The 144,179-nt window shown below is 41.2% G+C and overlaps 2 protein-coding genes and 1 long non-coding RNA gene across 13 annotated transcripts in view; 2 read left to right on the top strand and 1 right to left on the bottom strand.

Moving 5' to 3' along the window:
- The window catches only part of LOC125460612 (protein tyrosine phosphatase domain-containing protein 1-like), a 153,003-nt gene extending 112,715 nt beyond the window's left edge, over positions 1-40,288 (top strand). For 6 of the 7 annotated variants that reach the window (XM_048548259.2, XM_048548256.2, XM_048548254.2 and 3 more), the window contains 5 exons: positions 6,749-6,886; positions 13,493-14,799; positions 22,734-22,919; positions 23,308-23,418; positions 31,997-32,784. In XM_048548259.2, the coding sequence (XP_048404216.1) occupies positions 6,749-6,886; positions 13,493-14,799; positions 22,734-22,919; positions 23,308-23,418; positions 31,997-32,134 (1,880 nt within the window). In that variant the 3' untranslated portion in view covers positions 32,135-32,784. Of the gene's footprint in view, positions 1-6,748; positions 6,887-13,492; positions 14,800-22,733; positions 22,920-23,307; positions 23,419-31,996; positions 32,785-32,887; positions 32,966-39,601 lie in introns of those variants that run through there. The other variant, XR_007249288.2, reaches the window with a different exon arrangement.
- A 10,473-nt stretch (positions 40,289-50,761) lies between these two features.
- Positions 50,762-61,708, top strand: LOC125460260 (uncharacterized). Its single transcript, XR_007249231.2, has 3 exons — positions 50,762-51,006; positions 58,024-58,155; positions 61,633-61,708. It is a non-coding gene; the product is annotated as an uncharacterized LOC125460260 (long non-coding RNA).
- Positions 61,709-64,196: 2,488 nt separating this feature from the next.
- On the bottom strand, positions 64,197-119,225 carry fbxw12 (F-box and WD repeat domain containing 12). 5 transcript variants are annotated; one of them, XR_009446492.1, is made up of 12 exons: positions 119,092-119,225; positions 105,596-105,854; positions 102,443-102,480; positions 97,194-97,357; positions 95,301-95,422; positions 94,038-94,247; positions 92,467-92,631; positions 87,940-88,156; positions 84,703-84,887; positions 84,487-84,617; positions 69,672-69,874; positions 64,197-64,411 (listed from the first exon to the last, which is right to left on the bottom strand). XR_009446492.1 is itself a non-coding variant. In XM_059649861.1 (11 exons), exons 2-11 carry the CDS (start codon positions 105,695-105,697, stop codon positions 69,799-69,801), a joined length of 1,410 nt encoding a protein of 469 aa, XP_059505844.1. In that variant the 5' UTR covers positions 105,698-105,854; positions 119,092-119,225; the 3' UTR covers positions 69,430-69,798. The 5 variants fall into 5 exon arrangements, 4 of the variants coding, with proteins under 4 accessions (XP_059505844.1, XP_048403469.1, XP_059505843.1 ...); XM_059649861.1 differs by lacking the exon at positions 64,197-64,411 and having other exon boundaries at positions 69,430-69,874; XM_059649860.1 differs by lacking the exons at positions 64,197-64,411; positions 69,672-69,874 and adding an exon at positions 82,009-83,490.
- Between the last annotated feature and the right edge of the window lie 24,954 nt (positions 119,226-144,179).

Here is a 144,179-nt window from a genome sequence, read left to right as displayed (position 1 = left end):
GTGGGAGGAAGGGATGGGTGAGAGGAAGAACCGGTTAGGGAGGCAGAGACAGGTTGGACTGGTTTTGGGATGCAGTGGGTGGGGGGGAAGAGCTGGGCTGGTTGTGTGGTGCAGTGGGGGGAGGGGACGAACTGGGCTGGTTTAGGGATGCAGTAGGGGAAGGGGAGATTTTGAAACTGGTGAAGTCCACATTGATACCATTAAGCTGCAGGGTTCCCAGGCGGAATATGAGTTGCTGTTCCTGCAACCTTCGGGTGGCATCATTGTGGCAGTGCAGAAGGCCCATGATGGACATGTCATCTAGAGAATGGGAAGGGGAGTGGAAATGGTTTGCGACTGGGAGGTGCAGTTGTTTGTTGCGAACTGAGCGGAGGTGTTCTGCAAAGCGGTCTCCAAGCCTCCGCTTGGTTTCCCCAATGTAGAGGAAGCCGCACTGGGTACAGTGGATGCAGTATACCACATTGGCAGATCTGCTTAATGTGGAATGTCATCTTGGGGCCTGGGATGGGGGTGAGGGAGGAGGTGTGGGGGCAAGTGTAGCATTTCCTGCGGTTGCAGGGGAAGGTGCCGGGTGTGGTGGGGTTGGAGGGCAGTGTGGAGTGAACAAGGGAGTCACGGAGAGAGTGGTCTCTCCGGAAAGCAGACAGGGGTGGGGATGGAAAAATGTCTTGGGTGGTGGGGTCGGATTGTAAATGGCGGAAGTGTCGGAGGATGATGCGTTGTATCCGGAGGTTGGTCGGGTGGTGTGTGAGAACGAGGGGGATCCTCTTAGGGTGGTTGTGGCGGGGGCGGGGTGTGAGGGATGTGTTGCGGGAAATACGGGAGACGCGGTCAAGGGCGTTCTCGATCACTGTGGGGGGAAAGTTGCGGTCCTTGAAGAACTTGGACAGCTGGGATGTGCGGGAGTGGAATGTCTTATCGTGGGAGCAGATGCGGCGGAGGCGGAGGAATTGGGAATAGGGGATGGAATTTTTGCAGGAGGGTGGGTGGGAGAAGGTGTATTCTAGGTAGCTGTGGGAGTCGGTGGGCTTGAAATGGACATCAGTTACAAGCTGGTTGCCTGAGATGGAGACTGAGAGATCCAGGAAGGTGAGGGATGTGCTGGAGATGGCCCAGGTGAACTGAAGGTTGGGGTGGAACGTGTTGGTGAAGTTGATGAACTGTTCGAGCTCCTCTGGGGAGCAAGAGGCGGCGCCGATACAGTCATCAATGTACCGGAGGAAGAGGTTGGGTTTGGGGACTGTGTAGGTGCGGAAGAGGGACTGTTCCACGTAACCTACAAAGAGGCAGGCGTAGCTGGGGCCCATGTGGGTGCCCATGGCCACCCCCTTAGTCTGTAGGAAGTGGGAGGAGTCAAAAGAAGTTGTTGAGGGTGAGGACGAGTTCAGCTAGGCGGATGAGAGTGTCGGTGGAGGGGGACTGGTCGGGTCTGCGGGACAGGAAGAAGCGGAGGGCCTTGAGGCCATCTGCATGCGGAATGCAGGTGTATAGGGACTGGACGTCCATGGTGAATATGAGGTGTTGGGGGCCAGGGAATTGGAAGTCCTGGAGGAGGTGGAGGGCGTGGGTGGTGTCACGGACGTAGGTGGGGAGTTCCTGGACCAAAGGGGAGAAAATGGAGTCAAGATAGGTGGAGATGAGGTCGGTGGGGCAGGAGCAGGCTGAGACGATGGGTCGACCAGGGCAGGCAGGTTTGTGGATTTTGGGAAGGAGATAGAAATGGGCCGTGCGGGGTTGGGGAACAATGAGGTTGGAGGCTGTGGGTGGGAGGTCCCCTGAGGTGATGAGGTCGTGAATGGTGTTGGAGATGATGGTTTGGTGCTCGGGTGTGGGGTCTTGATCGAGGGGGCGGTAGGAGGTGGTGTCGGAGAGTTGGCGTCTGGCCTCGGCGATGTAGAGGTCAGTGCGCCATACTACCACTGCGCCACCCTTGTCTGCGGGTTTGATGGTGAGGTTGGGGTTGGAGCGGAGGGCTGCCCGTTCTGCGGGGGAGAGGTTGGAGTGGGTGAGAGGGGTGGAGAGGTTGAGGCGGTTAATGTCTCGACGGCACTTGGAGATGAAGAGGTCGAGGGAGGGTAGGAGGCCTGGGGGTGGTGTCCAGGAGGAGGGCTTGTGTTGGAAGCGGGTGAAGGGGTCAGTGGAAGGAGGGTTAGGTTCCCGGTTGAAGAAGTAGGCATGGAGGCGAAGACGGCGGAAAAACTGCTCTATGTCCAGAAAAAGTGGATCTGTATTTTCTAGAGTTCCAAAGACTGTGAGGTAATCTCATTGAAACTTCCTAAATATCTGAAGGGATAGACAGGGTAGATATAGGTCAAATGTTTCTCTTTATTTGTGAGTTTAGAGCCTGAGGGACAATTTTTTAAACAACGGTGATGCCACTTAGGACCATAATGAAGTGGATTTTTATTGCTGAGGGTTATGAAACTGTGGAAACTCAGACTTTGGTGTTTAAAGTTGAGGTTAGTAATCAGAAATCTATCAATGATGTAAAGGGTTAAGAAGATAATATGCTTAAGAGGCATTGAAATATTTGGTTTGAAATAAATGGTGGAGCAGGTTTGATAGACTTAATGGACTACCTCCTGTCCCTACGTTCCTGTCATAATTTACTGCTTAAAAACAGTTTTCCCCTTGACACATCTGGATCTTTTTGCCACTTACCATAAATCTGTGCCTTCTGATTACTGAATCATTTGCTATGCTCAACAGTTTCTGTTTGTTTATATCCATTAGCAAAACTGTTAATGACTTTGCATACCCTCTATTCATCCAGCTGTGAAACATCTTAGTCGTAAGGATAACACCCAACTTTTTCTAATCTTTCCACATAATTGAAATGGTTCATCCCTAGTACCAGTTTAGGAAAGATATATATTTCAACCCCATTCTCCCGTCATCTCGCCAAAACCTTTGATCCCCTTACTAATGAGCAGGTTTCTTAGCAATCCTCTGACATTATATCATCAAATCTTATCAATACTTTGGGGAAAAAGATCCTTTTTAGAGATGTAGCTTTAGAGCTCCCCAAAAACCATTCAATTATAATGTGCCTCAATAAATTCTCACATCCTGGTAATTCACTTTCAATTCCTGGGATTGTGCTGTCTAGATTCTGGAAGCTCAACTCCTGAGTTTACCCACAGCTCTGTATGCAGACAGCTGTCTTCACAAAATGGTATTGCTCATGAAATTCACTGAATTCTTATCCTGCTCAGCTGCACCAGGCAAATACTGCTTGTGGACTCCCTTCACTCCCACTCACAGCTGCACTGAGCCATTGTATCAGAGATAACAGGAACTGCAGATGCTGGAGAATCCGAGATAAGATTGTAGAGCTGGATGAACACAGGAGCATATTAGGAGCAGAAAAGCTGACGGTTCGGGCTTAGACCCTTCTTCAGAAATGGGGGAGGGGGAGAGAGTGCTGAAATAAATAGGGAGAGAGGGGTAAGCGGATCGAAGATAGATAGAGGAGAAGACAGATGGATGATGAGACAGACAAGTTAAAGAGGCAGGGATGGAGCCAGTAGAGGTGAGTGTAGGTGGGGCAGTAGGGAGGGGATAGGTCAGTCTGGGGAGGACTGTCAGGTCAGGGGGGCAGGGTGAGGTTAGTAGGTAGGAAATGGGGGTGTGGCTTGAGGTGGGAAGCGGGGATAGATGACCTGGAAGAACAGGTCAGGGAGGCGGGGACAAGCTGGACTGGTTTTGGGATGCAGTAGGGGAGGGGAGATTTTGAAGCTTGTGAAATCCACATTGATACCGTTGGGCTGCAGGGTTCCCAAGCGGAAAATGAGTTGCTGTTCCTGCAACCTTCAGGTGGCATCGTTGTGGCACTCCAGGAGGCCCAGGATGGACATGTCTTGTAAGGAATGGGAGGGGGACTTGCAATGATGGAAATTTCCCAGTATTGCTACTTTGTGATATTTTCTAATACATGGCACAGGGTTATCTTCATTTTGTACACTTTCCAAACTTTATTAAGTGCATTTATAAGAATATCACAATGGCTGAGGATCAGAAGACTGCGCAATTACACCATATACTGACTTTAACTCCTATAAGGAAGTGACAACTCAAATGAACTGTGGTAAAACTACGATGTGATATACCATAATTTCCATAAATGTTACACAAAAAAAACTAATGCTTCAATTCAAAACTGTAAGGATTCAGGGTAAGTCCTAGGAATGGATTAAAAACTAATTGAAGAATAAGAAACAATGAGCAGGTGTTTGAGTTATGTATGATTGTGGAATAGTGAGTGGGTGCCTCCAGGCTCAATGCTTGAATCACTGCTGTTTCTAATTTATGTAATCACCTTTGATTTAGAAACTGGTTAAATTTGCAGATAATACGAAACTAGGAACTGAAAGTTGTTTAGAGATGACAAAATGAGTTGGACAAGAAATGTGAATTGAGCAATAGCGTATAAGATTTCATGTAAGGGTTACCGAAGTCCTACTCCACCATTGGGCTACTGTCTCATTCAAGAGGACGACTGGTAGTGGTTTAACCTGAGGGTCACCGTACCTCAATAGAGGGACAAGGTTCAGGAGAGTCCTTTTGTTGTAACTTCAGCCAGTGCGTGAATTGAACCCATGGTGTTGGCATCACTTTGCATCACAAACTGGCTATCCAGCTGATGGAGCTGACTGATCCCCTTAAGATTTCATGTCAGATATTATAGGAAAAAAAATAGACTACCAGTATGCAATTAATAGTGTTTCAAAGTCAGTCTTGCGAGATGAAGATGTACAAGATCTAATCACAGAATGCTTACAGTGTGAAAGCAGGCCATTTGGCCCATTGAGTCCGCACCAACCCTCTGAAAAGCATCCTGCGCAGACCAATCTACCAACCCTGTCCTTGGAACCCTGCATTTCCCATGAATGATTTCCCTAGCCTGCACATCCCTGAACACTTTGGGCAATTTAGCATGGCCAGTCCACCTCACCTGCACATCTTTGAACTGTGGGAGGAAACCGGAGCACCTAGGAAGAAACCCATGCAAACACAGGGAGAATGTACAAACTCCACACAGATAGTCACCTGAGGGTGGAATCAAACCCAGATCTCTGGTGCTGTGAGGTAGCAGTGCTAACTCTTGAGCTACCATGCCACCCTAAAGAGTCTGAGTAAACTAAAAATTAAACATCGCTAACGTGCATTAATCAATCAACAAAGCCAATAGGATCTGAAAATACACGGACAGAATAGTAAAATGCAACTTATATGGTATGTTGATTGAACTTCATAGTGATTTGAAATTGCAGTTTGAATACTGTAACCAGTTCAGTCACCAAGTCGTGAGAATTTCAAAGCACAGAGGTGAGTGCAGAGAGGAAAGAAGTTAACATGGTTTACCATTACCTATTCCTAATATAATAATGTTTGCTGAATGTGAATGCCCCAGGTATTCTAATCAGATCCACTTTCTAAACCCATGGCCTGTACCATCCTAAGTGCAGTAGACGTGTGGGAACCCTGCCTGCAAGTTCTCTTCAAACCATATACCAAGTCATTTGGAACTATTTAGTTGTTCCTCATTGTCACTAGGTCAAAAATCTGAAATTCCTTTGCTGACCCCTGCAATGGGGGTAGATAGAGCAGATGAATTGTGGCTCATCATCACTTTCTCAAGGGTAGCTTGGCATGGCCATCAAATGAGAGCATTGTCAGCAATGCACACCTTTTCAGGAGTGAATGTGTTAAAAATAAACCTTCGGAGCTAGACTTTTGGAGTAGCACCAAACAACATTTTCTTTGCAAGAAGCTTCATCAACATCGTCATTACTTAAAGTCTTGCAACTGGTGGAGGGTAAAGGGAAATGTCGGCATAATGGTAATGCCACTGAGCTAGCAATCCATGGGCCCAGTTTAGTACTGTAGGTATAGGTTCAGATTTCATCACGGTAAATGGTGGAATTTAAATTAATTTGGAGTGGAAAGCTAGTTTCAGAAATGGTGACCTTTGAAAACATTGTGTAAACTCATCTGGTCCACTAATGTCCCCCAAGGGTGGAAATCTTGCATCCTTGCCTGGCCTACACTATATGTGACTCAGACCCACAGCAAAATGGTTGACTGTTAACTGACTTCTGAAACCCGTGGCAAGCCACTCACTTCAGTAGAAGTTGGGGATGGACAACAAATATTGCAACGCCCCCATCTCATGAAATAAATAATGCAAGGTTGTTCTGACAGCAATTAGTCAGATTTGTGCTGGCATCTTGTATCTACTTTTCATTTTTGCCTGTGGTGCTTAGGCTCTTGACTGTTTAGCCTTGCTAAAAAAAACCTCTAATAAGCTGGTATACCTTCTAAACTATTTCAGCGGCTTTCAAAATGTCCCCTTATTTTGATATCCTAATTGCTCCCTTCTCTCTAAATTTTGTTTCTATGTAATTTCCGGTTTGACTCTGAGTGCTTCCTGCCCTCGCCCAAGGATGTATTTGATGTTATGCCATTGAGCTAACCTCAGAAAAATATGGTGCAAATGATACCCCTTTCTTGACTCTATACAACCTGTTCAAAACCGTCCCATCTAATTGATGTCAGTTTGAAAATCAAAGCTTCTTTTGCCTCTGCAATCAGACTTCAAGTTAAACCCAGAAACACTACAAACGTTGCATATATAAAAATTCTAAGGAAAAATTCAGTTTAGTCTTTAACAGACATGAGCTAACAATCCAAAAACTTCACCCATAATTACAATTTATTGAAAATATTTTTAAACTTTTGTTTTCAGATTATTTTTATAATTTTGGATGGAAGGACTATGGTGTGGCTTCTCTTACCACAATCCTTGATATGGTCAAAGTTATGGCTTTTGCCCTACAAGAAGGAAAAGTGGCGATTCACTGTCATGCTGGACTTGGAAGGACAGGTAAAGCAGTTCCACCTTGTAGGTTTTATCTATAGGTGTTTGTGGTTTTCTTTTAGAATTCCGTACAAAACCAAATACTTAGTTGATTGATTTACCAAACCATATTGAAGTTCAGTAATTATCATTGTTTACAATAAGCTAAATTGATTACATGCACAAATTAATTTCATTAATATTCAAACACCATATTAGACCAATGTTCTGGGAATTGTGGGAGTTTCTGTATAGCATTGTGAAACCATAAATCTGCAGTGCTGAAATGCACATTAACTTCATGCGAGCCTTTATCCCAAAACCCTCAATATCCTTGGCTGGCAAAAAATTATCAATTTTGTTTTGAAATCAGTCATTTCTCTGCCATGCCATCAGGTGTTTGTGGGAGGGTGTGCCAAACTTCTAACACCCAGAAGTGTCTCCTAATGTTACTCTTGAAATATCTTCGTCTTATATTTAGGATGTGCCTCTTAGACTTGGGGCAAAGAGAGAGAAGCTAATGATCCTGTTAATCTTATCTTGTAGGGGAGGTGATCGTAATTTCATACACTCATGCTCAATCTGTGATTGTAACATAGGTGGGTCTGCAGCTAGAGGATTAAACTTGGTGTTCAGTAATGTGAGAAACAGTACCTGCTGTCAAATTCAGCCTGAGACAAAGCCTTGGAAACAAGACAATTTTATTCTGTACGATCTTGCAAGAAAGGGTGTCTGCTAGACAGGCACACACAACAAAGCATGTTAAACATTCTTATACAGTTTACAAGTTGCGGAATCACGCCTCCCTGCTCCCTTCGGTCTTCTCTTATCCTGTCATTCCCCATCCTATCGGACCGCCCTTGTTTATTGTTCCCTTTTCTGCCGGCCGAAGGTCCCATTCCCTTGTTTACTGCAATCCTTATTTGCTATCCTAAAGTGCACTAGACAATGCTGTACGTGCGAATCGTCAGGTTTGTAGAAATAAGCCTCTGCTACAACACCCTTATCTCTACCACGTCCTTGTCTGCAGAAACAATATTTCTGGTCGTGCTAACTGCCGCCTTTGCAGAACCTAATCTCTGGTTAATGATAAACTTCTGCTACAAAATCTTGTGACTATAATGTTCTTCTTTTGCAAGACCCCACCATTCATCCTTATCTGCAGAAACAACATTTCTAATCTCTCACAATTCCCCCTTTTTTCTTTTCCTCAAACCGTTGTTTCTGCACTAATTAAGCCCCTTTTCTAATTCATTTTCCCATTTTCTGCCCTCGTACGCTTGCTGGCGTTGAGGTTCACAGTCTTGTACACGGTTAGCCCTTAAATCATTCTTTGTGATGTTCATTTTTCGCACTCTAGAGGCATTCTTTTGACTTTCTCTTTGTTGCATACTATCTACTGATTGTAAAAGCATCTGCTGATGTACTAGGGTTCGTTCCCCTAGAGATGTCATTAATCGGTTCAGTATCCATTTGAGGACATTAAACCCCACCACCAGACCCACTAATATCAATAATCCATAGATGGCCAAATTAACCAACCACCTTCCCCAACCAGTTCATCCCCAATTCCCCCATTCCCAGCCTTTTTCATTCTGGTATTGGTTACCGGCCTCCCTTATCTTGGCGATTTTGTCTCGCACGTGTTGGGAGATATCAGTAATGTTATGGGAAACGTCAGGTATGTATGTACAACACTCTTCCCCAATTAGTGCACAGGTACCACCTTTCTCTGCCAGAATACAATCTAGAGCCATCCTATTCTGAAGAGTCGTTAGCCTGGTGGCAATCATTTCGGTCGTTATGGCTGCCACTTGGGATTGGGTCTCGGCCAACGCATCGGCAGTATTGTTGGCCAACGCCTCCAGGGAAGGCGCCAACTTTTGTATTTCTCCTCCTGCTCGGGCAGTCTCATACATAGGTATCAAAGTCCAGAGGAAGCGATCCCCTTCGGTTACTTCTCGGGGTGTCCGCTTCCCTCCCAGCCCATTCTGAGTGTTTTCTGGGGTTTTATCTAACAGCCTCAGATGGGGAATTAGGTAGGCGAGGTAGCAGCAGCCACTCCAGCCTTTCTGACTTTGAGGCAGTGTTAGATCAAAATCGTAACATTTATGCATTTCTACGCTTCCTATGCATTCAGTCACCCGAACGTACCTTCCCCCGGGGATAAAGGGATAGGCCTCTAGGCCACATATCCAATATGTCCCGTTCAATATGTGGGGTACATTTGTGCCAGTAGCTTGGCTGGTGGCGACACAAGATGAGTTTCCTAACTGGAAGGGTGCGCTGTTGTTCTGATTGCAGAAACAAGTAGTATTGACTACTCCTTTTGGTGGGGAAACCCTAAGGCCGTCGATAGCACCCGGAGTTTTCGGAGCTGGTCGTGGGAATCATCCCGCGAATTTATAATCACCCCTTTCAGATCTTCATTTTGTATCATTTGAGCCCAAGTCAAATTGTTGTACCTCATACACCTCTCTATTGGTAAATGGTATTACCGTGAGAGGGATTCCAGATTCTCCATGGTGTGGGATCGCAGCGCATACCCAACAGTCGGTATGCCCCGTTACTGTAGCATAATTGCGACATAACGTGGTAAAATGATTCTTCCCAACCCCCTTGGCAACTCGCGCCAATATTACCGTAACAACATAAAGCTGCCTGCTCATTTCAGCTTCCCATCCCCACCCCCCCCACCTGTCTATTCCCTAACCCCTTAAGTACCCACGAGGCGTGGGTTCACGCAACGCTTACAATTCAAAAAAAAATTTTAACCAATACTTTAATAGTCTCTCATATCAGTTCAGTTCATTCTTTCTGCTCGGGTTGACTTTCAAAGGGTTGTCTGTAGGATGAGCTTGCCACTCGGCTGGAGAGGAAGGAGCGTCCACCGGACCCTTAACACGAGTGTGATGACTCCACCCTTTTTCAGCAGTACGGACAGCTGTTTCAGTAGTCAGGAGGGTTAGGAACGGTCCCTCCCAGCTTGCGTGCAGTTTGGTATCTTTCCAGATTTTGATCAGGACCCAATCACCCGGTCGTATCCGATGTACTGCGAACTCAAGTGGAGGTGTCTGGGTCAACAGACCCTTCTTCCTAAGGACAGACCAAGAAGAGCCGAGCGCCACAATATAGTTCTTTTAAACTTATCATTGAACTCTACAGTTGGTAATTCCCCTTTTCCACCCAAGAAAGGTAATCCAAACGTCATTTCATAAGGAGAGAGGATATAGGGTATTGTCTAACCTGAACTGTCTCATCTTTTCCAGTCAGTGTGATTACCAACGGGGTAATAGTTAGGTGCCCTGCGTTAGCAGCTCTCGCCCACACATCAGGACTGATTTGTTGTTCTTCCCTAAGCGTTAACATAGCCATTGTTACAGCTACCGCACTATTCTCTACCCCAATTTTTTTAAGCCCAGCAATATAATCAAATCCCTACCTAGTAAATTACTCCCAATGTTGGGAATGTATAGTAATTGTCCTGTCGCTTGCTTATCATCGTTTCTAATTAGGGTTGGCTCAAAAATAGGCACTGGGAATCCTTCGCCTTTTACTCCGGAAACCCTGAGATACTCATTAGTCAATTTAACACTAGTAGGTACAAAACTTAGGGATGACCGTGCTGCACCGGTGTCCACCAAGAATACTGCCTCCTCCCCTTCAGGTCCCACCTTTAAGTTTATCAAGGGTTCCCGGTGAGCCTTAGGAGGAAGGAACCCCTGACTCCCCTAATCCTCATCGAGGGCCATGAGGGAGACCATTTCCCTTTCTCGTGTTAACTCTGGGCATTCCCGCTTAAAATGTCCCACTCTTCCACAATGGTAACATCCTGCCTGTCGTCTCCCTCGTCTAGTATCTGCCTCTTCTTTTGGTGTCTCTCTCCGCCTTCGTATTCCCTGTTCAGTTTTTTCTTTCTTTGTCACTTCTTTAATGGCGGCGACCATCATTTTTGCTTTTTGTTTCTGCTTCTCGTCCTCCCTCTTTACATATACCTTCTGTGCCTCCTGTAGTAATTCCTCCATCTGTCTCTCACTCCATCCATCTATTTTCCGTAATTCCTTTTGTATGTCCGGCCACGATTTAGTTACAAACTGGACTTTTAAAAGTCCCTGAGCTACCGGATCATCGGGATCCATCCCCGAATACTTCCTTGTGGCCTCCTTGAGCCTTTGAAGAAATGTAGAAGGAGTTTCATCCTTCTCCTGTCGTACTTCGAAGGCTTTAGCAAAATTCTGCGATCTGGGTGCTGCCTCTTTAATTCCCAATATTACCATTTCCCTCAGATCCTGCATTGATTCTCTATCGTTTGTTCTGTTTTTATCCCGGTGAGGATCGGCATTCGGAAATTTCTGATCTGCCGGGACTACGTTTAGTCCCGCTGGGTGCCTTTTTTTCCCACTCCTGTAAGGCCGCCCTCCTAATCATATCTCGTTCTTCCCCCGAAAATAGAGTTCCTAGAATTGCCATCAGTTCTCCCCAGGTATATAAATTAGGTCCTAGGAATTGATCTAACTGTTTGGCCAGTCCAACCGGATCCTCTATTAAACGTTTCATTTCTTTCTTAAAGATCCTAAGTTCACTACTGGTTAAGGGAGCGTTCACATACCCAATTTCACCATCCCCAATCGGGACCTCCCTTAAAGGGTATAATCTTTCCTTTTCCTTTGTTTCTGCCCCTCTTTACATGTGGTAGATCGTGTAATTCTGGGCCCTCTAGGTTCCGCGTCTTTTACCTCAGAGTTTGTCTCTTTTTCAGGTGTTTGGGGTTAGTTCTGGGGCCGTGGGCTAGTTGTGGAGGCTACTCACGGCCGTCAGTGGGGAGAAGGGGGGATGTGTACTCACGGCCGTCAGTGGGGAGGAGGGGGGATATGTTAGGGGACAGGTACCTTAATGCTTTCTCTAGACCAAACAAAACAACAATAATTTATCATTGTAGTCTTGTCTTTCTCCCGCGTCCGGGAGCCGTATCTCAACGGCCCAACGTTCTCCCCAAAGGGCTGTTGGGTGGAATATATTCCACTTTGACGTTATTTGCAGATCGATCGCGACTCAGGCAACTCCCCTTGCCTCCCATTGTTGCTAATTTAATTAATCTTGTCGAGATTCGGTGGTGCCGCCTTCCATACCCACTTCAGAGTCCTGACCTTCGCGTGGGGGATCTCCCCTCTTAACAACCGGTCTAAGGCTAGGTGCTCGAAGCAGGCAGACGCCTTACTCGTCCGATATAATTGGCCTGATTAATACTTTTTATATTTCGCCAATTCCCCGTACTTTCCGTACGTCCCCGACCACCAAGGCAATACTTAAAGGTCAGTTTTCTTAACTTGGTCCGTGCACGGAGTTACCTGGTCTTTACAACTCTTCCCCGTACTTCCCGTACTTCCCCGCGGCAATACCTGCAGCAAATACCGCTGCTTCCCCCGGTCGCTCGGACAGATCTTTAAGACCTTTTCTGACCTGGGTCTTGTGCACAAGAGTTACCCGACCGGACCCGCCGCGTCTACCCGTCTTGTTTCCAGGGTCTCCCAGTCGGGATCGCACTCGCCCAAACCGCAAACGACAAACAAGGGAGTTGGAGATCGGCGAGGTGCACCTTCCCCGTCGTCCCAAGAATGTCGAGCGGTCGGAGTGTCAGATCCCGGACGAGCCCCCAATTGTGAGAAACAGTACCTGCTCACAAATTCAGCCTGAGAACAAAGCCTTGGAAACAAGACAATTTTATTCTGTACGATCTTGCAAGAAAGGGTGTCTGCTAGACAGGCACACACGACAAAGCATGTTAAACATTCTTATACAGTTTACAAGTTGCGGAATCACGCCTCCCTGCTCCCATCTTATCCTATCATTCCCCATCCTATCGGACCGCCCTTGTTTATTGTTCCCTTTTCTGCCGGCCGACGGCCCCATTCCCTTGTTTACTGCAATCCTTATTTGCTATCCTAAAGAGCGCTAGACATGCTGTATGTGCGAATCATCAGGTTTGCAGAAATAAGCCTCTGCTACAACACCCTTATCTCTACCACGTCCTTGTCTGCAGAAACAATATTTCTGGTCGTGCTAACTGCCACCTTTGCAGAACCTAAACTCTGGTTAATGATAAACTTCTGCTACAAAATCTTGTGACTATAATGTTCCTCTTTTGCAACACCCCACCATTCATCCTTATCTGCAGAAACAGCGTTTCTAATCTCTCACAATAATGTAAGGAATTCTTCTTTTTTCAGAGTAACTTGCCTAATGTTCACTGCGGTTTTCTCTTTGGGTATTATCAGACTAAGCATTGCCCTGTGGATTTCAAGGAAGTGGGTGACTAATCACAGTTCTTTGGCAATGTGTTTTTTTTAAAAGTTATGCAAGATCTTCCTCATTTTTCCTCATCCCAGCCTGTTGGTAGGAGCATCTAATCTGACAGTGGAAATGCACTTTTATAGACACTGCTATTTTTGTATATTATTTCCTTTTCTGCTTTGTTTACAGATGCTTCATCTTAAAAATCTGAAATTTTAGTTTCATGCCATTAAATTAATGTAGGAAAAAACAAAAAGTACCCTACACTGCACATTCAAGTCAAAAGATATTTAATTCTGAGTAATTTTGTTTAATTTTTAATATTCCCTTGTATTTCCTTAGGAGTCCTGATAGCATGTTACCTTGTCTTTGCAACAAGAATGAGTGCAGACCAAGCAATACTGTTTGTTCGTGCTAAGCGGCCAAATGCAATTCAGACTCGTGGGCAGTTGTTATGTGTGCGGGAATTTTCCCAGTTCCTGATTCCATTACGAAATGTATTTTCCTGTTGTGATCCAAGAGCTCACGCTGTTACAGTTTCTCAGTATCTCATTCGCCAGCGCCACCTGCTGCACGGATATGAAGCACGGCAACTCAGACATGTTCCAAAAATAATTTATTTGACCTGCAAATTGTTACTGGACTTTGCAGAAAACAGGCAATTGATTGAAGAAAGTAATATAGAAATCCCAGATCTCTCAGCGGAAATTGAAAAAACAGTATCACAGTTGGGGATAGTGCAACTGGATAAAGAATTTGACAGCCAAGGCTTTGATATGGGAGATCATTTTGAGCACACTGTGACTGAATTTATTCCCAATGATTCAGGATTGATGAGCGAACAAGAATTTGACCCTCTTTGGAAGCGGCGTAATGCAGACTTCCTTCAGCCCTTGTCCCACTTAAAAAAACGTCTCAGCTATAGTGAATCAGATCTTCAGAGAGCTGAACTCTTTACAGAGCAAAATGAAACCCCTTTTACAGCACCTACAGAGGTTGCTTTCTCCAGCAAGTTCCATCAGCAAAGCTTATCTCAGCTCAATCTCAGACAGCCCAGTCCAATGCCAGTGGACACAAATCAGATCAGCTCAACTGTTCTGAAGGTACCAGATCTTTGTCTTATTAAGCAAAGTCCATCATTTTCTTTTAAATCTAGTCTGTGGGAATATCAAAAATCTTGTAATGCAAATGACCAAAAAGTGGAATCTCCTCTTTTTGTAAGGAGAAAACTATCAAAGGAAATCCACAGAACATTTTCCTTAAGATCATCAACTACAGCTGCTGCACTGAAATATTTGATCTCTGAAGCACCTGATACAGTTATCACTTCTCATGGTACGAGTGACATTAATGCAGAAGAATGTACCAGGATCATTGCCCCCAGTAAACAGAATCCCACGCCTGCTCAGGAACATTTATTCTCCTCTTCACTGAGCAAAAAATCAACAGATAAACCTTCTTTAAATCACAGAAAAATGTTTGTGATTGGGGATGAAGAAAGAAAAGCTAATTGGTCAAGTGAAGAGGTTCCATGTATCACTATACAATCAGAATTGAGCATTGAAGGAAGAAGATTGGCTGCAGGAAAAGCTATGGCATTTTGTATGGATTTTGATGAAGAACTCATGGATAAAGTTGAAATGTGGCAGGTGAGTTATTCTGTAATATATTTATAATACAAACCTAAAATGTTGTTATGGTTAACATTTCTGATATGAATGATGTAAGATCAGTCCCCATCTTTCATCTTTTCTGTCTCTTTCCTACTAACACTCACTTTCCTAGATTTCAGATATCAACAAATCCCTCAACTCAATGCAATCTATCACCTACTGTCTTTTATTATACTAAAGAAAAACCTGGCAATGAAATGCTGGATTTTCAATCCCTTTAGCTGATACTGGGCCTCACAAAACAACACCTCTCCCTCCCTCTGGACCACATTTGAATTCCTGTTTACTTTTATCAATAGCAGTTACCTTCACAGTTTAAAAGAACATTTGAAATTGAAGTTTAGTGGAAGCACATAACTTGACCCTTCTAGATTATTGTTTATGATTTCCAATTTCACTCTGTTTAATTCCATGAAAACAGTGTTGTAATACAATGCAGAAGGAAGAAATAATTATTGGCAGATTGTGAAGACCACCTTTTATAAACAGTTAATTGTGTTACTCATATGTAATAACCAAAGAACATCATGACTATTCAAATAACCAAGACCAAGCAACATGAGTCCAGTTTTAAAACAAAATGACCACAGAGTTTAATACTGCCACAATCGGGTGGATTTGTCTTATTTCTTCAGACTGTAGCTGAACATATTTATCCAATGCTTGTCTAAGCAAAGAGAATTTTTGAGTATTTGAGGAAAAAAGGCCCATTTTGTTGAAGCTTTCTGTCTTGCACTCACAGGACATTTGCTCGAATACCAATGAAAAAGGGAAACAACATTTATATTCTGAGAAGTGAGTATTGACTGCTAGAGATGTCACATGGAAATTGGACCATATTAGATAATGACTGTCAGTTGACTGCCAAACTTTGTTTAAACTAGGCAGGTTGACTCTGATTGGTCGAGGCCTTGTGTTGAAGAATGAACCAGAGAAAGTCTGTCACTTATTTTGTTAAATTGAAACAGAAATATTGTATTATTATGCGCAACTTTCAAGTGTGACAAAGCCTGAATGGCAATCTGACATTGTTTGTTTGTCTGTCTAATTCTAAGGATTATTTACCAAATTTTATACAATTGCATAATTTCTTCTGATGTTGAGCATTGCTTTAACTTGTACAAGTATGAGCTGGTTGAATATGATCAGTATCTTAAATTTTAATGAAATACTGCAAATGCAGGAAATCTGAAATAAAAAGCGAAAATGCTCAGAAAACTAAGCTGGCCTGGTAACATGTATGGAAAAAAGAATCGTTAATTTTTCATATCTAATATGACTTCTACAGAACTGAAGAACAGTTTAAAGTTTATACAACATCTGGCAGTTGACTGTCAATCATCTCCTAACTGGTATGTTTTCCAGGACAGTTCCTTTGTCAATTGGAGTTCGCTCAGCAATCTAACGGCGCAGTCTTCTCTTAGAATATAGGTGATTGTTCATTTTCCTATTTACATTGGCATTCTCGTGATTTTCCTAATAAGTGCAAGGCAAAAAGCTTTGACGAGTTATTTAATTACATTCGAGCACTGTGCTACCAACTGACTGTTAATCTTTGTTAATTTTTCTTTGTTTCTTTTCTGCTCCTTATTACATGAACGTTGTAAACTTACTATTGCCAAATTTGCTTAATTCGTTGGATGCATTTTTGCAGTTATCAAATAGAGGAATTTCTATCCTATTTGAATTTTGTTTCAATTTGAGCATTAGCAGTAAAATCAACTTTTAAATGCATCACGAGAATTTAGTGTGAACTTAATTTGAGTGGCCTCCTAAACATATGATACAAATTGGTGAGGGTGGGTGATGGCAGTGTGTTTTTGACAAACTAGAATATCACCTAGTATTTTGAGTTTTAAAACTTATAAGCAGTGGCAGTTATTAGCCTTCCTGGGTCTTATTTGTTATGGCTGAAAGTTGGTTGACCAATTGTAATGGTGTTTCTGAAAATTGTATACTAGAACAGGCATTCTCAATACATTTTGGTTCTGAGGTCTTTCCCTTCAAACCCTCCGTCTGTGTTATAAAAAAATTCCATTGAGCTCCTATAACAAATCACAAGTGTATTTTTAAAAAAATCTGATTTATCTATTTGTTGTGACTTCTTACCTATATTTTTGGATTATGTGGTGAACTGGAAGGTATTAAACTTGGATTAAAATAGGATTTTTACCAAAAGTTTGGAAGGAACCCAGGTGATTTCTTGAAAATAAAGTCAACATTTTAACCCCTATTTCAAATAATTCAATTTCAAATAACTTTTGAAAATAATACTTGGGGAGGCGAGATATGGAGTTAATTGCCTTTAATTACTGGATGACCTGGCTTTGGAAGAAACTATGGGGGTCCCTGCACTGATGGTTGCCTAGAAACTCTCTCTGGATTTGGTTTTTGGTGTCACAGTCTTAGGCCATTGAAGAGAAAGGTGGTAGGCGTTCGGGGAAAATCTTCAAAGCTGCAGTCTGGCAGCAAAACCTCCCTCTTTTGGTGACCTGATAGAGTTTCCACATGATGCTGAATTGTGACCATTATCGAAAAGCAAGAATACAGCTTGATTTCCAACGAAATTGCAGCCTTGTTTGAAAGGTCTTCCATTGGTCTTTTGACTGACAGTAATTCATTTCATCAACAAGAATTCATCAAATCCTAATGTTTGCTTCCATTGTAATTCTAAAGTACAACTTAGATGTGAAGCAGTTTCACCACTTGTTCTAAGAGTAAGTTTTGTTTTATAATGAAAGGATTATTTTGAGCTCATTACAGCAGCCTGGTGAAGGCCTCGCTTTGTCTGGATAGCAGTCTAAAAGTGAAACAAGTGTGTAGTTTGGTGATTATAATAAACTTTTTGATCCAGTCATGTGACTCAGAGTTGTGGGGCTTAATCACCTGGCCATTCCTCCCATCACAATTGTAACAATCTGTATATGCTTTTGTTAACCTCAATGTGAGAAGTTCTGTCACGACTTAGTGATATCATGGAGCATACATACGTGACTCGGTACTTTGTTTTATAAGGTATAGCTATTGACAATCCAGCTTCATCTGAGTATGTTTCATTAGATTGGACCATTGTTCTTTGCTACAGAAGAACGTGTAAAATCATAGAACAGAATGGCACAATGGAAGGGCTCTCAATCCACTAAATCGTGGATTGGCTCTTTTGAAAAATAATCCAGTTAGTTCCACCCTCCAACTCTTTCCTACATCTTTTCAAATGTTTTCTCCTTCAAAATTTTTTTGATCCAATTCCCTTCTATCTAATTCCTCTCAAACTATAAGAAATAAGCTTGACAGTTTATTCAACATCTGACGTTGAAGCTGTTTCCCTTGATCAGTCCTATAATTTATGGTATCCTCGTCACTATTTTGGATTTGCTGAGGAAGCTATGATTAATATTCAAATCATTTTTTGTTTGTCAGCAGCAAGCATTTTGATTTGAAAAGAGTATCATGCAATGTTATACAGTTGATTTACATCATTCACTGTAATAATGATGATGAATTATCATCAACATCCAAATAATGGGAAATAATGCATTTGCAATGTATATAAAGTTTTCAATAGTTTATAATTGGTGAATAAATTGGCTCGAGTTGAAATTAACACCTGTGACTTTACGAATTTAGTTCTGAGTTTCAGCATTCGACATCAAAGTTTTTGGTTTAATTTCCAAGAAGAAATGGCGAGAAGTCATTTGAAAACTGGTATCCTGTTACTATAAACTGCACATCCACTCTGGTGATTGTACAGGTAGTGTTTACACAATTTGACAAATGTTTTAACAAGCCAAAACCCTTCCCATTTAAGAGTGAATTCTTTTGAATGGAATAAATTTCTGAACAGTTCCATGGTAAATTTGAACCATTATAGCCCTTTAATTGGACAATAATTTATTTAAGATTGCTTATTCAGGCATTGAGTTGTGGATGTTTAATAAGTTGTGTTTGAAGCTAACTTTTCGCTTTCAAAAAGGTTTCTCACTGCTCCCTGCATAATTTAATTAAATAATATCAAAGAGCCATGTTTGGTTTTTCAAAGTTGTCCAAAAGGTGACAATTGCGGAAACTATTCCCAGATTTTTTTCATGGATACCAGGAAAGACTTTTTCTCGCACAAGTATACACTTTTAAAAATGATCAGTAAGTACACGAGGAAGTAGTATACAGGCCTCCTAACAATGCTGACACTAACCATTAAGCAGAAAGTGATTAGAGATTCTAATAGAGGTAATATAATTAACATTGTGAACTTGATGTGAACTGCATTTGCCAATTTGCTTTATCCAATCTAGAAGATGAGTTTCACAAAAGTTTCCAGCATTGTAAAATCAACTTGGGGCAAGGTAAGTTTAGGTCTAGGCAGATTTGATTAGTAATTGCAAAAGAGCATAAGAAAAAGAAGCACGAGTCGGCTATTCAGCCTCAGAAATATGCTTTATCATTCAACAGCATGCGTGGTCTTCCCAGACCTCAACTCCTCATTTGTGCAAGCTCATCATAGTCTCTTTTTTTTTTAAAAAAAGCTTTGTGGACTATCTACTGCCCCTTTTAATACTTTTGTGATCTAGTTGCCACATCTTTCAGTGGCATTTTACTCCAGATATTCACAGGTCTAGGAGAAGACATTCCTTCCCATCTGCGGAGGTGTTATCATTGATCAGAAACTGTACTGGACCAGTCATATAAATACTGTGAATAGAAGAGCAGGTCCCCAAGAGTAGGTTTTAAACAAGTGGCCCCTTTGTTGTGAGACTATATCCACTAGTTTGAGATTGTCTCATCATTTCAATATTTACTCCAATGAAGGAAAGGATAAAAATGAGAATTGACTAACCACTAATATGAAAACTGATTGTAAAGTCACTTAAGGGCATAGTAAAGGAAAGTAACTGAAGTAAACATTAGTCCCTTAGAAGCAGAGACAGGAGATTTTTTAACTCACTTATGTGGGCTTCGCTGGCTGGGCCAGCATTCGTTACCCAAAAGTAGTTGCCCTTGAGAAGTTGTTAGTGATCTGCCGATTTGAATTGCTTATCATTGGGAATGAAAAAATGGCAGAGATATTCAACAGATATTTTGTCTGTTTTCACAGCAGAGGATGCAATTTACATAACAGTAGTTAAGGGTTACAAAGTGTAAGAAAAGATCATTATCAACAGAGAAAAATAAATAGAAAAACTGCAGGTCAAACCAGCAACAAATTCCGATGGCTTTTTATAAAATAGTTAGGGATGGTGGATGCTTTGGTTACAATTTTCCAACATTTTCTAGATTCTAGAATGATCACAGCAAATGTAACACCTCTGTTCAAGAAAGGAGGGACAGAAAAAAGCAAACTGTAGACTATTTATTCTGACATCAGCTTCTGTGAAAGAGCTGGAATCGTATTAAAGAAATAAACTTTAGCATGATTTTACTAAAGGAAATAGTATTTGACTAATTTATTTATTGTTTTAATTCAGTCATGGAATATGGGTATTGCTGGCAATATCTGTATTTATAACCCATTCCCAGTTCCCCTTAGGAAGTTGGTGAGCTGCCTTCTGAAACAGCTGCAGTTGGTACCTCCACAGTTAGTGTTCCAGGATTGTGACAGCGAAGAAACTGCAAATTGGTTCCAAGTCAGGATATTGTATGGCTTGAAGGGGTACTGTTCCCATATATCTTTTGCCCATTCATTCTGGGTGGTAGAGTTTGTGGGTTTCGAAGGTAAGGAGCTTTGGTAAATTGTAGCTCGGAAATGTTGGGGAGTGAATATTGTAGGTGTTAGATGCATTGTTGGTCAGGCAGGTTGTTTTGTCCTGAATGGTTTTGACTCTGTTGTTGGACTTTCACTCATCTAGCTGACTGGAAGATATTCCATCACATTGCCAATTGTGCCTTGTCAATGGTGCACAGGCTTTTGGGAGTCGGGAATGGCATTACTCACTGCAGACTTCCTAGTTTCTGACCTGCTCTTGTGTCCATGGTATTTATATGACTCGTCGAGTACAGTTTCTGATCAATGGTAACACCTCCTCAGGATTTTGCACATGAGGGCAATTCATCAATGGTAACATCATTGAAAACCATGAGTTGATAGTTGGATTCTCTCCTGTTGGAGATGATCATTGCCATGTGGCACGTATGTTAATTGCCTCTTATCAGTACAAGCCTGAATCGTGATAAGAGTTTGCTGCATTTGGGTTCTGACTGCTTCAGTATTTGAGGAGTCAATGTATTATAAGTCAGGAGTCATGAGAAGCCATCAAAAGCCCTGAACCTGAATTTACAATTTAACCCTTCCCTGTTGAAAGAGGAACCTTGATAGCTTTGTGACAATTTTACTTTCGTCTTTGTAAGTGTCTTTTTTCCTTACCTACTTTTAGTCTTTGTGTACATATTTTTAGCAAATAAACTTATCTGTTTTTCACTTAAAGACAGAAGTTTTGCAATACAGTAGCCTTTATATTATTTTAGGCTAATGCTTTGCTCGTGGTAATTTTAAAGTTGAAATACTGAAACCAAAAGGAGTCTGTACACAAACTTATTCAAGTTCTTAATTCATGAACCACTGTAACGAACTGCCTGTTTCAGTTGTGGCAATGGATACATTTACCTTGAAAGCAGCACAACCAAAGGTTAGTTAAATAAACAGCTATAACAATACGCCCAATTTACTGAGCCTGAAGACTCTAGAATTCAGAAGAATGAAAGGTGATCTTATTCAAGGTTATGAAGAGGCTTAATAAGGCAGATACCGATGCCACCCGAAGGTTGCAGGAACAGCGACTCATATTCCGCTTGGGAACTCTGCAGCACAATGGTATCAATGTGGACTTCACCAGCTTCAAAATCTCCCCTTCCCCCACCGCATCCCAAAACCAACCCAGTTTGTTCCCTCCCCCCACTGCACCACACAACCAGCCCAGCTCTTCCCGTCCACCCACTGCATCCCAAAACCAGTCCAACCTGTCTCTGCCTCCCTAACCTGTTCTTCCTCTCACCCATCCCTTTCTCCCACCCCAAGCCGCACCTCCATCTCCTACCTACTAACCTCATCCCACCTCCTTGACCTGTCCGTCTTCCCTGGACTGACCTATCCCCTCCCTACCTCCCCACCTATACTCTCCTCTCCACCTATCTTCTTTTCTCTCCATCTTTGGTCCGCCTCCCACTCTCTCCCTATTTATTCCAGAACCCTCACCCCATCCCCCTCTCTGATGAAGGGTCTAGGCCCGAAACGTCAGCTTTTGTGCTCCTGAGATGCTGCTTGGCCTGCTGTGTTCATCCAGCCTCGCATTTTATTATCTTGGAATCTCCAGCATCTGCAGTTCCCATTATCTCTAACCCTTCTCACTCTTGCCCCACTCTCCACCCCATGCACAGGCATAGTGATTAAATTGTCTATATTTGCTGATTTAATTGAGAGTAGAATGTACATCTGAAGAGTAAATTCAAAGGTTGAACCAAACTATTTTTCATAATGTTTTCTGTTTTTGATAACACACTTAAAATTTGTTTTGACTATTCCTTATGGATAATATAGAACTATTAGTGAAGCTGAAAAATTCCAAAGTTCATTATAAGATGAAGAAAAGACAAATACCCACATAGTTTATTGTAGAATATCTTTCTTATGCTCTGGTTTGTGATGTCTGTGATGCTAAAAGCATTGGTTCAATTCCTACGCTGGCTGAAGTTATCAAGACTCTCCTTATCAACCTCCTCCCCTCCCCTCGCCCTCAGGTTATACCACGACCAGTTGTGTTTCTCTAATGAGACAGCATACTATGGGCAGCTCTAAGATGATAGCAACTTTGCCTTTATATAAGTATCAATAATATGTGTTTTTGAAGAGCTGATTTTTCATAATGTCCAGCCATGTTTTTACTAAATCTAACTAACCATTATTTTCAACTTTTTTTCAGCGGGAACTAAATATCAGAGAAGGAACTTGGGAAAGAATTCGCACAGAAAAGAATCCTTATGTATTGTGTAGTCTTATGTGGTCCTGGCTGGAACAGTTGAAAGAACCAGTTATAAGTAGGGAGGATGTGGAGACTTTAGCACATAAATATATGGATCCCAATAAAGCGTTTTACTCATTAGAAAAGGTAATTTTCAGTTTTCTTGTATTTCATATCCATCCATTCTGGACTATAGCATAGCAAAGTAATTTTCACTAGACTTTCCGTTGAACTTGCATATTTTTGACTGTGAAAAGGAGAACTAGAAATTCTCTGGGAGAGGGGAGAGGACAATCCTGTGTGTTTGATGCATGATTAAAACCAATAGTATGAATCCTCCTCTTTGAGATTCTTGGTTAGTATCTAGAGTTATATTGAATTTGTTCATTTTTAATAAATAGTTGTCTTTATTTGCTTAAGGCATATTTAAAGACCGTTCATCAGTATGAAATGTAAACAGCCAATAACATGATAGTGATAATATTCTTGTTAAGCATAATATTTACTTACATAGTGTTTTATCACTTCAAACAAGGGCCAGTATCAGACACTGCTTTGCATTCTTGATTGTATGGCACAATTGCGTGACCTGCCGTTTGATGTAGAAGATGCTATACTTACTCGGGCAGTTCGAGCTTTTACTAAGGCAAGTACTCCATCTCGTAGGGGTAAAGAATTGAATGAGGTCTTGGAGTGATAGAATTAATAAAATGTTGTTTTATTTCACTATTCGATCCGAAATGTTCTAATTCCATAGAAATTAATCAAAAAGGCTTTTTAATTCCTATGTCTGTGTTCAAATTGATTAAATTACTTCTGAATTCAGTCACTGTTATATAATTAAATGTGGCAGATAATTTATGCCAACTGTGAGCCAAAAAATAGCAAAGAGAAGACAATTTTTAGTTCATGTTGGCTGAGGAATAGAGATATCGGATCAAAGGTATACAATAAGGAATAAATAGGATTATGATTTAATATTGCAAAGTTACTGTAATCTGTTTCCCTGAAAACTTTGCAAAGGAAATTTGACTGTGATCTTGCATATTTTTACAATTTTGTGATATTTGTGTGAATGATAACACCCAGTCAAAGTAAGAGCCAAAAAGAGGGCAGGAAGTTTTTGAGTCCATTGGGCTAAATTCATTCAGTGTCAGGTTGTCTGGATTAAGGTCATATTGGGGAAAAATAAACAGGTCACCTCTGCATTATAAGGAAATGTTAACAATGCAGACCTTTTCTTTTGCATAGACGTAGTGCAGGAAAGATGTGATGTCAAAAAAAAACTCACTGTTTTGGGCACAGAGAATATTGTGATGCCTAGAAAATGAATGGGAAACAAATGCTGACCTAACTAGTGACAAGTAATAAAAATAAAACAACAAATTGAGTGGGCTGTTCATTGTGAATGTTTGTAGGTTCTTCAAAACATGGGCATTAAAAGTGTGTGGTTTTAATGGTCCTGTATTAGTCAGGAATACACAATTATTAAGATTCTGTTGTACCTATTGAGGCTGTCATGTGGTCAGCATTAACACTTTATCACTGTTATGGGGTATTGTGCTGCATTCATTTTAATAATAATCACCCCTTCTCCCCCTTGTCCTAAGTATCTATCCTTAGAATCGATTCAAATGGTGGAGATGATGAAAGTTCTTATATCTCTTTGCGTTATGTTCTGTGGAAGCTGAGCTTCATTTTCATATTTTCCTCAAGGCAGTCTTGCATTTTACAGCAGCTGTGGCAGAATTCAATTAAGAAACATGGAATGTAAATCTGGTCTCAATGGTGACCATGACTGCTATTATCAACTTGTTGTGAAAAGCCAACCAGTTCACTAATGTCCTTTAAGGGAGAAAATCCGCTGCTCCTGCCCAGTATAGATTACTTGTGATTCCAGACCCACAGCAACATGGTTGACTCTGAACTGTCCTCTGAGAGAGCCTAGCAATCTATTCCGTTCAAGGACACTTAGGAATAGACAACAATGATGGCCTTGACAACAATGCCCACATTCCATGAAAGAGCAAAAAACCTTCAGAGTTCTGGATCATAGTCTGACATGCAAAGATTAAATTCTGTTAATGCCTCCTTATAATGTGCATCCATTAGAGTTGAGAATGTCTTTTTTAATGAAAATAATATAGAGTGAAAAGGTTGACAGTATAATCAAAATTGAACAATATACTTATTTATACTAATAGATCTTCTGTGATTTCACCCAGAATGAGTATTTATCTTGTCTGTCGTTCATATTGCTACTACATCCTATATATTCTCACTTGTGTTTATGACTATGACATCTTCTATCTTTACACCTTTCTTATTTCTTTTCCTCCAAAATAAGAGAAGAGTAGTGGGGCATTAATGGGGAGGGAATGCTTAAATACTCATTGTAACCAGTCCTTTCCACTTGATTCACTTTTTATTCTTTTCATTTATGCCCCTCATCTTATACAATCCCTTCTTCCCAATTGCTGTCATGAGTGCTGTCACCCGAACGTATTAACATTTTGGGCTCATTTCCCTATTTTCTAGCTTTCTTTCTGAAAGTGACATACTCCTTTAAACTGTGCCTCCCTCATGCTGTACATTGTTTCTTGCTATGTATTTTTCTCATCCAATTTTGCTACACAGTAGTCTCTGTTAATTACATTAATTTTGCAATTTTACCGTAGAAAGTTACGCAGGCATTTTTGCAGCAGCTTTATCAGACATAAGTCTACACCATGATGAAAAAAATATGAGCAAGAACATCTTAAAACTGTCCTGTTTAGTCAAGAATTGAAGGATGCCATTAAGGAAGTTGAGTACGTATGAAAGCAAAGATGATTAGGGAGCGAATTCTAGACCTTTTCACCCAGAGACAGAAAGCAGATTTATGAATTCGGGTTTAAGGTAGTGGGGAATGTACAAAAGGCTACAGTTTGAATGATACAGTTCTCTGTGGATTCAGGGCTGGAGGATATTGTGGAAATGGGTCAGATGAGGCTATGAAGGATTGGTAGACAAGGATATGAGTTTAAATTTGAGATGTTGGACCATGGCTATTTGATCAAGAATTGAAGGAGGAATTATAGTTGAAAGCCTGTTAGCTGCATGCTTGTCCTTTCCTTATCCTCCTTTTGCACTTACTTGCTCTTGATTCCCTTCCTTTCCAGTGTGAACTTCACCACTGCCCTTTCCTACTATTTGTTAACGACTTTGATATAGAACTTTAAACATCTGAAATTTGTTCCCAAGAAGGCATTAGCAAAGATAAAAGATGAGATTTTAACTCATTCAAGTCTACCTATTTGGACAGATTTAAAATAAGGCATGTTGGTTAACTAACACTCTAGTTTTGAAAGCAGGGAATTGGTTAGCTCAGTTGGCTGGATGGCAGGATTGCAATGCAGATTGATGTCAATACTGTAGGTTGAAATTCCATTCAGGCTGTGGTTACTACGAAGGACTGTCTCTTTTTTTAAAACTTTCCCCTCACCTCTGTGTGCTGACCTTGGGTTAAACTACCACCAGTTGTCTGTCTCCAATGAACGAGCAGCCCTATGGACTGTAGGGATGATGGCAACTTTATCTTTCATCGAAAGCCAACTTAAACTAACATACATGTAAATGCTTCAAACAATAAACAGGGTTGTGTATTGACGGCAGTTACCTAGACTGCTGAGACTCAGTGGATTTTTTGAGTTCTATATTGATGCTATTTTGAAAAATGTATAAGGAAAATATTTGCAGTAATTGTGCAAATTTATGTTGATTAAAAATCATGTAGTCCAATTAATGTATTCAGTAATATCTGTAGAAATGAGATGAAGTGAACTATGGGGTAGCTGTTAAATGTTTTTTTATAAAACAAGTAAGGTGTGGATATTTGGATGTTCGTGATTAATGACCATAATTGAAAAATCTTTAGCAACAATTGAAAAAATTTTGGATGTGAATTATGTTAACTAAATTATCCTGTCGATGCAAAGTTGCAATCAGCAATGAGGTGCATTTAGTCTACAAGTCAACATAGTTTGTTTAAACCACTATAAGTGGAAGCTTGAAGATTAACAATTGAGGCAGAGTTTGAGAAAAAGAATGAGAACAATTCCAGAAATAACCACAAAATGAAAGAGGTTATTGACTGGAGAAGTCAATGAGGGGATGTGATCCATTTGCCCAAAATGCAGAAAGGTAATTACAACTTTTCATCGGAAATAAGTTTAATTTAAATAAATGTGAGGTGGTGCATTTTGGAAAGGCAAATCAGGGCAGGAGTTGTACACTTAATGGTAAGGTCCTGGGGAGTGTTGCTGAGCAAAGAGACCTTGGAGTGCATGCTCATAGTTCCTTGAAAGTAGAGCTGCAGGTAGATGGATAGTGAAGAAGTCATTTGGAATGCTTGTCTTTATTGGTCAGTGCTGTGAGTATGGGAGTTGGGAGGTCATGTTGTGGCTTGGTTCGGCCACTTTGGAATACTGCATGCAATTCTGGTCTCCCTGCTGTAGGAAACAGGTTGTAAAACTTGAAAAGATTTACAAGATTGGAAGGTTTGAGCTATTTGGAGAGGCTGTAAAGGCTGAGGCTATTTTCACTGGAGCACTGGAGGCTGAGGGGTGACCTTATAGAAGTTTATAAAATCATGAGCATGGATAGGGTGAATAGCCATGGTCTTTTTCTCAGGGCAGGGGTTCCAAAACTAGAGGGCATAGGTTTAAGATGAGAGAGGAAAGATTAAAAAGGGACCTAATGGACAACTCTTTCACCCAGAGGGTGGTGTGTGTATGGAATTAGATGTCAGAGGAAATGGTCGTGGTTGGTACAATTACAACATTTTAAAAGGCAGCTGGACGAGTATATGAAAGCTTTAGAGGGACATGGGCCAAATGCTGACAAATGGGACTAGATTAATTTAGGATACCTGATCAGCATGAACTGAAGGGTGTGTTTCTATGCTGAACAGCTCTGACTCGAATGGATATAAACAGGAAACTTAAAAATTGAGAACTACATCACAAAACAAGTATAACATTAGCAATCCTTCGTCAACGCACAATATTGTAAGAATTGCTATTCAGTATGGAATACTGTGTTTGAAAACAGACTCCAGTTAATGCTGTATCATCTGACACCTTAGAAACTATTGGTTGATTGAGGCAGGAGTGGCAAATATATACACAGACACATGTAGCAATAAGAGATAATGGGAACTGCAGATGCTGGAGATTCCAAGATAATAAAATGTGGGGCTGGATGAACACAGCAGGCCAAGCAGCATCTCAGGAGCACAAAAGCTGACGTTTCGGGCCTAGACCCTTCATCAGAGAGGGGGATGGGGGGAGGGAACTGGAATAAATAGGGAGAGAGGGGGAGGCGGACCGAAGATGGAGAGTAAAGAAGATAGGTGGAGAGGGTGTAGGTGGGGAGGTAGGGAGGGGATAGGTCAGTCCAGGGAAGACGGACAGGTCAAGGAGGTGGGATGAGGTTAGTAGGTAGCTGGGGGTGCGGCTTGGGGTGGGAGGAAGGGATGGGTGAGAGGAAGAACCGGTTAGGGAGGCAGAGACAGGTTGGACTGGTTTTGGGATGCAGTGGGTGGGGGGGAAGAGCTGGGCTGGTTGTGTGGTGCAGTGGGGGGAGGGGATGAACTGGGCTGGTTTAGGGATGCAGTGGGGGAAGGGGAGATTTTGAAACTGGTGAAGTCCACATTGATACCATATGGCTGCAGGGTTCCCAGGCGGAATATGAGTTGCTGTTCCTGCAACCTTCGGGTGGCATCATTGTGGCAGTGCAGGAGGCCCATGATGGACATGTCATCAAGAGAATGGGAGGGGGAGTGGAAATGGTTTGCGACTGGGAGGTGCAGTTGTTTGTTACGAACTGAGCGGAGGTGTTCTGCAAAGCGGTCCCCAAGCCTCCGCTTGGTTTCCCCAATGTAGAGGAAGCCGCACCGGGTACAGTGGATGCAGTATACCACATTGGCAGATGTGCAGGTGAACCTCTGCTTAATGTGGAATGTCATCTTGGGGCCTGGGATGGGGGTGAGGGAGGAGGTGTGGGGACAAGTGTAGCATTTCCTGCGGTTGCAGGGGAAGGTGCCGGGTATGGTGGGGTTGGAGGGCAGTGTGGAGCGAACAAGGGAGTCACGGAGAGAGTGGTCTCTCCGGAAAGCAGACAGGGGAGGGGATGGAAAAATGTCTTGGGTGGTGGGGTCGGATTGTAAATGGCGGAAGTGTCGGAGGATGATGCGTTGTATCCGGAGGTTGGTAGGGTGGTGTGTGAGAACGAGGGGGATCCTCTTGGGGCGGTTGTGGCGGGGGCGGGGTGTGAGGGATGTGTCGCGGGAGATGCGGGAGACGCGGTCAAGGGCGTTCTCAATCACCGTGGGGGGAAAGTTGCGGTCCTTAAAGAACTTGGACATCTGGGATGTGCGGGAGTGGAATGTCTTATCGTGGGAGCAGATGCGGCGGAGGCGGAGGAATTGGGAATAGGGGATGGAATTTTTGCAGGAGGGTGGGTGGGAGGAGGTGTATTCTAGGTAGCTGTGGGAGTCGGTGGGCTTGAAATGGACATCAGTTACAAGCTGGTTGCCTGAGATGGAGACTGAGAGGTCCAGGAAGGTGAGGGATGTGCTGGAGATGGCCCAGGTGAACTGAAGGTTGGGGTGGAAGGTGTTGGTGAAGTGGATGAACTGTTCGAGCTCCTCTGGGGAGCAAGAGGCGGCGCCGATACAGTCATCAATGTACCGGAGGAAGAGGTGGGGTTTGGGGCCTGTGTAGGTGCGGAAGATGGACTGTTCCACGTAACCTACAAAGAGGCAGGCATAGCTGGGGCCCATGCGGGTGCCCATGGCCACCCCCTTAGTCTGTAGGAAGTGGGAGGAGTCAAAAGAGAAGTTGTTGAGTGTGAGGACGAGTTCCGCTAGGCGGATGAGAGTGTCGGTGGAGGGGGCCTGGTCGGGCCTGCGGGACAGGAAGAAGCGGAGGGCCTTGAGGCCATCTCCATGCGGAATGCAGGTGTACAGGGACTGGACGTCCATGGTGAATATGAGGTGTTGGGGGCCAGGGAATTGGAAGTCCTGGAGGAGGTGGAGGGCGTGGGTGGTGTCACGGACATAGGTGGGGAGTTCCTGGACCAAAGGGGAGAAAATGGAGTCCAGATAGGTGGAGATGAGTTCGGTGGGGCAGGAGCAGGCTGAGACGATGGGTCGACCGGGGCAGGCAGGTTTGTGGATTTTGGGAAGGAGATAGAAACGGGCCGTGCGGGGTTGGGGAACAATGAGGTTGGAGGCTGTGGGTGGGAGGTCCCCTGAGGTGATGAGGTCATGAATGGTGTTGGAGATGATGGTTTGGTGCTCGGGTGTGGGGTCATGATCGAGGAGGCGGTAGGAGGTGGTGTCGGAAAGTTGGCGTCTGGCCTCGGCGATGTAGAGGTCAGTACGCCATACTACCACTGCGCCACCCTTGTCTGCGGGTTTGATGGTGAGGTTGGGGTTGGAGCGGAGGGCTGCCCGTTCTGCGGGGGAGAGGTTGGAGTGGGTGAGAGGGGTGGAGAGGTTGAGGCGGTTGATGTCTCGACGGCAGTTGGAGATGAAGAGGTCGAGGGAGGGTAGGAGGCCTGGGGGTGGTGTCCAAGAGGAGGACTTGTGTTGGAAGCGGGTGAAGGGGTCAGTGGAAGGAGGGTTGGGTTCCCGGTTGAAGAAGTAGGCATGCAGGCGAAGACGGCGGAAAAACTGCTCTATGTCCGACCGTGACTGGTATTCGTTGATGTGTGGTTGTAGGGGGACAAAGGTGAGCCCCTTACTAAGGACTGACCGTTCGTCCTCAGTCAGTGCGAGGTCTGGGGGGATGGTGAAGATGCGGCAGGGCTCAGTGTGGCTGTCTTCTCTGGGGTTGCAGGCTGTGGAGTGCTGGGTAGAACATATTTAAAACCTCCTAGGGCCAAACTAAAACTAACTGTGGTAAACAAAATATAGTGTTTATATTCTAGTTTTGTTTGGTAGACCAAAGGACCCTTTTATTAAAAAAGGACCTTTTTATTGTTTTATTTAAAAGCTTTGTTGAGCTTTTTCCTGGGATGAAATTGCTATAATTCTATAAATCACACATGGCCATTGGAAAGGAAGGCCTGTTGAGTCGTCATCTCCTCATTCCATGATGTTCTTGCAGTCTTCCATTTGGAAACACCAGTCTCTGTAGAATTAGTACTTGCACTTGTCAGAATAAAACAAAGAACAAATGCTGGCACTCTAAAATGAAAAAACAGAAATTGCTAGAGAAACTCCAGTTTGGCAGCATCTATGAAGAGATAATAGCATTTACACTTCGAGTCCAGGGATCCTGCTTCAGAACTGTTTCCAGCTGTAAAACCTTTTTTCCTAGCTGCTATTAATTCTGAAGATGGGTCACTGGGCTCAAAACGTTAAGTTTTCTGTTAATGGATGCTGCCAGACCTGAGTTTCTCTAACAATTTCTGTTTTTGTTTGCAATTGTCTGTTAGAATTATGGTTTTTTTTATACTTTTTACAGTATTCAAAAGTATTCTTGCTTAAATGGGGGGGGGGGGGGGGGGAGAATTATTATTTGGCAAATTTTGTCTGATTCAATTTAGAATTAAATGGGAAATTGAAATTATGATGTAAGTTAATCTACTTTGTGTCCATTTAATTAAACTAATGTACATTTATCAGCCAAATGGACTGAGTAACTTTCAGACATGAGGTGTTGCTTTTGTAGGTGTTATAAAAAGAATTGCATGATTTTGATTAAGAAGCAAACATCACTGAGGAGCATGTCACAGCAGAACCACTAGGGCTAGAATTAATTTGGGAGGGAAAAGCAATTTAGTTCTTTTGCTACTTGTTACACGGGGACCTCTGCTAAAGCTGCACGGTTTTGGACTTGGGCAAAAACAACCATAAGCCATTCTGCAGCCAAGTTGCTCACATTCTTGTGAAAGCTTACTCATAAATAGCATCTAAAAACATGACACTTGCGTGTTGAGCACTTTTTTACTACTAGTTGGTGTCTTCAGATGAGGTAGGGAGAAGATTGGAAGGAAGACAGTTCAAAATGAAAAGGAACAAACCTTATGATATTTCCAACTACTTAGCTTTTCTTGTTTATTGTTTCTTGAGTTTAACCTCATTGTGACTGACTGCTACATGGCAAATATGAGGCTCTGCATTAGTTTCTAAACTGTCAATTGGCTAATAGGTGCTTCTGTTATATTTTTCCCAGGTCAGTTTTGATGCTGATGAGGGTCCTAAGGTTTACAATACGCTCAAGACCATATTAAAGCCAATCTTAGAAGACAAGCAAGCAAAACTTGCAGATTGTGAAGTTTCTAATAACTGTGCACAAAGTGTAGGTTTGTAGATTCACTGAGCAAGAACGTAAAATATTCAATTTTTCTGTTCCTGTTACCGTCCCCAAAAGATAGGGAGTATTTGAAAAACTATATTATAGAGCAGTACACTATAATTAGGCAGTAAAATTTAGAATAAACTTCCATTACACACACTTAATTGTTGACAACGTACATTTTACAAAAACAAGCTTTGTTTTAAAACAAGATGATGTATTATTGAGGGGAAAAAAACCTGCTCTATAACTTGCTCATTAAATATATGAACTGGCCACCAGTGTTTAATGAGGTCTACTTGTTTAACATCTGCCATGATTTTAAAGTGCCATATATCAACATGGAAATATGTTGTGGTATTTTGAAGACATTTAGTGTTTATAGTCATATGGTAGATTTTGTACTATACCTGCTTTTTATTTGTAAAATATTTTATTGCCTTCCATATCAAATGTTACATGTTTAATGCAATAATCCAATGTTACATAGAAAAATGAAAATGTATTTGAAGAATATATGAAGAGAAAATTCTTGACATTTAGATTTGTTTTTATGAAGTCCATTACCCAGCAGCTGTGATTTATTCTAATGATAACATTCTTAGTGTATTTAAAAGTTCAACAAAATACATGTATTTGAGATATTAATAAATGTGTTAAAAATGTCTTGTGCTCAGAATACTATGTGCACAAACTTATCTATTTACTGAGAATACATTCATCTCAAAGCATCACAAGCACCACTGAAATGGTTTATTGTTTGAACAGAGCTCCTGACATATCTTTTCGGAAAATAAGCACAATGGAAAGTTGATGTATGTTAATTTCACCTGATCTTAAGTGCTGGTATGTAAATTTTTTTTATTTGAGATATTATTATACAATTTGTTGCTTTATGTCAGAGGAATGTTAATCAGAATATAAACAGTGTAAGATATTGTGTAATCTTTCTGTTTAATGTACATCATTTTTGTTTTCATTTGTCATGTGGTAGCACATTGTATTTTCAATAGATTATTTTATAAATATATATTGCCTATTTTCACCTCCATTAAAGACACGTAGCTTGTTTCAGAGAAGGTAATATTGGTAACAAAGTTAAATGTACAGTTTCTAAAAGTAGTAAGAATCAAAGAAAATCTGTTTCATTAGACCTGTGCAGAATTGTGGAATACGCTTAAAATTTTAGTGGGACTTAAATTTGTGTTTTTATTATTTTTAGGTTCTCTGCTTAGCTCCATTTGTAAAGTTCAACTTGTCTGCTTTGTGATCTGCTTATCCTATGTACCCCATCTCTTGGCAAGATGTCCTTCCTTCATCTTGTGAATCAATTTCAAAGTATTTACCCTTTATTTCAAAACCCTTTAATATCTCATTATAGCCTTTGTGATGTTTCCTAGCTAAACTACTCTGCACATAATATCTTCTCTAATGATACAACTGGTTTAAAAAAAAAAGTAAAATCTCCTACAGTGTGGGATGAGAGGTAGAGTTGGAGAAATTGATGGAATTAAAGGTTGAGAAATCCCCAGTGCCTGATAATCTACATCCAGAGTACTTAGAATGTGGCTCAAGAAATACTGGATACATTGGTCATCTTCCAGGATTCTTTAGATTCTGGAACAGTTCCTTCAGATTCGAAGGTAGCTAATGTAACTCCACTATTTTAAAAGGGAAGTAGAGAGAAAACACTCGGCAATAGACCAATGAGCCTGATGTCATTAGTAGGGAAGATGCTGAGCAAAGCACTTCGAAAACAGTGGTCGAATCAAATACAGTCCACCTGGATTAGCAAAAAGGAAATCATGCTTGACAAATCTTCAGGAATTCTTTAAAGATGGACCTAGTTGAGTCCCACACAAGAGATTAATATGTTAAGAAAACACATGAAATGGAGGTGGTGTATTGAGATGGATAGGAATTTGGTTAGCAGGAAACAAAACATAGGGATAAACAAGTCTTTTTCTGAATGGCGGGAAATGATTAGTGGGGTACCACAGGAATTGGTGCCAAGACTGAAGTTACTCTCAGTTATATGTTAATGATAAAGATGTGGGAAATAAACATACCAATTTACAGATGGTACAAAACTGGGTGGATGGGTGCGCTGTGAGGAAATGCCGGCTAATATCCTTCCTCACATTGCATTAATTTCCTCTTTAACCCGAAATGCAACTTCACTGCCTTTTCCTTTTTGTCTGTCTGTCTTATATTACTGAATACCCCTAAATGTTCCATTCCCATGCCAAATCAGTCTGAAGGCATGTGTCTCTACTCCTGACTATATCATCCTGTTTTCATCTATTTGGTTAATTAATTCATTGCTTTGTTGCTAATGCTGAGTGTATTAAAAGACAAAGCCTTGAGGATTGTCTTTTTTGCATTATTGGCCTGTTCCCAATGTTTTTCTCTGTGGCTGTGTTTAACCCTGGCCCTTGATTTCCGTGTCTATCACCTTTTTTTTTGTTCTGGTCCTTGATACCCTTCCTTTGACTCCTTGCATAGGTTCCAATCATGCCACCATTTTAGTTTACAGCATCCCAATCTCTCTCTTGCAGATATATCCCCTATGACATCTGTAATACATAGTTTATACTGGTCCCGTCTGCCCTCAGAAGCAGTATTAGTGACTCAGGAATCTCCCTCCTACCATCTCTTCAGCCACATATTCAGCTGATAGATCATCTGTTTCTGGTCTAATTAACATGTACTGATATTGGGATCACTACCTCTTGAGGTTCTATCTGTCAACTTTTTTTCAAATGACGCACACACACACACACACACCCCTCTATCTTGCTTTGTCTCACTCAGAATACACCCTCTGTACTGTTTGTCAGTAAGCAGTTCTAGTACGATGACAACCATGCAGTGTGGAAGTCCTTGTCAGAGATGCTCAAGGGATAAATGTTCTTGATTGTTATTGAAGTGGAAAAATCCACGCCACAGTTGTCTGACCTGTATCACCATGATTTGCAGCCCTAATCTCACTGATTCATGAGCCATTGTCCGTTGCGAATCAGTGATAGTCCTAGGCTTGTACTTGCTTTGACAATGGGTCATAGCCCTGAATGTCCAACAGCATGTGGATCTGCTAAATAAGACAATTATTTGGTTAACAATAACACAGAGAAAGATATATAAACCAAAGATATGTAGGACTATGAATTCAGGGCTTAATTCTGTGATTGCATGAAATGTTCCTGTGTGGATTATACACTGTCTTGAGAGAAACTAGGGAATATTGAACCTGAGGGTGTCTGGAAACTTCAGATGGTTACTTCAAAGGAAGAGGTGAAATGCAGAAACTGAATTGTGATCTTGTGTGATTGCAGATTAATAAAGGCTGGTTACAAACACAACAGAAATCTTTTTCTCTTAAGAGTTGTATTCCAGACTGTGAACATGATGAGAAGTAAAAGCATTTCTGGGCAAAACAAGTTTGTACTTTCCCTTCTCAGCAACAATGAGAGAGGGCTTTTTCTTTTTTTAGAAAAAAGAGCTGTAATCTTGGGACTCAGTTTGCTATTCTGTGGGGCTAGTGTGCGTTGTGAAGATCACAGCTAAAGAATATCAACTAGGCAGCCTTGCACTTGCAAATAAAAGAAAGTCTTTCATCGATTGCTAGGAGGATATTAAAAATCAGCAAAACAAAAATAAGAAAACTGAAATTTCCTTCGGTTAACTTGAAGAACCAAGAATCTCTATTCAAATTGCTTATCTGCTGAGGTCAGCATGACTAGAACTACACAACTTTCTTGGCTGCGGTATTTTACCATCTTCTAGCAGACAAGCCAAAGACTGATGTTGGTTTTTTTTGCGCTTTCTTCACTTTTCACTTCTGGCCTGTGTGTTGTATTTTTTATGTTAATGTTTTATTAACTGTGTTCCCTTTTCTTAATCCAAGAAAACCCTAGTTAAATTGACTCAATTTAAAACGTAAATAATTGGAAATGGGAAATGCATCCCTTGGCTTAAGTTAACCTTGTTGCAACCAACTGGGATGAAGGAGTGATTAAATAATGGGAAGCCCATACCCCCCCCTCCTCACCTGGGAGTATCAATGATGTCAGGCATCCAGAATCATAATGAAATTGGAATCATTCCCTAGGGATTGATTTGTAACAGAGCCCCATTCCTTCCCTGCTATTACTGTCTTAGCTCTGTCTGACATCATTTCTCTGTACGGCCCTTGACTAATAAACAGTACACCTCTTAACAGAATGGCAACCTAATACAACATGCCCAGTTTTTGTTAATATCTGCTGTGAAAAAAAATCCCCTGCTGCCGCCATTGAGTTCCATTGAACCCCAAAGCACAATTTTCAGGCATTGCCATACTAAGCAAATCTTCTGAACCTTAAGAATCTCCATGGGCCAGGACATTGATACTTAAATATATTTTCTGGTCCTATATTATCCCATCATCCAAATATCTTACATAGATCATTATGGCTTCTCTTCCAGCAAGGTCTTCCTATGCAGAAACACTGTACCCATCTACCTTTCTTCCGTCACCTACAACTTGACTTCCAGTCTTCCTTTCCCTTTGGTTTCTCCTCCTCTTTACTATGGCACTGTATATCTTAATATGACATCATCTCTTTCTCCCTCACCAAGAACAATATCTTCTGTTACAATTTATTTATTTGGTTGAGAATGGGCAGTCATTAAAGTCTTTGGGTTGTGAAAATGATTATTTCTGCCTCTTGGCCGGTAGAGCATGTAGGAGATCAATCCAGAATTGGAAAAATTGATCAATTTTGCTTCTGATTCCTACCTTGCTCTCACCTTTACCTGGTTCAACTTTAACATCTCTCTTCCCTCCCTTGACATCTCTGTCTCCATTCTGGGACAGGCTGCCCAGCAATATCAATCACAAACATGCCAATGCCCATAGTTACCTCAAATGTCTATTCTCACACCCTGTTTCTTGTAACAACTCCATTTCATTCTCCTAGTTTCTCTGTCTTTATTGAATCTGTTCTAATGATAGCACTTTCCACAGGGAGGGTCTCAGAAATGTCCTTTATCATTAACTGATGAATCTCCATCACCGTGGTTGACATGGCTGTCAGGCATGCGTGACAGATTTTGTGCACTTCTGCCCTGAGTCCCATTCTCACCCCTCCCACAATGATGATAGGGTTTTCTTGTTCTCCCTTTCCACCGTACCAGCATCGGATCCAAATGATTATAAACTACTATTTCTCCACCTTTATTGGGATGTGACCACCAGAAAAACACTCTCCACCCACCCACTCTTATCAGCATTCCCCAGGGACTAAGCCCTCTGGAACTGCCTGATCCACTTCTCTTCCTCTCTCAACAGCTTCTCCCATGCCCATAACATCTTCCCATTGCAATCACAGAAGGTGCAACACTTGTCCATTTACCTCCTCCTTCCTCACAATCTGAAGCTTCAGACATACCTTCCAGGTGAAACAATAGTTTATCTGCCCTTCATTCAAACTCTTGTACTGCATTAGTCGCTCACAATAGGGTCTCCTCTACACTGTGGAGATGAAATGCAGACTAGGTGACCACTTTGTAGAACGCCTACATTCTATCCATAAAAGTGACCCTGAGGCTCCAATTGCATGTACTTCAACACACTCTCTTCACTGGCTGCCATTTTTAGGCCTGCTGGAGTGCTCCAGTCAAGCTCCATGCAAGCTGTACGAACAACACCTCATCTTTCACCTAGTTACCTTGAGCCCTCAGGACTCAACAATTAACAGTTTCAGAATGTGAATACCCTTCTCTAAGTCCGTTACCCACTTCCACATTCTAAGATGGTGTTTTGTATGGGCTGCTCTCAGCAAAGCTTACTGAACCCATCTTCAACCATCGACACTTCTTATTTGCACCCATTTATAATTTATCTCCCTCTTAGCTTATCATTCGTCGTTTTTACTTTCCTCTCCTTTGTTCCCCTCTCTCTGCACTCTCCATTATATTTTACTCATCAACCTCCCCTTCCACCCCCATGCCCTCCCCATCAGCATAAATACCTTTCACCTTTGACAAAGGATCACTGGACTCAAATGTTAACTGTTTTCTATTCTCCCGACAGATGCTGCCAGACCTGCTAAGTTTCTCCAGGACTTTCTGTTTTTGTATTTTTTTTCCTTATTTTGAGTTTTAGATATTCCTATTATGAATAAACATCAGTTCTCACACAAGCCTTTCCTATTAGTGCAGCTGAGAAAGGAAGCTTTGCACAGGCATAAACAAACAAAGAAACCTACAGCACTGGAACAGGCCCTTCGGCCCTCCAAGCCTGCGCCGATCAAGATCCACTGTCTAACCTGTCATCTATTTTCTAACGGTCTGTGTCCATTTGCTCCCTGCCCATCCATGTACCCGTCCAAGTATATCTTAAAAGACGCTAACGTGTCTGCGTCTACCACCTCCGTTGGCAACGCGTTCCAGGCGCCCACCACCCTCTGTGTAAAGAACTTTCCACGCGTATCTCCCTTAAACTTTCCTCCTCTCACTTTGAACTCATGACCCCTAGTAATTGAGTCCCCCACTCTGGGGGGGAAAAAGCTTTTTGCTATCCACCCTGTCTCTACCCCTCATGATTTTGTAGACCTCAATCAGGTCCCCCCTCAATCTCCGTCTTTCTAATGAAAATAATCCTAATCGACTCAACCTCTCTTCATAGCTAGCACCCTCCATACCAGGCAACATCCTGGTGAACCTCCTCTGCGCCCTCTCCAAAGCATCCACATCCTTTTGGTAACGTGGCGACCAGAACTGTACACAGCACTCCAAATGTGGCTGAACCAAAGTCCTATACAACTTCAACATGACCTGCCAACTCTTGTACTCAATACCCCGTCCAATGAAGGAAAGCATGCCATATGCCTTCTTGACCACCCTATTGACCTGCGTTGTCACCTTCAGGGAACAATGGACCTGAACACTCAGATCTCTCTGTTCATCAATTTTCCCTAGGACTTTTCCATTTACTGTATAGTTCGCCCTTGAATTTGATCTTCCAAAATGCATCACCTCGCATTTGCCCGGATTGAACTCCATCTGCCATTTATCTGCCCAACTCTCCAGTCTATCTATATTCTGCTGTAATTTCTGACAGTCCCCTTCACTATCAGCTACTCCACCAATCTTAGTGTCGTCAGCAAACGTGCTGATCAGACCACCTACACCTTCCTCCAGATCATTTACATATAATTTGAATGTAAAACCAATATGCTTTTTTCTAAAAAAAAATCCCTTTATTGGGCACTTACTGTACTCGGCAAGTTGAAGAGATGTCATTGTTGGGCAATTGAATACTTTTTAAACAAAAAAATTCCTGTCATCTAGTGTCTGCAGCAAGCATTTCTAAGTCAGGTTGGCCATAATACCATAACTCTTGTCTCAATTCCAAACTCAATGGAGTATCTCCCAAAATGTTTGGATTCCTTTTTGTCAACTTTGTGAATGTCAATTTTTGTTGTTTGTTCCAAACAGTTTTGCACTATAAAATCCCAATTACCAGCAATTCCGTTATAACTACTCATTCATTCTGCAAAAGACCCATACAGACAGAAGAGAACATTTTGATTGATCTAATGGAAGCTGCATTCACATCTAGTCCAAAAGCAAGAAGGGATTTTGAGGTAAACTATGCTACAGAACCAGAAACTGTATTGTACTGCAGTCTTGTGTAATGTGAAACATTCCAGAAATATGGCTTAATAGCAGTATCCTTGCCGTTTGAGTCAGAGTTTAGGATTCGGGCCTTGGTATTAATCTGAAATCCAGCATGTGCTTCTTTGGATTGGCTGCCTTTTGGATATCTTAAATGGAGATGTTCCTACCTACTCCACCACATACAGAAGATCCCACTGTAGTATTTGTTTGGTCAACATTTATCCTGCAATCAGTATCGTCAAAAGCAGAGTAACTGCTCATTATCTCATTCCCTGTTTGTGGGGCTTTTTAGTGTACACATTGATGACTATTTTCTTTCTTAATAGTGATTATATTTTAGAAAACTTTATTGCTGCAAAGTATGTTAAAGTAGTAACTGTAGAAAGCTCCATGTGCAGTAAATTACAAATTTTTGTAACATTTTAAATTATTTTATTGTTTCATTGGCACTTGAAATGTATGTATGATATTAATTCTACTAATGAACAAAACCAGTGACAGTTACGCATGTCAACTTGGTGATTGATTTATAATGAAAAATTACCAATTTAATATGCAAAATGAAGAAGAATGGATTTAAAAATTTGTAAGATACAGGAAAGAAGCTGACCCGTACATCTCGGCACTGAATGATCTGATAGATGTGACTGCTCTGAATTTGTGGTTTAGGGAGGGGATGGGGCTTATGAAAAATCATTTGTGTAACCCCAGCTGCCCCAAAAATGGCTTTTCAATGACATATTTCTTCAAATAACTTTTAAGATATTGCATAATTGCTTCCAAAGCAAATGAGTTGCCTTTGCAAAATACAGAAGGAGATGGTGTTTGGACATTGGAGTGCTCTATTTGAAGCATATTCTGAGCTGCGACTATGGATGCAATCATCTGTAGTAAGGTCACAATTTAGACATTCCAAGTCAAGTTAAAACAGAAAGAAATTAATGTATATAGCATTTTTCAACTGTTTGTTTACCAGCATTATTTGAGAAGGACTCTTCAAAAAGTTCTAATTTATCTTGCTATTTAAAGACACACAATACGGTATGTAAACGTTCCTAAAATAATGCCAGATTTTGAAACCTATAACTGTTGTAACTTTTACCAATGTAATACCGAGGCATATTTTGTGCCCAGGAGAATGTGTTATTGAACTGAATGTTTTGTGACTTAGGGGTTTGTTGAAATGCATATCTCTTCAAATCATGGTCTAAGCATGAAATCAGCTCACAAAGGCTTAATTGACTTCACAGACGGCATGTTTCTGGTGCTCAGTATTTCTGTCATTTAAACAAATTTAGTTTCACTTAGTTTCTTCTTCAGGGAAGATCAAGTAAACCTCAACTTCACAATTGCCGGATTGAAAAGTTATTCTTCTACCATTCTATTATGTTGAAGGAGCATGATTGCGATTATAATGACCAATGAATATATGCATATGCTTGCACAAAACTGCAAAACACCATATACAAAAAGCTAAATCCAAATATCCAAAACAGTAGACCATCCCTCATCAAAAAAAATTCACAATGCATCACAAAAGTCCAATTTTCTTTGTATAAAAATATGACACACAGCTCCATTTGCTAAAGTTCAATATGCAAAAATTCAAGACTACTTTGTATAAAAGTCTGAACCCCCATATACCAAAATACAAGATCCCAAACCCTAATTGTCCAATCTGTGGATATGAGTTTGCTCACTGAGCTGGAAGGTTAGTTTTCAGACATTTCGTCACCATTCTAGGTAACATCATCAGTGAGCCTCCGACGAAGCGCTGGTGTTATGTTCCGCTTTCTATTTATCTGGTTAGGTTTCCATGGGTTGGTGATGTCATTTCCTGCATTAGTGATGTCATTTCCTGTTCTTTTTCTCAGAGGATGGTAGATTGGCTCCAAATCAGAGTGTTTGTTGATGGAGTTCCGGTTGGAATGCCATGCTTCTAGGAATTCTTGTGTCTCTGTTTGGCTTGTCCTAGGATGGATGTGTTGTCCCAATCAAAGTGATTTTGATTTTTGACTATGATTGGGACAACACATCCATCCTAGGACAAGCCAAACAGAGACACAGGAATTCCTAGAAGCATGGCATTCCAACCGGAACTCCATCAACAAACACATTGATTTGGAGCCAATCTACCATCCTCTGAGAAAAAGAACAGGAAATGACATCACTAATGCAGGAAATGACATCACCAACCCATGGAAACCTAACCAGATAAATAGAAAGCGGAACATAACACCAGCGCTTCGTCAGAGGCTCACTGATGATGTTACCTAGAATGATGACGAAACGTCTGAAAACTAACCTTCCAGCTCAGTGAGCAAACTTACATCCAGAAACTCAACCTGAGCTACAATCTTCTCAAAACTCGCTGTCCAAACTGTGGTCACAAAAGGTTTCAATTTACCCCAAAGCTTGACTCTCATAAGCTTTAGCTCTTTAAATTTCCTGAACATAGAATGGTATATGAAGTGCAAAAGATAAAATTCAGATTGACTGACTTAAACATATCTCAAAGGGAACACACTTTTCCAGTTACAGGAAATTTAAAATTGGGCAGATAACAAAATTGCTTTTGTGCATAAAACCATGTAATGTGAAAGAAATCATCATTTTAAGTTAAAGATCATCAACACATACATGTATAAAACCTGTCAAAAAAACTCTCAACAAGGTGCTGCTCCATCTGCAATTTCCATTTTCTCTTCTTGCACTTTTCTTTCCAGGTCCCTGAATATCTTTTTCATTAAAATGCATGGCCATCTTATCCATAGCAACATGTTTGAATCTCTTCAGTGTGGTTTCTGACATGCCAAAATATTAAGCAGCAGATCAGATTATTTCTTTTGTGTGTATTATTTTCCTGTTGCATTCTTTTCAATCTTGACAACCTTTGACATGATCAGTTAAATCTCCCTCTCCATTTTCCAACTAATTAGGACTATCATTGTTTGGTTCCTTCTTACATGTCTAATCATACAGATAATTTCCAGAAATAGCTTTTCTTCCAACCCTTGAATTATTATCTCTGATGTCGAATAAGGCTTTTCCACACCGTAACTTATAGCTGTGGTTGCTGAAGCAACTTGACGCTTGGAAAATCAAATGCTAGACAGTAGAAATTTGAAAGTATTGATGCAGCAGGAAATAAAGTTCAAAGAGCATATGAGGTTGTTAGTGGTGAGAGATACAATGATGTAAATGGGATGGTCTTGCCTTTGAGTTAATGTAATACAGAGATCTCAACTAGGTCAAAGCTTTGACTGTGAATATGGGTATTTCTGCTATAAAGTATGTTTTGTTAACATGAATTGGCTGTAACACATTTGAATAGTGAACACTGTTTGGATAACGCAAACTTTCTACTGTACAGTATAGTGATTTTCTTATAATGCGATTTTCTATGGCCATTTCCTATAGTGCGAAGTCACAAGAACGCAACAATTGCATTGTAGGAGAAATACCTGTATCCAAATTTTTTCAGGGTTTTTTTTCTGCTGAGCAGAATTAACCATTTATATAGCATGATTACACTTGTAGATCTTTGCTTTATGGTAAACTAGTACCGCATTTTGTTTTATAATCTTGTAAATGTAAGTCTGGAAGGGAATCATTTGCATCAGCACCAGTACAATATATCAACAGACCCGGGTACTGCAATGTTTTGTATTTCAATACTTTTATACAATTTTAGTTATTTAGTTCTTAGCTGTTGCAGTTGACTTGGTTTCAATAGTAGTTATGGTAATACAACCATATTCTAATAATCTACTTGTGAAAAATAATTATTTAGCCTCCTTATTTTTGCTACATTCTTCTTAGATGATTCATTAGCTCGTAGAAAAAGTCCTTTCATAACCAGAGTTTTTGAGAAGATTTGTAGCTTAGGTTATGGATGAGGTTGCAGACTTGCTCACCAAGCTGGTGTGTTTGATTGCAGATGTTTTGTTACTCTGCTGGGGAACATTGTCAGTGCGCCTCTGGTGAAGCATTGGTGTTCTGTCCTGGGTGCTATTTATATGCCTCACTTTATTGGGGTGGTTGGTATCACTTCCGGTTCTGTTTTTCAATGGTTTGTATATTGGGTTCAGTTCATTGTGTTTGTTGATGGAGTTTCGGTTGGAATACCAGGCCTCCAGGATTATCGCATGAGACAAAGCATCCATAATGATACAAGCCAAACAGAGTCATGCCATTTCTGGGTGCCTGGCATTCCAACCAGAACAAACATTTTGAACTGGACCCGATTATACAAACCACTGAAAAACACAGAACCGGAAGTAATACCAACCACCCCAGCAAACCGAGGTATATAAATAACAAGCGAGACCGAACACCAACATTTCACTGGAGGTGCACTGACTGTTACCTAGCAGGGTGATGAAATGTCTGCAATCAAACATACTGGCTCAGCGACCAAGTGTACAACCTCCATTCATAACCATTGAACACAATTCTCTGGAAACCTCCTTTGCTCTAGAAATAGAAACTTGCAACAGTTATACAATTAAGAGCATAGCATCGTCGAAATTTGCAAGACATTCTTGAAAGAATAGTTGTGCTTCATCCCATATCCCTGCTTTTTATCTGTAACTCTGCAAATTCATCATCCTCAATTATTTAAAAATTATTGATAAATTTTCACTAGCTCTTACTAATTATTTTGAGTCTATGACTTTTAATTATTGATCTGCTCTTGTCAAGGGAATACATTTTCTCTATCTATCCACCTCTTACCATCTTGAAGCACTCTAGCAGTTCACCTCTTAACATTCTCTGGCTCAAAGCAAACAGTCCTGACTTTCTCAAGCTCTATTCATTACTAATGAAGACTTCAATTATAAGATCCTGGTAAATGATCCCTATATAGCTTCTAAGAGCTTTACAATTTTCCCCTGTCTGTTGCCCTGAATTATCCGTAATATGCAGGTGAAACCTAACTAGTGATTTATGAAGCTATATCCTGATCGATCTATCTTTATTCTAACTCTCTTAGAACTAGTAGCCAATGTTACCCACCTTATCAAATTGCAATAAAACACTTTAAGGTTCTGCAATTTTATTTTATGTGTGGTGTAATCATAATTAATCTGGAATGCATCTTTTCTGTGTTTTTCCATTATGCGATAGCCAGAACTGCACAAACCCCAGCTCTGACCTAACCAATTTCTTTGATTCATCATTACCTCATTCCATTCTGTGCCACATTGACCTATTGTGGTATAGTAATATACAGTTTCAGCCATATATGACCAACCCGCTCCCTGAGCCCAGTATATCTCACCATAAAGTAAAACACTTACTTACAAGTGCTGGACTGGTTTCAAAGTCTAAAAGTTTCATTTGTCCGTTATTCAGTGTGAAACAAAGAAATTGGACGCATCCCATTTGGAATGGATAGTGTTATTGAGGAAAGTAATTTTGGAAATTGCAGAGGCTGTAGCCACAATCTTCCGATGCTTCCCAGATATTATGATGTTGGCAGGAGACTGGACAGTTATAAATGTTTAAAAGACAGAGGAATAAACTGGCAACAAAATCGATCAGACTAATGTCCGTGGTGAAGACACTGAAACTAACAATCCAGAGCAAAATTAAATTGGCAGTGCTAAAGTTTGACATGCTGAGAACCTGTTTGGTATATGGCATTAATGTTGCAACCATGCAAAAGCACCTGCTAGCTGAAGTGTTCCAATGGAAGTGGACACTCTTGCTGGGCTGAGTGAGTTGGGGGAACACCACCTGAGTGAAGGCAATTGCAAAGCCTTACTCGGCCATATCCTGAACATAGGGACTCCGGGCCAGCCCACAGCAAAGCTAATCCTGAGTGAAATGGTTAAAATTTTCTCCAGGATTTGGACTAGCAAGTCATTGTAGTTGTTGCCGATATGTAGACCCAAGACAGCAGAAGTCCCATTGGACCTAAATTGAGTAGGAGGACATGGAGCCCATTTTCCAGGAGAGAATGTACCCTGGAAAGGCCACCTACTTCTGCCAAATTGCTTGACAAAATCCAAATTAGAACTAATCAAAATATATGTCTGGTTAAATGGTCACCCGGCTATAACAGAGGTCAACATTGCCATAGTTGTTTCAGTGATCATGGACTCCAAATCTTAGGTTTGTGCATCACCTTGGGTAGACTGAGAACCTAAACTGGGGAACATTTATAGACAATGGGTACAACTTCAGTTCTAGTCTCTCCATAAGAGGTATCACTGATTGCAGAAAAAGGCTGAGGCCAGCTTGCTGGGGCAATATTGGTTGAAAAAGAGTCACATAGACCGGTTTAACATTTTTCAATTAGAAAATGGTTATCTGAGTGAACTCACTCCTAATCAAATACCCAAAAGTTTTTAGGGAAGGTTTACGGACTAGCAAAGGAGCTAAGGCCATGTTTCGTATTGACCAGGAAGCAATTCCACAATTCTGCAAGAGTTGCTCAATGCCATTTTCCTTCTGGGCAAATGTAGAGCAGAAGTCAGAAGATTGGAAAGCGAAGGAATCATTAAACCAGCCCAGTTTGAGGAATGGGCAGCACCAGTCGTACTGATTGTGAAGCCCCGAATGGTTGGTTTGCCTTTGTGGAAATTTTAAACAAATGGTAAACCATTTTTTTGCAGCTGGATAAGTACCCAATCCCTTGCACAGAGGATTTAAAATGCAAATTGGGCAGGGGTGCTGTGCTTCACGAAGCTAGAAATGAGCTACGTGTACTTGCAGTTGTGGTTAGATAAGGATTCCCAGCAGTGTGCTACAGTTAATACCGATTTAAAGGTTTGTTTCAAGAGATGAGACTACCATTTTGCGGTATCACCACCCTGTGCAATGTTTCAGCAGACACTGGCAAATGTTTTATAAGGTTACCTCTGGTTGCTGTTTATCTGGATGACGTGCTAAAAGCAGGGAAGACCAATAAGGAGCACTTGAAGAACTTGGACATAGTCCTTTAGATATTTTTTCCCAGATGGGCGTATGCCCTAGAATGGAAAAATGTGTTCAAGGCATCCCTATTGTCCTACTTATGCTACAGAGTCAAGACTGGGTTACACCTGTTGGAAGATAAAGTGAGTGTGATCAAAGGTGCCCGGAACCCCATGTTTCTATGGAGCTTATGGGCTGGTGAACTATAAAAGAAAATTCATACATAACGTGGCCTCCATCAACTCGTTGAAAAATGGCTTAGCCTTGGAAATGGTTGCATACCTAAGTCATAACATTCAGGAAAGTGAAGAAACGGCTATCATCCTCTAAGGTGATGGCAGACAATGATTACAAAAAAAAAATCTGGTATTGAGATAGTGGGAACTGTTGATGCTGGATAATATGAGATCACAAAGTGCAGAGTTGGATGAACACAGCAGGCCCAGTAGCATCAGAAGAGCAGGAAAGCTGTTCGGGTCTAGACCCTTCTTCAGAAATGATTGTGTGTTGTCTCTCTATACAGTAGTATTAACTGTAGGTGGCCCAGTGGAGAGATATGTCCAATTTAATACACATTCAGGACTTTGGCTAATGCAGAGTGTAAACACAATCGGACAGAGAAGGAAGGTTTGGCAGTCAGATTTGGGGTCAGGAAGTTCCACAATACCTTTACAGATGTTAATTTGTAATAGTAATTGACCACAAACCCCAGCTGGGTCTACTTAGAGGACAAGGCACTGTCACCAAGATAGCAAAGTGTGCACCTGAATGAACACAGCAGGCCAGGCAGTATCTCGGGAGGGCAAAAGCTGATGTTTCGGGCCTAGACCCTTCATCAGTGTCACCCATAGCTTCAGGCTGAATTCAGCAGTAGGTTCTAATACTAAGTGCGTATAATTATAAGTTGCAACCTTCTCCGGGAGGCTGGAGCAAATTTAGATCCACTGAGTTACGTCCTGCTGGCAGATACACCATTGGTGGTACCACCACTGTAAGAGTATGTAATGGTTTTAAATTTTCTGGACACACTTCTAGTCACAGCTGACAAGATCTGACTTCGATGCAGAAAGATCTGGTCCTGGCAAAACTGAAGCAGCTGGTGGTGATGGGGAAAGCCAGAGGGCCATTACAACCAGAATTGAAACTTTTTTTGGACCCAAAGAGACCAGGTCATTGTAGAGGATGCCATTTTATTATGAACAGCTAGAGTGATTGTCCAGAGTAAAAATCACTGCTGAACTCCACCAGCGTCATCCAGGAGTTTCCAAAATGAAGATGTTGGTGAGAAGTTATGTCTGGTGGTCAAGACTATGCAGACATGCCCAGAGTGCAAACAAGGACAATAGACAACTATGTGCATATTTTGCAATGTGTTGGTCACAGATAAATGAGTCATAATTTACTTGCAGGAAATTTTGAGTATTTCCTAAAGTAAAATGATATTTTACTTTACTCCATATCTTCTGTCGTCCAATGGTCTGATAGAAAGAGCGGTCCAAACTTTTAAGGCAGGCTTTGCTTATGTACCAAACTGTAGCAGTTACTATTTGATTATAGGATCATCCCTCATGTAACTACAGGATTAGCTCCAGCAGAGTTGCTAATTGGGATAAGACTCTTGCACCAGGGTAAATCTGATCTTCCCTGACCTGGGTGTGAGGGGCAGAGTGAAACAACATCAGAAATACTAATGGTGGACACAAAATTCTGTTAAGTGAGAGAGAGAGTTTACTTCAGGGGATGACATTTGGTGTATGAACCAAGGGAATTGCGCTGCATGGGTAAGAGGCATGGTCTATGTGAGGTAGGGTCTGGTGCTGTGTAATGTTTGGATTAGTGCAACAAGCACGTGGACCATATGAAAGTTGCAAAATTGCAAACTCACTAACAATATGGGAGCAAACCATGCCCTGTGTCTCATCTGCCTTTTCAAATGTTCTGGAATCTGTGGGTTCTCCAGTCTGTAAAGCATTGAAGATACCTCAGAATCTGAGATGGGTAATGTGCGTGTCACCATATTGACACCTTTGCCACCTGAACAGCAGAATGAATTTTGTCTGAGGCACCCGGGTGCAAGAGATGAGCTACTGTTTTTTTACACGCCACCTCTATCTAAGGCAGAGTTCGAGCAACCTGAGTGCTAATAAACTACCAATTAGCTGTTCACCCATTTAACAAATTACTGCCCAGGCAGTAACCATAACAAAAATAAGAAAGGGGAATTAAATCAAAATAGTGTTGGAGGGGGGGAAAATACACTTGAGGTCTTGCAACTCAGTCAAACTTTGAGAGTGTTGGTTGACACTGTTACTCTGTCTTCAAGGACAGTCAGGCATGGACATAACAGCAGAAGAGAGGCAGGGATGGTTTTGAATTATGAACCCTTCCATGGCCTGCTGATGTGTACTTTAGTTAGGCCCAGGAGCTAGCCCACAAGGCGATCCTCTGACTTTTCTGCCCCCTTCCATTTCCACATACCCAAAGATAAGGAGTGTGGGGCCAAAGTGCAACTAAGAGAACAATAACAGTTTCTGAAATAATTTGAAAGTGGGTGCCACTGCCCACAGCCAATATAGACTTGGGTCACAGACTCCATAGCACTCCAGAAATTTGGTTATATTTCAGTTGGCTGAGTGGCTGGTTTATGAGGCAATAACGCTGACAGTGTGTTCAATTCCTGCAGCTGAGTTTACCAAGGACACTCCTCCTCAGCCTCTCCCCTTGCATGAAGCGTGGTGACCCTCAGGTTAAACCTTTCATTTCACTCATGTTTATATCGGTAATGACAAGTTTGCATTTGTTGCTTTTCTGGCCACCATTGATTCTGTCCAAGATTTGTGATTTTCAGACTATCGCTCCCCTATTTCAATACATTTCTTAAAAAGCAAATCATGTTGTTCTGTTTACGTTCATTTTGAACTTGTGTAGAGGAACGTGAGGGAAAACGCGTCTGATAATTTCTGAAGAAGGGTCTAGGCTCGAAACGTCGGCCTTCCTGCCCCTCTGATACTACCTGGCCTGCTGTGTTCATCCAGCTCTAAAACTTGTTATCTTTGATAATTTGTTAGTCACAAGTACACGATCGGTTAACAATTTAACAGAAGAAAATGCACAACGATCATTCTTCGGCTTCCAGAATATGTTTGTAGCTGGACAGTGTTGCAAAAAAAAGTTGAAGAGCAAATAAAGCATATTCCATAGATTTAGATTTATTCTTTTTAAAAAAAACTGATCTAATTTTTAACAGTACACAATATTGTTCAATAAATCAACTGCACTTTGTTGATGCATTAAGAAAAACAATCACGAAAAGACTGAAAAAGTGTATGTTCGCACCGTAATGATAAACTGCAGGTAGAACTGAGTCAAGGAGCGTACATTAGGACGCTGCAGAGTACCAGCCGGAAGTCGTAACCTAGAGTCCGCGCCTGCGTTATGGAGTTTGATGTCACGTGGGGCTCGAGAGTGAGGCTGTGTTCTGGACTGAGAGGCCGCCGTGGAGAGGGATGGAGTAAGGTAAGTGTTGGAGTCAGTGCCGGTGTTCTCTTCAAAGCAGGGCACCTTTAAACACCCAAAGCCTCACGTTAAAAGAAAGGGATGGGGAGTGTTTCGAAGCCATTCTTAAGGGGAGATGGTCCTTTTGAGAGACAATCGGTGATTGCTGCCAGATCCGCCATGTTTTTTTGAAATTAGAGCGGAAAGTTTATTGACTCTGAGCGGCGGTCATCCGCCCGCCTTACTTCGCGTTCTCCGCCTGTGGCGTGCAGTAACTGCTCAGACTGAGGTGTTGTGGGCTGGGAGGAGAGCGCTAACAGTGTCGCTCCCTGCTCTGTGAGCGGCCAGCCCCATGCGTGCTGGCGGCCCTCTTGTAGAAACGAGCTTGACAGCGTAGGTCCCGCCCAACATTGATTCCGATTGGAGACCTCGTGGCAGTAAGTGCTGTTCTGATTGGATGTCGCTTTACATACTTTCTGATTTGTTGGATACCCCTGCTCATCACTCAGCCATGACGTTGCTTCCGCCCTTGTCTGAGGTTGAAGCGAAGACCTTGGCCTTGAGCAATGTTTAGAGCCGATTCGGGTGGTGCTGATGTGTTTAAATGAGAAAAATAAAGGACATAGTAATGCACTAAAACAAAAACCGTTTACTAACTGACCGGAAGTGTTTTGTAATTGCAAACCTGAGAAAAGTTGCTAATGCACCCCTTTTACAAGGCTATTACTGTAATGATTGAAAGACTCCGTGAGATCCGCGTATAGACGTAATTTTGAAATGCTGAACATGAATTCGTCGAACGAGTGAGTGAAGGTCATCTTACGATTTTACATTAATTCCTCCTCGTATCTGTATCCATTAAGAACGATAAATTGGACCAGACTGTGACAAACGAAAATTGAAGCTTTATGGGTAATAATGGAAGGGAACGTGATTTCCTAAAATAACCTTCTTGTTAACTCAGCTTGAAGGTGGTTTTCATAAAGAGATGTTCAATAAGACTTCGTTCAAAGGAATAAAATCATGTTTTATAATAAAGCATTCTACATTAGAATTTTGGAGTGTGTCGATTTTGGTGCATGTTTACATTGTTGTGAAGCAGTTTATTGACTCATTGCAAAAGTGCACAGCATAGATGTGGAAATCGTTTATTAGGTATTTTGTATCTGGTAAACAACTACTTAAAAATGGTAAAGTTAGCTATAATGCAGTTGATATGGTATATGTGGACTTTGAAACACATTTCATAACATGCTATATGATAGGCTTGTTAGTGAAGTTATGAAATGGGCTGAAAGGGTCAGTAACACCATATATACAAAGTTTGCTGAGTGACAAAAAAAGTAGTAACAGTGAATGGTTGTTTTCTCGGATCAGAACATACGCAGTAAGGGTATCCCAGAAGTCAGTGTAAGGACCCCTTTAACGCCCTAGACTTTGATGCGCTTGGCATAATTTCAAAGGTTATGGATGTTGTAGAACTTGGAAGTATTGTGAACTGAGGAGGATACTTTAGAACTTCAAAAGGTATAGACAGATGACATTTAGTGTAGAGAAGTATGTAGTAATTCATTTGGAACTGAAAATGAGAAGAGAGAACATAAAATGAAGGGCCCAGTTGCACAGGGATTGCAGGAGTAGAGGTACCAGTACAAATCATTTAAGTTATCAGGGTTGAGAAAACTACAAAATGATGCAGAATCATTTGCATGTTAGAGACAGAGTGCAAAAACATGTGCTCCTGAGATGCTGCTTGGCTTGCTGTGTTCATCTAGCTTCACACTTTGTTATCTTGGATTCTCCAGCATCTGCAGTTCCCACTGTCTCTGATCACAATTTGTATGGAATACTGATTTTGCCAAAACTGGAGTATTCTGTTTAGTTTGGGCATGACACTTCACTAACTCTAACCTGACCGCATGTCAGGTGCTTTTTTTTTTGGAAAAGATTTCTGCCTTTTCCCTCGCCCGTTTTGATGAAAAATGGAATCATTCATAGCATCCTGGTCAATGTTTATCCCTCAATCAACATTACAAAAGCAGACATCTGGTTATAACTACACTGCTATTGTGGAAAATTGGCAAGTCCTCTGGTTGTAAAAGATACTATAATCACGTCTTTAAATTCATGTTTTTGTCTGTTAATTGGCAGGATATGGGTGGTTTTTTAAAATCAACTTGTTCAGCCATGTTCTGACACATATCTGGGGTCTTTAAGCCAAGCCTTGTGGCCCAGAGTAGGGACACTACAAACATTACAGAAGCCTTATGATTGCTAAAGACTGTGTTATTAGCCCTTACTAATTGCACTTGACATAGTAATAAGCCGCTGCCTTGATTTGCTACAATCCGCATGGGGACAGTAGTCCCCCAGTGATCTTAAGAGTTCCAGGAATTAGGTCTAATAATATTGGAGGAATATTAAATTTTCACAGTAGTTTGAACACCTGTAGATGATGTATGAGTGAAGAGTGACAGATAAATTGAGGAATGCAGCTCAAACTGCAGCTGTTAATTCATTTTAATTAGATCTGTTGAGCGAACTGAAAAAGAAAAGCTGCAGGAAAGAATTGGTGTAGGAAAGGTGCATTCTCCTGAGACAGTGTTCATGCAAGCGCCTTATTATATTTTTAATTGTGTTCAAGTTGCTGTAAAAATAGACGTTATTGAAACAAACAAGCATATAACTTGCATAGTACCATGCCAATGACAGAGGTTTGTGAACCCATGGTGTGACGCTGAATAAGTCAATGAGAACAAAATGAACAAAAATATAACTGGAATTGATCATTTTTGTTTAGATGTATGTAAAATTAGTGTTTTTTTTAAACTTGATTCAATTTTTCCAACTTTCCAGCAATCTATTCATTATTTAGAAAGTATAAATTGTTTGACAGTTTCTCAGTGCACATTTTACTAACAAAGCCAGAAATTATATTCCGAGAAGTAAGTCTATTTAAAACATCTCACCTAGGCGTTGAGCAACAGGCTAAACCGATTAAAATGTTTGCTCAAAACACATTTTATTCAAAAAATAAAGACCTGCAGATGCTGGAAATCTGAAACAAGAACAGATTGTTGGAGAAACTCCATAGGTCTGGCAGCATCAATGGGGGTTGGGGGGGTGCGAAAGCAAAGTCAACGTTTTTGAGACCAGTTACCCATTTTCAGAACTGGCAGTAGCTGGGGAAAGGCTGATATTTGGGTGGATGGATGGTAATTAACAAGAGCTGGAGAGGGAGTCCAGAGAGTGAGACAGTTGTTAGCCAAGTAACATCGTGGTTTGTTGAAGTAGCAAGCAACCAGAAGATCAGGGTCATTTTTGCAGACGCAACATGGGTATTCTGCAAAGTGGAATGCACTGATGTGTCAAATCTGCATTACCCCAAAAACCATTTAGCCTGTTGCTCATCGCCTGTGTGAGATGCTCTTTGGAGAGGTGGTTTTGTATTTGTTGGGCCGAATGGCCTGTTTCCACACTAGAGATTCTATGATTCAACAAAATGTTATCTTCCTTTTGTGCTTCCACTGCTGTCAAGGAAAGTTCCAAAGATACTTAACCCTCAGATAAAAACGATTCAGTATACCCTCTGTTTTAAATGGCTGACGCCTAGTTCTAAAATTTTTTGATTTATTTAACCTATTTTTTCTATCAACCTGTTCAGAGTTGTTATTACAGCTCTAGAGCAGGTGGGGCTTGAACATGGGTTTTTAGGTCCGGTACAGGGACAAGACTGTAGTGCCACAAGAGGGCCCTATAGCTTTAATCAATCTATTCAGAGATGTTATGACACATCACCTGGAGCAGATGTGCAGAGGCTGTTTCCTATTTAGACCTTTCAGTATCTCAGTCTAGTGAGCCTTTTCTGAACCTTGTCTAATACTTTTACATCTTTAAGGTGAACAATAATGTGTCATAGTTGTACACCACAGAAACAGACTCTTCAGTCCAACTTGTTCATGCCGACTAAATTTCCCAAACTAAACTGATTCCACTTGCCTGCATTTGGCCCATATCCCTCTAAACCTTTCCTATCCATTTACCTGTCCAAATGTCTTTTAAATCTTGTAACTGTACCTGCATCTATCACTTCCTCTGGCAGTTCATTCCATTTATGAACCACTGTATGAAAAAGTTGTCCTCAGTTCCCTTTTTAGATCTTTCTATTCTCACATTAAAAATTTGCCCCCTAGTTTTGAACTCCCCAACCCTACGGAAAAGACCTTTGCTATTTACCTTATCCACGCCCCCTCATGATTTTATAAACCCCTGTAAGGTCAGCCCTCAACCTCCAACGTCCAGTGGAAAAAGTCCCAAGCTGTCTTTATAACTAAAACCCTTCAATCCCAGCAACTTCGAGGCTAATCTTTTCTGAAACGTCTCCAATTTAATAATATCAATTCTATAGCAGGTTGACCAGAACTGTAGACAGTACTCCAACAGTGGTTTCATCAAAGTCTTGTATGACTTCAACAGACGTCCAAAATCCTATAATCGGTGGTCTGAGCATCAAATGCAAACGTGCTGATTGCCTTAACCCCCCTGTCTGCCTGTGATACAACTTTCAAAGAATTACGTGCCTGAACCCTAAGGTCTCTTTGTTCAACAACAATACCTGGGGCTGTACTGTGTAAGACCTGCCTTTGTTTTACCAAACAAAACCTATTCCTTCTACACCATTCAGTCTTGGGTGAATTGGTTCCCCGTGTACCAGAACGAAATGTGAGTAGAAATGAAACTGGGCAATCTTTTTGTTACCTGGCCTGGTACTCCTGGATACATTTTCTACACCTTGTGTAACAGAAGCATAATCTCCTTGCTTTAGTATTCTGTTAGTTTCCTAATTACTTGCTGCGCTTGCTTACTAACCCTTCGTGTTTCATGCATTAGAACATCAAGATCCCTTTGCATCTCGGAGTTCTAAAATCTCTCATCAGTGAGATTTTTAAAAAATTTCTTCTGCCAAAATGGAAAATTACACATTTTTCTACATTATTTTCTATTTGCCACATCTTTGCTCACTCATTTTCATGTCCTCTGCACAATTTACTTTCCTATCTACGTTAATGTCATCAACCAATTTGGCAACCATACATCCTGTCCCTTCATCTTAGACGTTATCCAACATTATAAAAAGTTATGGTCCCAGCACCAACCCCTTTGGCACGCCACTTTCAAGTTACCAACTTTTAAAATAAAAAAAAACTTATGCCTGCTTCCTGTAGGCAAGCCCCTTTTCCTTCTGTGTCTTTATGTTATTCCCAATGATGAGCTCCTTTATGCAATAACCTTCGATGTGGCAATTCATCAAATGCCTTCTGAAAATCTTAAGTATGGAACATCCTCCCATTCCCTTTTATCCACAGTACATCTTAGCTCTGAAAAGAATGCCAGTAGATTTGCCAAGCATGATTTTCTTCTCACAAAACCATTTTGCTTACCTTGAATTTATCCAAGTTATCCACTTCTTCACTAGTCTCGTCTCACATTTATGACAAGTTAAGCTAACTGGCCTGTAGTTTACTGCTTTCTGTCTCCCTCCTTCCTCGAGTGAAACAGTCACTACCTTTCAATTTCATGGGAATTTCCCTAACTTGACAGAAGTTTGGAAAATTAAGAACACATCAACTACCTTACTATTCATTTTTTTTATGACTCTAGAATGAAGTCCACCACAACTTAGGCACTTGTAAGCCCACAGTTCCAATACTTGACTCAGTATCATTTCTCTGGTGATTGTTATTTTTCTGATTTCCTCCCCTCCTCCTACATCCTGATTTATTGCTACTTTTGGGAGGTCACTTGTGTTCTTTGTTGAAAACCAATGCAAACTATCTGTTAGTTCACCAACCATTTTTTTGTTTCCCTTTTGTAAATTTTCCAGCTTCACTTTCTATAAGGCCAGTGCTAACTTTGACTCTTTAATTACCTAAACTCTCACCAGTGCTGAGTTTTCTGGCTAGCTTTCTGAGGTACTCTCATTTTTTCCTGCCTGATTGATTTTTTTTAAAGTCCTATTTTGCTTTTTTTTTAAATGTAGAGTTCAGATGGTCTCATCTGCCAACTGTCTTTACACTGTTGAACGTTTTTCTTTTAGTTCAGTATAATGTTTAACATTTCTAGTTACCCAAGAGTGCTGTGTCTTTCCCTTGGAATTTTCCTTACAGGTTAGAATGTTGTGTATTCTGAAATCTCCCTTTAAATGTCTGCCACTGGATCTCTGTTGACTTATCCTCTTAATCTAATTTGCCAATTCTTTTTAGCTTTCACTCACTATTCTCTTTGCTTCAATGCCGTAGTCATTTTCCTTATTAAAGTTTTAAAAAATAGGTTTAGATCTACTCCATTCTTAAAGTCAATGTAAAATTCAATTGTATTATGGCTCCTGCACCTTCACTTTGAGAACTAATCCAATCTTATTGCACAATACCAGGTCTAATATAACCTGCTGTCAGGTTGGCACAAGAATGTACAGTTTTAAGAAACTGTCCCAGAATGTTTCTGAGAATCCTCTTCTAGGCTACCTTTGCGTATTGACTGTTCTAGTCGATATGTTTATTGAAAGGTCCCATGATTATTCTTGTGCCTTTCTTAGAAGCTTTCTTCCATTATTCTGCACCATGCCGTATAGTTGCTGCTAGAGTATTTATACACCATCCGGACAAGTGACTTCTTGCCTTTATCATTTCTTGTTTCTACCCCAACTATTTCCATATCTTAGTTTCCAGAATGTGGGTCAACTCTCTGTATTTTGTTACATCAGCTTAGAGTCATCGAGCTGTACAGCATGGAAACAGACAGTTTGGTCCAACTTGCACATGCCAGACAGATATTCTAAATTAATCTGGTCCCATTTACCAGCATTTGGCCCATATACCCCTCAATCCTTCCTATTCATGTACCTCTACAGATGCCTTTTAAACATTGTAATTGTGCCATCCTCCTCCAATTCCAATGGCACCTAATTCCATACACGCGCCACTCTTTGCATGAAAAAGTCACCCCCTAGATTCCTTTTAAATCATTTTTCCCTCACCTTAAACCTGTGCCCTCTAGTTTTGTACTGCCCTAGCCTGGGGAAAAGACCTTGACGATTCACCCTATCTATGCCTCTCATGATTTTATAAACTATAAGGTTAGCCCCAGCCCTTCATGCTCCAGGGAAAGTAGATCCAGTTATTTGGCCTCTCCCTACAGCTCAAACCTTCCAACATCCTTGTAAATCACTTCTGAACAATTTGACAACATCCTTGCTAAAGCAGGGAGACCAGCATTGAATGCAGTATTCCAGTAGTGGCCTCACTAATGTCCTGTACAGCTGCAACAAGACGTCCCAACTCTTATTGGTCAATGCATTGGCCAATAAAGGCAAGCATACCGAACCCCACCTTCACTATCCTGTGTACCTGAGACTGTACTTCATGGAACTATGAACCTGCACTTCAAGGTCCCTTTGTTCAGCAACACAGACACGGACCTTACCATTAAATATCCCCTGATTTGCCTTTCCAAAATGCAGCACCTCATATTGGTCCATTTGATCAAGGTCCCATGCACTGTAAAATAATCGTTGCTGTCCACTACACCACCAGCTAGCGGAGCCACCTCTCTCCTTTTTCCAAGCCTATTGCCATTCCAAAGTAACGTGTATGTTTCAGGGGTCAGGTCCCAATCCCTGTCATCTTGTAGCCTTGTCACTGTAATACCTACCAGTACATACATACATACTCATTTCGTTTTATGAAAATATTTTACTGGCATTGTTGCTGCAGGGTTAGATCGCTGCTTCCATTACTAAAATGTTGGATTTTGCTTTCCAGATTCTGAAGGTGTGAAGTGGTGACACTTTTTTGTACTGTAGAATTAATTTCTATGGCTTTTGCATCAAAGTACAAACTAAACAGTTCAGAAAACAAAGATAGAAGAATGAAGCATACTCATTTATGGAAACGGTGAAGTATAAAAAATCTGTTTGATGCATATTTTAATGCATAAAAGAAAGTCCAATGTTTGTGGATTCCTGTGTGGCTATTTTATGTGGGCATTAATCAATTTGAAGTTAACAACTAATGGGTATGTACTATAAGGATATTAAGATTTTGTACATAATCTTTGTTAATTAAATTTCTGCCCTTTAATTGTGCAGTTCTTTTTGGAAAAATGATTGTTGCTGTTTTTTCATCGCTTGGCCATCACCTGCACGTGGCAAATTTATTTATAGTTTTCTCACCGTGGTAGTCCTTAAAAAAAAAACTGATAAGATCAACATTGCTGTTTGGTGTAAAGTGAAGTGAATTTATAGATTATGATACATAATCCAAATAGATTTGGAGGCAGACAGAATGGGCTTGAATAGGGAAATTAGTTCCCACTCATTTTTACATTTTTGGAATATCTGACACAAAGCACAAATAAATTGCCTTGTAAAACTGATTGCAGCTACTTTTAATAGAAATATCCAGAGTTGGATTCAGGCAACTTTTGCCCTCGTAATTATACTTTAAAATGATTTCACAAAAACGCCGAAAATAACAACGGAAGATGTTCTGTTTTATAGTTAACTTTGCTATAAGCAAAACTTAGCAGAAGATGCAAGAAAACATTTAATTCCCGGTGTGCATTTGCATTTTACTAAACACTATTATTTTTCAAAATGAATTATTATCTTCCAATACATACTTATGTGTTCATTTGGAAGTATAATCTAAATTAATGCAAAAAGTATTAGCTTTTTGGAAATGGCATGGATGCTATATGCAGCATGTTCATATAGTCATTGGCACGTTAACAATGTGAGGCTATATTAATAGAAGATGAAGGTGTTTCATAAGCAACCAGCTCTGTCTTTGCATGAGTTCTAAGCTACACTCCAAAATTTAATAGTAGCAAAGTAATACTGCTGTGTAAAGACTGTACTTTTATTTTTCTGTATTTTTGACTGTGGATTGAAAAGGGAAAAGAATTGTGTTTTTAAAAAGAAAGCGAAAAGTTTTGAAGGATTACTGCACTTGTTAAAAGCAGGTAACTTGTAAGTATTGTTTACACAGCTGAACATTCAAGCAATAATGGCAGCCTAGTTTGCAGACTAGCTGGGTCAAAAGCCACGTAGGAATGGAGTTTTGGCTGATTACAACTAACTGATAGGTGTGTGGACCAGCGACATAACAGAAGAGTATATGAACAAGGATCATGAGTGGGCAATTCGGCCCTTGAGCCTGCTCTGTCATTCCATAAGATCGTGGCTGATCTCATCTTGGCCTCAAATCCTTTTTGCTGTCTGCTGTCCATGACCCTTTAACCCATTACTAATTAAAAATCTGCTTATGTACTCCTTAAATTAGTTCAGTGTTCCACCGCTACTGCCCTGTATGGAGTAGTGAATTCCACAGATTTGCAATCTTTTGAGAGAAGTAGTTCCTCCTTGTCACCTTTTTTAAATCTGCTACCCCATTCTAAAACTATGACCTGTTGTTCTTAATTGTCTGACAAGAAGAAACATCTGCACTGCGTCTGCTTCATCAGTCCCCATTAATATCTTGTATTCCTCAATTAGATCTTCCATCATTCTTTCAAATTGTGGAGAGCATCGTCCTAAACACTGCTTGATCTGTCTTATTTAGACAGACCCCATATCTGTGGAATAGATCTAGTGAATGTCATCTGAACTGCCTGAACATTCCTCCTCAAGGGGACCAAACCCCTTTATGCAGTACTTCAGATGTGGTATTGCTAATATCTTGTACAGTTGCTGCATCACAGCCCTACTTTTATATTCTATTCCTTCAGCAACATGCCAGAATTCCATTTCCCTTATTACTATCTGTATTTGCAAATTAATTTTCTGTGATTCATGTGCAAGGACACTTAGATCCCTCTGTACCAAAATGCACTAAAGTTTCCCTCCATTCAGATAATAAACTGCCTTTCTATTCTTCACACCAAAATGCATAATGTTTACACTTATCAACATGAAATTACATCTGCTAACTTTTGAACCATTTACTGAGAGCTAAGGCCTCCAGATGGGCTTCCAGGTGGCTGAATAGCATGGGGTGTGAATGTTCTGCCAGCAACCATCTGGAGGAGAATATGCTGTTTTTCGTCTGCAGTAAAAAGGATCACAAGTCCGAAGATAGCCAGTCCTCTCCACCCCCCACCCACCCACTCACCCACCCACCAAAAGCCACCACCACCACCCCTCTGTGGTTGATGTAAGCTCTGGCTCTTAACTAGTAAGCTAGAGAGTTCGTAAGTATGCAGCAGCCACCCAATTTCACCTAAAAGCATGTGAAAGTAACTGGAGAAGGAGTATCAAGGAGCAGCAGCATGTCCTGGCAAGCCAAAAGATTCACCTCTATAAACCCTGTGAACAGGCACTGTTGAACTGCTTCCCTCCATTTTCCCTCTATTTATCAAGCCCAAGTTTGTTTCTATCTGTGTCTGTCTGCGTGTGTGTGAGAGAGAAAGTTTTTATATCGTTTGAGAGTTACATGTCAATGAATCATAATTGTTTGTGTTTGTAGCTAGAATCTGTTTATTTATATTAAATAATCATTCTTGTTAAGTATAGAAACCTGATCTGTTCTTTCTATCACCCCAGGTCTAAAAGACAAATAAAAAGGGTAAATTTGCATACTACTTAAAAACTTCAACTTCAGTGATGATTGTGGAATTAATGAGGATTGATTTCCAGCTTGCTATCCCAGTGAGGTTGTTAATTGCTAGATTTAAGTCTTAGCTTCTTGGGAGATCTGAACAGCTAGTATTTATAGGTAAACGCACAATAATATTCCATTAAATATAAATATTTAACCTTGTACAGTTGCTAATTAGGATAATTACAGATGAAAGAACACCTTTATCCATCCATCTGTCCAAAAAGATCTGTAAGTATCCATTCTGCCCCACGTTGTAATGAGCAATAGCTTTTTAAACAAATCTAGCGTTTTCCCCTCCAGAACTATTTGGAAATCAGTTGTATGCTTTGTTCACTTCTGTGTAAAGCAATTTAAATGCTATTGAAAGTGAATTTTTGTTCTGTTCCCTGAGCAATCTTAAATATTTCTGTATGATTACACCAGATCACTGAGCTGATGAGCAAAGCTTTTCTTCTTGATAACTTAGTCTTTGATAGGATGGAATAGGTTTTTGGTTGTATTCTGCATTGTCTTCAGCATGAGTTGACAAACAAAAATAAATGCAATATTCAAAGCATAGTTTGATCAGAGCCGCATAATGTTGATATGAGTTAAGGCATTTTTATAGTTTGACTTCTGCTTCACTGTTATATCATTGTTATTTATTTGGAAAGTCTTTCTATTCCATGCACTTTGTAAGGTGTTTTAAGGGAATTAAGTGTTTGTTTGCCTTGAATTGTCTGAAAGGAATGTTTTCATAGAACTTTTGTCTGTTTTGTTTCACTTCTGCAGGTGGCCTGACAGACCATGAAAGCTGTAGAACGCTGTATAACTAGCTGAACGTAAATTTCATCTTTATCAAGATTGTGAGTAGAGCTGATCTAAGAAATTATCTTCAACTCTTGTGTGGTAACTGGAATTTTGAAGGCTAATCATGGGATTACTGTTATCACTTTTGTGTGTTGGTTTCAAACGTATTTGTGTTTATCTTTAAATCTGGCTAATCATAGAATCCATACAGTGTAAAAACAGGCCCTTTGGCCCAACAAGTCCACACCGAACATCAGAGCATCCCACCCAGACCCATACCCCGATAACCCACCTAGTGTACGCCTCCCTGAATACTACGGGCAATTTAGCATGGTCAATCCACTTAAGCTGCCCATCATTGGACTGTGGGAGGAAACCTGAGCACCTGGAGGGAACCCTGCAGACACGGGGAGAATGAGCAAACACCACACAGACACTCGTCCAAGGCTGGAGTCGAACCCAGGTGCTGTGAGGCAGCAATGCTGATGCATCTTCTTTTGTTAACTTTGCACGACTATCTCATTGTGCATTTATATGGTGTCTTTCACAACCTTCGGACGTCCTATAGCACTTTATGGCCCGTTAAATACTTCTGAAATATTTCCACTGTTCTAATATGGCAGCCAACTTTCGCACAGAGAGCAATATAATAAACGATGTAATGTTGATTTTGAAGTGGGACGCCAGAGGTAACTTGCCTGCTGTTTTTGCAAATCATGCAATGGGATAATTTCTTGAGTGTTGTAACATCTCATTTAAAAGACAGCACTTCCAACAATGCATCACTCCTACAGTGCTGTGCTGGAGTGTCACTTTGTTATTGTGCTCCAACCTTAGGATCACATTTTAACTGATAGCCATCTGACTAGGAGCAGCAATTGCTGTCAACTGAACCTTAGTTAATATTTCATTTATCCTTAATGGGCTATGGCCTATGTTATGCTGTAATGCTGCTTTCAAAGCATTAATTACTGGGATTATTTTTGAAGAGCTTGAACTGTGCGATTTTACGTCCTGTCTTTTAAATTGTAGCTGAACAGAATTGAAGAAATCATGTTAATGGCTTCATGGGCAAGTAGGTTTGTTTTGCAGTAGAACCTTTGTTATCCAGTATAGCCAAACGAGCTTTCTGGTGGTTAATGGAAGATGAGTGCAAACATTTTGATTTTACGCTTCTAGGCTGGAAATGAAGTAGAATAGAATTAACGCATGAGTTTGATATTGCCTTTAATTAAGATTTTATTCATATCCCTGCTGTCGATTGTGAGAGTACCTTTGGACATTTTGCTCTGGTAAATACACTGCAAACTGCAGACAGTTTTATGTGGAAAATATAATGTTGCTTTTGGTACAAGACAGTATGTGCTGGCATTAATAGCAAATTAAAAGTTGTTAACAAACACTTATTTAAAAAAAGCAAACCACTAATTTTGAGGGTCAGTAACTTGAGACTTTGATTTTTATTTTCTATCTTCACGGATGCTGCCTGGCCTGCTGAGTATTTCCAACATTTTATTTTTTATTAATGTAAAATAGCTATTGCTACACTGCCTGAAATCTTACCAGGTTCCTCCTCAAGTGCAACAAATATTAGCAAAAGATTTATCGTCTGAAAAGAGGCATATTATTGATGCATCCAGAAGAAACAGAATCCTAGCTCTTCACAGGATGTTGAGCCATGACTGCTGAATGGCATTTGGCAACTGTGCGAGGCAGGATTGTTGGACCAGATGATCTTTACTAGTCCAGTGTTTTTGCAGGTTTGCGTGATGAGAGAGAAAAATATCCACACTAGAAGGACTAGAAATCCATCCTGACCTCTGCACTGTCATGAGTGGAATTGTATTACATAATTTCTGTCTGACTCATTAACTTATCTTGCTTTACTACACTGTTAACTTTCCATTGTCTTAATGCCTTGCATTACACTATGGCACTGTGAGATTCCAATACTGTCATTTCTAAACTTTAAGATTTTTATGTTTAAATCCAAATTTTTGAGTAAAAAGACTATTTAGCTTTTCTCTTTTGTGCACTGCTTTCCAACATTATATCCCCCTGCCTCATTCTGTTCTCTAATCTTGCTCTGGCTTGGTTTCACTGATGCATAAACATTGTTTGGTATAAAACTAGTTGATTACATTGCACTTTTGTCTGTCTTTTAGCTTAAAAAATGCGACGAGAGAAAAATATTGATCGAAGTTCCTATTCATGAACAGCGAGTTTTGAGAAGATTTGTAGCTCAGGTTGAGTTTCTGGATGTGAGTTTGCTCGCTGAGCTGGAAGGTTAGTTTTCAGACGTTTCGTCACCATTCTAGGTAACGTCATCAGTGAGCCTCTGGTGAAGCGTGGGTGTTATGTCCCGCTTTCTATTTACCTGTGTAGGGTTCCTTGGGTTGGTGATGTAATTTCCTGTGTTGGTGATGTCATGTCCTGTTCTTTTTCTCAGAGGATGGTAGATGGGCTCCAAATCAATGTGTTTGTTGATGGAGTTCCGGTTGGAATGCCATGCCTCTAGGAATTCTCATGCGTGTCTCTGTTTGGCTTGACCTAGGATGGATGTGTTGTCCCAATCAAAGTGATGTCCTTCCTCATCTGTATGTAAGGATACGAGTGATAGTGGGTCATATCTTTTTGTGGCTAGTTGATGTTCATGTTTCCTGGTGGCTAGCTTTCTGCCAGTTTGTCCAATGTAGTGTTTGTCACAGTTCTTGCAAGGTATTTTGTAGATGACGTTCGTTTCGCTTGTTGTCTGTGTTAACTATTCATGAACAGGTTGGACAATATTGTGACAATAAGAGATCTCTTTTATTGAATGTAATTTTAATGTCATAATAGGTTATAATTCAAAGTGTCTACAACCACACATCCTCACCTTTGTCCCCCTACAACCACACATCAACGAATACCAGTCACGGTCGGACACAGAGCAGTTTTTCCGCCGTCTTCGCCTGCATGCCTACTTCTTCAACCGGGAACCCAACCCTCCTTCCACTGACCCCTTCACCCGCTTCCAACACAAGTCCTCCTGGACACCACCCCCAGGCCTCCTACCCTCCCTCGACCTCTTCATCTCCAACTGCCGTCGAGACATTAACCGCCTCAACCTCTCCACCCCTCTCACCCACTCCAACCTCTCCCCCGCAGAACGGGCAGCCCTCCGCTCCCTCCGCTCCAACCCCAACCTCACCATCAAACCCGCAGACAAGGGTGGCGCAGTGGTAGTATGGCGTACTGACCTCTACATCGCCGAGGCCAGACGCCAACTCTCCGACACCACCTCCTACCGCCTCCTCGATCATGACCCCACACCCGAGCACCAAACCATCATCTCCAACACCATTCATGACCTCATCACCTCAGGGGACCTCCCACCCACAGCCTCCAACCTCATTGTTCCCCAACCCCGCACGGCCCGTTTCTATCTCCTTCCCAAAATCCACAAACCTGCCTGCCCTGGTCGACCCATCGTCTCAGCCTGCTCCTGCCCCACCGAACTCATCTCCACCTATCTGGACTCCATTTTCTCCCCTTTGGTCCAGGAACTCCCCACCTATGTCCGTGACACCACCCACGCCCTCCACCTCCTCCAGGACTTCCAATTCCCTGGCCCCCAACACCTCATATTCACCATGGACGTCCAGTCCCTGTACACCTGCATTCCGCATGGAGATGGCCTCAAGGCCCTCCGCTTCTTCCTGTCCCGCAGGCCCGACCAGGCCCCCTCCACCGACACTCTCATCCGCCTAGCGGAACTCGTCCTCACACTCAACAACTTCTCTTTTGACTCCTCCCACTTCCTACAGACTAAGGGGGTGGCCATGGGCACCCGCATGGGCCCCAGCTATGCCTGCCTCTTTGTAGGTTACGTGGAACAGTCCATCTTCCGCACCTACACAGGCCCCAAACCCCACCTCTTCCTCCGGTACATTGATGACTGTATCGGCGCCGCCTCTTGCTCCCCAGAGGAGCTCGAACAGTTCATCCACTTCACCAACACCTTCCACCCCAACCTTCAGTTCACCTGGGCCATCTCCAGCACATCCCTCACCTTCCTGGACCTCTCAGTCTCCATCTCAGGCAACCAGCTTGTAACTGATGTCCATTTCAAGCCCACCGACTCCCACAGCTACCTAGAATACACCTCCTCCCACCCACCCTCCTGCAAAAATTCCATCCCCTATTCCCAATTCCTCCGCTTCCGCCGCATCTGCTCCCACGATAAGACATTCCACTCCCGCACATCCCAGATGTCCAAGTTCTTTAAGGACCGCAACTTCCCCCCCACGGTGATTGAGAACGCCCTTGACCGCGTCTCCCGCATTTCCCGCGACACATCCCTCACACCCCGCCCCCGCCACAACCGCCCCAAGACGATCCCCCTCGTTCTCACACACCACCCTACCAACCTCCGGATACAACGCATTATCCTCCGACACTTCCGCCATTTACAATCCGACCCCACCACCCAAGACATTTTTCCATCCCCACCCCTGTCTGCTTTCCGGAGAGACCACTCTCTCCGTGACTCCCTTGTTCGCTCCACACTGCCCTCCAACCCCACCACACCCGGCACCTTCCCCTGCAACCGCAGGAAATGCTACACTTGTCCCCACACCTCCTCCCTCACCCCCATCCCAGGCCCCAAGATGACATTCCACATTAAGCAGAGGTTCACCTGCACATCTGCCAATGTGGTATACTGCATCCACTGTACCCGGTGCGGCTTTCTCTACATTGGGGAAACCAAGCGGAGGCTTGGGGACCGCTTTGCAGAACACCTCCGCTCAGTTCGCAACAAACAACTGCACCTCCCAGTCGCAAACCATTTCCACTCCCCCTCCCATTCTCTTGATGACATGTCCATCATGGGCCTCCTGCAGTGCCACAATGATGCCACCCGAAGGTTGCAGGAACAGCAACTCATATTCCGCCTGGGAACCCTGCAGCCATATGGTATCAATGTGGACTTCACCAGTTTCAAAATCTCCCCTTCCCCCACTGCATCCCTAAACCAGCCCAGTTCATCCCCTCCCCCCACTGCACCACACAACCAGCCCAGCTCTTCCCCCCCACCCACTGCATCCCAAAACCAGTCCAACCTGTCTCTGCCTCCCTAACCGGTTCTTCCTCTCACCCATCCCTTCCTCCCACCCCAAGCCGCACCCCCAGCTACCTACTAACCTCATCCCACCTCCTTGACCTGTCCGTCTTCCCTGGACTGACCTATCCCCTCCCTACCTCCCCACCCACACCTTCTCCACCTATCTTCTTTACTCTCCATCTTCGGTCCGCCTCCCCCTCTCTCCCTATTTATTCCAGTTCCCTCCCCCCATCCCCCTCTCTGATGAAGGGTCTAGGCCCGAAACGTCAGCTTTTGTGCGCCTGAGATGCTGCTTGGCCTGCTGTGTTCATCCAGCCTCACATTTTATTACCTCTAATCTAGTAGGTTCTTGTCTTTTGCTCCACTGGGAAATGAAAAACCTTTCCTGACCATTTAAAGACCTGTATTCTTGTCTGCAAGCGAGCAGAAGAGATATAACATTTACATATTCCTGCAAAATTGTCCATTTTTGTCTGTACACATTCAGGTTTGCAGATCTGATTGAACTTGAATGCTTAAAAAATACTTGCTCAGGAAAGAGTAGGGATAGCACGTAAACAGTGTGACTATCACATGAGGAGTAAAATTGCAGACTTGAAGAAGGAGCTGCCATAAAGTACCTCTTTAACTGTTACTCTTCTATTGCTGTCACTTCAAATTATTCACGCAGCTTTACCTCCTTGTGCTTTCCATGTGTGATCATAACTGTTTTTACACAAATAAAAGCTACAGCATTCTATTGAAATGTTACAACGTGAATGTCTTGAGGCCTTTCATCCAGTATAATGTTCCGAATGCAACCTAACTACATGATGCTTCCTACCTTTTTTGACAAAAAGGTTTAATAGTATTTATGCCTGATGCAGAACCATGCTGCTGAACACGGTAATGGATAGAAGGCTGCAGTCTGGATATCAGTTTTCTACCCTGAACCTCTTGTTGTTAACACACTGAGCCAGGAACAAAACTTTGTAAAATTGTCAGATCGCAACCTGAATATCTCCAGCCTACTTTAAGATTCAAAATGGTGATATTTATGGTTGTAGACAGCTAGCAGGAGAATGGAATTAATCTAGGTAGCCAAATGGAAGAAACATTGACTTTGAGAGCCATTATCCTGAATTTGTACTTCACCACTTGACATGATCACTGCAGATGCTGAAGTTACTTAATGGCGATCAATAGTATAAAATCGTGTTTGAACTGACTGTTAGTGAATAAAGGTTTCAATTAGATTACAGTTATGTTAACAGTAAATGGTTTTTGTTTTTAATAAGTAGAATGAACTGTTCTGTAATGTTAACCATTTGAGGCTGAGTAGACTGAATAATTTTCTTCTTTGGGATTGCCCAGTATCTTGTAAGTTTCCTCATATGGATAGTCAAAAATTATTTCACATTCTGTAAGACTTTGTTCTGAGTTAGTTTTATATAGAGAGAGAATGTAAAATCCCATTCAGTAAGGTTGATGACTCATGTTTGAACAACAAAACTGCATTTTAGCACCTGATTGCTGTATACTGAATGATAACATACTAACTTAGTGCTTCGAGGCCAGCAATTACATGGTTAATGCAACATTTTGAAGAAAAAAAATTCCACACTTGAGACCTTATTGAGAATGAAAGTTTTTTTTTTCAAGCCAGAATTAGACACAGTTGAGAAGGGCAGCCAATCCCTTCACTTTCAGGAATAAGATCTGCGCAAATCGGCATAGAGAGAGGGTGGGAATACTGATTTAAGTCATGCAGTATGTTTGAATTCCCATGACATTACACTCGCCAAATGAAATGAAAATGCTCAGCTCAGATTTCTATCAACATTTTAATGTATTTTTATACTTGTTTTGCAAAAGTTTCTGAAACTGGAATAAAATATCAAATTGATGTTATTTTCAGAACACCAGTTGAATCTCATGATTTGGAAAGGGAAGTGTTCAGAATTTAATATTTCCATATTAATTCATAACATGCTGAGAAGCAGGGGAAATTGATGCAGATATGCATGGATATCCTTATTAAATTTAAATCTTTTAACAAATTTTCAAAAGATTTCAAAAGTTTATCTATTTGAACTCATCCAGAACTGCTGCCCATATCCTAACCTGCACCAAGTCCTGACCATGCATTACCCTTGTGACTCGTTGACATCCAACCCAGCACAGGTCGATGTAAAAAATTTGCACACTTGTTTTTCCAATCTGTTTTTGTGCTTTATCCCTTCCCATCTCTATTTAACCTATGCTAATGTGCTTCTGCAGTTTTTGGCCTTTTGTGCACCCACTATTTTCATTGCCCCACTATTGGTGGCAGTGCTTTCAGTAACTGAATCTTGTACTATGAAATTTCCACACGAAGTTTCTCTGCCTCACAGTGTCTCTTCAGTGCTGTTGTTTAAACATCTCTATTTAGCCAGGAATTTGGTCCCAGTCCTATTGTTTGCATTGTGGCTCAGTGTCTTGGGATGTTTCGTTTTATTAAAGGCAGGTTTATAAGTGCAAGCTTTTGTATATTATATGATTTCAGTATGTTTGAAAGTTAGTGTGTTTTGAATTAGATGTGTTTTAGTTTTTTTGATTAAAATGCACCATTATTTTCATTGAAACCTTGAAATTTGATTGATAGAAATGTTCCCTTATGAGTGGGGTACTCTGCTTTGTGTTTGAGGGTGTTGGTTTACATTAAGTTGGTGCGGAAATGTAGCAAGATTAACTACAGCTGCTGATTTATGTTTGAAAGCTTAAATGTTGCTGAGTATATGATTACCAGATAAGTGAAATCCTGCTTCTCTGTTGAGAATCCACTTGATTGGAAAACATCAAAAATCTGCTTTGCATCAATCTGCATCCCTTGTGTTGCATTTTGCAGTGCTAATGTATGGCTTCCTTAAAAGCTCAAGAAGAATAAGTAAATAATTACCAGCTGATTAAAATCTTAAAGCTTTTTAAAAGAAGTAAATTAACCATGATGTTTTTCTTCATATTTCTGAGGATGTCCTTGAAAGTTTCAGTTTTGAAGATATTTATGTAGAATTTTCCCCATTAAATTAAAATAATTTGGTGAGGAGGTAGCCACTGTATTTTAAAAAGCCAATGAATTCTTGCTTGTTTTCAGTAATCTGCCTGTTGGAACAAAATAAAAAGTTAGAAGCTTTAAACAGGAAATCAGCATTTTATCTCCTTTTTTAAGTGGTTCAGAGAGACGGTGAGATGCTGTACTGATAAAATCTTACATTTGACCATAGATTAAATGCTGTAAGTTTGTACTTTTTCTGGCAGGCATCTAACATTTACATGTCCTTTTTTGAATCTGCGTCTGTGCTGGCTGTCCAAAGATTTGGCATTTTGGCTTCAGCCCAGAATTCTTTGAAGTGCAAAGAAGCCTAAAAGTAACCATGATATAACTTGTAATAAGGATCAATACCCAAGTCCTAACTGAAAAAAAATCTGTGACTCTATTCAAGCCAACAAGTAAGATGGCATACATTATTAATTTTTTAAAAGATGTGCTTTGTTGCTAGAGTACATGTGGAATTCATAATGCTGCCAATCTCCATGTTACGTGACCAAATAATACGATGGTTTATTTCTTTAATCTCGTGCTATTAAACTGGGGATTCACACTGTTAACAGCAGTGAACTGCATAAATAGGATTCTAATTTTTTGTTTGGCCTTTGTGTCTTAAACCTCAGGTTTCTTCTTGCACAATACAGAAAATAATGACTACTTAAATGTAGTCCAACTTTAGAATTTTTAAGTCTAACTTTTTGTAGCTCAGTGTTATAACTGATCCATTTCCTGTGCATTGGTTTATGAAATAAATAAATTTGATTTTATATTTCCTCACTTCAAAGTGTGACATATACAAAGAAAGTGAAATCTCATTGATCTCACTTGTTCAGTAATTATAGTAAACTGATAAATTAATGTTTTCCTACATAATCATTGTGATATTCTGGCTAAAAATGTTGTTTACACTTCATTATGTTCGATCATGATTTAAGCATCAATTGTCGATTTTTTTTTAGTACTCAATTGGGGGAGAAAAACTTATCAGTTATTATTGTGTAAACTGTTAAAATTAAAATTATGGTGTCCTTAGTGACGGATGTCTCATTGTAGTTGCGGCAAGTGCACGGTTACAGACAAAAATACTGCTGCATGGTTTGTCCTGTAACTGACGTAGAAGGAGGCAGTGAAGTGGGCATGCATCAGCATGCTCTCCGAAGCAAGCAATGCTTTGGTTACCTTGGATTTGTTTCCCTGTGCGGCTGATCTTTATCACCAAAGCACTATAACGGCAAGTGAAATAATTTTCTTTGTAAAACAAAATATAGTGGTTTACCCACTTGATTTTCTTTTTTCATCTTGAATTCATGTAAAATGCTAATATGAGGAAGGCCTGTGCCAGTTCCTTGCAAAGGTTCATGTTTTTGTATTGCTGCCAGTATATTCCTAATATGTATCTATTTGGGTGCTGCTTGTACCAAGTACTTACTCCCATCTGTGCTCAATACTAAAACAAATTCTTTGGCGAAGGTTACAGACAGAGGGGTGCACGGGGTGCTTATGAGAGCAAGTCTGGGATTTATGCCAAACTGTGACCAAACATTAAATAGACGATTAAATAAAATTCATTGTTCGTTTGTCAGCATGGGAGAATATATCGGTATAATAAGGCATAGAAGATTTGTTGATGTATACGTGCGTTTTATTTGTAATTTTGGAATTGAGAGCATCCACATTGGATTGTGGAATGACATCCGCCCTTTTGAATATTAATGTAAATGAATACGAGGCTAGTTTGTAAGGGCGTTAGCATGCATCAGAAGTGCTGCTTGTCTGTCTGTTCATCAAGGCATGTTTTCTTTTAAAAAGAATTTTGTTTTGTCTGCAAAGCTCATATAAATCATTTCTGTTTAAATTTTCAGTGGTTGTCAATGAATCTGATGTAGCCAAATTAAAACAGAAGACTTTTCTTAACGCTTTTAGCATCTAATTTTTTCTCCCATTTTTACAGTCAGTGTTTCACAAAAGAAGCTTGCGGTCTCACTTTTTTTTGTTCTACAGAGTGAATGATACCAAGGAGAAGATTCTGTGTCCCTATTTGAAGTGCGGCAAGTATCTACATTTTGGCAATAAAACAGCCAATGTCATGTTACGATTTTTACCTTTTATAATGAGGCGCAACATTTTTGTCTCTGAGCCAAGGTTTAAGTAGTATGCGTTTATTAATTTGTTTTTCTGTTAATTTTGTGTTGGTGTTTGTTTTAAATTTCTTGAGAGGGAACCCTAACAAAACCAATGACACATGAACAAGGACTATGACAAAAAAAATACCTACAGCAAGCATTTTATATTTCTGAACTGAAAAATGGGCTTTTTTTTGAAAAATGGGAAAATAAATAACAAATTAAAATAACAGAACGAAATTTGCTACATGGGTGATTGTGGAAAAAAAATAAGATGGCTAGTGAATGCTCCTGATCTGGAGGGACAATACTGCAATGCAGATGTGTATTTTAAAATAATCTTGGGTTAAGCCTTCTTATGCTCACATTTTTAGAAACTCTCCAGTTTAATTTGCTTTACAATATAGAAATAAATACGCTATGAATCTAGTGTAAATAACCTAAATGCAGGAAATTTCAAAGCTGCACGCACAAAACAAATATGGCTGTTCATTGAGATGAATGATTGGTGAATTGTTAGCCTGAGAAGATTCTTTATCTAAAGTGTTTGTCTAATGGGGAGTGACTTGCTTATGCAGAAATTATCATGCAATTGTATAAAATAATACAAATGAAGGAATCTAGCATTTAAATTGTAGTTTACATTGAATGCCGTTAATGTATTTGATGTGATTATCAACCTTTGCTGCCGATTTGCCAACATACTTCCTCTTCAAAAAAAGTGTTTCAATGAGTGCTTATTAAAGTTGTTTGGATGGCTTACTGTAGAATGTTAGACAGTGTAAGCAGATTTTTTTTAAGGAATTATTGAAAATTTTGATTATACTATTTCTCTTTATTCATGAAAGAGAGATGATACCCTATTTATGAGCTTATATCAACCATATTAAAATCAGGAAAATTCAGTCGCCTACATATATTTAGTGGAAGAGTTACAGACCTTAAGACGTAATAAAGCTAAAGACATGGAGCACTGAAGAACGTTGGCATGTATAGAAAATGAGTTTATTAAGAGTTGAAGATAGAAAAAGAAGATCTGCATGTGTTCATTTAATGAAGGATTGATCAGGTTAATTATAAAAGGTTGTTGAAATTGAGGAATATCCTTGTACAATAAGGAGCTTAAATCACTGGGACAAATTAATATTTAGAGTAGTTGGGAATAACCAACATAAATTAATCTTGCATTTTAGAATGACTAAATTCCCTTTTATTGGCAAGAACGGGATGAATTGCATAATTTTATATTAACGACATTAGGCAATTTAATAAAATGAAACATGCAGCTAACCTGTACTGTTTAATTTTTGTGGTTTGGCCTGCAGCTATTTGGTACTATAGCATTTACTGACTCATGACCACTGTCCACATTAGTAAAGAGTGAATTTCGATTATTCTTTCAGAATTAATCCTCGATGCTGCCTGATACATTGAAACTTATATGAGTGCAATTCCCTCAAATCTCACTCTGCATGGATTATTTAATCAAAATGTTTTCTGTGTTTCAGGGGCAGGTACTGTGTGGTTAACATTTGGTGATTAAGCAAACAAAAATCTGTTTCATTCTTGATCCATTAGATCAGCTTATTGCCATATAACAATTTCCCCGATATCCAGCTAGTATCAAGATTTCAGCATGCAAGGAAATCGGCTTGTACTATTTGCTGACAGTGTTATACCAGAAAGCTACTGTTCATGTTTTATATTTGCCTCCCAAACCTTGCTTTCCTCAATATATTTGTTTGTATTCAAGCATGGTTCATTGGGTGCTAGTTACCTTCTGTATTAGCAAAATACTTTGTTTGAACCGAAGGCAACTGGGCTACAAAATTCAGTAGCAGTAGTATAATTGGGTTTGCGAATGGTGTCTTGGCTCCAAAATGGTGTCCATGCTGCGCAGTTCACTTCTGGTGTGGACTAGACTGGATGCTGTTGTGGGTGAGTGAGTAATGTAGTTGCTGGAAGAGTGATCTAGAAGTATATAGATAAGGCAGTTCATATAATTACATGCTGACCCACTTCTATGAATCTCTTAATGCCAATTTCAGCCTTTGCTTCAGTTAAAGATATTCTCACAATTGTAACTTAGTTTAGTTGCATGAAGCACCACTTAAACATTACTTAAAGGGATCATTGACCCCTTTCAGGTTAGTTGATATCTGTTGGCTATTGCTGAGTTAGTAGATTTGTTTGTAGACTTACATGTAATGATTTCAGATTGTAGAACTCTACAGGAAATAACATAGCACTTTGTGAAGACCTTGCCTCTTATTGCAAGAGCTCCGTTTATATGCCAGCTGCCATCACGTGGTGTATTTTCCATTCTCCTTGATTGCAGCATGGCAGTCAATGAGCATAAGTGACTGGGCAAGCTGCTGAGAGGGATGATGAGGGGGAAGAAAGGCTTTTAACAGGATGCTGCATCCACTTAGGATTTTCAGGGATTATCCTCTAACTCAAGAAGGAACAATGTGTGAGTTAACAAGGTATAGAACTGGATGAACACAGCAGGCCAGGCAGCATCAGTGTAGCTGGAAAGCTGACGATTCAGAAAATCCTACTATCTCACAATGTATGAGTTGTCTCCATGACAGTCAAATCACTATAAGGACACCATCAGTCTATCAGTAGGACTGCGAGTTGGTGAAATTGACCATGGTCATGAGCATTCTCATTCACATGGCTGCAGTATTACCAGAAGAGAATTATGCACGTGGTGTTTACAGCACCTGTCACTCTGCAGGTGCTGCTCGTAACTTCAGAGTTGTACCAAAACTGGAAAGGAGTTCAGTTGCTGGTGTGCAACAATGCACGGCACAACATTGCAGGTAAATACCTGATAACTGGTAGCAGTCAGAATGCCTTTGTTTAGTGACAGGCTCTAATGCACTGTCAACGTTTGAACCACCAGGAGAAACTAGAACTTGTCAACTGAGCAAGGTACCCATGCGCGGCTACACTATACACGTAACAAAAGCAATGCCAGCACACAAGATATCATCATGCAGACTTTTGGAGTGTTTAAGAAATATTTCTGTGGCTTAGGCCATTCAGGTAAAACTCTCGAGTACTCAGAAATATGGTTCTGCATGCTGCATAACTCATTATTGCCACCAATAATAGAATGAACAGTGGAAGAAGGCAGGATGTAACTCCCACAGCATTTTTCTAGACTGGATTCCCATGATTCGCTCACTCGACTATTGTGCCAGCAGACACAATCCCAATTTCCCATTCAACTTCTCTTATCCTCTGTTACTGAGTATAACAGTGCCCTTTGACTATAATATTAACATTAAAATCCCGTACAAATACACGTTATTAAGCTCAGTGACCTCGCACAATATTCCATTGCAAAAAAAATCTAAAAATTCTCACGAGTTCTTTGTGCTTGTACTAGTGCTCCTGTAGAGCTACCTTATGACTACAGCTTGAATGACAGAAGATTACTGCTGTTTAGTGGGGATCTGCTGATGGCCTTGCAGAACTAACTTGAGCAACTTTTGTCTGAGCAGGCATGATCTGGGGCCACGCCACCTTAATCTGAGATGTAACACTAAGTTGGCTGCCTTATAGGTGACATTAAGCGCACTAGCAGAATGGTAGTGGTGAGAGGACAAATGCTGCCATCCTGAGAGAGGACAGCAGGTTTGTGCTTTGTGTAGCCACTTCTACTCGCGCAATGACTTTTCAGCAATATTAGCAAAGTGTTAAATGAAAGGCCAGTGCAAGCCTCTTGAAGCATTGACATGTTGGCTGTGGCTTTCATCTGAACTTGCACGTCACAATCAGCTTCTGTCACAGCACTCCAGCTTCAAACAACTTCCTTTTTATAAATTGTAGTGGTAGCTGACACATTCGTCATGAGATCTTGCAGCATGATTGTGTCTGCAACTATGTTAGTGATGTTGAGCACCACTTGCTGGAAGATTTGGATCCCCAGCTCTGTGCAAAGCCTTGAGCTGCCTACTCCTTCCTGTTCCTTGGCAATGCCTGCACATTTTGGCAGATTCCCCAATGTAGCAATCATTTCTGTGTGCATATGCTTTGTACATGAATACCTGTCTAATTTTTTCCTGTTAGTTTTATCATTCATGTCCTTATCCAGGTCATGCACAACAGAACTTTTATGCAACATCTCCATCTGACTGGTACCTATGCTACTCTTTTCTACTTGCTACGTGCTGACCCTGATGTCTAGGGTAAATACAGTGTCAATATCTGAGCTGTTGACTGAGAACTCTGTTCCTTCATCAAGCGTTTTCTTGCGCCTTCTACTCTTGCTGTTACATTACCTGGACAAGTTATAATTTCTGGGTATCTAAAAGAAGCAAATATAAGGATAAAATGTGGTGAAGGAAGGAAGGAGAATCAAGAAATTAATGGTTAAAACATCTTCAGCTCACAAATCAAGGTATTGTGTGATAAAGGAGAAATAGGACGTGAGCAGGAGGTTCAGATATGACTGTAATGTCGGCTTTCATGGTGTCAGTTTTTTGCTTTTTGTCATGGTCATTTCAGTGCTATAGAGCACTATCTCCCCAAAGGTGAAGTCATGTATGTGTTGCCTGTACCTGCTGGTTATGTGCTGCTCCTTGTGATCTGGATACTCTTATCATGCAAGAGAGATGAAAGTGTACCAAGTTCAATGGCACAATGTGTCTGAGTGCTGGGCCTATGGTTGAGTATTGGCAGTGTGCACCACCTTTTGAGATGTGTGTGAGGTCCACAGTAGCATTAATTGTGTGAGATTGAGTTGAAGTTATGAATGTTACACATGAGGTGTGTTTGCTATCTATTGCTGCCAAGTAAAGGGCAGGTGTTACTTGAGGTGTGTGGGGCTAGTGATGCTGTTGGTGGAATATGGCATTTGAGGATGGAATCACTGATCTTGATCACTCCCATGAGATCATTAAACGGCTGTAGTATTGCCTGTAGCTTGTGGGATGCTTCACTGCTGATTTTAACTGTGTACTGGCTACCTGCTGCTACTGCGTTGCCTACCTCCAGTTAGTCTCCTACAGCAAGGCCTCCAGTGTTCTTATCACATGCTTTTTTCTGTGATGCAAGTCCCGTTCCAGAGGCAAAAGTTAGCGTAAGCTAACTTGAACTCAGAGGGTTTTGCAATCTTTGTACCAATGGGTCAGTCAGGGAGCATCACAACTGAACCTGAACTTCCTTCATCTTTCTTGGGCTTTTTATTTTAATTAATTTATGGATGTGGACATTTTTGGCTCGGCCAGCCAATATTGCCTAACTGTAGTTGCCCTTGAGAAAGGGTGGTAAGCTGCCTTCTTGAACTGCTAGAATTCATTTTGGTGCACTATGTCTGAGATGTGCTGAATATCAGTGAAAGTACACTACTTTTTCCTTCCTGCATTGTCAATATCTTCATCATTATTTCAACTATCCTCAATTGAAAGGAGTGAGAAATGCATAGGGGCATAAACTCCGTTCCCTGGATGAAGACTCTTTTGGGATTTTTTTTAAATTACACTGCACATTAGATCTGAGCATTCCAATGTATTAGTAATCTTCTTTGAAATAGTTTGACGTAACCCATTTTAAGTTACGTAGCTTGGGGCAACTGTGCACTGACAGATACAGACATTCAGAATATTAGCTTTTGATTTTTTTTCAATGTAAATTTTAGTTTCTACAATAATCAGTAATTCTGACTCTTATTTGGAACAGATCAGATTAATTTAGATTGTTCTGGAGGTCTTCTGCTTTGGAATGCTTGAATGACCATAACTGTAAATGCGGCTTTGTATTTTTTTCAGCATCGTGACAGTGAATCAGAAAGCTTAAAGCTCCCAATAGAAATTGGCAAAAAAATGTAGTCTTCCCATTTGTATTGAATAGCTGTAATTGCTATTCATGTGTTTTCTCTCTCTCTCGCGCGCGCGCGCGCGCGCGCGCGCACACACACACACACACTCTCTCACTCTCCTGCGCGCGCGCCCTCGCTCTCTCTCTCCCCCTCTCTCTCCCTCCCTCGCTCGCTCTCTCTTCCCCACCCCACCCCTTCCCTTGCAAGATTACATTTTGGAATGTGAAGGGAGCCGTATTTTGTGATGCACTTGTGCAGTTCTTAAAATCTGGATCAAAAATACTACTGGCAATGGCCTGAGAGGAGTATGTTTCAGAAAATAATACTTGGAGAAAAGAATACATTAAATGGCAGTCAATAACAGAACATAATGTAATTGTCAGTGTAGTTTTGATTCTGATCAAACTTTTATATTGTGCATGTTTCAGTTATGTAGAAATTCTAAATTGGATAGAGTAGAATCAGTCCTGTACTTCTGAGTAATTGATCATAGCAAACAATGAAATGATGCTACCAGGTAACTTTATTTTGCTATTTAAATTTCATAAATATTAAGTAGATGTGTTTGATTTGACTGATATGAGAGTTTGACTTTGTTTTATAGCACATGTTAAATTGTTCATTATTTCACTCTGTTTCTACAGAGCACTAATTACACAAAAAAGAATGCATCAGAAGTAGAATTTGCTCTTTGGGATGAGGTAGTAGGTTGTATAGTTTTAGGGTCACACCCACACTGGGAGATAACTATACAATCTACTGTCTTTCCTAAGGTAGCAGAATATCTTCCACAGCCAACTAACGCCAATTGATATGTTGCATGTAGTGCTGTTATATAACTATTATACAGAAGTGGCATTTTGATCTTGTACATGCTATTTAAATTTCTTCCTAGGTATTGACAGCAAACACAAATTTCAATCATGCAGTACATTTTCGTAGTTTGTTTTTTTTTCCCCCTACTTCTGTATTATACTTTAAGGAATCGTGGAATTGAAATAAAGTCTTTGTAGTCTAGAATTTCTTGACTTGTGATTTTTGATCAAAAACTTTCAGTTCAAGAGTTTGCAAAAACTAATTTCCTTATAGATAACACAGTTAATTATAAATTCATTTCAATGACTTGATATATTTTGGATTACTATTTAGGTAATTAGTGCAGAAAATTTACCCCCTTTATGAATACTGAACTTGCTTTCCTGTGTTACGTATTTGGTTAATTTGCCCTATCCATCTATTTCCTTGTTTAAAGTTTTTGTTTTGTCATTCTGAAATCTCATTAAATTCTTGCCGTGTTATATTCGTACCCAAATTGTGTTTTTTGAAATTATTTTGTCCTTTTTAGTATGCTTCTGAGATAATTAGACCCCACCACCACTCCACAAACCAAATCAGGTGAGTTTCCATGATTTTTCGCTGCTGAATTAACTGATATCAGCCAAGTTAGATATATAAACTTTGAATCGGCCTTAATAGAGAATGATTGATCAGTATATATATCCAAAAGTGCTTTCACATACAACTGAACATTTTCTTTCTCCCCAACATCAAATCACTTGTCATTTTTCATCTGTTATCCACCATCATTAAATCACCCATGTTTCCAATTAACCATTTTGTGTAGAGCCTGCTAAGGGCAGTGCAGTAACACCACCAGTGAGGGATGGATGGAGTGTGGGGGAGGAGGGAATTCCATCAGAATGGACTTGGAGGTGGAGATGCGGTACTCCAACCCCTGCGGTGCTCACCTCTTTCTCGGGCATCGGGAGCATTGGTGGATACTGCATGCTCATTCTCCAAAGGCAGCTAGGCCCTTCTTTGAAAGGTTCATTGACGAATATTGAGAGTGCAGGATTGGGTTTCATTGTGATATCTTGTACATTTTAAAAGCCTATCGTTGTTTGTAGATATTGTGGTTATCAATGGCCATTCTGGTGAAACCATGTGGAGGCTTGGGGACGGTTTGCATAATGCCTACGCTCGGTTCGCGATAAACAACTGCACCTCCCAGTTGCAAACCATTTCAACTCCCCCTCCCATTCCTTAGGTGACATGACCATCCTGGGCCTCCTGCAATGCCACAATGATGCCACCCGAAGGTTGCAGGAACAACAACTCATTCCGCTTGGGAACTCTGCAGCCCAATGGTATCAATGTGGATTTCACAAGCTTCAAAATCTCCCCTTCCCCAATTGCATCCCAAAACCAGCCCAGCTCGTCCCTGCCTCCCTAACCTGTTCTTCCTCTGACGTATCTCCTCCTCACACCTCAAGCTGCACCTCCATTTCCTACCTACTAACCTCATCCCGCCCCTTGACTTGTCTGTCCTCCCTGGACTGACCTATCCCCTCCCTACTGCCCCACCTACACTCCCAGCCCCTTTAACTTGTCTGTCTCCTCTCCACCTATCTTCTCCACTATCCATCTTCGATCTGCCTCTCCCCCTCCCCCTTTTCTGATGAAGGGTCTAGGCCTGAAACATCAGCTTTTGTGCTCCTAAGATGCTGCTTGGCCTGCTGTGCTCATCCAGCTCCACGCTTTGTTATCTTGGATTCTCCAGCTTCTGCAGTGCCCATTATCATTGGTGGGTGGTTGTCAGCCATGAATCATAAATTAGCAAGGATTCAAAACTTAACAGAGGAACAGTAGGGGATGGTTGTAAAATAATTGTCATTCCAAGAAATAATGTTGTTGGTAATCTAATTTTGTAAAGTTACCAGGTAGTGTTCTCTTTACAAAAATAAAAACAAATCAGATTTTACAGTGTAACTATTTGTGTGAAACATAAAGGCTTTTTTTCAGGAAAATAAAATAGACATCAGCCTCTATTTAGACACTGAAGATTACTTTGCTGTATTGTTCTTGTACTTTAAAATGTCCGAGTAATTTTTCTTGACAGTGAAAACCTTAAGGTAATCATTGTGGATAATGTGGTGAGCTCCTGGGTAGAGGTAGTAGGTTGCATAGTTCGAGGACAGAGATTTTGGCCCAAAAGAGATAACTATACAACTTGCTGCCTTTCCTAGGGCATCATACTGAACATCACAACTGAAATGTCTTAATCTTCTGCAGACAAGACCAGTCAAAACAACTAACTTGAAAAAGGTGAGGTATAGTAGTATAGATTCTGATCTTTGAACATCTGAGTGTTTAAATACAACATAGACTTCTATTGTAAGTTGTTTTTTGCTTTTGTGACTAATTGAAACATTATTCATAATTTAAAAATTGTCAACTTAGTGATGGGAGGATTTCATGATGTTTGTTCCTTTTTTTTGATGAACTTACTTTGAAAGTATATTTTCATCAGAAGTTTCTTTGTAGAGTTATTTAAATAAATACATTTTCAAAATTGTAGTTTCCTTTTTTTGATTGTCGATATTGTCTTGTTTCCTACACCAGGTCTTTGTGTTAGGCGAATATAGTTAAAACTTAAATGAATGACCAGTTTCTCTTGACATTCAGCAACATTACCATGGAATTCCCCATCATCAACGTCCTGGGTGAGGGGTTACCATTAACCAGAAACTATTTGTATGCCTTGTCATATTCAGTGTGGCTTTAAGAAGGTCAAAGATTGGGAATTCTGTAGTGTGTAACTAACCTGCTGACTGTCCAAAGCCTGTCACCTTCTACTAGGATAAGTCAGACATGTGATGGAATACTCCCCACTTGCCTGGATGAGTGCAGCTCCAATAACACTCGACGTTCCACACTGCCTAGAACAAAGTAGCTTGACTGGCATCCCACATGCTGCCTTAAATATTCACCCCCTGTGCTGATTTGCAGCAATGTGTATGTGTGCAAGATCACTGCAACAACTTTCTGATGCTCTTTCAACATCACCTTCCGAAATTCAACCTCTGCATCCTAAAGAAAATAGACACGTAGGAATGACTCACTGAGTTCCATCCAGGGTGTGTACTATCCTGACTTGGAACTGTATTGCTCTTCCTTCACTGTCACTGGATCAAGAATCTGGAACTCCCTAATACCACTGTGGATATACCTACATCCCATCCCACCACCTCAAGTGTGGCTACAGATGGACACTGAAGCTGCATTTGTCAGCTATGCTCAAATCCCGTGAAAGAGTTATTTAAAAACTTGAAGTCTTTTTGGGATCATTGGGCGCAAGGCATTGCTACCAGGTTAAAAATAGCCAGTCATATTTTTGTCCGAGAGTTTCATGGTTCCAGCAGTAAGTCTTTATTCACCTTAATTCAGTGCTGTAATACATAGTGCATTTATAAACATTAAGTCTATAATTTATAAATGGGATAGATAGGTGTGGAAAGTATTTTGCAGAACAAGATGTTCCTGACTTTTAGATCCTTTATACGGACAATGACCCAGATATTGATGGAATAGAGCATTCAGGATTGTGTTTTGATAGTTGAATTTTTTTTAAAAATTGATCCGACTTGGAAATATTTTGTGCTGTGCTCGTCAATAATAGCACCACCAGAGCATTGGGCCATCTAGGATTGTGATGAATGATGGGATCTGACAGTTTATGCCCTTACTAATGGATTTAAGAATTTGAAAAAGTAACTGGAATGACAGGAAATCAAATTAATGAGTGAAATTTGGGAAAGTAAGAAATAAAAAGATCCAAACATGGATTAAGAAAAGGTGCAAAAGAAAGGTAAGAATTGTTAAAAGTAATAACTTACTATTTGCAGGAATAATTCATAATTTTAATTCTCTTTGTAGACAGGAATATTATTACAAAAACTCAAAATATTACAGAAACTCATCTGTAATAATATTAGGTACATTGTTAATTACCAGTCCTCCTATTCTACCATTGGCAATTAATTTGAAAATACAGCATTTTGTGAAGCATAAAAAGTTACATTCAATGTTCCATTAAGGGGCTGATGGAGTGGCACAAGCTGGTCCAACAAATTGTAGCAGTTCTTAATTCACAACGTCTGCCTTTACCCCCAAGTTCTTTGATGTTTCACACATGAATAATGATGCACGTTAATCTTGCCATTACTTCAGCACCAAAATCTTAACCAACGTTTGTGCAAAGGGTTACTATTTTAAGTGATGTCCAGGGCATTCTGAAGAGAAGGCTAAGTTGTGAAATTACTAAAGAATTGGCAGCAGTTTTTTTTTTTAGCCCATCCATTAATATTAATTCATTATTTTATAACAAAAACAAAGTTGCTGGAAAAGGTTCTGAGGAAGGGTCACTGGACCCAAAAGGTTAACTCTGTTTGTTTTCCTTCACAGATGCTGCCAGACCTGCTGAACTTTTCTAGCAACTTTGTTTTTGTTCTTGATTTTCAGCATCCACAGTTCTTTTGGTTTTTATACATTATTGTATAAGTTCCCTCACACACTAAAATGTTACTTGGGAATCATCTTATGGGGCAAGTGTACACATGATGGCAGCCACTGCAAAGATGAAAGCTGATTTATTTTCAGCTTGCCAGAATCAACATAAAATACACAGCTAAATCGAAAATCTGTAATGAAAGTAATGTACATTTGTACATGTTACAACTAAAGGTCTGATTCCATAAATTTAGTCACTTTGCAAAATAATACATAACATTAATGCTGTACAGAATACAATAGTCTTTGTGATTGAAGAATTCTTTATAGATTGAAGTTGTATGCTTTTAGAACATCTTTTCCATCCTTTGATTGAACAGCACCAACAATGCTTACATAGTCACACAATACACTTATAAATCCCCTGCAAAAAAACAGTTAACATGATAAATGTTTAGACCACTTCTGGAAAAATATAGCCCTTAAAATTAGATTCCTCTCTGAGAAAGAATGACTAATAGTCATGAATTGTGGCTTTTGATGGAGTGGTCCAAATTGATGGTATTGCCCTCTTGGTCTTCTACTCTGTACATTCTTACACAGCGTGTGTTGCACTTGCTTTTCCTGTTCAGTGGGATCACCTTAATTATGAATAAAGTTTCATCCTTGCTTATCCTCATTCTTCCCATTTATCAGTAAATCCCAAGCGTAAGGTTAACTTCCATAACCACCTCTTAACCCTACTGTTGTCGCTGTTATGTCTGATCATTATGAGTCAGAATTTTATGAACTTTAAAACTGGAAAAACAGAAACAAATTGTTGGAGAAACTCAGCAGATCTGGCAATATCTGTGAAGAGAAAGCAGAGTCAGTGTTTCAGGTCCACTAACCTGTTGCTGCAACACAAAATTTCACACACTGTTTTTCATTGTTGTATATCCACCCCAAAACTGTTTCTCAGGCTAAATCCAACATTGTGCAACTGTAGAATCTTACAAAACATAAACCATTTTGCCCATGTCCCAAACAATTTCATTCAATCCCCATCTCCATGTTTTCAATGTTTGTTTTGCTTCCATAGCTGCAGAAATGCTGATCATAAATCTAGCAAACTCCAATCAATCTGGCTTTACTACTTGCGTTCCCATACTTCACTTACATCTACTAATAAAGAGCTTTGGTGCCTTTCATTCCAAACGGTTGTTTTCTTAGAGCTACTAAGAGGAAATTAATAATCAAAAGTCTCTGTCAAATTTCTCCCTTTTGATAATGATCATTTCAACTACCCGTTGTCTGATTCTCATTTCATCCCCTACCTCACTTGTTTAATTGGGGACAATATAGAACATCTGTAATGAAGTACAAAGTAGTGATTTCTCATTATTAAATGATTTGCTAAATGCAAAGAAAGCGATCATACCTGGATCTCAAGTGAGAACCCCCCAGCAAATGGTAATTACTTTCAAGATTGAGATATTTGTTTGGTTGCCTTTTCCAGATATATACTCTAAGTGACAGATCCATTGATGCAGTGACCACACGGAAGGGATCCTTTATACATAAAAATAAAACCTTGTGAGAACAGTTTAAATTTTAACATGGTCATCTAATTATTAAACAAACTTGTAAATCGTACCACTGAAATTGCACTGATTGTTTCCTTGTGGTGACGAAAGCTGGCATGATGTGTACCATCAATGGAAAACAGTTTCAGTTCAGTACCTTGTGCTAGAATGATGGTATTAATTCCATGGCCTTCAACAAGTATATTATTATTATTCCAGCCAACTATCTTGCAGGTGAAATTTCCAACCTGTTTAGCTTATATAAATAACACAGAATATCAAGTGATTAAATTCACATTACCATTTAATGTGTAACTTCCAAAGGGAAGAGATTTTAACACTTTGCATACGTGGATCTACTCATCAACACAAACAATGGGTATAATAGTTGTACCAGTTCCTTCAACTTTTTGAAGCTATGGATCAATGAGAAATATGCAGTTGTTAAATCTAACTGGATAAACTCCAGGATTTGCATCCAAATAGATTGCTGCCCTGCACTATTTCATTAAAATGGACAGTCTCCAGCGTCCTGGCAGCCTATGAGAACGACACAACCCTGGTGATCCCACTTGTGAACTTGTCTAACGTCCCAAGCATACTCTGACCATCGAGAGCTGAATATTTAATACAACTGATGAGTGCAGTACAAGACAATCTGGGTATGTTAACAAACCAATCAACTAAGTGATCAGAGGCATACTGCTTATCGTTATAGTTAATTTGAGCTAACAAATGCGAACATACATAAAACACAAGCTGCACTGAGTGAAATCATGAAGCTGAAGCTTGCAGAATAATAAATTTCAACAGCAATCCCTACAGTAACTATAAACAACAGGAAATCAGAGATAAATGTGGTACTTGAATATCTGTAATGAAAAGTGACTTTAATCTGCATAGAGATTGTGCAAATCAAATTCGTCAAATTCCTACAGTGTCTATAGGATGGATTTCTCGACCAATACGTTGAGGGACCAACTAAAGAACAGACCATCTTAGACTGAGTAACGTGCAATGAGAAATGAATAATTGGTCATGTAGCTGAGAGATACCCCTTGAGGATAAGCGACCACAATATGACATTCTCCACCAAGATGGTGAGTGATGTTGTTAGTTCTGGGAGTAGGATCCTGAATCTTAAAGGGAAACTACAATGGTATGAAGGCATGAGTTGGCTACGATGGATTGGGAAATGTTACTGCAAGGAATGACAGTGGATAGGCAATGGCAAACATTCAAAGAGTGAATGGGTGAACTACAAAATATGTTTTAGCATCTGGTGTGAGTACAAGGAGAACAGTGGTCAAACCAGGGCTTATGAGCGAAGTTAGAGACAGTATGACATGCAAAACAGAGTCACACAAATTTTCAGGAAAGAAAAAATAGGATTGGATAAAGTTTAGAATCCAGCAAGGAGAACCAAGGGATTTATTAAGAAGGGGAAAATAGAGAATGAGTAAGCTTGCAGTGAACGTAAGAACTGACTGTAAAAGTTTCTATAGGTATGTAAAGAGAAAAAAGATTGGTGAAAACTAATGTAGATTCCTTACAGTCAGAAGCAGGGAATTCGTAATGGGAAACAATGATTTCCCTGTTAAAGTAAATTCCTATTTCACTTCTGCCTTCATGAAGGAGGACACAAATAACACATCAGAAATGATGGAGAACACAGGATTTGGTGAAAGGGAGGAACTAAGCAAATTGAATTAGTAGAGAAACGGTATTAGATAAATTGATGCAATTGAAGTCTGATAAATCCCTCATGCCTACTAAACCTACATGCCTGACTATTTAAGGAAGTGACCCAAGAAACAGTGGATGCTATGTGGTGGTCATCTTCCAAGATTCTACAGATTTGGGAACAGTTTCTATAGATTGGAGAGTAGGTAATGTAACTCCACTATTTAAAAACGGAATTTATAGTCCAGTAAGTCTGACATCACTAGTGGGTAAGATACTGGAATCCATTATCGAGAACTTTATATCAGAGCATTTGGAAAATCAGACACAGTAAGTATGTATTTACAAAAGAGAAGTTGTGCACGAAAAATCTAGTGAAATCCTTCAAAAATGTAACTAGACTTGATTGGAGGAGTCTGTAGATGTGATTTATTTGGACTTTCAGAAGGCTTTCAACGAAGTCCCATCTAAGAGATTAAATGAATAAAATTAAAGTGCATAATTTTGGAGGTAGTGCATTGAGGTATTATTGATAATTGGTTAGCAGATAGGAAACAAAGAGTAGGAATTAATGAGTTTTTCCGAACGTCACTGCCTGCCAATCAGGATAGTGTGGGGATCTATACTAGGACTCTAGCTATTCACAACATATGTTAATGGTTTAGATGATGGACCTAAATGAACTTGCAAAATTTTCGGATGATGCAAAGTTAGGTGGAAGGCTGAGCAGTGAGGAGGATGCAGAGATGTTGCAGTGTGATTTGGACAGGCTGAGTGAGTTGCAAAACACTTGACATGCAGGATAATGTGATTAAATGTGAGGTTATTTGCTATGGTAGCAACAAAAGGAAGGCACCTTATTATTTAATTGGCTGTATATTGAAATGTTGGAACTTTCAATAAGATCCAGGTGTCTTAGTTCACCAGTCAATGAAAGTAAGCTTGCAGGTGCCAGGAGGCAGTAAAAGCAAGCCGTATGTTGGCCTTCATAGCAAGATGGTTTGAGTATCGGAACACGTCTTGTTGCAATTACATAGGGAGTTGGTGAGGCCACCTGGAATATTGTGTGGAGTTTGGTCACCTTAACTGAAGAAGGAGGTTCTTGCTAGGGTAGCAGGACTGATGTATTAAAAGAGTTTGAGTCAGTTATGATTGTATTACTGGAATTTAGAAGAATGAAGGTGGATCTCATAGAAATCTACAAAATTCTACATGATTAGACAAGTTAGATGCAAGAAAGATGTTCCCGATGGTAGGGACCATCCAGAAGCAGCAGTCATAGTTCAAGGATGGGGGTAAACCATTTACGGTGAGCTCGTGAGAATTTTTTTCACCCAGAGCGTTGAGCCTGTGGAAGTAACTACTACTAGATGTTTGAAGTCAAGACAGTAGGTTTTCAAGGAGGAGGTAGATATAGCTCTTGAGAACTGTATGGAGGGAGAGCAATATTAGGTTATTGAGCTCAACAGTCAGCCATGACCATATTGAATGGCAGATGAGGCTCAAGGGGTTGAATGCCCTACTCTGCTATCTTCTATGTTTCTAAACCCAAAATCTTTGCTGAATAAATTAATAAGATTTTAACAATATCATACATTACAACACAAAATGGAGATAATTATTACCTTGTATTTCCAGTTTCTGTTTTGTTTTCTGAAGAATGATATCAAGAGTAACAATAGAGATCTCAGAAGACATGACATTGCTGTGGGTTACCGTAACCACTCTGGACGCTTTTTTTGGTAACCAGCAAGCTGTAAAACAACCCTTCAGTGGTAAGGAGTCTGTTGTTGGTGGTGGTGACAGATTACCATAGTTTGATAAAAGTTCTGTTCGCAACACCTGGAAGAAGTATACCTTCTTTTAGTGGCTCTGTTCCTATATGAGATTAGGTATATTTAATAAAATGTCGAGCAATCAAAATTCATCAGATCCTTCTTATTGACCAGCATAATTATCTTTAACCTACTGACTTTTTCTTTATGGAAACAATACAGGCAATGTATAATTTTGTTTCTTAGTTTAATGTTAAGGAGATTATTGGTAGAAATGTCCACTAGAAATTGTCCATTGTCATTTTGACTAATATTTGAACTCTCACAATGACAGGTTAAATTTTATAATCCAGTGATGACATTAATTGGTTTGGAAACTTTGTAAGCCATAAATTTATGACACTGACCTCTTGAAATTGATTTCTGACCTGCACTTCCTTTAAACCAGCTGCATTAAACTGTAAAATTTGTTTTCATTTCTCCATGAGGATTCCATAGAATGTGATATATAAAGGGAATAACTAAGCTGCATTATTGTTTGCACTCTTACTGCTTAATATAAGCAAACATTTTTTTAACTGGCACTTATGGGACCAAGAGTGTGCCAGCTGATCAAATACTACAGATAATCAAGAGGTCCACATAAACAATATAAAAACACTAATACAAATGTTCTGGATGTGAGTTTGCTCACTGAGCTGGAAGGTTAGTTTTCAGACGTTTCGTCACCATTCTAGGTAACACCATCAGTGAGCCTCCGACGAAGCGCTACGTGTTATGTCCCGCTTTCTATTTATCTGGTTAGGTTTCCTTGGGTTGGTGATGTCATTTCCTGTTCTTTTTCTCAGGGGATGGTAGATTGGCTCCAAGTCAATGTGTTTGTTGATGGAATTCCGGTTGGAATGCCATGCTTCTAGGAATTCTCGTGCATGTCTCTGTTTGGCTCCTCCTAAGATGGAGGTGTTGTCCCAATCAAAGTGGTGTCCTTCCTTATCTGTATGTAAGGATACGAGTGACAGTGGGTCATGTCGTTTTGTGGCTAGTTGATGTTCATGTATCCTGGTGGCTAGCTTTCTGCCAGTTTGTCCAATGTAGTGTTTGTCACAGTTCTTACAAGGTATTTTGTAGATAACGTTTGTTTTATTTGTTGTCTGTATAGGGTCTTTCAAGTTCATTAGCTGCTGTTTTAGTGTGTTGGTGGGTTTGTGGGCTACCCTGATGCCAAGGGGTCCGAGTAGTCTGGCAGTCATTTCGGAAATGTCTTTGATGTAGGGGAGAGTGGTTATGGTTTCTGAGCCCGTTTTGTCTGTCTGTTTGGGTTTATTGCTGAGGAATCAGCGGACTGTGTTCATAGGGTACCCATTCTTTTTGAATACGCTGTATAGGTGATTTTCCTCTGCTCTGCGTAGTTCCTTTGTGCTGCAGTGTGTGGAAACAACACGTACGGACCAAATACTGAACTACAGGAGCAACCATCCCAACACCCACAAACAAAGCTGCATTAGAACATTATTCCAACGAGCCACCACACACTGCAGCACAGAGGAACTACGCAGAGCAGAAGAAAATCACCTATACAGCGTATTCAAAAAGAATGGGTACCCAATGAACACAGTCTGCCGATTTCTCAGCAACAAACACAAACAGACAGGCAAAACGGGCTCAGAAACCATAACCACTCTCCCCTACATCAAAGACATTTCCGAAATGACTGCCAGACTACTCGGACCCCTTGGCATCAGGGTAGCCCACAAACCCACCAACACACTAAAACAGCAGCTAGTGAACTTGAAAGACCCTATACAGACAACAAATAAAACAAACGTTATCTACAAAATACCTTGTAAGAACTGTGACAAACACTACATTGGACAAACTGGCAGAAAGCTAGCCACCAGGATACATGAACATCAACTAGCCACAAAACGACATGACCCACTGTCACTCGTATCCTTACTTACAGATAAGGAGGAAACCACTTTGATTGGGACAACACCTCCATCTTAGGAGCAGCCAAACAGAGACATGCACGAGAATTCCTAGAAGCATGGCATTCCAACCGGAATTCCATCAACAAACACATTGACTTGGAGCCAATCTACCATCCCCTGAGAAAAAGAACAGGAAATGACATCACCAACCCAAGGAAACCTAATCAGATAAATAGAAAGCGGGACATAACACCAGCGCTTCGTCGGAGGCTCACTGATGATGTTACCTAGAATGGTGACGAAACGTCTGAAAACTAACCTTCCAGCTCAGCGAGCAAACTCCCATCCAGAACCTCAACCTGAGCTACAAATCTTCTCAAAACTCGCTAACTAATAGAAATATAATACACGGAGTATACACCACTGTTATACTTTATTTATAGCATAAATCACATAATTAATAAGGCAACTTTGCCTAAATAGAACACAGTGGCAGACAGCCTTTTCACTTTCACCCTCAACTGACTACTTGAACATTGTAGCAGTTTGGGGTATTTGAGAGGAATTGACTTGAAATTGAATCAACTGTTGATCTTCTGGGTGTGAGTTTGCTCGCTGAGCTAGAAGGTTCATTTTCAGACGTTTCGTCACCATTCTAGGTCACATCATCAGTGAGTCTCCGACGAAGCGCTGGTGTTATGTCCCGCTTTCCATTTATCTGGTTAGGTTTCCTTGGGTTGGTGATGTCATTTCCTGTTCTTTTTCTCAGGGTGTGGTAGATTGATTTGGAGCCAATGTGTTTGTTGATGGAGTTCTGGTTGGAATGCCATGTTGATCTTCTGTGTGGCCAATTGAACATAGAACATTACAGCACAGTACAGGCCCTTCGATGTTGTGCCGACCTGTCATACCAATCTGAAGCCCATCTAACCTACACTATTCCATGTACAACCATACGCTTGTCCAATGACGACTTGAATGTACTTAAAGTTGGCGAATCTACTACCGTTGCAGGCAAAGCATTCCATTCCCTTACTACTCTGAGTAAAGAAACTACCTCTGACATCTGTCCTATATCATTCACCCCTCAATTTAAAGTTATGCCCCCTCGTGCTCGCCGTCACCATCCTAGGAAAAAGGCTCTCCTTATCCACCCTATCTAACACTGATTATTTTATATGTCTCAATTAAGTCACCTCTTAACCTTCTTTCTGACGAAAACAGCCTCAAGTCCCTCAGCCTTTCCTCGTAAGACCTTCCCTCCATACCAGGCAACATCCTAGTAAATCTCCTCTGCACCCTTTCCAAAGCTTCCACGTCCTTCTCATAATGCAGTGACCAGAACTGTACGCAATACTCCAAGTGCGGCCGCACCAGAGTTTTGTACAGCTTCACCATAACCTCTTGGTTCCGGAACTTGATCCCTCTATTAATAAAAGCTAAAACACTGTATGCCTTCTTAACAACCCTGTCAACCTGGGCGGCAACTTTCAAGGATCTGTGTACATGGACACAGAGATCTCTCTGCTCATCTACACTACCAAGAATCTTACCATTAGCCCAGTACTTTGCATTCCGGTTACTCCTACCAAAGGACATCACCTCACACTTGCCCACATTAAACTCCATTTGCCACCTCTCAGCCCAGCTCTGCAGCTTATCTATGTCTCTCTGCAACCTACAACATCCTTCTTCACTATCCACAACTCCACCGACCTTGGTGTCGTCTGCAAATTTACTAACCCATCCTTCTACGCCCTCATCCAGGTCATTTATGAAAATGACAAACAGCAGTGGACCCAACACCAACCCTTACAGTATACTGATTGAACAAGTATATTTACACTGAGGTAAATAAATTTAAAATACTATAATAATTGGACACAAAATTACAGCAAACTTTGTGGTATTTGAGGTATATAATTTTTGCTGGTTCATTCAGGTGCAAGTTTAAGCAAAGTTTACTATACTGTGATACTGTTCATACACAAATATATTACAGTTTTAGTTAATAACCAATTTTTAATGCTAGGGGTAGAAAGGAACATCAGTACTCCCTATGATCTTCATACAAAAAGAGCTAAACATTATACTTGAACTATTCACAGCCAGACCAGTGATTTGTCTTTTAATCTTTCAAAGCCTGCAGTTATTTCACAGCCAGTGTGAAGCCAAAACAGTGTCAAATTTACATCTGAGATAAGATTGCAGATCTTTTATTTTCAGTGCCAATCTGAGTTGCACTTCACACTACCATCCCTGCAGCATTGCACCTTAGTGTTTTGCATCAATGTGATCAGTGATACATTACATTACAATAGTTAGAGATTGATTTTAATAACACTTAGAATTGCTGCTACATTAGAACAGTAATGACATGTTTGATATTACAGCATTCTATATTTGTAAAAGACATGTTAAAAGATCACAAGATAGAAATATGTACCTTAGCAGGGATATCATTATTTTCTTCTGTACCAGCAATGATCCATTGCTGATCTGGTGATACCAGTAGAAAATCGACTTGATAATCCTTCATCACTGACAAGTGAGTGATCTGGCTAAGATTAGGAATACTTAGTGTGATAAGTGAACCTCCTCTAGTGCCAGCCTACAATGAAAAGCAAACTTTTAAAATGCTGTATTTCACTTTTTGGTAAAGAAATCAACAGTATGGGGAACAAAAACAAATTGCTGCACGTTCAGTAGGTCTGGCAGCATGTGTGAAGAGAAATCAGCATTAATGTGTCAGGGCCTGTGACCCTTCCTCAGAACAGTATGCTGTTGTTGGTTTTTGATTTAGAGCACCGCAGCTCTTCTGGTTCTCAAGTGTATGGAGAGTGGGTGAGAAGATATATTTGAAGCCTAAAATCAACCGAAATTTTATTATCGGCAGAGCAGGCTTGAGGAATATGATCCATAACACCTATCTCTATGTTTCACTTCTGGATCTCTTATTTTCCTTTTCTATTATGCTCTGTTGCCCACTGTGTGATTATCATGGATGTATGATTTTTCTCCTCTTTAATTTTAAACCTGTGTCCATTCAGCCTTTGATCTCACTGCCTTTCCACATCCTCCTGCCATTAGCTGTAGTAGAAGTGTCCGGAATTCAGTCACTCCTTGAGGAGTTAAGCCGCAAGAGATCAAGGGAGTACTTGGACTATTGTGAATTGTGCTCAACTTTCATGTCCTGGTTTATTGTCAAACAAAAATTTCAGCCGAGCAACTATGATTACACAAAGAAACTACATGGAGAAAAACTAGTCTGGAAATTGGGAGACAAGAACAGGAAGATATAATTTCAAATAAACTATGAATGCTAAGTTTAAGAGGGGAAAAAAAATTTAGTAGTATTTGGAAATGTGTGCCGGTGAGTTAAACAAAAAGGCTGAATTCACAATGCCGGTGGGTGTCTTTGCTAACAGTATCAGCTCAGATGAAATACTGTCACATTTGCGCTACTGAGAATGATAGGGAAGTGATCCTATACATTTTCATTTTTTTTTGTCAAAAAGAATCAATTCTGTATGTTTTTATCTTCTGTAAAGCACTTTTTTTAAAATCCATCAAATATATTACAACTTGAGACAAGCTAACTATGATAAACACTGAACAAGTAGATAAATGCTTTGTTTCCTGAAACCCACAGTCAAAGAGATCCAATCATGTTGAAATGCTAAATTGCCAATCTAACTGCTTTCTCAAATGGGTACTTAAAATCAGAAATTCTCATCCTGGCTCATGCCAGTTTTTAAGGCTGTATCTACATTTAGTATTTCTGCTGAATGTGTCATAGAATATTGATCCCAGGCACAGAAAGATCCCTGACTAACAGCATACTTACTTATCTAAGAGGGCACACAAAACTCTGAAGAATTAAAAATTAAGGAACAAGACAAATTGATTATACCTTTTTGATTTAAAAAAGTCTGACGTGATCTTAACTTACCTCACCTATAGCAGTACACATTTTAAAATTCAAGAACACTAATATTGTTAAATAAATTGACATACAGTTAGGTAGAGCTGGTTATTCACATTGCTGGTCACCAAATGACAAACTGAGCATGAAGTATCACATGCAGCCAACTCATCTCCAGTCTGCCCATGCCAAATTTTGATTTTTCCTTTTGAGTCTGTGGTGATAGCAAGGTCTTTTTGTGGGACAGTTATTAATTTCACCAACGGTTCTTCTTGCACTGGAGTTGACCATAGTTGTTTACCCTTTGAAACACAAGATGTGTCGCATGATTTAGTTATGAACCTTCTGGACAAAGTCCACGTTCAGCTTTACATGAAACGTCATACATAAACAGATATGCTGAAATACTGCATATATTTAAGTAGTGATTTAACTTGAGTATAAATTGACTTAACAATTTTTAACCAAAATGTTCAAACTCTTTGTAATTACAACCCACTTGCTGCTGAAATTTCTAGTGCAGATCTACTTTGACAGAATTATAAAATAGCACACCAGTGAAGCAAACTTCCGGGCTACTGTGGAAGCATGCTGGGTGCAAACAGTCTCCAACTCTACAATCGCAAGAAAATGGGAGAGCATATATTTCAACCCTTGTAATATGTTATTCTTGTAAAAGTTGATTTAGTATGTTTTAACAAGAAACTGCCTTAGGAACTAGACTTGTACACTATCATACATGGTAATTTTGCTAAATAAATTAATTTTATCACAATAGAGTTTTCAGCTAGAAATTACCAGCCGACTCTCTTCTCAGACGTTTGTTCCCTGTGCCTTTTACTGTTTGCTAGAATAGAAATAGGTACATTCTTGATCAGAGGCCTCAGTGGATTTGATATTGCCAAACCCAACAGCAACCTATTCCATTTGTTGCTAGTTCTGTGTGAAGAAATTCTTATTCAGAAGTTCACTTCATAATTGTGACTTGTGTCTTATTATTTCCCAAAATGTGAATGTCAACTTTATCAAGTTCATTTATTGTTTTTAAAAGAACACATTGTTTATTTTGTGTCTTTTTATGTCAAAATTAAGTCTATTATTTTATAGCAAGCTAACACTGAGTAATATACATTAACCTCACAACCCCATTGATAAACTTAGCTAGGAGGAAGCTGATTTTGCAAGACCAAGGCACTCATTATAAAAGGATTATAATTTTATACACATTTTCTGTTGCTTAATATTTCATATTGTTCTTTTATAATACACACTTGCTCATTAAAGCGCCAGTTATTAGCAGCAATTCTTACTGAAGTAGTTAGCAACAAGTGGATTAAGAAATTGATTCTGCTAACCTCCTGAATGTTCCATGCTCGCAGTGTACAGTCTCTGGAAGCTGTGCACACCAATGATTTACAAATCCCAGTATCGAACTGATGGTCAGGATTACTTAGGTACTGCAGGCCAGTGATACTGTCTTTGAACATGAAAACAAATACAGGTGGCCATGAGCAATTTGCTGGCTTATTGTAATTTGTTAGGAAAGACAGTTGGTTAGAAGCAATATTCAGATTGAACTGTATTTTCCTTGTATGGAATTCTCCATTTCAAGTTTTTCTTTTCCAGCTGTAGCTCTGATTTAATCTGTCCTGCCTGATAGAATGATGTTGGTGGGGTATTAAATTGTGGCTGGAGGGAATCCCCTGTGTCCTTCTAATTTACCTTATTCTCACACGATGTTAGCTTGGGAGAAGTCTGCACTTTAAATCCTCAAACACAATAGCATACATGTTCCCCTTGCTCATCCTGCTCTGTGATTTTTTCCAACTACCAACACAAGTAGCTTCAACTCAGTGTCTTCATAGCCTGCTCCTGCATCAGGTAATCAAGAAAACAGTTGGTTTCCAGGTATCTGGAGTGGTACGCGTATGCACTTTGGTGGCTGGGGATAAATGGTTGCTTTGCACTAGGAGACCAACACAGGTGGGGGGACATTTGTGTCATAGTTTCATGTGGGTTAGCTGCTCAGAATATCATGGCTTTGAGTGGGATGTGGGGAAAGAATTAATAGGGTCATGACAGGGGTGAGGGTTTTCTATAGGAGAAAATAACAACTATATTTTAGCAATCTACATTTTTAGTGGTAGCTTTCGTTCCGTTAACCGCACTCCACATAACTCACTCTGATCATTAGTTCCCCACATTTATGTAATCGCTCCACACCCAATGAACCCTTAATTCATATATCCATCATTCCTTCATTCTGTTAGGTCTTGGGCATTTCTTCAGACCACATTAGAAGAAAATAAGGGTGTAACAGTTGTTGTCAGGAGATTGGTACCTGAGTGTACAGAAAGGAAATGGGGGTCAGGACATTGGGAAATAAGATGGCATAGGGCCTAGCATTCTCCATCGGAGTACTATCAGACAGGAGCAGGTAGTTGGGGGTGAATAAAATGTAGGCAGTTTGTCATGGATATCTCTTAAAAGCTTGATTCTGCAAGGGACAAACGAGAAAGGGGTCAGAAAGACCAGTAGTGGCTGTTAAAGTAAGAGTAGAATATTATTTAACAATAAATGGAATAACGACTTGAAAGGGAATAATTATAAAATGATCTGGGGCAAAGCATTGTTCGCATTCAGCATGAGGAGAGAGCTTTATGGAAAAACTTGATTTAGAGCAAATGTAAGTATGATGTAATATCTTTAAGCAGAAGCCTTTATTCATTTCCATGAAGTCAGAGATTATTATTCATTTTTTTTGCCGAAGTACAGCTGGCCTATGGCTGCTTTTGCACCAAAAACTTGCGCATCTGCCTGGTGCACAGCTCAGGAGCCTGTCTTCCATATTTAAATGATGTTAGGTATGATGAGAGGGAATTCTGTCAAAGAGCTGCACAGTAATTTGCTACATTAGAGGGGAATGAGGTGGACAAGCCTATACTTTTAGATATGCTTGTACAATGTTATATGACTTGCTACAGTCATTTAACTCTTCCCTTCCTCAAAGTCATTCAACAACAGTCTTGTAAGTACAGGCTTGTTGACAACAAATGGCTGCATACAGGCAACAGTTAACCCTATGAAAACAGCCTAATCGTCCATTTTCAACTTGTCTTTTTTTGAGATGCTTATCTTAAGAGGGAACAGCTGGAATAACCTTTTTTTTCATTCTATTTGTCCCCTGTGTTAGCTATATAACCATTGAACTGTCCTTACTGCAACAAAATCAAACATATTCAACTTACCAGTGTGACCCCTGAAAGTTATGCAGTTATAGTCTGTAGTGCTACGTCCTGATGCCATGTGCTGCTCTGTTTTGGAACGATGTAAATAATAATTTTTCCAGGAGTTTATTTCACTATCTGTACTGGAGAGATTGCAGAAGATCCAGCGCTCCAAGCACAATCTTCTATAAATTCAAACAGCATGTGTATGTGTCAAAAATATGGTACAGCTGAATCATCCAAAGTCATAGAGTCGTAAAGAGTTACAGATGTACAGCATGGAAACAGACTCTTTGGTCCAACTTGTCCATGCCGACCAGATATCCTTAATAAAGCTAGTCCTGTTTGCCAGCATTTGGCCCATATCCCTTTAAATCCTTCCTATTCATATACTCATCCTCCAGATGCCTTTTAAATGTTGCAATTGTACCAGCCTCCACTACTTCCTGTGGCAACTCATTCTATACATGCACCACCATCTGCGTGAAAAAGTTGCCCCTTAGGTCCCTTTTCACTTGTTTCACTCCCACGTAGTCACTAGCTTTGTCTCTCTTCCTACTTTTTAAAGTAGCATTGCTTTGATTATTTCCCTCTCCCCGAAGTAACAAAACAGTGCAACAGCTTCTAAATAAGTGATTATTGCTGCTAGAATTCAAGGAGTTCAGCTCCAATGCTGAAAATACCTCAAAAAAAAGGAGCTGCTCTAACAGCCACAATTTTGACCCTCCTCCATCTTGGATTAACCAGAATCCTTCCCTCTAAGAGCCTGAAATTTTTAAAGAAAATAAAGCTTTCGGATGACATTCTACTTCCAAGTGCTGCCCCATAAAGAACTCTAGTTTATTCACTATTAATGTCTAAGCATGATCTCCATTCGCTTTGCAAAATACAGGGAGTTGGAGACTGCAATGGCATAAGCAGGATCTGGGACACATAGGTCCTGAGGGCTCAATGACTGTGACCCAAGGGACCCGCTGAACTTAGAGATAGTAGGAACTGGCGATGCTGGAGGAAGACAGCAGGCCAGGCAGCATTAGAGGAGCAGGAAAGCTGGCATTTCAGGTCGGGATCCTTCTTCAGAAATGGGAGAGGAGAGCGGGGCTCCGAAATAAATGGCAGGGAGCATGATAGAAGATGGATAGTGGAGTGGATAGGTGGAAGGGAAGACGGACAGGTCAAGGAGGCAGGGATGAAGCTAGTAAAGGTGCATGTAGGTAGGAAGTGGGGATGGGGGTTGGTCACTGAGGTGGGAGAGGCGGATAGGTGGCGCAGGAAGGTAGGTGAGAGGAGGTGCCGTCTAGGTAGCTGTGGGAGTCGGTGGGCTTGAAATAAATATCAGTTTCGACGTGGTTACCAGAGATAGAGATGGACAGGTCCAGGAAGGAGAAAGAGATATCAGGGGTGGTCCAGGTGAACTTGAGTTGGGGTTGTAGGCGTCAGTAAAGTTGATGAACTGTTTTTGAGTTCCTCGTGGGAGCATGAGGCGGCGTCGATACAGTCGTTGATGTAACAGAGGAAGAGGTGGGATGGGGCCAGTGTAGCTGCGGAAGAGGGACTGTTCCACGTAATCTACAAAGAGGCAGGAACAGCTTTAGCTTTGCTGTGTTCATCCAGCCTCACATTTTATTATCTTGGAATCTCCAGCATCTGCAGTTCCCATTATCTCTGATAGCTTTGGCCTTTGTGGGTTTTCATGGCCGCGCCCTTTGTCTGTAGGAAGTGGGAGGAGTTAAAGGAGAAGTTGTTAAGGGGGGCAGAAATAGGTTCGGTGGGGTAGGTGCGGGCAGAGACAACGTGTCAGCCAGGGCAGTCGGGTTTATGGATTTTGAGAAGGAGATAGAAACAGGCAGTGCAGGGTTCGGGAATGAGGAGGTTGGAGGCTGTGGGTGGGAGGTCACCTGAGGTGATGAAGTTATGGACGATCTGGGAGATGATGTTTTGGCAGTCAGGGGTGGGGTCATGATCAAGGGTGCAGTAGGAGGAGGCCTCGGCGATGTAAAGGTCAGTGCGTCATACCACAACTTCACCACCTTTGTCTGTGGGTTTGATTGTGAGGTTAGAATTGGAGTGGAGGGCTGCGTGATACGTCGGGGAGAGGCTGGAGTGGGCGAGAGGGGTGGAGATTTTGAGGCGATCGATGTCGTGACAACAGTTGGAGATGTAGAGGTCAAGGGAGGGTAGGAGGCCTTCGGGTGGTGTCCAGGAGGAGGGGTCAGTAGAGGGAAGGTTAGGCTCACAGTTAAAAGAGTAAGCATGGAGGCAGCAGAAAAATTGTTCAACGCCCAGGCATGAGCAGTAATCGTTGATGTTCGTGTGGAGGGGGATGAAGGTGAGTCCTTTACTGAGGACTGACTGTTCATCCTCAGTGAGAGAGAGGTCTTGGGGGATGGTGTTGGCTGTAGAGCTGCTGAGTGTAGAGGCAGGGGACAGAGCAACAGGCTTGGGTGGGAAACAGAGGCCAGGCCCAAGGACAGAACCAGGATCCATGATTTCTGTTCTTCCCCTTGCTCGTAAGGTGTCAACTTTGACTCAAGGACAGCACATTTGCTTCTGAACCATCAATAAGCCCCCAATTACTAGAGTAGCTACATAAATGCTGGCTACCAGAGCAAGAGAAGCTGATTATTTTGTGGTGAATGACTGCACAATGGCTTTCTGCTTCTCAGGTGACCATAGGAATACTCACCACTGGTCTTAGTGGGCACAACAGCAATAATACTGAGAGGAAAAAAAGCAGTCTACTGCACTTCATCTACAAGTCAAAACGTCGCACACTGACAAACAACAGCTTTAGTGTATACTATCTTCAGCTACATTGCAACAATTCATCAAGGCTCCTTCTGCAACACTTATCAAACCTGCAATTAATATCTCTGGTGGAAAAGGACGATATGCACTGGAACACCACGACAGCAAGTCGCACACTATCTGGACTCGGATAGCTTTATAATTATGGGTCAAAATGTATGGAACTCCCTACCTAACAGCACTGTAAAGTGCAGCTTAGCTACAGTTGTTTTAAGAGAAAGGCCCACCACAATTTTCTCAAGGGCAACAAGGCCAGATATGTTCATGCTGCAAGAATGAACTTCAAAAATAATGAGGCAATTTAAGGTATGAATGTATTGTTGTCTCAGTCCTCTGATACATACTACACCTACATCACTCACAAAATTACATTCTGATTTACTCAGTTTTACACAAATAAAAAAATTACAGTATTTATATTTTACTATGTAAAAAAAATCTCCATGCTGCACTTAAAACTAGACAGAAGAAGAAGTTCCCAGGCAGGTGACAGAGGCTTATCCAGTCATGAGTCGAACTGTACTCAACAGAAATATTCAAGAATTGATCTAATAACCATTCTAGGTTAGCTACCTTCCTACTAATAAAGGGAAAAATTATTACAGTTCCTGCTTCTCTTCATTATCCAGCAACCACAACTGGAAGTGGGTAAGGATCTCGAATATGATAACCCCTATGATGTTCCTAGTCACTGAGCTGTGCCTCAAACCATACTTCAGTGGGCAGTCAACAAGAGAGCAGCAGTGTAGAAAGAAATTGGTGCAAAAAGGAGAAAAAAAAAATTATTATATCATTTAAATAGTTTAAAGGCTCTTTAAAAGTAAGTTTAATCAATGAATGTGCTGAAAAGTGCCAGTATGAACAGGACAGAAAGGATATCAAGCCAATGTAAGAGGTCATGTTATATTCTTGACAGACTCTGGATGGCTTGAGCCAAAATGTGACGTTCCAACAGAAGTCACTGCTGGATATTATCAAATTATGTTTTAAAAAAATTAAGGATGGAGCTAAACCACAGCAGCATCACCAAACCGGACAACATAAGGAAGAAAAGCACACACTCTGGAAATATTCACCAGATCTGCCAGCACCCAATTAGAAAAAACAGACACAAATGCTACCAGATCTACTAAGTATTTACATTGTCTTCCATTTTAATTTAAAATTTACAGCATCTTCAGTATTTTGCTTTTATTACTGTGTGGAGGAGGGATGCGTGACCAACCATTGATAGAATGCTGAGTGATCAGGAAAGGATAATGCCCAGATAATAAGCACAGTGACAAAGAACTTAACTTATGCAGAGATAGTAGGAACTGCAGATGCTGGAGAATCTGACCTAACGAGGTGTAGAGCTGGATGAGCACAGCAGGCCGAGCAGCATCAGAGGAGCAAGAAGGCTGACGTTTTGGGCCTAGTCCCTTCTTCAGAAAAAGGGTCTTCTGAAGAAGGGTCTAGGCCCAAAACGCCAGCTTTCCTGCTCCTCTGATGCTGCTTGGCCTGCTGTGTTCATCCAGCTCTACACGTTGTGATCTCACTTAATTTATGCATTTGGCTATGGAAGGTGCAAAAACCTGACTGGAAATATGTACAAAAGAGCTTGGAAATAGAAATAATAGTTTGTCAGAACAGAGGGGCCAAGCATAGTATTTGATGAGGAAGGATGATAGCTCACGCTAGGTGAGGCAATGGCCTAGTAGTATTTACCCCTAGACTATTCACCCAGAGATCTTGGTAATGTTCTGGGGGTTCAGATTTGAATCCTGCTATAGTAGACAGTGAAATCTGAATTCAATAAAAATCTGGAATTAAGAGGCTGATGATAATCATGAAACTGTTGTTGATTTTCAGGAAGAAAAACGTATGGTTCATTAATGACCTTTCGGGAAGGAAACTGCTGTCTTTGCCTATGTGTGATTCCAGATCTACAGCAATGTGATTGACTTTTAACTGCCCTCTAGGTAATTCGGGATAGGCAATAAATACTGACCCAGCCAGAGATGCCCATATCCTGTGACTGAATAAATAAAAAACTTTTGAAAGTGTATGAGATATAGGAGAAATCATTCACAATATTAACTGATATAGGAAGCATGAAGGGGTGCTGGATGTCAAGGGGTTTAGTGAGGATGTTGTTGATGTACAAGAAGTAAACTTGTGTTCAGAGATGGAATGCACTAGCAAAAAGGCTATCTTTTGGCGAAGGCCCCATCTAACCTATTGGGTAGATGTAAAATATCCTGTGGCACCAATTCAAAGAACAGCTTGGTTCCTCCTGACCAAAAGTTATTCCTCAAACATCAACATAATGTTTCACTGTGGTTTGTTTCATCATATTTCGTGCATTGCGACAGTGACTTCACCTTACTGTAGATTGCCTTGGGATTTCCTGGGATTGTGACAGATACTACACAAATGTGGGCACAACAGAGCATGCAAGTGACAGCAATGGACTATCTTACCTCCACAACCAGGGTGTTTCTGCAGCATCATTCCAAGCCTGTAATCACAAGATATCAAATGTTTATTCTCTGTCAGCCTTGAATTTAAAGGAGAAAATCCATTCATTTATGGAGTTATAGAGTTCTACAACAGAGAGAGGCCCTTCAGCCCAAATTGGTCCATGCCATCCATGCTAACTCCATTTTCCTGCTCTTGGCCTATATGCTTAGAAACCTTTCTTAATTGTCCAAACACCTTTTAAATGTTATTAATGTACCCACCTCAACTACTTCCACTGGCGGGTCACACCATATGTGTACCACCCTCTATGTAAAATTTTGACACTCAGGTTCCCATTTATTCTTTCCCCTCTTACCTGAAACTAATGTCCTGTAATCCTTAATTCCCCTATCTGTGCCTTTCAAGATCATATACACTATTATAAAATCTGCTGACAGTTTCCTACACTGTAAAGAAAAAGATGCTGGCTTGTCCAACCTCTCCCTATAACTCAGTCCCTTGAGTCCTGGCAACATCCTTGTAAATTTCATGTGCGTTCTTTCCAGTTTAATAACATCCTTCCTATAGCAAAGTGACCAAAACTGAACACTATATTCCAAGTGTGGCCTCGCCAATGGCCTGTACAACTGCAACATAACTTCCCAAAATCTCTACTCAATGCCCTGACTGACGAAGACCAGTGAGCGTAAAGCTGCCTTCACTGTCCTGACTACTTGTGACTCTACTTTCCGAAAACCATGCACCTGAACTCCAACGTCCCTCTGTTCCACTACGTTTCTTAAGGCCCTACCATTCACCATTAAACTCCTACCTTTACGTGATTTTCCAGACTACAACACCCCACACATATACATTAAACTTCATTTGCCATTTCTAGGCCCACGTCCCCAGTTGATCAAGATCCTGCTGCAATTTCTGATAACCTACCTCACTGCCCATGGTTCCACCTATTTTAGTGTCATCTGCAAACTTACTAAACATGCCTTGTACATTCTCATCCACATCATTGATAAAGATAACAAACAGCAATGGGCTCAGCACTGATCCCTGAAGCACACCACCAGTTACAGGCCTCCAGTCCACCAAACATCCTTCCAATATTACCCTCTGCCTCTTACCATCAAGCCAATAGTGTATCCAATTTGCCAGCTTTCCCTGCATTCCATGCGAATTTACCTTCCAGAGGAGCCTACCATTTGGAACCTTATGAAATCCATCTAGACTATGTTTACTGCCCTGGCCTCATCAACCTTCCTGGTCACATCATCAAATAACGCTAACAAATCTGACAACTTGGATAGTTTATGGTTTGCTGCAATGAGTACTCCAAGTTTGGAGCTCCCAGAACAAATGTAACCACGTAGATACTTTAAGTCAGTGTAATAATAGCTCATTCCAATGTCGATTATATTTTGGTGACTGATAATCCTTTGGTCACAAGGGTTTACAGTTTGAGTGGCTGCTTACTTAAACTACATAACTTTGATTATCAATCCTGCCATTGTTGCTAAATCATTCTACGATAATCATTGCAAGTTGGGTTTACATGGACTGGAGGAGATCTGTAAGAAGCCTAGGACAATAAATGGATTTAAACAGAGGGTAAGAATTTAACTTTGGGTGTTCAATCACTTCGGATCAAGCAAGTCAGAAAAGATTGTCAAGTGACACAAGTAGAATTAATGCACCATCGTCACAGTTACAGAGATATTGAGTATAACTTTGGTTAGCAAGAAAGAATAAGAGATACAGACATAGAATCCCTACAGTGTGGGAACAGGCCCTTCAGCCCAACAAGTCCACATCGAACCTCAGATCATGCCACCCAGACCCATTCCCCTTTAACCCACCTAATCTACACCTCCCTGAACACTACGGGCAATTTAGCAAGGTCAATCCACCTAACCTGCACATCTTTGGACTGTGGGAGGAAACCAGAGCACCCGCAGGGAACCCACACAGACACTGGGAGAATGTGCAAACTCCACATAGGCAGTCACTGGAATCCAGGAAGATGCAGGCCCTGCAACTTTTTTGTTTCAGTTTGAAATGATTTTGTTAGTGCTCTTTCCTATTTCATGTGTCAACTTAATTAATGTTCTAGGTTTGAGGCAAAAATGTCCAAATGAGTTGCTGTCACGATTTTTCAAGATTTAAGATAACAAAGTGTGGAGCTGGATGAACACAGCAGGCGAAGCAGCATCTTAGGAGCACAAAAGCTGACATTTCGGGCCTAGACCCTTCATAGAAAAGGGGGATGGGGAGAGGGGGAGGCAGACTGTGTTCATCCAGCTCCACACTTTGTTATTTGTTATCTCGGATTCTCCAGCATCTGCAGTTCCCATTATCTCTGATCACAATTTTAACCTCACTGCGAAGCCTCTTCCAGGTTGCCTAACCTGAGGAAGTTACCCTCCTCCCTCCGGACCTACCTCAGGGGATCTCTCCTCTCCACCTATCCTCTCTATCCACCTTTGGTCCGCCTCCCCCTCTCTCCCTATTTATTTCAGAATCCTCTCCCCATCCCCCTTTTCTGATGAAGGGTCTAGGCCTGAAACGTCAGCTTTTGTGCTCCTGAGATGCTGCTGGGCCTGCTGTGTTCATCCAGCCTCACATTTTATTATCTTGGATTCTTCAGCATCTGCAGTTCCCATTTTCAAGATTTAAACTGGGTTTTCTGTTTAAGTTGGGCACAATGTAATCTGTAAACGACCCAAGAGTACTTCAATTCCTTTTACAAATAATTTTTTCATAAATATGTTATCTTTTCGTCCAACAGTCTCCCATCCATAGCCTGGAAACTCTTAGACATTTCTAAATTCAGACTTGACAAAGGTCACTTACTCGCCTAAGGTAATGTTGTACAACCCGAGGAAAAATGAACAGAATGAATTAGGTTGCAATATTTCTAAATGCAACTCCTGTGCTAAACGGGTGAGCATTGGAAGTCGGGAGGAGTAATACCGACTCTCACGTCCAATCCCATCCGCTTTTCCTTGGGCTTCCCAGTATTGGTGTTGGGGGCAGGTGGTGCTGACTGTGGTCGGTGTGGAGTTTGGAACAGGTTTGGGATTGCTAGGTACTCAGTTCCGCAACTCCACGTCCTTTCTGCTAACAATGTTTGGGACAACTCCCCTCGGCCAGCTCTTTACCTCGTTCACTTGAGAAACCCGTCTCAAATCGTCAGCCTCCAGGTAAGTGAAGATGTAGATTAAACAGTCACGTGTGAGGACAGGTCCTGGATCACTCTCCATCCCAGCGAGACCTCCGCAACACGTAGGAGCCACTTCTTGACACAGTGCCAGATACAGCCAGCTTCCGGGCTCTTCTCTCCACTATGGCATCCCAAAAGGCACAATTATCGAACAAACTCGAGACTTTGAGCCACACGATCAATTATTTGAATCAAAGCTGCAAATACATCAAAGCAAGCTCGGTAGAGACTATGAGGCAGCCTGAGCGCAAGTTTTGGTTCCTCATTATACATCAGGGCGGTGCATCCTACATGCCACTGGGGACATTTCAGCACAGAATCTAATGCAGCACGGACACGCTTTTACATTGCAACGTGTCTTTGAAATAAGATGTAAAACCGAGGTGTTTCTCAGTTCGAGGAGTGACTTCTGTCCTCATTAAACTGGAGAGCCCTTACAGTTGAGCTGACAAAAGCAGAGATTGTTGGGAAAGCTCAGCAGGTCTGGCAGCATGTGTGGAGAGAAATCAGAGTTAACGTTTCGGGTCGAGTGACCTTTCCTCAGGCCGTTCCTCTGTTTTTGTTTGTGATTTACAACAGTTCTTTCGGTTTTTATAATTGAGCGTATATTTTCCTACTTCTGTCTTTCTTGCCTCTGACCCTCCCCGAAAAAAATCAGTACATTCGCTGCAAAGATGTGGAGGTGCCTCTATTGGACCGCGGTGGACAAGGTCAGAAGTCACACCACAACGGGTATTAGTCCAACCAGTTTATTTGCTATCACCAGCTTTCAGAGTGTATCCCCTTCTTCAGGTACAGTGGCCCCACCTTTCAAAGGAGCAGAGCTTTGAAAGCTTGTGATGTCAAATAAACCTGTTGGACTATAACCTGATGTTGTGTGATTTCTGACCTTTTCAATCTAATGATATCTTCCTTGAATTAAGGCAGTTTTGGAAAATTAAAACCAATGCGTCAATTATCTCACCAGTCATTTTGTTTAAGATTCTAGGGTGGCAGTCTATCAGGACCAGGACTTGTCGGCTCACAGCTTCAACAATTTACTCAGTTTCACTGCGCTGGTGTTTGTGATTTTCCTGCAACCCTGACTCTCATCCAGACAATCTAAAAGAACCGCAAACCTGTTAGACTATTCGAAAAACTGAGAGGACTCCTCTTACACCCCATCTCCTCTAGCCTGCCTCTCTTACAGCCACACTCTGCTGCCTGTGAACACTCACCAAATCAGAGGATCCAACACTACGAGGTGTGACTACCTCCCTGTACAAAGAATGCAGCCGACTTTACCCCTTCCCGATACATGGCAGTGTCTGGAATTCAGTCTGCAGTTCATAAAGTCTTATCCAAAGCTGTGTGAATTTCAAATACGTACCACAGACATGTTTGATTTGGAAAAATTTGGTATAAAGGAACTCCCAAATACTGCAACTGTGACATGTTGCTTGTCCTACCATCTTTAATGTGTTCTAAGGAATTACTTAGTTATTTTATTCAACTTTATATTTAATGATGTTTATGTATATTTCATTAACTTTACCATCAGCTGTTATACTATTTCGAACCTTCAGAATAGAATAAACTTTAATCACTTGCCAGATACCCACCAATTAACGACCTTCTTCTGTCGGTGCAGAACGAGCAACAATCTGTGGAGGCTGAAATGGTTTTGGCAACAGCAATAGTACATTTAATTCCCTTCTCCTAATAATTCCAGCATTGCTTTGTGAATTGCACTCAAGCTAAATTGCATCATGTTGGCTAGTTTTACATGCAGCTAACAAAAAAGACCTAGCTTCCAAGGATCCAGTTTCAATTGGGTTCAATTAGCTGTTCTTTCAGTGGTATCAGCTGGAAGCAGTGGAAAATACCATGTTTAAGGCTGGCTACTGCAAAATGTAAACTGTGGATTTCAAATTAATGCCAATTATGAACAGAATTATGAAGGGTCACTGATTTCTCTTCGCAGACCTGCTGAGCTTTTCCAGCAACTTCTGCTTTTGCGTTATGGACATAATTAGGTCTGTACAAAACTGTAGCGTTCTTGAAATTGAGTGGAGTATCATGAAAATGAATAATATAGAGGATGGTACCAGCGTTGTTTCAAAATAATGAGAATATTTTGGGTCAGAATGACCTGTGACCTCAAATGAGTCTAGGAAGGCTATTGTACATAAATGTGATTTTACATAGCTTTGTAACAAGTAAAATTATATTGCCACAGCAACAACATATGTAAGTTAGTGAGGCTAGTTGTGTGACTTCCAAGGAAGACTCATTGCTGCAACAAGTGTCAGGCAATGACTGTCCAACATGAAAGAATCTAAGCATCATGCTTTGACAGCCAATGCCATCACCATTGCTGAATCTTCCACTCTCAACACACCGGGTCCTATCTTCGAACAGAAACTGAACTGGAGCAGTCATATAAATAATATGACTACCAGAGCAGATCAGAGGCTAGGAATTCTATGGCCAGTAAACCATCTCCTGCCTCCCCAAAGCCTGTCCACCATCTACAATGCAGAAATCATGAGTGTGATGGGATACTCTTCACTTCTGACAACACAGGTCTGACAACATTCATAACAATTGACACCTTCCAGGAAAAAATAGCTAACTTCATTGACATCCCATCCACCATCTTCAACATTTCCTCCCTCCATCACCAATGCACAGTGGCAGAAGTGTGTATCATCCATAAGCTGCATTGCAACAATTCACATAGATAGCTTCAACTGCACCTTCCAAATCCATGACTTTTATCAGCCAGATGGAGAAGGACAGCAGATGCATGGGAATGCCATGACCTGCAAGTTCCTTTCTGATTGTCACACCATTCTGACTTGGAACTATGTTGCTGTTCCTTCACTGTTGATGGGTCAAAACCTCAAACTCCCCGCCCAATAGCAAGGATTCTGGTGGTTCAACTTATCACTAAGTTCTCCATGGCAATTAGGGATGGGCAATAAATGATTGCCTAGTCAAGAATGCCCACATACCATGAACAAATAAAATATATTCTGAACTTCTTATGCAGTTTATAGTGCTATAAGATAAGACATTAAGGTAGTTACAGTCATAAATGAAATCCAACATAATGCAATGCAATTCTTCTGGTATTTTGCATGTTTATGTGCCTTTCTATTTATTTCTTTCCAAACCTGTCAGTTAGTGCATGACAGCAAGAAGGTTCAACATTCCATTTGTCATCTCAGTGCATATATACCACATTTTTGTTTAAGATTTGCAGTTCAGATTAAATCAGTGATATCCCCAATATAAATGTGGTACTTTCAGTAAACAAGACATAGAGGGATAATATTTGGATGATGTCAAGCTTCCTGAGTGTTACTGGAGCCATAGTCATCCAGGCAAGTGGGGAGTATTCCATCATGGTCTTGACTTGTGTCTTGTAGCCAGTGGGCAGCCTTTGGAGAATCAGGAGATGAATTACTCATTGCTGTATGCCTAGCCTCTGACCAGCTGTTGTAGCCCCTATATTTCTATGGCTAGTCCAGTTCAGTTTCTGGTCAATGATAGTGGTGATTCAACTAAGGTAATGCCATTGAATGTCAAGGAGTGATGGTTAGATTTTTCTCTTGTTAGAGATGGTTGTTGCTTGGTATCTCTGTGGTGTGAATATCAATTGCTGCGTCTTTGCCCAAACCTGGATTTTGTCCAGATATCAGTATCTGAGGATTCAAGCAATTTAAAGAGCTTGAGCCACAATTGCATTCCAGTGACATTAAAATGAATAAAATCTGCCAGATCCTGCAGGAAACAGTTTTATAATGCTTCTCATCACTTGGGACTTATCAGGCACTTAACCAACAAATGATACAAAAAGGCAAGCTGCTGATGACTTCAGAAACTTCTGCAAGGGAGGACTGAAGGAGGATTGTGTAATGTTGATGGAGTCTGAATGTGACAATGCACTTCAGCTCTGTGAATAAAAGCTTTGGATTTTGCATTGTAATTGCATGAAAGTTTATGCAAATACAAATGGCTTAGACAATCAAATTATTCCACTCCCAAGTATACTATGCAATCTGACATCAGCCAACTTCAAGCCAACAATTTTTCAGATGATTGCTACATTTCAGGAGTCGTTTCACTGTCTTGGCTGTGGGCCTCATTCAGATCACATTCTCTAACTTTTTTTCTGCTGCACTAAGGCCACAGTGATACTGCAGCAAGCCATTTCAGATCCATACACATGGAATAAGATATGCAATTCATGACTAAGTTCTGTGATAAGCAGAGTTTTCTAAGTTTGGATCATGCTTGCCCGGACACTTAGAAAAGAATAAAACTGCACTTTGCTTCTGAGTAGGAGCAATCACCAAAGCAGCTCGGAATCTGTATGAATTGTCCATCACCCTTTCTGTTTATACATGTATTTAGTTTTACAATAATTAATGAGTAAACAAGAGAAGAATATTAAACACTGTGATGAATGTTATTAATGAAAATTATTAATTAGAATTTTAAGTGCAGAATTTTCATTTGAAATATTTTTATATGGTATTTCAGATATAGAGAGAATCTTTAAAGTAGATTTTTGTAGCTCGGGTTGTGGATGTTGTGGTTGGTTGGTTTGCGGAGCTCGTTCGGTGTTCCACACGTGTTTCATTACCCTTCTGGGTATCATCATCAGTGCAGCCTCCGATGAAGCGCTGGTGTGTTTTTCTGCCTGGTATTTAAAGTCTGGTGTTCGTCGACCTGGATTAACTCAATTCCGGATTTCCTTCGCAATGGAGTGTAGTTGGGGTCTGGCTCTCTGTGTTTATGATGGCTTTCTTAGTGGACAACCAGGCTTCTAGGAATTCCTGTGCTTGTTTGTGCTTTGCCTGTCCCAGGACCCTGGTGTTGTCCCAATCCAATTGATAGTTCTCCTTATCCATGTGCATGGAAATGAGTGAGGACTGGTCATTTTTTTTTGTTGCCAGTTAATGTTCATGTGACTGCTAACCCAAACCAAAGACCCACTACCCACCATGGATAGGACAGATGTCGCATACAAAATTCCCTGCAAAGACTGCGACAAGCATTACATTAGACATACAGGAAGAAAATTAACCACAGGAGTACACAAAAATCCACTGCCACTACCCACCACCCACCCACTCTTTAAATTGTCTAACTTGGTTTAAAGCATGATTACTAAAAATCGAAAAGTTATTGATTGTAATTTACCAAACTACTGTATAAGATTCTCATTCTGAGTAAACTGAAGTGTGAGTGCGCACTAGCAAAATGTGGTTTGCTTTCATTCAGTTCTTAGGAGCACTATTTTTTGAGATATTCAATTCATACCTATGTTGTTCAGAAGAGGGCAGCAATGTCTCATTTTTCTGGAACAAGTGGACGTAAGATTTTGTCATATCTGTGTTGATATCAACTATAGGGCATCTTGATTACACAAGTAAAACGATGCAGAAATATAGTGGTTAAATTAGTGGATTAGTAATCCAGGAACCTCAACCAAAAAGTCCATCATGACAGTTTCAAATTTAAAATCTAGAAAAAAAACTATGATCAAAAAGAGGGTTTCAGATTGCTGTAAAAATCCAGTGTTCAAAATCTAAATTCTGGTCTTCCCAGAGGCACCCATTTCCAGAAATAGTTCAAAAACTAATCTCTTGCTTTCTATTGTATTTGGTACAAAGGAAGTTTACAAGCACTTACAGAATAATTTTAGCATCATTATTAACTGTTGCTTGATTCAAAGATAATGTCGACCCAAGATTGGGGGTTCCAGCCATGGTCTTCTAAACCAGGCTGAATCTCGGCCCGCAGATCTGTAAGCATTTGGGCAGGATGTCCCATGAGATAGTGGTATCTAGAATGCAGACATTGCTTCCTTTTCCTTCTTTCTATATCACCATTCTGCCTCACCATTAGGACATTGCAACTCAATTATTGCCATTTGGATGGTTGTTAGCAAACTCCTCCTGGTCACTAATATCGAGGCTATATTACTTCAAGGAGAGATTCAGCAATGTTTGACAATTCTCCTACTGAAATGAGATTATGCAGCACATGCGTTGCAGGTAGAATTTCTCTAGCGTTCTGTTGTGTTGTTGAGACACAGCCCAGGTCTCATTGTAATACAGGAGGGTGGTGACCACAGCTGCTCTGTACATTTGGAGCTTTGTTAACTTGCAGAGGTTTGTCGTCACAAACCGGCTCCCATAGTTTACAGAAGGTCCAACTACCATAACTGACCTCATGTTGAATCTCCTGTAATTTTGTGAGAGAGGTAGCTGCCAAGGTGGCAGAAGTACTCAACATATTCCAGAGCCTTCCTTTTACATATAATGGAAGTGGAATATTTGACTATCAGATGTGGGTTATTATACATGTTTTGTTTTGATAACCTTCAAGGAAAGGACACATTTTTTGTATACAAAACTGAAGAAAGTTGTGCAAACCTGGTGCAAGGCAAGTAATGACCTAGACAATGTATGTCGACGATCGTCAGTTTAGTGTTGCCATGGATGTAATTGAGGTTGAGTTTTCTATCTAGGTAGTATGTTATACTGACACCAGGGGGCAGTTTACCTTTGATGAGTTGAATGCCCCGTCTCACGTAAATTATTAATATTATGGGAGCTATCAACCAACCTTACATAATCTTGGTCTGGCATTAGGAGGGTCGTGTTTGACATCCCGCATGCAAGATAGTTGTCGTGTTAATATCATGAAGAATTTGCAGAATTTTAGAGAATGACGATTCCTGTTAAAAAAAATTTGACCTTCCAGGAGACAAAATTCTATGCATCTATGTCAGGATGGTGAATAAAGCAGGCCGTCAGCCCTGGATAAAATCGTATAGAGTCAGTTGATCTCAGTCAGATAAGAGGATGATTTATCATTTTTTTTCTACAGTGCTAAGAAGTGCATATGAATTCTCACTTGTGCTAATTGGTCTGAGACAATCAGTCAAAAATATGGGATAAAGTTATGAATTCATCTCCTTGGCTGTATTGCGATGAAAATTGTTAGTCTCTCAATATAGATCAGTTGCATCAAATTTTATTCCATTGATTTTTGTTGATAGTCACAGAAGACACAAAGGGTCAGTCTGATATACTCCCCCCTCAATGCACATTGTAATATTGCTAATCCTGACTAAGTAATAAGTTGAAATTATCAAAAATTCTGTATGTTCAACCTTTTAGCAATTAGTCAATCACAGCACTATGAGGAATTAATTCTGCTTTGGTGTCAGATACTGAAGATTTTTAAAACCATCTTGGCATTTAAGGCCCATTTGACTTCTGTCAATGACTCTCCTTGTCATACAAAATTTTACAATGTTTCTAACAATTGTGAAGTGTAATTTGCCAATAATTAGCGTGGACTCAAAGATGGCATGCAGAATTTTATACATTGTGGACACCACATTTGTGGTCTTCTTCAAGGGATGCATGCAATCACTAGCCTTAAAGTAGAGCTCTTCCCCTCCAGCCACTGCATCCCAAAACCAGTCCAACCTGTCTCTGCCTCCCTAACCTGTTCTTCCTCTCACCCATCCCTTCCTCCCACCCCAAGCCACACCTCCATCTCCTACCTACTAACCTCATCCCACCTCCTTGACCTGTCTGTCTTCCCTGGACTGACCTATCCCCTCCCTACCTCCCCACCTATACTCTCCTCTCCACCTATCTTCTTTTCTCTCCATCTTCGGTCCGCCTCCCCCTCTCTCCCTATTTATTCCAGAACCCTTTCCCCATCCCCCTCTCTGATGAAGAGTCGAGGCCCGAAATGTCAGCTTTTGTGCTCCTGAGATGCTGCTGGGCCTGCTGTGTTCATCCAGCCTCACATTTTATTACCTTAAAGTAGAGACTTTTGTTTTCTGTTGCTTTCTTCTCTTTTATTATCATCCACTTTACTGAAGGTGCAGATTGTTATGGATGTTGGTACCTGCTATTTCAGTGAAGTATCAATTTCATCACTCTGAGCAGAAACAGCAAAGACTGAATTGTCCCCCAAGTCCACAGAGCTGGGACTGAGAGTAAAGCTGGTAAACAGCACAGCAACAATGCATTCTTTACCCAAACAATTCCCACTTCTAAGCAATCTCTCAGCAGATGGGTTCACTGTGGCACAGGCTACCAACCCAGCAGAATCTGGTAATGGTCAAATGTGGGCAAGATGGCGCTGCCAGAAGAAAAGTACTGTTCATTCGTAATGCCAGATGCTCCAATTTTCTCACTGCATTGCCATCAGGCCACACTTTCAGCACTAGGTGGCAAAACTTCTTTCAACTGACATGCAAAGAGTAATCTAACTAAAGGCAAATGCAACATGATGGCCTGCTACTGAAGTAGCCATTTGGTAATGCATAAAACATCAATTTGCTGCACAGTTGAATCTATGTTTAAGTCAGCCTTACTTTTAAGTCCATGCTGTCTAATTGTTTGAAGTAAATCATAGCCTGTTTCATTGCCAGTTTAATTATTGTTTGGAACTTTATATAGTTCAGAATGTGCCTGTCAGTGTTGTGTTGCAACTAACAGCACCCAGTGAGTTGAAATTGCATCACAAACACAAAACAGTGATTATTTAATATATGTAAAGAAAACAAATGATATTTTTGGGAGTGCTTTACATGGCATACGTTTGTGGCCGAAAGTTAGTGAGACTGATAGTTGTTTAGGAGCTGAAGTTGGTTAATGCTAAATTTCAGACTTGGGAAGCTTATTGGAATGAGAGTTTTGTTTGCTAAAATATAGATAGCAATCCTTAATACACTTGCTTTAAATTCGTATGAGCATAATTTCCATGTTAACCTGTTAATTGTTTAATTCCTGCATAGAGGCAGCAATACACAGCTCATTGGCTGGGAAACATTGCAACCCAGATTTTGCTGATCAGAAATTTCATCTTATTATGTTGATAATTGAGCATTAGTTGAAACAGCAATATCTTTTATTTTCTTCCCTCAACAAGCTTTGGTTTCCTGTGTTTTTCCTAATCATTCTTGAGTATACAACATCCTATAGGCAACAGATGGTTTGTGCTAGTTTACAGTGGCAGAAGTCACACAACACCAGGTTATAGTCCAACAGTTTATTTGAAATCGCAAGCTTTTGAAGCTCTGCTCCTTCATCATGCGAAGTGAAGAGGAGCACACAGACACAGATTTTATATCTAGAGTGATCAAAAGTTCATACAAATGGTGTGAGTGGATTGTTGACAGGCTGAATAATAAGTCTTTGCAGGTGATCAAAAGTGTCATACAGTGTGATTATGGTGTCAACATCTGAATAGCAAGTGAGAGAATGACCCATAATCTGATTAATTGAGGCTGAGAGATCATTACAAAAAATTAAATATAAGGTGACACTGGAGACAAACCAAATGGCTAGAACACCATGATGGGTTTATGAGTCACATGCCGAGAGTGTAACCAAAGTAACGAAAAACCCAAAGCTGTACAAACTAATTAGGGCAGAGAGCGCATAATAAGTTATCCAGACGATGGTGACGAAGGTTTTACAGATACAGAACAGTGTGGTGTGATCACATGCAGCACAACATAAACCTAAGATCACGGTTGAGGCCATCTTTATGGGCACGGAACTTGGCCATCAGTTTCTGCTCGTGATTCTGCCTTGTTGTGTATCTTAGAGGCTGAAGACTGGAAGCTGAATGCCCTTGACCACTGAATTGTTCCCCAACTGGGAGGGAACATTCCTTTCTGGGGATTGTTGCATCTGTTGTCATAGCACCTGCATGGTCTTGCCAAAATACCATGCCTCGGGGCATCCTTGCCTGCAGCATTCGAGGTGGACAGCATTGTCTGAGCCATATGAGTATTTGCCTAGTAAAGTGTAGTCCATGCATTGGTCAAATCAGGGACATTCCTACACCAGCAATCCCCATGACGATGGCATTGCTGCAATAGACTCAGTACTCAATACCAACAAATGCCAATTTCCAGACACCACCCTATAACTCATCCGCTTCATCCTCAACCACATCTTCACCTTCAACAACCAGTTCTTCATCCGGACACAAGGAACGGCCGTGGAGACAAAGGTTGCACCCCCATTATGCCAAAATGTTCATGCTCAAGTTCAAGCAAGACTTCTTTGCTGTGCAGGACCTCTGAACAACGCTAAACAAAAGATACATCAATGACATTTTCTTCCTTTGGACTCATGGCAAGGAATAATTGAAACAACGATACCAACAATTTTCATCCCACCATCAGACGTACCATAGACTACTCTTCTGAATCAGTCTCATTCTTGGACACATGCGTCTCCATCAAGGATGGATACCTCCGTATCTCGCTCTACCGCAAACCCACAGATAACCTCACAATGCTGCACTTCTCTAGTTTCCACCCTAAACACATTAAAGAAGCCATCCCCTATGGAAAAGGCCTGCATATACACAGGATCTGCTCAGATGAGGAGGAACCTAAAGATTTTGAAGGATGCCCTCACAAGAACAGGATACAACATTCAACTCATTGATCGCCAGTTTCAAAATGCCACAGCTAAAATCCACAATGACCTCCTCAGAAGATAGACACAGGGCACGGCCGATAGAATATCCTTCATCGTCCAGTACTTTCCAAGAGTAGAGGGACTACGCCATGTTCTTTGCAGCCTTCAACACATGATCGATGACAATGAGCATCATGCCAAAATCATCCCTACACCTCCACTCTTAGCTTTCAAACAACTGCCAAACCTTAAGCAGACCATCGTTCACAGCAAACTATGCAGCCTTCAGGACAACGCTGATCACAACACCATACAACCCTGCCATGGCAACCTCTGAAAGAATTGGATCATCAACATGGATACTATCATCACGGGTAGGAACACTGACTATCATGTACAGGGCAGATATTCATGTGACTCAGCCAATCTTATCTATCTTGTAGCTGCTGGTAAGGATGCCCTTAAGCATGGTATTTTGGCAAGACCACGCAGATGCTACAACAACAGGTGAACTGACACTGTGCAACATTCACCAGACAGGAATGTTGCCTCCTAGTTGGGGAACACTTCAGCGGTCAAGGACATTCAGCCTTCAATTTTCAGGTAAGTGTCCTCCAAGGCGGCCTTTGAAATACGCAACAACAAAGAATCGCTGAGAGAAACTGATAGCCAAGTTTCGTACACACAAAAACGGTCTCAACAATGATCATAGGTTCATGTTGCGCTACATGTGACCCCACCACACTGATCTGTATTTGTAAAACCTTCCTTACTGTCCTATTTTGACACAATCACCTTGATAACTTGTTATGATCTCTCTACCTTAATTAGCTTTTACAGTTTGGAATTACTTGTAACTTTGGTTAGACCCTCAGCATGTGACTGTTATATGTACCATGTTATTTCAGCCCCATTTGGTTTGTCTCCAGCAACACCTTATTTTTAATTTGTTGTTATTATCTCTCTGCCTCAATTAATTGGATTATCGGTCATCCCCTCACTTACTATTCAGATGTTGACACTATACTCACACCATCTGATACTTTTGATCACGTGCAGAGATTTATTATTCATCCTATCGACACTGTACTCAAACCATTTATACAATTTTTTGATTTCTCTGCCTATAAATTCTGTGCCTGTGTGCTTTTCTTCACTTCACCTGATGAAAGAGCAGTGCTGTGAAAGCTTGTGACTTCAAGTAAACTTGTTGGACTATAACCTGGTGTCGTGTGGCTTCTGACCTTGCCCAAACCAGTCCAAAACCAGCATCTCCTGCAAAAATTCCATCCCCTATTCCCAATTCCTCCGCCTCCACCGCATCTGCTCCCACGATGAGGCATTCCACTCCCGCACATCCCAGATGTCCAAGTTCTTCAAGGACCGCAACTTTCCCCCCACAGTGGTCGAGAACGCCCTTGACCGCGTCTCTGGCATTTCCCACAACACGTCCCTCACACCCCGCCCCCGCCACAACCGCCCAAAGAGGATCCCCCTCGTCCTCACACACCACCCCACCAACCTCCGGATACAAAGCATCATCCTCCGACACTTCTGCCATCTACAATCCGACCCCACCACCCAAGACATTTTTCAATCCCCACCCTTGTCTGCTTTCCGGAGAGACTACTCTCTCCGTGACTCCCTTGTTCGCTCCACATTGCCCTCCAACCCCACCACACCCGGCACCTTCCCCTGCAACCGCAGGAAATGCTACACTTGCCCCCACACCTCCTCCCTCACCCCTATCCCAGGCCCCAAGATGACTTTCCATATTAAGCAGAGGTTCACCTGCACATCTGCCAATGTGGTGTACTGCATCCATTGTACCCGGTGTGGCTTCTCTACATTGGGGAAACCAAGCGGAGGCTTGGGGACCGCTTTGCAGAACACCTTCGCAATAAACAACTGCACCTCCCAGTCGCAAACCATTTCCACTCCCCCTCCCATTCTTTAGACGACATGTCCATCATGGGCCTCCTGCAGTGCCACAATGATGCCACCCGAAAGTTGCAGGAACAGCAACTCATATTCCGCTTGGGAACCCTGCAGCCCAATGGTATCAATGTGGACTTCACCAGCTTCAAAATCTCCCCTTCCCCCACCGTATCCCAAAACCAGCCCAGTTCGTCCCCTCCCCCCACTGCACCACACAACCAGCCCAGCTCTTCCCCTCCACCCACTGCATCCCAAAACCAGTCCAACCTGTCTCTGCCTCCCCAACCTGTTCTTCCTCTCACCCATCCCTTCCTCCCACCCCAAGCCGCACCTCCATCTCCTACCTACTAACCTCATTCCACCTCCCTGACTTCTCCGTCTTCCCTGGACTGACCTACCCTCCCTACCTCCCCACCTATACAGTCCTCTCCACCTATCTTCTTTTCTCTCCATCTTCGGTCCGCCTCCCCCTCTCTCCCTATTTATTCCAGAACCCTCACCCCATCCCCCTCTCTGATGAAGGGTCTAGGCCCGAAACGTCAGCTTTTGTGCTCCTGAGATGCTGCTGGGCCTGCTGTGTTCATCCACCCTCACATTTTATTCTCTTGGATTCTCCAGCATCTGCAGTTCCCATTATCACTCTCCACATCATAGTTTACAGTGATTTGAAATCCCCTTCTTTGACCAGAAGGTGGCGCTGTCTGCTCCAGCTGAAGGACATTAAACATTATTTTGCAGTAGAATTCCACCCTTGATCAATAGCGCTTACCAGAGATTACTGTGCTCACAATTGAAGACAAGTCACAGTGGTCTTTGCTCCTAAAATTGAATTAAATCAATGTAATGGATGACCAAAACAGCAAACTAAAATCATTCTTATGACTGGTCCATTAAATCAATGTCATAATTGACAATAGTTCTGACCTGCCTTCAAACCTGTAACCAGGTGCTGCCTCAGGAATGTACTTCAAAGGAAAATGCTGCTCCATTTACAAATGGGAAAGACTGAAAGGTCATTTAGCATTGTACTTACTTTTTGTTTGTGTCCAACTGAGCAAAGCTGCTGTTGTCAGTAACTCCCAAGGTCAAAAAAGGTTTCAATTGTGTTAAATTTTCTTTTAGAAAAGACAGCGTTGTTCTGATTTAATGGTTCACCCAACCAGTCAGTTCATCAATCTGAACTGATTATTACAACAGCAAAATATTTATTCAAACTTGTACGTCAGCTGATAACAATACTTCTTACCAATGAATGAACAGTTACAGCAAATATAGGAAGTTCATCTGAAGGAAATTGCACACTTGGGTTTCTTATGAATTTCATGCATGATGTCAAAATATATTTTCTAACGTTAATGATTAACATGCACCACTCAGTGAAAACCCAATCTATTCTCGGGTGTTTACATTTCTAAGAGGAAATCAATCTACTTCACTTTGTTTATGAATGGTACTGATTCCAGTTTGCACTGCAAGCTTTTAACAATCATAGAACTGAGAAGTGAAGGCAGGGACCAGAGAAATAGATGACTGGAAGCATGGTGGGGTCACAACAGTTGCTCAGGATTGAAAAAGATTTGAGAAAGGTAGGACTTGCTATCTAGTGACCCATCCTAGTATGCATGAGCACATATCCATGCTTGAGCTCTGTTGTTGTGCCTCTGTGTACAAGAAAACTCACACTTATGAAGTACTTTGGACATAAAGAAAATTAAAAGGTTACATGGTATGACAGGCGATATAAGGAATAAATAAAGCCATAGATGACACCAGCACTAGTATACATTATAACCTTCATTAATATCATCATTTAACTCAGTAGGGAAAGATTTGCTTGTAGTTTATTTATGATGCACCAATGGAAGTATTTTTGCACAGGTAGCATTGTCTCTGTAAAACTGTGGCTCAGTATGTTATAACAGACCTCGAATGTTGTCCTGCTTACCAGAAAGAAATCTTATGGACAATCCAATAATTACATCCTTATAAGGGCCATCTCTGAATTTAAATAAAAAAGTACAAGTGTTGCAACATAAGCAACGAAAGCCCACAGTCATTTCCCAAAACTTTATCCAATAAACAATCTGATAAACTGTGTTCTAGGCATGACACCAACCAAGAATTAAATGGGACTCCGTTCAACCTGATAATTAATATGGAGGCAGAACTCAATTGCTCTCTCATAACCTTACATTTTACATTAAAAATCTGATTTCTTGATTTGGTGTGCAATCTGAACCACAAATCCAGAATAACAGCAAATGCTTCTTTGAAGCCATTGGTAGATTAGGCAGTATTTTTAATTATAGCTTAGAATAGCTTTAGCTGTAGAGTAATGGTCAATTTAAAATTAAAGAACTGGCAATGTAATTCTGCAAAGATAAGGTCACCTCTTCATTGCTATTACTAATTGTCCATTTTATTTGCTAGCACATACTGAAATTAGCTAACTTCAAAACAGGTTTTTCTGTAGCCTTTTAAACTAAAATAGTCTATTGTATGAAATGTTCAGCAATATATTCCAATCAAATTTGTATATATCTTTACCTTTATTGATAAAACTACAATACCCCTACTATGTATTTTGAATAACCCAATTCCTTCTTCCCTTTCTAGCACCTGAACGATTACTCCAGTCGTGCTATTCCTGCTAGTGTTGTGATGATGCTGCTCTTAAACTGAACACTTTTCCTAAAAGAATTGTTATTGTTTCCTCAATGATTTTGGCAAGCCAATCTAAATCTGTTGGATGTAGTTTCCCTGAGATATGAATACCGCATTATATTTAGCATCATATTAACCAGAAGGGAGTGCCTCAGCTAATCTGGACCATATTGCATGGAGGTGGATGACATTGAACTATGATGTTTATAGTTGGCATGAATGAAGGTTTCATGATAAACTGTTCTAAAACTTTATATTTAAGTACAGTTGAATTATTGATGGCACATCCACGCAACATGTTTAAGTATTTTCCTCACCTTGTTGCCTGATCTTTAAATGTCTATGTATCATGATTGTTTTCTCATTCCCATTTCAATTGATCATTTAATTGTGACTCTTCTTAGGTATTGTTAAATTTTGAGACCGTGCCTGGGATTGTATGCTGCCCTAGGGAGTAGTGAAGGCAGGAGAGAGGAGGAGAGTGGGGAGGACTGTCAAATTAATTGGGAATTAATTTGTTTCCATGACTAGTGTAGATGGGATAACCATCAGCATTCCAGCTAGTGACCAAGCCTCAGACACCCTTAAAACCAAGAACAAAGAACAGTATAGCAGGGGAACAGGCTCTTTGCCCCACTACAACTGTGCTGACACAGGATGTCTTTCTAAACTAAAAACCTTTTGCCCCTATGCGGTCTGTAACACCTCTGTTCCCTGGCTACTCATATACGTGTCAAGATGATTTTAAATGTTGCTATTGTGTCTACCTCTACCACTTCCTCTTGACAGCGCACTCCAGGTATTTTCTAGCCTCTGTTTAAAAAAAAACTTGTCTCTCATAACTCCTTTAAATTTATCCCCTTTTACCTTCAACCTATGCCCCCAGTAATTGACATTTCTACCCCAGGAAAAAGACTCCGACTATCCATTCTATCCATACATCTCATAATTTTGTAAACTTCTGTCAGGTAGCCCTTAATCCTTCAATGTTCAAATGAAAGCAAACCACATTTGTCCCATCTCTCCTCGTAGCTAATATCCTTTAAACCAGGCAACATCTTGGTATACCATTTCTATACCCTTGACCAAGCCTCCATATCCTTCTGGTAGTGTGACGACCAGAACTGTATACAATATTCCAAATGTGGCCAAACTAAAGTTCTATATAGCTGCAATATGGACTTGCCAATTTTTATACTCTATGTTCCGAATGAGGAAGACAAGCATGCCATATGCCTTCTTGACCATTTTTGTTGCCACTTTCAGGGAACTGTGGACCCGTACATTATCCCTCTGAATGTTGATGCTGCTAAGGGCTCTGCTATTTATTGTATACTTCCCTCCTGTATTAAATCTCTCAAAGTGCATCACCTCACATTTGTCCGGATTAAATTCTGATTGCCATTTTTCCAAGTACCAAGTCACTAGCCTATCGGTATCCTGCTGTATCCTCTAGCAATCCTCCTCACTATCCACAGCTCCTCCAAGCATTTTGTTGTCTGTAGCTACTAATCAGCTCACCTACATTCTCCTCCAAAACATTTCTATGTATTACAAAACAACAGGGATCCCAGCACTGATCCATGTGGAACACCATTGGCTACAGATCTCTAGTCAGAAAAACACCTTTCTACTGCTACTGTCTGTCTCTGTGACTAAGCCAGTTCTCTATCCATCTTACCCGCTCACTGTGGTTTCCATGTGACTTCACCTTTTGTATCAGTCTGCCATGAAAAGCTTTGCTAAAGTCCACACAGACAGAGCTACCACCCTGCCCTCATCAATCACCTTTGTCACTTCAAAAAACTCAAAATCAAGTTTATGAGACATGATCTTCCCCACACAAAGCCATGCAGCCTGTCTGTGATAAGTCCATATTTTTTGAAAGTAGGTAAATCCTATTGCTCAGAATCTTCTCCAATAGTTTCCCTACCACTGGCGGAAGGTTCACTAGCCTGTAATTTCCTGGATTATATCTCTTGCCCTTCTTAAACAAAGGAACAATGTTGGCTTTTCACCAGTCCTTTGGAACCTCTCTTACGACTGAAGAGGACACAAGGATTTTGTACAGGGCCCCAGCAATTTCCTCAGTTGCCTCCCTCAGCATTCTGGGATAGATCCCATCAGGCCCTGAGGACTTGTGTACCTTAATGCTGCTCAAAACGCCCATCACGTATTCATTTTTTTTATATTGAGATGCCCCGGAATAATAACACGCTGCTCCTGTGACTCACCATTCACCATGTCCTACTGTTTTGTGAATAACCATGCAAAGTCTGGCAAATGGCCCAGGAAGCAACCGTGTAGGTCCTGCTTTTCAATTGCCTACCTAATTCTGTGAACTCCCTTTGCAGGATCTTATCCCTATTTATGCCTTTGTTGTTGGTACTAATGTGGACAACAGCCTCTAGCTGCTCGCCCTCCCCCTTCAAAATATTCTGTACCTGCTCAGAGACATCGTTACCCTGGCAGCAGGGAGGCAACACACTATCCTGGAATCTCACTTGTGGCTACAGAAGCACCTCTCTGTGCCCCGGACTATAGAGTCCCCTATCACTACTGTTTGCCTGCACTTCAACCCTGCCTGCTGTACATCAGTGCCAGACATGGTGCAAATGACCTGTTGCAACATCTTTCCCCTGAAAGGCCACGTCACCAACAGTATCCAAACCTGTTTGAGAAGGGAAGGGCCACAGGAGACTGCTGCAGTGCCGGACCATGCTTACTCAATCTTTTTAGTTGTCACCCAACTCTGTCTGTGCAGCTGTTACTGGTGGTGTGACCAGATCACTAAATGTGCTATCCATAACACTCTGAGCCTCACGGATGCTCCATAGTGAGTCCATCCCAGCTCTGGGCATTCTATACGGCACACCAGGAGTTGCAGCTGAAAATACTTTGTGCATGTGGAGTGAGCATGGACATTGCAAGTGTTTTCGATTTCCCATACATTTCAGGAGGACCATTCCACGTGGCTGAGTTCTCCTGACATTTCAAACCTTATCAACTTCAGGCAGCAGTCCAGGAACTGATTACAAAACCAATTCCAATAGTCAGCAAACTCTGGTCTCTCACTCCTGCTCTCTATTCCTGGTAGACTTTTATTTAACTGCAGAAATATACTTCATTCATAAAAATAACTTTATTTACATACACAGGGACAAGAGCAATACAGTCTTTGCATATTAAGGAGAAACAGACCTTGGATCTGCCATTCCCTGCGGTTGCAAAGGTCAAAAGCATTTTCTTACTTATGCAGGGCACTGTTTACAAACATTTACATTTGAGGTAACAAGAGGGTTTAGCAACTGAACAGACCCCATTGTACTTTGGCAGAAAGTCCTGAGACAGTGATCTGTCCCCACTGAGCCTTTCGCAGGAGCTGCACCAATCTTTACTGCCCCCTCAGGACGTAGTCTTGTTGCCGGTCTGCAATGCCCAGTCAAGGCCAACTCCTTGCTTTGGAAGACCAACAGATTTCGGGCAGATCAAAAAGCATCTTTCTCTCAATGGATGTTTGTCTTGGTGTGCATCCTAGGGAACATACCAGAGAGCATTGAGTCCTGCATCTTAGAGCTCTGTGGGACAAACGCTAACAAAAGCCATTACAGTTTTCTCTAGGCTTCCTTTGCAAAGGTGCATCCCAGCAGGAGGTGTGTGACAGTGTCTACCCCCTCATCGCTGCTCTGAGAGCAGCGCATGGTGATGCAGAGAGTCCGGACACACATGAAGGATCTCACCATCGGCCAAGTGATGTCTTTATGCTTGTGGAAAGTGCGGGTGACGACACCAAATTACTTTGGCAGAGTGCTCAGGGAGCAACCTGACAGGATCCATCCTCTCCTTTACCTGCAGGGTCTTGAGGAAGCTGCGTGCTGACCACTCCCTGATGGATTTGTGGTCAAAGATGTGTTCCTTTGCAATTTTTTCCACAAGGGGCAAGTGATAAGGAATGGTGCAACTACTTGGACCGTTCCATGGCAGCGAGGCCAGTCACATCCTTCGCAACACTGGGGACAGGTAGAACCTCAGTGTGTAGAGACAGTTGGCGTTTGCGTACTGAGGGTTTCCACACAGCTTGATGTAGCTGCACACAAAGGTAGCCATCAGGGTGAGGGTGCTTTTGGGTATAATTTTCCCCAGCTCCACTTCCCCCCCCCCCACGACTTATCTAGAGATTTGTACATGGTGTACCTGTGAACACAGTCCATCTTTGACCTCCAGCTAAAGTGGAAGATGGATACGGTGACTGCAATGGCACAGCCTCGGGGAAGAGGCCAGACCTGCGCCACATACAACACTGAGAGCACCTCGCACATGATGACCAAGTTTTTACCTGCAATAGCGAGGGAGCGGTGCTGCACCTTTCTTGCCTCTCCTTTGCAATATGCTCCTCCCGAGTTTTTGTGCACACACTGGCCCCTCCAAACCATATTCCCAGCACCTTCAGGAACAACTGGAAAGCCACACTGTCTGTGGGCTATGTGTAGTGTAGCCTGGTGTAAAAGGATTTACTGATCCTCAGGATGTCAGATGAGATGATGTCACCGAGCCATCTTAATCATTCAGAATTTTCCCTATGCACATTCTGGAAGAAGAAACACGAGAATGTCCTATCCTGCACCACGGTGCAGACCTGATGTGGACCCTGGACTGGGAGATCATATTGAAGGCCTCTGAGGCAGAGAGTGAGGCTTGCTGGTTCTTCACCATCTCGAGATCCTCTGTGGCATCCACCCCCATCATCTGCAGCAGAATAGGTTCTGCATGCTTTTCTGGAATTTGGACAGATTTTACCATCTGAACACCTCTGAGGTGGAAAAACTTCTTGATATTGCCCTGAGCCATTTCTCACCCGCTAGGGACACAAAGAGTGGTTTCATGCTTCTCCAACTTGTGTAATCCCTTTTGAGCTCTTTAATGTGTTCTGGGGACAGTAGTTTCACATTCAGCTTCCATGTTCCTTTGCCAGCCCACTAATCATCCTTTTGTGCCAGTCGGCCAGCAGGAGGGGGTGGTCAGAGAAGAACACTGGTTTGATGTCAATGGAGAACATTTGGGACACAAACAGGAAATCTCACCTTGTGCAGATATACCCGTCTGGACGCGACCAGGTGTATTCATGCTGCGGTCCATCTGCAGGGATGCTGAAGACATCATGTAGCTTGGCAACTTTAACAGTTTCCATCAGGAATCTGGACATGCCACCCAGTTGCTGTCAGCCCCTCCATGTCGTCCAGCCACATCAATGTAAATAGTTGAAGTCCGCAGCAGAAAGTGGAGGGCTGTCCAACTGTGACCAGCCACTCTTTCCATTCCTCGCAGACTATAATGACAAAAAGTAAGTAATTTATTTGCAAAAATATACTTTATTCATAAAAATATAAACATATCTAAAGAAACTTTTATGATTTATTTTTATGTTTCCTGTTAGCTTTCTCTCATACTCTAATTTTTCCCTCTAGTTGTGTGGAGACAGAATATGGAATGCTTTCAAAAGGGGCCTTGAAATAAGGTTGACCAATTAAAACCCCTTTCCATGAAACATACAAATCTACAAATTAGGAAGTCTGCCACTTGCCTCCTTGAGGCTGCTTCATTGTTTAATAAGATCACAGCTGATCTGCTTCTTCCATATTGCCACCTCTCCTCACTAACCTTTCACCCTCTCCTTACCTGTTCCTTAACAATTCCACATTAGTTCACTGATGATGACAAAATCCAGGCCATAATTTCCCAAGATACATTGATACTACTGGATCAGCTACGTTGATGGGATACCTTTCTTTACCTCCTTGCACATTTTCCTTTGCAATCTTTATCAAATAATTGTAAACCCGAAGAAGAAATTTTGGTGCTTAAATAAAATCTATGTTAGTATGTTAAAGAGAGCTTGTACAGGGAGTGTGGAACAGTTGAAGAACCATTAAGCATGAGGACAGTGATGCCAGGGTGGGAAAGAGATGACGGGACAGGAAACAAAACAGAACATTCTGGAATTGCTCAGCAGATCACACAGCATCTTATGGAGAAAGAAACAGAATGATTGGACCCAAATGTAATTACGAAAGTGGATGAATTTTGAATGAGTTAACACTGGCCATAATGTTTTATAACTTTTTTCCAGAACTAGAAGAAATTAGTGATGGAACACGTTCCAAGCGAACATTCAGGGTGAGGAAGGAGAAAAAAGAAAAAAGTGCAAATTCCATGTTGGCTAGACAGTCAGAAGTGAGTAAATGAACAAGGTAAGCTCAGTGGCTATATGGCCTCATTAAGAAGGTCCGCTGTTCTTTCCACCTGATCTTTTTGGAGCCAATCAAAAGTAAGTAATATGTTAAGTGACATGGGCCTTCTATGTCTACAATGCTGTTACCAGTAGTTTAGCTGGTAGCTTTTGGTTGGCTCGTAGTAGAATGATGTCAGCATCCTGATGATGAGACTAGAATGGGGCTTCAGTATTTAAATTAGATCCTTGCTTCTGTGATGACCTTTCCATGCCTAACTTTGGGTAAGCTAAGATGGACAGCGAGGGACGAGTTCCAAACTCTTCTGCCATGTCAACTTTCCCATTTACCATCAGTGGAGGGCATATAAGGGTATGTGTGGCTGATGAGAGGTTAAAGTTAGACCTTAAAGTTAAGCAAAAAATAACAGTAATACAATGGTTAACAAAGTGTGAAGCTGCATGAACACAGCAGGCCAAGCAGCATCTCGGGAGCACAAAAGCTGACATTTCGGGCCTTCCCCTTCACTCCCATAGGTGAGTCAAGGGAATAGGTTCTAAATCCTCAGAAGGAATGAGAAGCAAACCCTATGCTGTTGACATCATCTGAAGACAAGACAAGTTCTCGAATTGAAGATGTCTCTCATTTGGCGTGATTGTCACTAAATCCGCACTTTCAACATCCTGGGGAGTACCATTGACCAGAAATGAAATGGACTCTTCACATAAACACAGTGGCTACATAAGCAGGTCAGGGGCTAGGAATACTACAGCAAGTGACTCATCTCCTGACTCCCTAGATCCTTTCCAACATCTACAAGGCACAAGTCAGGAGTTTGATGGACTGCTGTCACTTGCCGAGATGAGTGCAGCTCCAACAACACTCAAGAAGCCTATCTAAAAAACCCGTTTGATTGGCACATCTACAAATATTTGCTGTCTTCACCAATTGACGCTCAGTAATAGTAACTCATACTATCCATAAGATGAACTGCAGTAATTCACCATGGGTCCCACACGGCACTTTCCAAATCCACTATCACTAGCATCTAGAAGGACAAGACCAGCTTGTATGTGGGAACACCACCACCTGTAAATCTGCCTTTAAGCCAGTCACCATGCTAACTTGGAAATCTATCATTGTTTCTTCCTTGGGTCAAAATCCTTGAACTCCCTCCCTCGTGGCATGCGGGGGTACCTACCGCAAACAGACTGCAGCGGTTCAGGAAGACAGCTCACTACCACCTTCTCAAGTACAAGCAGGAATGGGCAATATGTGTGGATGCCCATATCCATGAATGAATACAAAAAAGTTATTTCTTATAATAGAATGTAATTCTCTTGTAGTCCCCTCCTCATTTCATATTTAAAAGTCATTGCATAAACATGCAATGATGTGTTTTAAGGAACGGTAGCTTTAAAAAGGAAAGCTCAGCACATTAGTGGAATTTTCTCAGTGAAATTACCATAACTTCCTTCCAGGTCACAGCCCTTTACTATCTGGAGTTTTCTCCCTCCCATTCACTTTGCAGCTGAGGAATTGATATTTCATATCTTACCCAATGACAGACAACAATAAGTGATGCTGATATAAAGCCAGGATGCATAGGCAATTATTCTTTTCCAGTCAACAGAGCGGCAATGGGATTGCCAGACAAGTGTGTTTTGTGTTTCCCGAAAAAGATAGGAAAATGTACTCCACCTCTAGAAGAAGCTACTCCACAACAGACAAATCTGAAGGAGCTGATAATGGACTGTTAGTAGCACTTAGGCTGACCCATAAACTGAAAGATAGGCCAATAAAGGGAAGCTTGACCCTTGCCTTGTGGATTCCTTGTCAGCATGCCAGAAGGAAATGACATAAGTGACAGAAGCCTGACCTAGAAATACGCAGGGAGTTTGGTACTCCATATGAATAAGGAAGGGCTGGGGCTCGAAGATGAATCACTAAAACAATCATTGTCAGGAAGAACCTTGACAGGGTGGATCAGCTGTGATAACTGGCCTTTCAAGGTAACAATGTAAACTGTCAAATAATGTGATCCAGTGGCAATAGGCCTGTCCCCTGAAGTGCCAAGACTTGTGTAATTGCAAATATTGTGACAAGAGCACAGGCCTAGGATGCAAGATTCATTCTGTTCTCAATTAAACCATACAGCATACATCTAAGATAAAACAAGAAACTTAAAAGAAATACCAGTCAGGTTTGATTTTTCAGGCCAATTGTTTTAGACTGAAATTCCTCATTTTCAATGTTGAAAGTCACATCCTGGGATTCGACATTGCTCCAACTTACACGATTTAGATATTCACCTTTAATATACATTGTAATTGTAATGTATTAAACCCTGAAATGACATCTGGAATATCAAAACACAAGATAAATGTAACCTGATATTATAATGAAGGTTTGTACACGGCTGGGTCTTTCAGTTTTTATAATTTGGTTTATCTGAGCATTGGATACATTTGAATATTAACAAGCAAAAAACTGATTGACTTAAACATTGTTGCATATAGTGAGACAAAACAGATTTTCAATATTTATAGAAATGAAGTATAATATTGTAGGACATTATAAAATGATATAAATTATGAAAGATAGGAACGTGGTTTAATTACAGCTTGGCGTGTACCTGCGATAGGGTTAGGGTTAGGGTTAGGGTTAGGGTTAGGGTTAGGGTTAGGGTTATAAAATGATATAAATTATGAAAAATAGGAACGTGGTTTAATTACAGCTAGGCGTGTACCTGTCTTGCAGCTTTACTGCACTGTATTGTACCTCCTTTTGACCAAGTCTGAACTGTGTTAAAATTTATTGGAAGGCTCTTGCTGCAAGGCCAGGGGCTTCTCTTGCCTTGTCTTTCCAAACTCACTCTACTAATTACCTACGTCACCCACATGGCATCTCTCATATCCAATTTCCATCCCAGGTTTTCATGCTCTGTTCCAGAACAACCCACCACAGCAGATATCTCTGGCATCTCTTGAGACTGTGCCACATCCTGTTGTGTGCCTGAATGAACATTCCAAAGCTGCCCTGTTCGGTCAAAGTCTGATTCTGAGCATGTTGGAGAAGAGGAAGGTGATACCACCATTTATCCAACTGGGATCTGAAGGCTTTGCTGGATGGGGTGGTGCAACAAAGACATATCATCTTCCTGGGGAACTGCCAGAGGAAGCTGTGCCACCAGACCTTGACAGCCTGGCCTGAGGTTACTACACAGGTCAGTACCATCTCCAGAGTGTGGAGGAATGGCCAACAAGGGAGCAAGAAGAGCAAAAGCAATCCCTGTTCTGCTAGCATAGGTGCCACATTCCTGTCTGCCACCTCTCACTCACTCTATCTCTGCTGTTGCCCAACTCCTGATGAGGTTCATGCACCATCACAGTCACTGTTGTATGTAACATCTTCCCTCACTCAGTGTCCCCCAAGGTAACCTCCCACGCCACTTCACTGCATGCCTTCGGTGCTGCCTCATCAGTTCTTTGGTGCAGCTTGCCCCACCTTTCCTCTCCATGCACTAGCATAAACTGTCCTGCCACCCAGTGCAATCTTACTCATTCCTTTTTCTTTCTTCAATGCAAGAGAAACAGCCCATAACAGGGTAGAGAGCCTGTACGGCTTGAGGGGCGCTGGACATCTGTGTCATTCCCGCCGTGCAAGGAGAGAATTCTGGTCTTTGCAGGAGAGGAGCGGGATCCTTCTTACAGGGAACATCCATGTCTTGCCAATGGGTAAGCAGCACTCTTCATTTTCCAGCAACTCTCACATTAAGCCCGCTGTCACACACACTCATTGCGCACCACTTTAAATTACTGGCCACAATGCCATCTCTTGCTCATGTCTTGTAGATTCTTTGAGCCTCCCCCCAACCTCTGGAAAGAAATGGCCTGCTCCCCCTGTACCCTCCTGGATGGCATAGAGTCATAAAGCACAGAAGCACGCCTTTTAAAGGTTGTGAAGTTTGCCACATCTACTACCCTCGACCACCTGTTTCCTTAAATCCCCTCTCAACTTCCCTACCCTTCACCTGAAAATGATGCCCCTTAGCTATTGACCCTTCAACCAAGAGGAACAGCTGCTTCCTATCCACCCTGTCAATTCCCCTCATAATCTTAAAGACCTCAGTCAGGTCCCCCCTCAGCCTATTATTACACTTTAAAGAAAACACCCCCTGATAGTCAGGCTCCCTCTGCCCCAGACTGAGAACCAGGTATTGCACAAAGATGGAGTAGGAGGGAGAGAAAGAAGAAAGTAGATTGAGAGAACGATTATGAAATTATATGTGACTCTCAGTTTAAGCATAAAAATGGTCTTGGTTTTAAATTTCATGTCATTGTGAGTTTTTTATACAGGACCCAATTGCATTTTCACACCATTTAACAGCACATATTGATCACAGATGAGATCAAGTGGATAGAGGTCTGCACCGAGAGCCTGCTGTACTATCTACAAGCAGAGGATCGATGGGTATACGTGGCATTGGAGTCATATTGATATATTTGACTTTCCTTGTTCAATATCCCCAATGTTGTTCCCTCTATGCAGAAAGGCATAGCTGTGAAAGAGTTGTCCAGCTGTAGCTGTCCCAGAGCAGTGCAAAATACAGAGAGATTCAATGCTGTGGGATGGTCAAGGAGTAAGTATCCTGCATTGGTCTCATCTGTTACTTCTAAGGTTGTGGCACCCAATAAGATCTAAAGATAGAGGTTAGAATTAGGCTGTTCATCACAGAAAGTCAGCTTTGTCATTTCAGCATGGCTGCTATATTTCTTGACCTCATTCTTCTGAACTCGAGACTGCACCTCAATTCTTCCAACCAAAGTACATAGTCTCACACTTTTCCACATTATAATCCATCTGCCTCACTCTCCTAATCTGTCTAAGTCCTCTTGCAGCCTTCCTGCTTCCTCAACACTACCTGCCCCCCCCCGCCACCTACCTTTGTGTCATATGAAAACTTAGCAACAATGCCCTCAATTCCTTTGTCCAGATCATTAATGTATGATATGAATAGTTTTGGTCCCAACATTGAATGTTGCTGAACTCAACCAGTCACTGGCTGCCATCCTGAAAAAGACTCCTTTATTCCTACACTTTGCCTTCTGCCAGTTAGCGAATCCCATGTCCATGCCAGCACATTAAGCCTAACACCATGGGTTCTTGTCTTGTTTAGCAGCCTCTTTTGTGGCACCTTGACAAATGCCTTCTGGAAATCCAAATAGATCATGTCCATTGACTCTCTTTTGTCTAACTTTCTCATTACCTCTCAAAGAATCCTAACAGTCTTGTTCGGCATGACCCCTCCTTGATGAAGCTATGCCCACTCGGCCCTATTTTACCAAGCACTTCCAAGTTTTCCATAATCTCTTTCCTAATAATGGACTGTAAAATCTTATCAACGACTGAGGGTCAAGTTAACTGGCCTATGGTTTCCTGTCTTCTGTCTCTCTCCCCTCTTGAAGACGGGTATTACATCAGCCATTGGCCAGTCCCCTGGGACCGTCCCTGACTCCAGCAGTAGCTGAAAGATCATGCCAATGCCTCTACAATTTCCTCAGCTACCTCTTTCAGAATGCTGGGATATTCTCTATCTGTTTTGGGTGATTTACCCACCTTCAGCCTTTCAACCTCCCCATCACCATCTCCTTTGTGATTGCCACTACACCCACCTCTGCCCCCTGCCTCTTGAAATTCTGCTTTGCTGCTGGTGTGTTCCAATATAAAAACTGATGCAAAATACCTATTCAGTTCCTCTGCCATTTCGATGTTCCCATTACTACTTCTCCCACCTCATTTTCTAGCAGTTCAAAGTCCACTCTTGCCTATCTTTTACTTTTCATTTATCTAAAAAAGTCTTTCAATCTTCTTTTAGATTACCAGCTGGTTTACCCTCATTTTCATCTTCTCTCCCTTATTGCTTTTTTAGTTGTGTTTTGCTGGTTTTTAAAGAACCTCTGGCTTCCCATCAATCTTTACCACATTGTATGCTTTTACTTTTGCTTTTATGCTGCCCCTGACTTCGCTTGTCAGCCATAGTTGCCTCATCCTCCCCTTAGTAATGTTTTCGTCCTAGGGATTAGTTTCTGCTGTGCCTCTTGAATTACACTCAGAAACTCCTGCCACTGCTGCTCCAGCCTCTTCCCTGTTAGGCACCCTTTCCAATCAACTCTGGCCAACTCCGCCCTCGTGCCAATGAAGTTTCCTTTATTAAATTGTAATATCATGACATCTCATTCCAACTTTTCCCTCTTAAATCGCCAGATGAATTCTATCATATTATGGTCACTGTCCCAAAGGGGTTCCTTCATCTTAAGTTCCCTAACCAAGTCTGCCTCATTATACATCACCAATCCCAGAATTGCTTGTTCCCTAGTTGGCTGTGCCAAAAAAATCTCGTAGACTATCTACAAATCCCTTTTCTAGGGATTTGCCACCAATCTGATTTTCCCAACCCATTGCATATTCAAGTTCCCCACGATTATTGTAATAATGGCCTCCTTCCATGCCTTTACTGCCTCCTGATTTATTTTCTTCCCCATATTCACGCTACTGCAGCATAACTCCCATCAGGATCTTTTCTCTTTTGTGATTCCTCAAATTTACCCACATTCAATGCCTTCCAGCTCTATATCACTTCTAGCTGCCAATTTCATTTCATTTCTTACTAACTCTGGTCCCTCTGCTTGTCCTTTCGATAGGATGCGTCTCCTTAGATATTTAGCTCCCAACCCGGATCCCATTGCAGCCATGTCTCTGTGACACCCATACCTGCCAATTTCAATCTGTGCTACCGTTCATTTACCTGGTTTCAAATGCAGCATACATTTCAAGTACAACACCCTCAATTCTCCATTGACTGTCCCCCTTCTCATAGTTGTCCACTTATCTGCTGGGCCTGAAGTTAGACTCTTGTCGCTTTCCATTCTGTCTGTCCTATAACTTGTTCTGGAAAATTTCATAACCTTTGCTGAGCCCTCCTCACCCTTTATTTTTGTTCCATAATTTTCTATGCAACTGAACCTCCATGAGGCCTTCTGGGTGCAATTCATTGCTGTTTCTAACTGCACTCTGTGTGATGGAATGCAGCAGTTCAAGAAAATAACTCAGAGCTACCTTCTAAATTGCAATTGAGAATAGACAATAAATGGTGGCCTTTCTAATGTTGCACAAACAAAGAAAATAAGGAAAATATGGCTCAGGAGAGTGTAGAATTGCAGACATGAAGAGTCAGTGGGCATCGGGTTTCTTGGAGGTTGCATTGTAATTTAAACTGATACTGCTATCTATTGAAATATTGGAGTATCTTGCATTATGGGTTTCTGTGCACATAGACACAGTCCGTGAGGCAGCTTGCTCATTCTCTGTATGTAAGATGCCTCAACTCCTTGAGTACACTAACACTCCTTTATTTACTACTGGTTCACAGTTGGTTATCAAATTTAAGTCTCCAGTGTACAGTCTAAGACCTCTGTTTTCACATGTTCATTTTAGACTTGTGTCTTCTGGCTTACTGATGTCAAAGTCATATGATCAGTTATCATAATGTATGTGAGTTATATTACACTCCATCTCCCCAAGTTTCTTTTAACTTTGTCTATGTTGTACCAGTTGCTTACATAGTCTTTATAATCATTTACACCATTATCCATGGTCACTGATATCACCATTATTACCATTTCCCTCTCGCTCTCCTCCCCTCAAATTCGAATCTCATAGGCCGAGATGATCTGGAACTCTGACTGGACACCCCGATGGTTTACATGAGTTTATCATGAGGGTGTTGTATATCTGTTAAGGGTGTACAAATCTGCACCTCAGCTGAATATAGATTGTTGTCACTCAACTTTTAATAATCGTACTCAGTTCCACTTCTAAGATTGGTGATAATGGGAACTGCAGATGCTGGAGAATCTAAGATAATAAAATGTGAGGCTGGATGAACACAGCAGGCCAAGCAGCATCTCAGGAGCACAAAAGCTGACGCTTCGGGCCTTGACCCTTCATCAGAGAGGGGGCTGGGGTGAGGGTTCTGGAATAAATAGGGAGAGAGGGGGAGGCGGACCGAAGATGGAGAGAAAAGAAGATAGGTGGAGAGGAGAGTATAGGTGGGGAGATAGGGAGGGGATAGGTCAGTCCAGGGAAGACGGACAGGTCAAGGAGGTGGGATGAGGTTAGTAGGTAGGAGATGGAGGTGCAGCTTGGGGTGGGAGGAAGGGATGGGTGAGAGGAAGAACAGGTTAGGGAGGCAGAGACAGGTTGGACTGGTTTTGGGATGCAGTGGGTGGAGAGGAAGAGCTGGGCTGGTTGTGTGGTGCAGTGGGGGGAGGGGACGAACTGGGCTGGTTTTGGGATGCGGTGGGGAAAGGGGAGATTTTGAAGCTGGTGAAGTCCACATTTCCCCTCCACCCACTGCATCTCAAAACCAGTCCAACCTGTCTCTGCCTCCCTAACCTGTTCTTCCTCTCACCCATCCCTTCCTCCCACCCCAAGCCGCACCTCCATCTCCTACCTACTAACCTCATCCCACCTCCTTGACCTGTCCGTCTTCCCTGGACTGACCTATCCCCTCCCCACCTATACTCTCCTCTCCACCTATCTTCTTTTCTCTCCATCTTTGGTCCGCCTCCCCCTCTCTCCCTATTTATTCCAGAACCCTCTCCCCATCCCCCTCTCTGATGAAGGGTCTAAGCCCGAAACGTCAGCTTTTGTGCTCCTGAGATGCTGCTGGGTCTGTTGTGTTCATCCAGCCTCACATTTTATTATCCACTTCTAAGATTAATGTCTTCTTGTTCCACCTGAATAAACTTTTAGTTAGTCTGATAAAATATGGTCTCAGTTGACATATTTTTCTAATGATGGAGGCTTCTGACTTGTTGTCACTGAACCAGACTTTCAGTCCTGATTTTTGGGTTTTAATCCTGAGTACAGAGTTGTGCCACCTCAGCTGTCTTTTGGCTGCAACCTTCCTCAAATTTTTTTAACTTGAGAGATTATAAATAGCCTGAGGTTGTGTCCTAAAACTGATACATCCAATTTTAACCTCCTCCCCTTAACAATTTTTCCATTAATTATTAATGGCACCATTACACAATGGTATTGCTCAGTTTAACTGAGTAGAATTAATTTCCAGTCTGGATTCTTGCTGGTGCTTTGAACCTTGGAGGAATGCAGTCAAAGCCAAGCTTCTGGCACCACAAGTGGCTGGACTGTACTTTTTATTATTCATTAACAGGATGAGGGCATCGCTGGCTAGGCAGCATTTATTGCCCATCCCTAATTGCCCAGAGGGCCGTTCAGAGTCAACTACATTGCTGTGGGTCTGGAGTCACATGCAGGCCAGACCAGGTAAGGAAGGCATTTTCCTTCCCTAAAGGACATTAGTAAACCAGATAGGGTTTTCCTGACCATTGGCAATGGATTCACAATTATCATTAGACTCTTAATTCCAGATATTTAATTGAATTCAGATTCCACCATTTTTTGTGGCGGGATTTGAATCCAGGCCCCCAGAATGTTACCTGGGTCTCTGGATTAACAGTCCAGTGATAATACCACTAGGCCATCGCCTACCCCAAGGGATGTTGTTGGGAGTATGGAAGATGAAAGATGAAGATGAAAGAAAGAGCAACAGTCACAGGGGATTATTTCATCAAGGGAACAGATAGATATTTCTGCAGCCAAAGACGTAACTCCAGGATGGTATGTTGCCTCCCTGGTGCCAGGTTCAGGGATATCACTAAACAGCTGCAGGGCATCCTGAAAGGGGAGAGTGATGTGTTAGAGGTCATAGTGCATATTGTTACCACTGGTCTAGGCAAAGTGAGGAATGAGGTCTTGCATCAAGGATTCAGGGAACTAGGCAGTAGATTAAAAAGCAGGACCTCAGTGCTTGTAATCTCTGGATTACTCCCAGTGCTATATCCTAGTGGGTTTAGAAGTAGGAAAAAATACAACAGATAAATGTGTGGTTCAAGAGTTGGTGTAAGAAAGAGAGTTTTAGATTCCTGGATCACTGGGACCATTTTTTTGGGGAAACTGGGACATGTACAAACAGGACGTCTGCACCTGAACCGCACTGGGACCAACATTCTTGCAGGTAGGTTTGCTAATGCTTTTGGGAGGAGTTTAAACTAGTCTGGCAGGGGGACGGGACACAGAATATTGATAAAATAGAGACACAACATTGTACAGCAAAGGAAGCAAGTCACAGTAGAGTTCAGCTATGCTGAGTGCCAAGGCAGTAAGGCAAGGCTGGATGGTTTTTAATGCTAGGAGTGTGATCGGTAATACTGATGAGTTAATGTTTTGGATTGGCACATGGAAGTATGATATTGTTGCCACACAGAAACATGTTTGAGAGAGGGGCTGGACTGGAAACTCAACATTCCAGGGTATAGGATCTTTCAGCAAGATGGTGGAGGGTGTAAAAAGGGTGGTGGTTTAGTGCTACTAGTAGTACTACAATTACTGCAATAAGGAGAGATAAAATCTTGAAAGATCCTCAAACAAGGCTTTGTGGGTAGACCTTAGGAATGTTAAAGGGGCAGCTACTTTATTGGGAGTGTATGCGAGGCCCCCAAAGAATCAGTGGGAAATAGAGGAGTAAACCTGTAGACAGTTCACAGAGGTGTGTAAGATTAACGATTGGGTAATTATGCAAAGGGATTTCAACTTTCCCAACAAAAATTAGGATAGTCATAGTGTTAAGGATTTGGAGGGGGTGATTTCTTGAACTGCATCCAGGGAAGTTTTTTGTATCAATATGTAAAAGGCCCAACAAGGTACGGCACAGTTATGGATCTAGTTCTGGGGAAAGAAGTTGAACAAGTGTTCAATGTGGCTGTGGGGTAACATTTAGACGATAGCGACCATAACTTGGTATGGTTGTAAGGAAAAAAATGGTCTGAAAAAGACAGCTTTGGATTGAGAAAGGCAAATTTTTCTAAAATAAATCAGGATCTTGCTGCGGGAGATTTGGAACAGCTCCTTGTGAGTAAGTCTACAGTGGAGTAACGTGAAGCATTCAAAAAGGAACGGGGAGAGTACAGGTCCAGCATGGACCCTTTAGAGGGAAATGTAGGCACAATAAGTTCAGAGAACCCTGGATGTCTAGGACAATTCAGGACTGAATATAGAAGAACAGGGGGGCTTTTAGCAAGTCCAAAGTGAGGAATTCAGCTGCAGCACTAGCGGAATACTGGAAGTGTAAGAGGGAACTTAAGAAAGCAATTAAAAGACCAAAAAGGTGGCATGAAAAATGACCTGGGAACAGGATTAGGGAGAATCCTAAAGTATTTTATGAATATATTGAAGAGTAGAGGTTAACCAGGGAAAGAGTAGGGCCCATTTGAGACCAAGGGGACAATCTGTGCATGATAGCGTAGGATATTAGAAGGATGTTGAATGAATACTTCCTTTTGGGCTTTGCACTCGGAAAGGAGAATGTTGGTACAGAATTCAGAAAAAGGGACTGTGAGAACTTGCACAGTTTGACATAGGAAGTGGGGAGGTATTGGAGCCTCTGTTGGGCATCAAAACAGACAAATGCCCTGGCCCAGGTGAATTGTATCCCAGGCTGATGTGGGAGGTGAGGCAAGAAATTGCAGAAGCTCTGACACAGGTGTTAATATCTCTCGGGCGACGGGGCAGTGCCAGAGGACTGGAGGATGGCTAATGTAGTTCCATTTTTTAAGAGGGATAGTAGAGATGAACCATGAAATTACAGACCAGTGAGTCTCATGTCAGTGGTTGGGGAACTAATGGGAGAAATTCTGAAGGAGCGAATTAATGCCCGCTTGGACAGGCATGGGTTGATTAGAAATAGTCAACATGGCTTTGTCAGAGAGAGGTCATGCCTAACGAATGTTTTAGAATGTTTGTAAATGTGGTCAAGTGTGTGTGTGAGGGAAGTTCATGTGATGTAATTTACATGGATTTTACAATGCGCGAGTCTGATTGAGAAGGTTAGAGCACATGGAATTAAGGGAAACTTGGCAAGTAGGATCAGAAACTGACTTAGAAGTAGCACACAAAGGGTAGTGGTAGAAGGCTGTTTGAGTGACTGGAGGCCAGTGTCCAGCGGTATACCACATGGATCAGCATTGGAACCCTGGGATGACAAGGTGTAGAGCTGGATGAACACAGCAGGCCAAGCAGCATCAGAGGAGCAGGAAGGCTGATGCTTCGGGCCTAGACCCTTCTTCAGAAAAATTGGAACCCTTACTGTTTATCATATACATGAATGATGTTGATGTAAATGTTGGGTGAGTGTTGAGCAAATTTTCAGATGACACCAAGACTGGGAGAATGGTTAAAAGCTAAAAAGATAGTTCTGGTTACAGGAAGGTGTAGATGTGTTTGCCAGATCGGCAGACCAGTGGCAGGTGGTATTTAGCCCTAATAAGCGCAAGGTGATGCACTGTGGAAGAAGAAACAGGCTGGAGTAGAGAACTTGTGACCTATCAATGTTTGCCTCTGAAATGAGTTTCCTGGAGTCCTCATTCAGGAATGAAGGCCCAATGTTAATTTTTCTAGGGAACCATATATCACGGAAGTTTTATTCAGTGCTCTGATCATTGAGTCTGCTGTGGATGAATTATATCTTGCCACTTCACCAAGGACTAAGTACATCTTCCCTTTAAAATTAAGTGAATTATTTGATAGCCTTTCCCACGTCCTTCCCAGAAACCATTAACACTGTAGATATTTGGCTGTGCATGGCACTCAGTTGGCATGATGGCACTCAAAATAAAATCCTGTAAATTTGTTTTCAAATTGCTGGCCACCACACATAATGTTGTGCTCTTGTTGTGCACTTTGTAATACCTAGATGTTCCCGACAGTTTCTCACAATGACTTCAGTATAACTTTCTATAGCTGTATGCAGAAAACATGGTGTCAAGTGTTGCTTTTGCATGTGGTCAGATTTCAGTATTTCATCTGCTTTGACCATCCTATCAGACAGTTATCTGGCCTTTGTGCAACACTTGCTAGATTTTCGAGCGACACAATTTTTTCTGTTTTTCCTCGGTTGCCAGTAAATCGCTGACTTTGCCATAGAATGAGACTCCACTTCCTGAACAATAAGATCCTTTTTCTCTGCTCAATCCATGGCAAATGTCTGCAAATACGTTGTCCCTGAGGCTGCTTGCTCATTATCTTTAAATAATACTTTTCAATTCATCATCGTGAGTACTGTATATTCCTCTGTTTGCACCTGTATATAGTAGGCTAGCAAGTATTGTTCCCTAATACAGAATCAAAGACCTCTCTCTTCACACGCACATTCTAGATTCGTGCCTTCTCTCTTACTGATGTTAGAGTCGTATCATCAGTTACATTTCTCGTGATTTACATGAATGTCATTATACCACAGTCCCTACCTTTACTCTTTGAATCTGAATTTTAGCTAATAATTTTATCACTTTTTATTTATTAATTTTGAGCAATAGTTATACAATAAATTAATGCTTATCTGGTTCAAGAGTAAAGCTTTGCTGCTGATCAGGTGTGCACCTGCTGGAGTTTAGATCAATAAGAGATTACTTAAATGTAAGATCCTGAGTGGTCTTGACAACGTGGAGAAGGTGTTTCCCTTTTTATGGGAGAATCTAGAATGAAGGATCACTGGTTTAAAGTCAAGAGTTGCCTATTTATAGCAGCGCTGAGGCAAAATATTTTCTCGAGAGGTTTATCAGCCTTTGTATCCGTAAAGGTGGTGGAAGCAAAACACTTGGATATTTTTGAGGCAGGGGTAGATGGATTATGGTTAAGTAAAGGGGTGATGATTTGAGGTTTCAATCAGATCAACCATGAATATGTTGAATGGTCAAGGCGCTGGATGGCCTACTCCTGCTCCTAGCTCATGCCTTCTCCCTACTCATTTTTAATTCCTCCCATCTCTCATGTTAATTTTAAAAGATATTGAAAGCAGCATCACTTAAAAATGTCCCTTCACTAAAGTTTACATGGAAATCCCACTCTGAGGTGGGTTGTCTGTTACTACTATAATCTTGTGGGTGGACAAAATTTAAATGAAATCCTGCTGGCGATTGGCCTAAATCTCACATTGATGGTGTGGTAAGAAGGTGAGCAGTTCTACCCACTGTTCAACTACTATCTGATGACTGATAACATACCTAGCGAGTTTTGAGAAGATTTGAGGCTCAAGTTGAGGTTCTGGATGTGAGTTTGCTCACTGAGCTGGAACGTTCGTTTTCAGACATTTCATCACCATTCTAGGTAACATCATCAGTGAGCCTCCGACAAAGCGCTGGTGTTATGTCCCGCTTTCTATTTATCTGGTTAGGTTTCCTTGGGTTGGTGATGTCATTTCCTGCATTAGTGATGTCATTTCCTGTTATTTTTCTCAGGGAGTGGTAGATTGGCTCCAAATCAATGTATTTGTTGATGACGTTCCGGTTGGAATGCCATGCTTCTAGGAATTCTCATGCATGTCTCGGTTTGGCTAGTCCTAGGATGGATGTGTTGTCCCAATCAAAGTGGTGTCCTTCCTTATCTGTATGTAATGATACGAGTGATAGTGGGTCATGTCGTTTTGTGGCTAGTTGATGTTCATGTATCCTGGTGGCTAGTTTTCTGCCAGTTTGTCCAATGTAGTGTTTGTCACAGTTCTTGCAAGGTATTTTGTAGATGACGTTCGTTTTATTTGTTGTCTGTATAGGGTCTTTTAAGCTCATTAGCTGCTGTTTTAGTGTGTTGGTGGGTTTGTGGGCTACCCTGATGCCAAGGGGTCCGAGTAGTCTGGCAGTCATTTCGGAAATGTCTTTGATGTAGGGGAGAGTGGTTATGGTTTCTGAGCCCGTTTTGTCTGTTTGTTCGGTTTTATTGCTGAGGAATCGGCAGACTGTGTTCATAGGGTACCCAACCTGGCCAAAGAAGCACTGATGACACTATTAGAAGAACAGAAGACACATACACCAGACACCACCAAACCTCATCAGCAAGGACAACATCATCAAGCTAGTGGACCTATGCCTCACCACCCACTTCACTTTCAATAACAAAACCTACAGACAAACCAACAGTACACCCATGGGATCTCCGATATCAGGGTTCTTAGCAGAGGCAGTAATGCAGAGGCTCGAACAAACAGCTCTGCCAATCATCCAACCCAAACTTTGGGTCCGCTATGTGGATGACACCTTTGTCATCACTAAACAAAACAAATTAGAAGAAACCTTCAAGACCATCAATAATACCCTTACTGGCATAACATTCACAAAAGAGGAGGAAAACAACAACAAACTGCCATTCCTAGATGTCACAGTAGAGCGAACAGCCAATGGGGAACTTCAAACCAGCGTCTACAGGAAAACAACACATACGGACCAAATACTGAACTACAGGAGCAACCATCCCAACACCCACAAACGAAGCTGCATTAGAACATTATTCCAACGAGCCACTGCACTGCAGCACAGAGGAACTATGCAGAGTAGAGGAAAATCACCTATACAATGTATTCAAAAGGAATGGGTACCCTATGAACACAGTCCACCGATTCCTCAGCAATAAACCCAAACAAACAGACAAAACGTGCTCAGAAACCATAACCACTCTCCCCTACATCAAAGACATTTCCGAAATGACTGCCAGACTACTCGGACCTCTTGGCATCAGGGTAGCCCACAAACCCACCAACACACTAAAACAGCAGCTAGTGAACTTGAAAGACCCTGTACAGACAACAAATAAAACAAACGTCATCTACAAAATACCTTGCAAGAACTGTGACAAACACTACATTGGACAAAGTGGCAGAAAGCTAGCCACCAGGATACATGAACATCAACTAGCCACAAAACGACATGACCCACTATCACTCGTATCCTTACATACAGATGAGGAAGGACACCACTTTGATTGGGACAACACATCCATCCTAGGACAAGCCAAACAGAGACATGCACGAGAATTCCTAGAAGCATGGCATTCCAACCAGAACTCCATCAACAAATACATTGATTTGGAGCCAATCTACCATCCCCACCAACGCAGGAAATGACATCACCAAACCAAGGAAACCTAACCAGATAAATAGAAAGCGGGACATAACACCAGTGCTTCGTCGGAGGCTCACTGATGACGTTACCTAGAATGGTGACGAAACGTCTGAAAACGAACCTTCCAGCTCAGCAAGCAAACTCACATCCTGATAACATACCTTTTATTATTCCTAATGAATATAGATCAGGCAATTCCTCAGAACCTCTCCTATATCACTGTCATTATTTTGCAAGGAGTGTGGCAGAAACCCCAGTTCCTGGTGATGCTATCTTATTCATGGCTTTGCTATTTAGATGGATCTATGTTGTATTGCCATTTGACTTTAATGCCCTTTGTAAGGGGCACCTAACTATTGCCTTTTACAAATTTACCATTATCTTTGCTGTCTTGCGCCTATATATTGCCATTGACAAAATCCAAAACACCACTTTCCCTTTTTTGATTTTATCAGCCAGAGTTTACACTCTTAATTATTTATCCATTTTTACTCCCAAGTATCATTCTATTCAGACATTCTTTTAACCTTTCTCTCAAAACACCAACTCTGACAGTTCTCCACATGCAATTTACGCCATCACTTGTCTACACATTCCGCTAATTGGACTTACTGTAACCCCACAACCACTTCTGTCCCCATCCCAATCTAACTGTATACAGTATTTTACAGACATCATCCCTGTTTTCATGCTAATATAGTTTCCATGATGTAGAGGTGCTGGTGTTGGACTGGGGTGGACGAGGCAAGAAGTCACACGACACCAGGTTATAGTCCAACAGATTTATTTGAAATCACAAGCTTTTGGAGCGCTGCTGTTTTGTTGGGTGACTTCAACTGATGAAGGAGCAGCGCTCCAAAAGCTACTGATGTCAAATAGACCCGTCGGACTATAACTATAACGTGTGACTTCTGAGTTCATATATTTTCAATATCGCACTATCCTCAACTCATTTTGCTTATGAGCAAGATGTAAAATAATGAGTTCTATTTGAATTATATACAATTCAGTGTCATATACACCATTTGTGAAGACGTGTAAAGAAAAACATTATTTTATTGTCAGAAATATAATTTGATGTTCTAATAGTTGAAGGGTACAAGTATCACCCAAGGTGATTGACCTAAATCAAAGGCTTGCATCTGTCAGCAGTGATCATTAGGTGACTCTGGCACACTGGCAGACATAATGGTGATTAA

This window comes from Stegostoma tigrinum, chromosome 11, assembly GCF_030684315.1.
Source record: "Stegostoma tigrinum isolate sSteTig4 chromosome 11, sSteTig4.hap1, whole genome shotgun sequence".
NCBI lineage: Eukaryota > Metazoa > Chordata > Chondrichthyes > Orectolobiformes > Stegostomatidae > Stegostoma > Stegostoma tigrinum.
The sequence above is the reverse complement of the archived record's forward strand: the minus strand, read 5'-3'. Positions and strand labels throughout refer to the sequence as shown.

Bases quoted from the DNA above. Each gene is read 5' to 3' on its own strand.
- fbxw12 (XM_059649860.1), bottom strand. From the start codon at position 105,697: ATGGAGAGTGATCCAGGACCTGTCCTCACACGTGACTGTTTAATCTAC. The intron at 95,423-97,193 runs GTAAGTTGAATA...TCATGTTCAAAG, and splicing joins AACTTTCAGGGGTCACACTG to ACAGTATCACTGGCCTGCAG. The intron at 84,888-87,939 runs GTAATAATTATC...TATTTATATAAG, and splicing joins ACAGAAACTGGAAATACAAG to CTAAACAGGTTGGAAATTTC.